Below are 131,052 nucleotides of genomic sequence, written 5' to 3'. Positions count from 1 at the left end.
ACTCAAGTTCTTATGATGTTTCATAAGAAGATGCAGGCCATCCTCCGTAATCTCCACAGGTGGAAGATCTCAGTTTCAGACCTCCACTATGGCGTCATAGTCCCATGGAGTACTGAAATTACCCAGGCTAACTTTGTAGAAGGATAAGCTGGCTTTAGTTGTTGAAGCAAAGTAACAGTTTCTCCAACCATGTCATTTATATCTTCATTCAAAGTGTTAGGGATCCAAGAATTTAATATGATGTGAGACCTGGGGATAAAAGAGCCAATCTTGCCCCTGCAAGTGTTCTACAAGCTGGAGATCCTGGAACGATGTCACAGTACCATGTCCAGTCACCAGATCCCGCACATAATAAAGACCATTCTCCTGCCACTTATTTAATATGTATTTTACATAGGACACATTCCAATTATTTAAATAACTTCCATATGACCATGTCATTTCATTTTTGGCCTGACCCCCCCCCCCTTCTGTATGCCAGCAAAAGCCTTCAGTGAGAATAATGGATTACTGGCTGTTGCACTCTTCCACATTCTTTCTCTGTAACCTGGGCCAATCAGTGCCATAGGCAGCTCTATTGATCGGCACAGGAAGAACAGTTTGTCAGGAGGGAAGAGCTGTGCTTAGCGATTTCTCTTCTGAGCAATCGCTAGACACAGTTCCTCCTGCTCTTTACCGGTGAGTCTCTGCACAAATAGCGTGCATATAATTTGCATGCTATTATGCTGAGAAAGAATCACCTGTAAAATAAAAGTCGCTCCCACTACAGGCACTACATCAACTCGCCGGATTTTACGGTCGAGTTTTGAGAATCTTCCTTTCTAACTGTACAACTCACAATAGTAGAAACAACTGGCTTAAGATTTAATTCAGTACATTGTGGGCAGGCAAGTTCATACACGTTTTGTCCTGTACGATTTAAATTGCTTGTATAGGGATTTTGTGAGCAGCACTCCACTAGAAAAATTAGGGGAGGGGTTTATTTCCCCCTTAATCCCTCAGGGGTTTTTGCCAAACTGATAAGGCACCATGACGGCATCAGGAATAGAACCAGTTATGTTTCTGAGTTCAATAATTTTTATTAAGTTTTAAGAAAAAATCAAAAGTACAAAAATGACAAAAACAAACCAAATGTAAATCCAAATACAAGCCTAAGTACAAGACACAGCCAAGACATCTAACTGTCATCATCAAGCATAACATCTAGTCAAGTACATTGCATAATGAGGAATCGACAGTATGGAAAGAACAGTGATTCTGAAGTATATGTAAATAAATAAATAAATAAGAGAGATAAAAGAAAAGAAAAAGGGTGAGAGGAAGAGAAAGAAGAAGACAACAAAGAAGAAGAAGACAGGAGTGTCTATGAGGTCGAACGAACATAGGAATCCAAAAATTTCCAAGGTGAATTGCATGGTAACAAGTTCATGGAAAGTCGGGCTATGTTTCTCTTTTCATACGCATATGATTCGAATTTATGGTACATGCTTAAAGAGTTCCACCAGAAGGAGTAATCTAATAGCGAAGAGGTCTTCCAATTTTTTAAGATGTGCATAAGGGCTGTCACAAACATAGTATCAATAAGTTTAGGAGGACAGTTTGAAAGAGCAAAACATGGATGTTGAGATCGAAGAATTATAATATCCAAAGAGATTTCAGTTGAGCAGCCAGTAATGTGTTTAATGGTATCCCAAATGCGAATCCAAAAAGAATGAACTGGAGAACAGTGGAAAAGCATATGGTCCAGAGTTCCTGATTCTTTTGCACAGTTCCAACATATCGAGTCTTGTTTAAGGTTAGCTTTCCACATTCGAAAGGGAGTCCATACTGCATTCCACATGATGAAGAACATTGATTGGGAAACTCTGGCTGATAATAGAGGACGATTTGTTGATGACCAAAATAGGTCCCAGTCAATATCAGAGGACGGTGTTGTCAGCATAGAGTCCCAATGTTTCAATGAATGAGAGGAGAAGGTAAAGGAGTTGTCTCTAAGGATGCTATAAAATAACGATATAGCTTTACCTTTCGATATAGCCAATGTGGACCAGTGGCGTATAGTGTGAATGGATGAACCATAATCAAATCGAAGAGGCAGAGAGGATATCATTCCAGTAAGAGAGAGCCATTGAGAATATGTAGAGGGAGGCAACGAATAGGTAGAACAGAGAATTTCAAAGGGAACAGGTGTAGTTAGAGTCATCAGTTGATGAGGAAACCACAACCCAGCACGCTGCCATTTTTTCCATGAGAATGATTTACCTTTTTTTTGAAGTTTGGGGTTATTCCAAATTGATATGAACGGGCTGTCTTTAATTGAAATTTCTGCAGTCCCATCTAATAAGTGAAGAGCATGCCGCGTTGCACTCAGCAGGGGATACCCCCTCAATCTTCTAGGAATTGGGATAGTTGCCAAGCAGGAAATGTGCAAAGGTGTACATATAAAGTGCTCCATCTCAAACCAGGCTGGAGGATCTTGGGGATAAGGATTAGTGATCCAATAAGCTCCATATTTGGCCAATGATGCAATATAGTAAAAATAGAAATCTGGTAAATTTAAACCACCATTAACCTTAGAAGCTTTCAATTTGGCAAGAGCAATGCGAGGCTTTTTTTTGTTCCAAACAAATTCAGATATTTTCTTATCCAGCCAATGAAAAAATGGTTTTCTGCACAAAGATGGGAGCATTGAAAGGGTATAATTTAGTTGAGGAGCAAGAGTCATTTTAATAGCAGCAATCCTGCCCCACCAAGACAGATATAATGGAGACCATCGAGCCGTTGTGTTTAGAACTAAGTTTTTAATTTTAGATAAATTTAGATCTTGAGCATGAATTGAATCTTTATGAATTAAAACACCCAGGTACAGTGGTGCCTCGCATAACGGACGCCTCGCACAGCGAACGCTGCGCACAACGAACTTTATGTCTTGATCCGTACAACGAACTTCGTTTCACACAACGAAGTCGCCCGAGCTGCATCCTTCCGCGCAGGCACTGCGCTTAACTGCCCTCTCTCCGCCTGGTTCCCTCTTGCCCCCCCGACTCCCCGACACGATCGGGGCAAGAGGGAGCTCAAGCCCTCTTGCCCCCCCCGACTCCCCGACACGATCGGGGCAAGAGGGAGCTCAAGCCCTCTTGCCCCCCCGACTCCCCGACACGATCGGGGCAAAAGGGAGCTCAAGCCCTCTTGCCCCCCCGACTCCCCGACACGATCGGGGCAAAAGGGAGCCCAAGCCCTCTTGCCCCGCCGATTCCCCAACTCCCCGACAATATCGGGCCAGGAGGGAGCCCAAGTCCTCCTGGCCACGGCGACCCCCTAACCCCACCCTGCACTACATTACGGGCAGGAGGGATCCCAGGCCCTCCTGCCCTCGACGCAAACCCCCCCTCCCCCCAACGACCGCCCCCCCCCAAGAACCTCCGACCGCCCCCCCAGCCGACCCGCGACCCCCCTGGCCGACCCCCACGACACCCCCAACCCCCTTCCCCGTACCTTTCTGTAGTTGGCCGGACAGACGGGAGCCAAACCCGCCTGTCCGGCAGGCAGCCATCGACGGAATGAGGCCGGATTGGCCCATCCGTCCCAAAGCTCCGCCTACTGGTGGGGCCTAAGGCGCCTGGGCCAATCAGAATAGGCCCGGGAGCCTTAGGTCCCTCCTGGGGGCGGGGCCTGAGGCACATGGGCCCAACCCGACCATGTGCCTCAGGCCCTGCCCCCAGGAGGGACCTAAGGCTCCCGGGCCTATTCTGATTGGCCCAGGCGCCTTAGGCCCCACCAGTAGGCGGAGCTTTGGGACGGATGGGCCAATCCGGCCTCATTCCGTCGATGGCTGCCTGCCGGACAGGCGGGTTTGGCTCCCGTCTGTCCGGCCAACTACAGAAAGGTACGGGGAAGGGGGTTGGGGGTGTCGTGGGGGTCGGCCAGGGGGGTCGCGGGTCGGCTGGGGGGGCGGTCGGAGGTTCTTGGGGGGGGGCGGTCTTTGGGGGGAGGGGGGGTTTGCGTCGAGGGCAGGAGGGCCTGGGATCCCTCCTGCCCGTAATGTAGTGCAGGGTGGGGTTAGGGGGTCGCCGTGGCCAGGAGGACTTGGGCTCCCTCCTGGCCCGATATTGTCGGGGAGTTGGGGAATCGGCGGGGCAAGAGGGCTTGGGCTCCCTTTTGCCCCGATCGTGTCGGGGAGTCGGGGGGGCAAGAGGGCTTGAGCTCCCTTTTGCCCCGATCGTGTCGGGGAGTCGGGGGGGCAAGAGGGCTTGAGCTCCCTCTTGCCCCGATCGTGTCGGGGAGTCGGGGGGGCAAGAGGGCTTGAGCTCCCTTTTGCCCCGATCGTGTCGGGGAGTCGGGGGGGCAAGAGGGCTTGAGCTCCCTTTTGCCCCGATCGTGTCGGGGAGTCGGGGGGGGGCAAGAGGGCTTGAGCTCCCTCTTGCCCCGATCGTGTCGGGGAGTCGGGGGGGCAAGAGGGCTTGAGCTCCCTCTTGCCCCGATCGTGTCGGGGGTGCCAGGGACCACACGGAGTCACCCACCGTACCACCCGATTCGGGTAAGCGCAGGTATCGGTGGGTGGCTTATTTGCGGGGGGTGCCTTATTTTACATTTTTTTCTAAAAAGGGGGGGCTGTCTTATTTGATGGCCCTGCCTTATCATCGGGGAAACACGGTAGAAAAAAAAAAAAAAATGAACAGTTAAGTCCCAGTTTTTGCCGCTGAGACTCTGCCCTCTCACTGTAAAATTAGACTCTACTTAGTCTGTCTTTAAATTTAAAAAATGTGTGTTGTTTTAAAAAACAATTATGTTTTTAGATGTATCTAAATAAAAATAATAACCAAAAATTTATCTTTTTTTATGTCATCTTAGCATATTTTATGCTACAGAACGAATTATTTTTTTTAACATGTATTGTTATGGGAAAACGCGTTTCACACAACGAACGTTTCACATAACAAACTTGCTCCTGGAACGGATTAAGTTCGTTGTGTGAGGCACCACTGTACTTCACAGCCCCACGAGCCCATGGAAACGGGAATTGAATGAGATCCGAAGGAGAAATATGATCATTAAGAGGAAAAATCTCTGATTTCTCCCAGTTGACTGAGTATCCAGATAGAAGGGAGTACTTAGAGACGCTGTTAACGAGAGCAGGAAGGGAGTCAGTAGGCTCACGAATAAAGAGAAGGACATCATCAGCGTATGCCGCTAACTTGATATGACGAGTGGAAGTGGAGATGCCTTTAATTTTGGGGCATTGACGAATGGCAGAAAGAAGAGGTTCTAGGGCCAAATTAAACAATAAAGGTGAAAGTGGGCAGCCCTGACGAGTACCTCTGTGGAGTGAAAATTTGTTAGAAAGGGAGTTGTTAATTAGAATGCGGGCTGTAGGATGGCGATATAAGGTTTCAATCCATTCTGTGAAGAATGGGCCAAAATTATACCATTTCAGGATGTGAAAAAGAAATGGCCATTCCACGCGATCAAAGGCCTTCTCAGCGTCAATGGCTAGGCCAACTACGGGATCAGGAAGAGTTTTAGCATGGGCATTGATATGATGGAAGAGGCGTAGATTATCACCTATATATCTTTGTTTAATAAATCCCACTTGATCAGTATGAATTAGAGAAGGGATAGCTTTATTTAGTCTCAGTGACAGAAGTTTTGCCATGATCTTATAGTCTAAATTAAGAAGAGATATGGGACGGAAGTTTTTAACCAAAGTGGGATCTCTATCCGGCTTGGGAATGACAACAATAGTAGCTTCAGTAAAATTAAATTGTTTATCCGGAGCGGAGTGAAGAAATTCATAATATTTATGAAGATGTGGGGCCAAAAGAGTTCGAAATTGCTTAAAAAACTCATTAGTGAAGCCATCGGGACCTGAGGCTTTACCGTTGGGCAGGGACAAAATTGCAGATTCTATTTCAGATACAGTTATAGGAGAGTCAAGCTCTAATTTTACAGAATCTGATAAAGACGGATGAGTCAAAGAGGCAAGAAATGAATCCATCTCAGAGTCTGAGGCAGAATGTTCGGATTTGTATAAAGCAGCATAGAATTGTTCAAACTGAGAGGAAATCAAAGATCTAGTCTTGACCAACTGTCCCAGTGAGTCCTGAACAGCTGTTATGTGCAGGCGCTTAGATTTATTTTTTAGATATCTGGCCAAAGGACGACCCATAAGGTTATCTCCCATGTAGTGGCCCGAGGTCGAGATAAAAATATCACGCCTAGCTGTGCACGAAACCAGTGTATTGTATTCGTATTTAAGATTTTGGATGCGTTGTTGTATAGACGGGTCGTGTAAGTGGGCAGACATGTGTTGTAACTCTAGTGTTTTAATAGAGGATTCTAAGTCTTTCTCTTTTTGCAGGGATTGTTTCTTTTTCCAGGAGGCCAATTTAATCAATTCACCTCTAATTGAAGCTTTGTAAGCCTCCCAGACAATGGAAGGGCAGACCTCAGGATCCTTTGAATTGAATTCAAAGAATTCAGTAGTAAAGGATTTGATTCTTTCAGCTATTTCAGTGTCTAATAGTAAAGTATTGTTTAGTCTCCAAGAGGAGGATTGTTTGGTAGGAGCAGAGATGAGTAAGTGTAGAGAAACGGCCGCATGATCTGTAAGCGAGATTGGATGGATAATGGTATTCGTGAGGTCATGAGATAGAGAGGAGGATATCAGGAAAAAATCTATTCTTGTGTATGTATTGTGTGGAGGCGAGAAGTGAGAGTACTCCCTACCTTTTGGATTGAATAGCCGCCATGGATCAACAAGTGAGAAAGTGTCTTTGAGGGCATGTAAGGCTGTGAAGGACCTGGATCTCGAAGGTTTACAAGATGATGATCTATCAACATAAATGTCTTGAACCTGATTGAAGTCGCCTCCTAATATCAGGGAACATGAACCAAATTCTATTAATGCTATCTGAAGGTCTTGAAAAAATTCTGGGTGATCCAGAACTGGAGCATATATATTAAGGAACACAAAATCTACCGAGTGCAACGCAGCATGCACCAAGCACCGTCTACCCTCAGTATCTGTCCTTGAGGAGTGGATGACAGGAGAGAGTTTATCGTTAAATAGTATAGATACCCCATTTTTTTTACGTTGGGTAGCAGGAGAGTATAGGTGAGTGGAGTATCCTTTGAGTTGGAATTTCAAAGCGGCAGCTGGAGGGAGGTGAGTTTCCTGTAAAAAAATCACATCAGGGTGTTTATTTGAGATATAATTAGCTATCTTTTTCCTCTTGATGGGATGATTCAAACCATTCACATTGAAAGAAAAAATATGTAAATCAGTCATAAGCCTTATTAATTAACATAGTGATATAGAAGATGCTACCCATGTTCGCACATAATGGATATACAAGATGTTATATAAAAAGACACTCCTGTCAGAAAAGTAAGGGGAGAAGAAAAAGGAAAAAGAGAAGAAAAAAAACCAGAAAGAGCTATAGATGTCAGCACGCAATGTAGTCATAAAAGACCTCATTGCTGTGCGTGATGCAAAGCAGTTAAAGGGTGCTCCTGTGAGCACAGAGATGTAACACAGATGAAACAACTAACCACCCCGCACCCACCATAATAACAACAATATATTAGTGTGCCTTTCAGAAAACACAACTAATTGCATTTACAACAATAGAGGAGAGAGAAAACAGCTGTAGCCATCAGCAGCACCACAGGTTAGCGCATTTTTAAAGATTCAAGGAAGGCTGCCAAGTCATCCGGATCTGTATATGAAGTAGTGTGGTTGTTGTAGGTCACTTTCATCCTGGCCGGATACATAAGACCATATTTGGCTCCTATATCTCTGAGCTCCTGGCGATGAGACAGAAATGCCTTTCTCTTCAGTGCTGTAGATTTAGCCAGATCTGGAACGATGAAGAGTTTCCTGCCCTGGTAAAGCAGCTGGGGTTTAGCTTTTGCAGCAGTGAGAATCTGCAGCGTGTGCTGAAATCTGAGCAATTTAGCTACTATGGGACGAGGTGCAGTAGCATGTGCAGAGAGATGAGATGGCACACGGTGAGCACGTTCTATTTCCAATGGAGGAGAGAAAGTTAGTCCCAATGTTTTAGGCAGAAAGTCAGACAGGAAGGAGATCATGTCAGCGCCCTCTGTTGATTCAGGTAATCCAATGATCCTCAAATTAGACCTTCTGCTGCGATTAGAAAGATCCTCGACGTCACGTTGTAAAGAGGTAATCAATTTGTCATGTTTTTGTACCAGCGCTTGTGTGATATGGAGCTCCGACGTTTTCTCCTCTAGGGCGTCTAGGCGGTGGCGTGCATCGACGAATTGGGAGTTCAGCGCCTCAATCTCCCCTCTGAGGAGTTTTGTTTCCTCGACCTGCTCCTGTACTATTAGGCGAATGGATCGCATTTCTCTTAGGAGCAGGTCGAATGAAGCCTTGTCCCCCTTAGGCGCCATTTTCTCCGGCGTGGTCGGGTCAGTCTTGGGCCTCTTACCGCTGAGTGGCGCGGGTGCTACAAGCTCCGTTTTCGTTGGTTTCGGAGGTGACATTGTAGGCGCTGGATTTACAGCTAAATCGGCGGTATCGGCGATATTTAATTTTTTCTGAAAAGGCACTTTGATGTGGAAGTCGGGTGCAGTGCGAGGGAGCCGTTAAAACATGCGTGCAACCTCCGTGGCAGTCAGGCTCCGCCCCCGAACCAGTTATGTTTCTAAGACTGCAAAGATAACTAATTATGTGTTGAAATAGAACCAGTTGTCTTTGCAGCCTTAGAAACATAACTGGTTGTGTGCTGACTTTCTAAAAGCCTATATTCCATACTTGGGTTGTTGTTTTTTTTTTTTTGTTTGTTTTAATGGATGTTTATGCTGTATGCAGCTGGCGCAAAAACATCCATTTCCCTGTATTTTAAAACAGAGCATATCTCAATAGATTTGTTCTAAAATATAGATGAAAATTGAAAAGTAGATCTGTACATCTAATTTCTTACCTCTATGACCTATCTAAAATTACACTTCATGACCCCAATGCTCAAAAGCTTGCTATGCAAATAAGACTGGTTGTAGACAGTCTTACTTGCAAGTTAGCTCAGCCTCTGATGCACAAAAGGGTTCTCAGGGGCTTTTACCAATCGTAAGACTCCTATGCAAATGCATTACAAGGAGCTTATTAGTATTAAAATGAGCACTCCTTGTAATGCACAACAAGGATTACCCACCTCTTACCGTGCAAACATTTCTATCTGGTCTGGAATTATCAGTAACTACCCTGGTAGGAGTGGTTTGCCTTTATTTGAGCAGTTTGCTTGAATTTTTTTTATTTATGTGCGTGTATTGTGTGCATGTGTGTTCCACATGGAGAATGGAATTGATACTGCACCATTCACGGAAGAAAGCGTTTATGAACAACTTGAAAAATTGAAGGTGGACAAAGCTATGGGACCAAGATTTGTTCAATAGATCTTTAGAGACGGGAGAGGTTCCGTGGGACTGAAGAAGAGCAGATGTGGTCCCTCTTCACAAAAGTGGTTGCAGAGATGAAGCAGGAAATTACAGACCGGTAAGCCTCACTTCGGTTATTGGAAAAATAATGGAAACGTTGCTGAAGGAAAGGATAGTGAAATTCTTAGAATCTAATGGATTACAAGATCTGAGGCAACATGAATTTACTAAAGGTAAATCATGCCAAATGAATCTGATTGAATTCTTTGACTGGGTGACCAGAGAATTGGATGTAATTTACTTAGATTTCAGCAAAGCCTTTGACACGGTTCCTCATAGGAGGCTCTTAAACAAACTCCATGGGCTGAAGTTAGGGCCCAAAGTTGTGAACTGGATTAGAAGCTGGTTGACGGACAGACACCAGAGGATGGTGGTTAATGGAATTCGCTCTGAGGAAGGAAAGGTGACTAGTGGAGTGCCTCAGGGATCAGTGCTGGGACCAATTCTGTTTAATATGTTTGTGAGTGACATTGCTGAAGGGTTAGAAAGTAAGGTCAGCCTTTTTCGAATGATACCAAAATTTGTAATAGAGCGGACACCCCGGAGGGAGTGGAAAACATGAAAAAGGATCTGCAAAAGTTAGAATGGTCTAACGTCTGGCAACTAAAATTCAATGTGAAGAAGTGCAGAGTGATGCATTTGGGGGTAGAAATCCGAGGGAACCATATGTGCTGGGAGGTGATAGGCTGATAAGCACTGACGGAGAGAGGGACCTTGGGGATCTAAAGGCATCTAAAAAGCCAGAAGGCTGCTAGGCTGTATAGCAGGGGTAGGGAACTCCGGTCCTCAAGAGCCGTATTCCAGTTGGGTTTTCAGGATTTCCCCAATGAATATGCATGAGATCTATTTGCATGCACTGATTTCAATGCATATTCATTGGGGAAATCCTGAAAACCCAACTGGAATACGGCTCTTGAGGACCGGAGTTCCCTACTCCTGCTGTATAGAAAGAGGAATAACCAGCAGAAGAAAGGAGATTGTTGGTGAGGCCGCACTTGAAGTATTGTGTTCAGTTTTGGAGGCCATATCTGGTGAAGGATATAAAAAGACTTGAAGCGGTCCAGAGGAAGGCGACAAAAATGGTAAGAGGTTTGAACCAAAGCAAGTATGAGAAAAGACTGGAAGACCTAAATATGTATAATTTGGAGGAGAGGAGGGACAGGGGAGATATGATACAGACATTTAAATACTTGCAAGGTATTAATATAGAACCAAATCTTTTCCAGAGAAGAGAAAATGGTAAAACTAGATGGCATAATTTGAGGTTGTAAAGAGGAAGATTCAGGAGCAATGTTAGGAAATTATTTTTCATGGAGAGGGTGGTAGATGCTTGGAATGCCTTCCCGAGGGAAGTGGTAGAGAGGAAAACTTTGATGGAATTAAAAAAAGCATAGGATAAACATAATGGATCTCTAATTAGAAAACGAAGAATGCAAATTAAAGAGCTAATGCTGATACTGGACAGACTTACATGGTCTGTGTCCCATATGTGATGATTTGGTGTAGGATTGGGCTGGCCAGACTTTATGTAGATATCCTGCAAACAGGATGGTTGGATAAGCTGACTATCTTCCTTGACTGTAGTTGATCTGCGCATGCACTGGCCCTTCAAGCCCGGCAGAGCTTTTTTACTTTTTTGTTAACTTTATTTAGCTGACTGTTTTATCTACTTTGCGAGCCCGTGGTTAAAACCTGCTGGTTTAAACTACCGGCTTGCACTGCGGGGAAGGGCAGGTGAGTCAGGGCTGAGCAGGGCAGTGGGACAGAGCTGAAAAGGCAGGGGCTGAGAGCAGGAGATCGGAGCTGAGCAGGGCGGCGAGACAGCTAGAAAGTCAGGGGCTGAGAGCAGGAGATCGGAGCAGAGCAGGGCAGCAAGACAGCTGGAAAGTCGGGGGCTAAGAGCAGGAGATCGGAGCTGAGCAGGGCGGCGAGACAGTTGGAAAGTCGGTGCTGAGAACAGAAGATCGGGGCAGAGAAGCAGGGCAGAGAGTAGGGCGGCAGAAGGCAGAGCAGTTGGAAAGGACCTGAGCGACTTGTCCTCAGCAGTCGCTTATTTTTGGATTGGTCAGCTCAGTCGGTGCCTCTCATTTTGTGTAGTGAATCACTGCCTGCCTACATTTGAATGCCATTCCCCCTCATTTGCATGCATGGATCGGAGGATGATCGGTAGAGGTTAGTGAATCGGGTTGGAGGGAAATCAGGTCGCAAACCGATCGGTACACGATCAGTTTACTTAGTGAATCTAGCCCTATGACCCAGAAATATCAAAGAAGAGACAAATTTTAATTTAATCATGTATTTTTCATGGGTATAACTAATGGGAAGACTGGATGGACCATTCAGGTCTTTATTTGCCATCATTTACGATGTTACATCTAACAGCCACATCTAAAACTGATGTATAACTAAAAAATAAAACCTTCCGAACTTGCTGCAGCAAAAAGAGGCTTTAGCTGTAGCTGGAACTTGGCTTGGGTTTTTTTATTTTGCTTTTGTTGCTGCTTACCGGAGCTCAATGCGCACAGCCCTGCTCTGTACTAGGCCTGTGCACAAGAGCTATGTTAGGTTCCTCTCCCTTGCACCCCTTTGTATGCTATGAAAATGACTCAAAACCAACCTGGATCTAGATGCACTAAACACTCCGATTGTATACTGATGGTTGCTAAACCAGTTTGACTGGTTTAGCAACTGAATGAATTTGCCAACCTGATATTCAAAATGGCTCACCGCATGGTTTTCCGTGTGTTTGTACATTCTCTGCCTCTGGCACACAAATGACCTCATTACTATTAAAATGAGGTCATTAATATTAAAGCAAACCATCCGATTGATGGCCTAACATTTCAATGCCATAGTCAGATTGGTTTAACACATACACAAAAGCTATACCATTAAAAAATAATAATAATTGAGCCATTGTCCCCCCGAACAACTCTTTCCCCCTTCCCCATTCCAATGACCCCAGAACAAAAATATAGGCAGGAAGGATGCCCACTCCCTACTGCAGCTACATACCCTTCCTGCTGAACTGACCCCCCCACCAGGATCCCCCTCCCCTGCTCCACTCTCCACACTTTACAAAAAAATTGGCAGGAGGGATATCCACTCCATCCTACCACCTGATGCCCCCCTGGACTCCCCTGAACCATCCCCCATGCCCCCTGAACCATGCCTCTACTAAAAGCAGGCAGCAGGAGGGATGCCTAGTCCCTCCTGCTCACAGACCCGCCACTCCAAAATGGCAGGCCTTCCCCTTCCCCGAGCTAATCAGGGCCTTAGGCACCTGCCTTTGCATCCCAGGTTGTATCATTTTGGAGTGGTGGGCCTGTGATCAGGGGTGGTTCAGGGAGGGGAGGTTGAGGGGCCGGGGGTAACCATCCTGCTGATTTTTTTTTAGGGGGCAAGGGGTTCCTGACTGAGGGGGAGGGAATTAATGCCGATTAGAGGGAGTGGGCATCCCTCCTGCTAATTTTTATTAAAGTATGGAGAGGGGGAGTCCTGGTGTGGGGGGGTCAGGTTCACATTTAGTGAATTTTACAGTTACATTAATTTTTTTTAAATTCTTTTTCGTTTTTTTCCCCAGCAAGCAGGGCAGTTGTATTCAGTTTTGTATCAGTTTCTCTTTGCTGTCTGACGCTGTCAGTTGTCATTGGAAATAGTTGCAAGCTCTCAGCTTCCTGAATGGATCAGCAGATTATCTCAGATAACACTAAACTTGCTGAACAACTTAAACAACAATGAGGAAGTTCTGACTGGGAAAATCCTGGGTGGTTTTTTTCATGCAAATAAGATTTTCAAAGCAGAAAACTCCCAAGCATGTTACAGCAGCTGAGTGTTCCAACCATCTACATCCACTAAAGATAATTCAAACTAAATGTGTGTCTGTGTATATACACTCCTTCTTCCATCCCCTCCTCAAATGGATATTGAAGTATCTAAAGGCTGATATCTGCTCTCACAGGTAAATTGTTTTAATCTATGGTTCAGGTAGCTGTATGTTCTCACTCTCCATGTACTCTGTCTTTCTTTCTTTTCTTGCCTTTACTCTACTGAGAGTGAGGACCCCCTGGCTTTCTTTTAAAAAAAGGCTTTTCTCTAAGCAGAAGCAGATAAGCAATTAAATCTTTGCATTCCTGAGCAAATAAGAGTAGAGTAATTTTGGAAATACTATACTGTTCAGACTTTCCTTGAACACTAGTAGCAGATTAAATTTAATGTGGACAAATGCAGAGTAATGCACATTGGGAAGAATAACCCAAATCACAGTTACCAGATGATAGGGTCCACCTTGGGGGTTAGCACCTAAGAAAAGGATCTGGGTGTCATTGTAGACAATACAATTAAACCTTCTGCCCAATGTGCGGCAGTGGTCAAAAAAGCAAACAAGATTCTAGGAATTATTTTAAAAAGGGATGGTAAACAAGACTAAGAGTGTTGTAATGCCTCTGTATCGCTCAATGGTGCAACCTCACTTTGAGTATTGCATTCAGTTTTAATCTCCTTATCTCAAGAAAGTTATAGTGGACACTTAGAAAAGGTTCAAAGAAGAACGACCAAGATGATAAAGGGGATGGAACTCTTTTCGTATGAGGAAAGACTAAAAAGGTTAGGGCTCTTCAGCTTGGAAAAGAGACATCTGAGGGGAGATATGATTGAAGTCTACAAAATCCTGAGTAGAGTAGAACAGGTATAAGTGGATCAATTTTTCACTTGGTGTAGAGGACGGGCTATGGAAGGTGCGAGTAGAGTCAGAGGGCTGAGTGAGGCACTATTTTTTTTTTTTTTTTTTTGCATATCATGTTTATTGAGGTCAACCAGAGTAACAAAAGGCATACAAAAGGTACATACCAGAAAAAAGAGGCAAGCCAAACTCAGCAATGAACAATGCAATACAATACAAGCAACCACATCAGCAAAAGAGCATAAGAGGGAGAAGCAGATTTTTAAGATTATTAAAGGACCCTTGAAAGAATGAAGGAAGTGATATTTGAAGTAGAGGAGAAGAAAACAGACAATAATGTGGAGGGTGTTTTAAGTGTGATTAAATTGTTTGCTGGCTTTTAAAAAAATGTTATTGGAGATGTCACTTGGTGACCAAAGGAAGCATGGAATTGTCACACTATCATACTGAGCATCCCAAGCGACTTAATTAACTGACAAGAAGTGACTCTAAATATATTTTATAAATATTACATTGGTATTACATTGAGATAATTTTATGTCAACGGTCCAAGTCACAATAATGTTGAACAGGTCTCCATACTTTGAGAAAAGAACTTATAGAATGATGTTTTTCAGCTATTACACTTTCAAATTTGTTGGTTATGCATACAGTGTTCCACCATACAATGTATTCTACCTTGGATAAGTCCTTCCAACAGTGCAAGATGTTTTTAAGTGAAATCTGTTTTTTTTTTTTCCATTATTTTTTTTATTTTCAAATTTTACATAAAGTGTACATAATAATAAAATACAATTGATAAATGCATAGTATCACTTTTATATCTAATACATTATATATCTTAAATTTGATTTTCCCCCTCACCCTCCCCCCACCCTTTTATTACTTTAATATAATATTTTTAATTTTCAAATTTTATAAAAATTATACAACATATTAGAATACAATTGATAAATATTCAATAACATTTTTATATCTAATACAATATATTCTAAATAAATTTTGTCCCATTTCCCTCCCCCCACCCTTTTATTACCTTTTATTCATACATTACATTTTGTATAATATATTATAACTTTTTATGTATAAATTATTTTCCTTACCCCCCCTCTATGTGTGTCATAAAAAAAAAAAATCCTTAAAAGAAGAAAAGAAGAAAAAAATATCCTATTATTTATTCATTATAGTATTTTGTCAATGGCCCCCATATTTTTTTAAATTTAGTATATGTCCCCCTTTGTATTGCTATTGTTCTTTCCATTTTAAAAATGTGACATATTGTATTCCACCAAAATGTATAATTTAGGTTGTTGTAATTTTTCCAGTTGTTAGTTATATGTTGAATGGCAACCCCTGTCATAATTAATAAAAGTTTATTATTTTCTGGTGAAATTTGACTTTTTTTTCTCATCAACATTCCAAATAAAATTGTATCATATGATATTGCAATATGATTTTCCATTAATTTGTTAATTTGTGGCCAAATTGAATTCCAAAAAGTTTTAATATAGGGACAATGATATAATAAATGATCTAATGTCCCTGGTTCTAGATTACAGTGCCAGCATTTATTGGACTTAGAACTGTCTAATTTTTGCAAACGTGTAGGGGTCCAAAAAGCTCTATGTAATAAAAAGAACCATGTTTGTCTCATAGATGCTGACACTGTACATCCCATTCTCCAAGACCAAATTAGTGGCCATTGAGATGCATTAATTTGATGTCCAATCTCAATGCTCCAAATGTCTCTTAGACCATTTTTTGGTTTTTTATTCAAATATCCAGATATTAATTTATACCACAATGCGGCTTGATGTCCTAGGAAGTCTGCTTTAAAGCATAAGAACTTTAAACTATATTGATTGTTCAATGTTTTCCATTCAGGGAACCCTACCTGAATGGCCTGCTTCAATTGCAACCATTTAAAACTTTGTGTTTTATTAATACCAAATCTATGTTGCAATTGTGAAAAATCTAGCAGTTTACCTTCTGAAATAACATCGTCTAGAGATCTAATGCCTGCAATAATCCAGTTCTTCCAAAGGATTTGAGCTCCGCCAATTTTGATCTTGGAGTTTATCCATATAGATTGATTAGTTGATTTGTATATTGGGATAGGTGTTAATTTATCAATAAATCTTAACGTTTTCCAAGTATCCATTATTATTTTATTTTCTCTGTATCTTCTGGGTATATTAATACTTGGCAGATGAACTAAATTTAGGGGAAACATAAGGCGCCATTCCAAATATAACCAATCTGGTGCATTATCTATAAGTTCTGGGAGGATCCAATACATACCCTGACGTAGAATATAGGCTTGATGGTACCTATAGAAATTTGGAAAATTTACCCCTCCCTCCTTAATTGATTTTTGTAAAGTTACTAAAGCTATTCTAGGTGTTTTACCAAGCCAAAGAAATTTTGTTAAAATGTTATTAAGCTTTTTATAAAAGGACCCCTGAAAATAAATAGGTATCATACTCATTTGGTAGCAAACTACAGGCAACATCATCATTTTAATAGTTTGAACTCTTCCCCACCAAGAAATATGTAATGGGTTCCATTGTTCACATAACTCCGTAACTTTTTTTAATACATATTTTTCATTTTCTTTTACAGTATCTTCAATTGTTTTTTTAACTTGAATGCCAAGATATTTAAATCCTTCTTCTTTCCATATGAATGGAAAAGTATCAAATAATCCTTTTACACAATGAACATTCAAGGGTATAATTTCAGATTTATTCCAATTAGTTTTATAACCTGAAAATTTACCAAACTTATCAATTAATTTCAATAAAGAAGATAAGGTTGATTCTGGATTTCTCAAATAAAGCAAAATATCATCAGCATATGCCGAAATTTTATATTCCATATCTGAATATGGAATACCTTGTATCTCCTTCGTTTGCTGTATTGCTAACAATAAGGGTTCCAATACAACATCAAATAACAAAGGAGATAAAGGACAGCCTTGTCTAACTCCCCTCTGCAATTGAAAACCATCAGATATCTTATTATTAATATTTAGTCTTGCAATTGGGAAGCTATACAATGTTTTTACCATTTGTATAAATCCAGAACCTATACCAAACCATTCTAAAGCCTGATACATAAAATTCCATTCTACCCTATCAAATGCTTTTTCAGCATCTAATGAAACTGCAAAAGCCGGTTCATTCAATTTTTTTGATAAGTTTAGCATGTGAAATAATAGTCTAGAGTTATTAGAGGAATGTCTTTTAGCAACGAAACCCGTTTGATGCATATCTATGATATGTGGGAGAGCTTTGGCTAATCTCAAAGCCAAAATTTTCGCCAAAAGTTTATTATCAACATTTATCAAAGATATAGGCCTGTAGTTTGAAACCAAAGTAGGATCTTTATTTGGCTTAGGCAAAACAATTATTATTGATTCAGCCATAGTACCTTTAATATTACTTTTTATAAGTTGTGTCTGATATAAATTTAATAAATGTGGGGAAAGGATATTTTGAAATGTTTTATAAAATTCTACTGTATATCCATCACCACCTGGAGCGGATCCAACTCTAAGAGATCTCAATGCTGTTTCTAATTCTTTTAATGATATAGGTTCGTCTAAACTCCGTTTTATATGATCAGGAACCTTAGGTCCATTAATTAAATCTAAAAAATTTTTTCCGTCTTTTTGTCTCTCCAAACAAGGCTCGGAAGAATATAGGTCCTTATAAAATTTTAAAAATTGTTTTAATATTATATTTGTTTGATTTGTTATTATACCATTATCATCTTTTATTCCATTAATATTAGTTCTTCTTTTTTTTGCTTTAAGATAATTTGCCAATAGTCTCCCCGCCTTATTAGAATTTCCATAATACATTGTTTGCTTGGAAAACAAATCTCTTCTTATCATTTTTGAAGTTAATTCATTATATTTACCTTTTGCTTTCAAAAGAGCTTGCAAAACTTCATATTCCCATTTACTTACCAATTTAGCTTCTAATGTTTTTATTTCTTTTTCTAATTCTATATATTGTATTTTAATCTGTTTCTTAATAAAAGCTGAATATGATATAATATTACCCCTCATAGTTGCTTTAAATGCATCCCATACATTCTCTATAGATGTATCCTCCACTAAATTTATTTGAAAGAAATCGTTAATTTGTGTTTTAAAATTTTCCAAAAATTTGTCATCCACAAGCAATGCATTATCAAATCTCCAAAGAGGTCTACCATTCTCTAATTGATCTAATTGTAATTCTATCCATACTCCCGCATGATCCGAAATTATAATAGGATCTATGGAAGCTTTAATCACCTGTTGTACTTTATTTGTTGAAACAAAAATATAATCTATTCTTGAAAATGATTTATGAACCTGTGAACAAAATGAAAATTCCTGATCATTAAAATGAAGAATACGCCATATATCTTTCAAATCACATGATTGAACCAAATTATCTAGACCTAAAGATTTAATATTTTTACCTGGTTTTTTATCCAATAATGGATCCATTACAGCATTAAAATCTCCAGCTACCACTAAATTAGAGGCAGTCAGTGGTAATAACATATTCTGTATTTTTTTAAAAAATTCTGATTGATTCGAATTAGGGGCATATATATTGAACAACGTCAGGGTATCATTTCCCATACCTATATCAATATGTATCCATCTTCCATGTGGATCTGAATTTTTAACCTTAATCTTGGCCATACATTTTTTATTTATAAGAATTGCAACCCCTGCTTTTTTACCCACTGCTGGAGCAAAAAAACATTCCTTTACCCATCCACCTGATAATTTCTGTGATTCCTTCATATTAAGATGGGTCTCCTGCAGACAGTAAATATCCGCATTTTGCTGTTTTAAAAATGTTAATACTTTTTTCCTCTTGATTACGTGATTCAGGCCATTGACATTAATTGAATATATTTTAAAAGACATTATACATTTTAATATTTTTCATTATAATTTTTTTCCTCTCTTCTTTTATTTTTAGAATCCAAAAAGTGTTTTTCACGACACACATATTTACCCCTAAAATATATATTCCCTTTTTTATTTTTTCCTTAAACATTCTAGTAAATATTATCTTTTTCCCTCCCTTTCCCTCCCAATATAATGGCTGCTTAAGGATACACATTGGAATTGCAATCCAAATATTCTACTCCCCTCTAGGCAATTAATGTTCAATAAAATTTCCCTTTTATCTATTTATATTAACCATTAATATTTGTTTGTCATATTTTCATTTCATTTCATTAACATATATTTATTCATTTAACAGTTTTTATTTATATATTTCTTGATATTATTATTTACATCATTAAGTTTTGATCTTAAATCATATATTAGTATGTTATTAATGTTTTTTCCATGTATTGCTCTTTCTTTCTTATACATCTTGAATTTATATTAAAATATCATAGGTTCTGTTTTAGAAAGAAAAGCTTTCAGTTTTTCAGGATCTTCGAAATATAAGGATTTATCACCAGATGACACTCTCATTTTCGCCGGATAATATAGACCATATTTAAAACCTTTTTCTTTTAGTTGAGGTCTCATATCTAATAGTCTCTTTCTTTTATTTGCTGTATTTTTGGCAAAGTCCGGTAGGAACCATATTCTAGATCCTTTATAATTAAGATTTTTGTCTTTCTTTGCAGCGTTTAATATTTCCAATGTTTGTTGGTATCTAAGCATTTTGAAAATTATTGGTCTTGGTCTGCTTTTATTTTCCGTATTTTTAATTGGGATCCTATGCGCCCTTTCTATTTCTAGAGGTTGTTTCAGGTCCAGTTGTATTATTTTTGGAATTAGATTTTCTAGAAAAGGTATAACATTTTTCCCCTCCAAGTTTTCTTGTATTCCAAAAAGTTTAATGTTTTTCCTTCTTCCTCTATTCTCATAGTCTTCCAGTTGATCTTTTAATTTGTTTAATTCCATACTATCATTTTTGCATCTGTTTGTTTCAATTTCTAAGACCTCCATTTTTGATTCTAGTTCAGTTGTTCTTTTGTTGTTACTTTCCATTTGTCTGTGAATGTTTAATATTTCTTCTTTCATTTCAGACATATTTGTTATTGTTTCTTTAAGCATTTGCTTTATTTGTCTTAGTTCTTCCATAACTTCCGCTTTACTTAGTATGTCGGGTTCCTCAGCAGGAAGTGGGATCTTGCTTGGTGTTATTTGATCTTGTTTTTGTCTTTTCGCTGACGTGCCAACCTCATTTTTGCTTTGTCTGGTACTTGCCATGATGTTAAATTTTTTGTATTTTTTTTTTTTTTTCTTTCTTTGTAATTTCAGGAGACTATATAATCTCTTTTGGTCAGAATTCACAATAATCTGTCTTGTTTCAGTTTTTGCACAGTTATAATTTTTACAGTACTAGTTTTAGTACCGCTTTGAAACTTTCCTCTTTTTAGTCAGTTTTTTTTTTTTTTCAGCTGACTTCACTGCCTCTCTGTATCAATCAGGGAAAAGTTGTTAAAAATTATTTTCTCCTCAGCCTTTTTTCAGTGTCAGCAGTTTCTTATCTGTTATCTACCTCAATATCTATCAATCGTTGAATAAAAATAAACAAATAGATAGGTTTCAGGTAGAAGTTCAGTTAGTCACTCTGTGTTCTGTTTCTTCATTAAACTGAAAATGGCCGCCTCAAACGGCCACACTTAAGAATTCTATTGACAACATCCACACAGTAAGAGTCAATCTTTCTTATACTTTTTTTTATCTGTAGTTAGTATTTTTTTCCTTTAAACAAGTCTTCTAATAATTACAGCTTAACAGTATTAATTTTAAAACTGCATTGAAACTTTTTTTTTCCCTTCCGTTTGCCAATTCAATTATCAGCCTTTCCTCACAGTCATTTCACATCAGCTTAAAGACAATTCGGTAGAATCAGCAATTTATCTTTAGTTAGCCACTATTCTTTTCAATGTCAGCATTTCTTTCTCTATTTCCTCACCATTCCAGCTCTTCGATGTCTTGCCGTTTCAGCGGTGAAATAAAATCTGCATTTTTGAGTCTTTTCACAGTTTTGAAAGAGGGTAGATTCAAACTGCCAGCTCTCTCCTCCCTCTCCAATTCCTTTCACTGTCGGTCATTCACAATATTATTTAGACTTTTTCCCTCTGTCATTTATTTATCTCCGATGGTGCGCCGATCCGTCACTTATCTTCGATATCTCGCCGTTTCAATGCTTAGAAAAATAAACCGGCAATCCTCTCTTCCAGCTCTCCTCTCACAAGCCCAATCGCAGCTGCGATAGAGGAGAGCAAAATTCACTGAAATAATCTTTTATTTCAATTAACTTTGAGTTATTTTTATCTTTTTTTTAAACGACTCACTTTTCAAAAGCCGGTATTCCTCTCTTTTGGTTTTTTACTCGCAGGCTGCACTGTCTCAGCGCTGCATTTCAAATCTCACAGTATCGTTGGAGATAAAAAACGGTGCTTTGCCTTCTCAGCTCTCAATTACCTCAGGCTTCGTTTTTAACTTCAGCAAAAGAGGTCATCTCATTTATCCTATGTTCCTCTTCTTTAGCAATTATTTCTTTAATGAAATTATCCAGAAGGAAAAATATTTTTTTATATTCTGTGCCTAGATGGTGAGGAGCTTTGCGACTACACTTCCATTCGTGTTCGCGCTAAGCCACGCCCCCCAGTGAAATCTGTTTTTATTGAGCAACAATCCATAACAAATGCAAACAGCAGACAAAAATGTTGTTATTTTGTCCATCCCCCCCCCCAACAAAAGAAAACAGGGCTCCCCACCCCCCAAGAGGACTGGACTCTTATGTCCTCTCAGGTTACAAAGAACCCCCAACCCCCAGCCCCCCCCAAAGCAGACCCCTCCCAAACCCCCTCACACCCCAACCCCCCCAGCCCCCTCCCCCAGATCAGACAGGCGGACTGGAATACAACCGCAGTCTATTCAAGATACAACTACGCACCCGGGGAGACAAACTGTCCAAATAGGGAGTCCAAATATGAACAAAGTCTCTGCTCCTTCACTGAGAGGAAGAAGCCAGGTTGGCCTCCCAGCTGAGAAGGCCATGTAATTTATTCCTCCAGTACCAGAAGGAGGGAGGAACATCCGCCAACCAGAAATTCAATATACACTTCTTCCCCAAAATATAACATTTGCTCAAAAACAATTTCTCAGCAGAGGTATACACAGAAAACAAAGAAAAATGAGTGAACAACATATGATATGCAGAGACAGGAACAGAAACCCGTAATAGACCCTGAAGAAAGGAAGCCAAGGCCCCCCAAAAACTCTGAATACTCTCACGACCCCGAAGACCATGAAAGTAAGAGTTCACCTCCACATGACAGGTGAGACAGTAGGGGGTATCGACACAACCCATATGGTAGGCCCGGCTATGGGAGGCATATGCTCTCAACAAGGTCCGGAAGTGGCACTCTCGAAGCTCTGCACTATGCACCAAAGCTGGGATACCACGCAGAGCCCGAAGCAAAAAAACCCACCCCGAGCACCCGCCCCAAATCTCTCTGCCAAGCCATCAGCACAAAGGAAAAATCCCGCGGCGGTCCTAGGGCCCCAAGCTGTTTATGGTATAAGGAGACCGAGATCCGAGAGATAGGGTCCTCTCCCCCCTCCAAAAAAGCACGAAAACTGACCCCAAAATCCAAAGAAAGAGAACCCCGAGGAAGAGACTGTAGTGCAAGATGTTTTTAATAACCAAGAATAACAAGATGTTAAGTAAACGAGCATTGGGTTCGGGCATAGAATATGTGAGACCATGTTGTCCAAGAATAATAATTTTAAGATGTAAGGGTTCATTAATATTTAGAATGGTGGATATGGTGCTCCAGACTTTATCCCAATTCAATTTAATAATTTAATATGTGAGTGCCACTATATCTTTCTTGAGATAAAGAGACCAGAATTGAATGCAATACTCCAGATGAGGTCGCACCGGCTCACTTTTATCCACATGCGTATTCACACCTTCAAAGAAGTCAAGCAAATTGGCTGAACCCATGCTGACTCCGTCTCATTAAATCATATTTGTCTATGTGTTCCACAATTTTATTTTTTATAATTGCTTCCACCATTTTGGCTGGCACTGAAGTCAGGCTTACCGATCTGTAATTTCCCGGATCTCCCCTGGAACCCTTTTTAAAAATCAGCATAACATTGGCCACCCTCAAATCTTCAGGTACGACAGAGGACTGCAGCGACAGGTTACAAATCACTAACAGCAGGTCATCAATTTCATGTTTGAGTTCTTTTGGTACCCTGGGATGTATGCCATCCTGTCCAGGTGATTTATCACTTTTTAACTGCCTGCCTGCTCCCACCTTCTCTGAGAATCTCAGAGAGGGTGGGAGCTGGCAGACTTTGAGTATGCACAGATGCTCAAAGTTCCACACCAGATCAGAATACAGCATGAGGGTGACAGCAGGTTTCTAGTGCTAACAGTGAGCGCGATGTTGCAGCCTGATTTTCCTGGGTGGTAAAATATATTGACCCACAAAGATTTTAGCCTCTAATTCTGAATTATCTACATCATTTTCATTTAAAATTCCAATAGATTGTAATGTAAAAATAGAATCATGAAGAAATAAAAATGACTAGGTTAAGAAACTAAGTCTCTGTCTAGACTTCTTTATCTAAGGTGTGTGGCTGGGAAAGATTCTGTTGTTAGATGTGCCCGATTACACCAATATTCTTCTATTCTGTAAACTTAGCTTAACAGGCTGCTTAACCATAGTATTTCAGAATGGACTTATACATATCTTCTGAGGAAAAGTGCATGAAATGTCTAATAGTCATAACATTTCTGTTTTCTGTGACCCAATCTCTTGCTTTCTGCATTACTTTTTAAAACTTTTTGAAAAGAAATCAAAACCCTACTTTTCAAAAAATGTATCCAGATATCTTAACCCAACCCTTCCCCCTTCTCCTAGATAAATTCTCCCTCAAAACCTCCAATTAAATAATCTCTTCCTCCCCAAAACACCAGCCAAGTATTCAGATCCCTGAAATGTTACGTATCTTATTTGTACTCTAACTGTAATCTATTTGTTATATTACACAGTAACGTACAGTCAATTTAATATCCAATTTGCAAGTTCTTCCAGAATTAATCCAGGTACCTCTCCTCCCTTGTAACCAAAAAAACAAACAAACAAAAAACCCCAAAACTGCTGTAACTTCACTGGAAATGTCCAGTTAGCTCTTTTGTAATCCGCCTTGAATTGCAAGGTATAGGCGGAATAGAAGTCCCTAATGTAATGTAATGTAATTACTGCACAGGGAAATAAAAAGCCATTTGCCTTGTGTTTTGCCTCCGAAAAGGTGTACATCTATAGCAACAACATTCCATTCTCCAATGGGAACTGGGCTACGAGAACTAACTCCATGAACTGTTTAGTGACAGCTCAGTTCATGGTGCTAAGTTCCCAAGGTCAGGGCCAATTGCCATCATGTTAAAGAGACTAAGAATCAAGAACATGTCCATATCTCCTGCATAAGAACATCAGAGGGATTGAAGACTGCTAAATCGTTCCATTTCTTCCCAGTTGAGAAGGCAGTGGCCAGATACAAAAAGCCTTCATACTAAAAAAATGTTCAAGCTAACAGATGGCATTTACCACAAGAGTTCTGAAAAAAAAATCTCAAATGTGAAATTTTGATATGCTACAGGTAATAATCTATCACTAAAATCTAGAATCAATACCTTACATCTGGAAGTGAGTGATTACAAAAAACACAACACAGTGGTACTGTGGACCTGAAATCCAAAAAGGACCAGGAGAGATCTGTTTTGTAGCCTCATGGTTTTCATTATAGCATATTTGTAAGGTTTATTTGAGGAATGTGGACCCTTTTTTCCCCTGCCCTGAAAACAACAGCCTAGAAGAGAATTTATCACAATGTAGCCTGGCTAGAGATAGGGTAAACTTCAGCACTGTGACAACATAGTAATTAATGATGGGACCTGCTACCTTTTGAGTAAACTATTTAACAAGAGAGAAAAGGAACTTCCTTGGAGTTATAAGTCTGCTTTTAAGTCTGTGAATTGCTCTACTCCCTCAGAATTTAATTATATTTATAAGAAGCATTTGTGTATTATTCACCCTGAGTTCTATAGTATTTGTGAAAAAAAAGGACAAAATAAAAATTATTAGTGAAATTCTGAATTTTCTAAAATTCTTGATGGGGAGAAGCACTCATGACCATATCAGCATGGTAATTTTTGTGACCCTGACGTGATGAAACCCTGAAGGTAAGGGACTATACCATTCTTAAGGCAGCCCCATTCAGGCTTTTTTAATTGCTTGAGTACCTGAATAAACTCATGTAAACCATTCTGAGCTCTCCTGGGAGAACAGTATAGAAAATTGAATAAATAAATTAAATAAATAAATATAATTGATAGATATTAGATAGGGATTTTTTGTGAATCCTCCACAGCATAGAGAAGATGTGGAAGTATGAAGTGTAATCTACAGAAGACCTCTGAATGGCTGAGGTATATATGTATAACCCGGGAATATTGTAAGTACAGTAATGTTTATTCTTGTCACTTGTATTGTTTAATACATTTTTGTAGAAGTAGTACAAATAGTAAACTACTATTAATCATTTCTATAGTACTACTAGACATACACAGTACTCTACACATTACATGTAGGTACTTTCTCTGTCCCTAGTGGGCTCACAATCTGTTTTTGACCTGGGACACAAGGAGCTGCAGTGGGAATTAAACCAAGTTCCCTAGGATCAAAGTCCATGGCCCTAACCATTAGGCTACTCTTCTACTCCCAATATCAAATATTGATCATACCATGTTTTTTTCTGGTTTCCAGGAGATCATTGGTCAAAAAGTGGAAGGATTTAAGATGTTCTGATGATATGTATTATTCAAAAGATGTCAATTTTTGAATGAGAGGTTTCATTTAAAATGTCATATAGAAATCGTAATTTAGTATTCTATTAGCAATTATGAAATGTCTAATAGTCATAAGGGAATACTCATCTGCCAAATTTGTCCAAGGTTCTGTCTTCTCTGCCTGGTGGGGTACTGGCGTAAATTTGTGAACTGTTTGCTTGCTTTAAAGCAGACTCTGCAACTAAGGATTGGTGTTGTAGTTGTGGACTGTCAAAAGCAGGACAAGACTGAATCCTATAAAAGTGTGACCAGTTTACTCGGATAGAGTGGTGTTTTGCACTTCTTAAATAAGGTTATGAAGTGGTACTTTAATACAGTCTTTAGGCCACATTTTATAGTCTAGAGCGGGAGTCGGTAAACTGCAGCTCTTCTCCCATGACTCCCCAGACCCATCAAAGTACCTGTTGGTCCAATGGGGGTCTTCATGGCAGGAACACGGCCCCTCACTCCTGCCTCCTTGCAGCTGCCTTCTAAAATGGCTGCCACAACCTCTAGTACTACAGGAACTGCCTTGAGCAGCCCCGAAAGATCACAGCAGCCATTTTAGAAGGCAGCTGTGCAGAGGAAGGAGAGGGCTGTACTCCTGCCACAAAGACCTCTGCTGGACCACCTCAGTAGGCCTGGGGGGCCCCTACCTATTCATGGCAGAGTGGAGAGGGACGGGGACATTGTAGGGTTAAGCTGCCAAGAAAGGGCCATGCCCCTGTTGGACCCAGTACCTAGTTAGGCCCTTGCTGGGCAGAGGGGGAATCGTGGGTTGGGAGGGAGATTAAAGGGTCAGGGTCTGGAGAGGGGAGAGAGCCTTGGCTATGGGTTGGGGGATGGAGGGAGGAATGAGAGGTACAGAGACCTGCGAGGGTTAGAGGGAAGAAAGAGGGGAGAGAAACTAGACCTTGGTGGAGGGAAGAGAAACCTGGAAAAACTCAAACCCCTTTTTCTCTACTCACTGCAGTTCTTTGTAAATCTTGAGGCAAACAATTAGGATAAAATGGCTCTTTGCTTTAAAAAGGTTGCCAACCCCTGGTCTAGAGCTTCCATGAGTTCTTCTTGGAGGTTCTTCTTCAAACTCCCTATTTACAGGAAGGGATTCCCCCATTTGTCTAATAATAAAGTTGGTGAACAACACACTTTCAGAAAGTGAGAAGGAGGCTGAAAAGGATCTGATGGAATTCCGTAAGATTCATCAGATTGAAGGGGAGAATTGACTTGTTAATCACTGAATTGTTCAGTCTTCTTAGTTTGTTAAACCACATAGAACAGAAAGGTTTTATGGTATACAAATGTGATTTTATGTTGTTATGTTATGTTTTTATGGTTTAGCAGAAGGCCAGTGAGAAGCAGGTTGAGCAATAGGTCTAAGCAATAGTCTAAGCAATAGGTGATGAGTATATGGATAAGGGTCTTGGCAGTGCGCTCAGAAAGGAAGGGACTGATTTTAGTAATATTGTAGAGAAAGGAACAACAGGTTTGGCAGTCTGTTGGATATGTGAAGAGAAGGCGAGATGAGTCAAAGATAACCCCATGGTTGTAGGTCATCGAGACAGGGAGGATGAGGGTGTTGTTCACAGAAATAGAGAATGTGAGAAGAGGAGAAATAGGTTTAGGCAGAAAGATAAGGAGCTCAGTCTTGGACATGTGTAATTCTAGATGGAGGCGAGCCATCCAGGTAGCAATGTCAAACAAGCAGGTTGAAACCCTGGACTGAATATCTGTCGATATTTCAGGTGTAGAGAGACCTGTGAGTGATACTGAAAGCTGTGGGAGATTAGAGCACCAAGGGAAGAAATGTACTGTAGATAAAGAAGTGGTCCCAGGACACAGCCCTCAGGTACATTGACTGACAGCGGGAGTGTGATAGGAGAGATAGGAAGAAACAGCCTAATTGCAATAACAGAGCCCTGAAATCCAAGCGAGGACAGTGTATCAATGAGTAGGTGGTGATTTATCAAGTAAAAAGTTGCAGATAGATCAAGAAAGATAAGGATGGAGTAGAGGCCTTTGGCTTTGGCCAGGAGCAGGTCACTGGAGACTTTTATAACTTTACCATAAGGGCAGTTTATTTAGAATGAAGAGCACAAAAGTCCAATTCGGTCAAGGATAGCTTGAGATGAAAGTAAGTCAAGACAACAGCGGTGGATAGCACAACTGAAATCAAACACTTTATACCTTTGCTTAGGAGTAAAGTTCAGTACTGCCATGGTCTGTTCAAAATTAAACTAGCTGGAGATCCAGCTCCTGAGAAAAAGCTTATGAAACCTCCGTTTTTATTTTAGCACAATTTACATTCAAAACTTGATTAAACACAGCTAAAACTCTGATAGAAGAGATAGGTAACTCAATTGAATAATTAAGACAAGGATAAATTTTTATGTTTTTCTCAACAAAAATATACAACCATTAAGCATCCTTATGTGAAATAGTAAGCAAATCCCTAGTTTCTTTAACATAATTAGCTCATTTGAATCAGGTGTTTAAGAGGTATCTTAAAAAAATTAGTGCATACAAAATTGATTAAATGTACATTAGCATACAAAGTAACACACATAATATACAAATGTGTCTGTGTATTTTAACTGGGAGATAAGAGAGCAAAGGCAGTTTAAAAAGTGAAATTCACCCATTGCTATGTTTCCATGTATCAAAGTTTCCATGCTGCAGAAATTGGAACTGCTCCTCCAATTGGAATGCACTAGGCTATTATTGGGGGAGGAGCTTTTTTCTGTCCAGCCCCTAATCCAGTCTGGACCATTTTTCAAACTTGATGCTTCTTTCAACCAGATTTTTTTCCCCCGCCAAATCTGGTCATGTTCTGTTATTTTATCCAATTCATTCTCAATCCCTTCTGTATAAATTTCTGTCAAACATCTATTGAGCTGCAAAGATTAACAAGTAGGAAAAATATGCAGAATACCTGTGCATGAAAATCTTAAACATATACACACAGGAGGAACTAAATGGAATTGTACAAAAATATTCTACTAGTTAAAAAAAAAAAAATAAAATGAAAAGTATAATACGTATATCAAAATGTCAGATGTCATAGAACACAGATTTCAAAGGATGGATTTAAAAATGTAACCATGAGTGCTACAGTGCCATGGCAACATGTATGGCCATCCTTCTCCACTTTGTTGACAGTACTCATAATAACCATTAAGAAACTATACAGTTTGAGTAGTGGGTTTCAGATTTTATAACAAACATTCCTGGGTGACTTCTCTGCAAAAGGTTTTTTGTGCAGAATTCCCTTATTATAAGAGTTGGTTCCTCAGGCCTGGAACCCATAGCCTCAGGTACATTAGATAGATTGTGAGCCCACCGGGACAGATTGGGAAAACACTTGAGTACCTGATTGTAAAAAACACTTAGATAACCTTGAAAGGTGGTATATGAACATCTAATAATAATTACCCCCTAACATTCTTTCCTTAGGTTCAACACTCACATCTATCTCATTCTCCAGGATACAAGCCCCTAGCTTTCTTCCTCTGCAAATCAGCTTGAACCTCTCCCCACTTACTAATAAGTTCAAGCACCAGCTTGCTGTTCCCTCTCTAGTGTGGACAATTCCCAGTTTTCTATACCCTAATTCCTCCTCCAACTGCCTCCAGCATTCTTTTTCTCACTGCTCCCCTGTTCTCTCTATCCCTAAGCTCCCAAGACTCCCAGCTCTATCTCTACCTTCTCATTTTCTCCCCAACTGACCTTCCCCAACTCTCTCAACCTCTCTCCCTCTGCTCCTCCCTCTCTTCTCTTTCTCCCACCCACTAGCCCTTTATTTTTGTCTCCTGGCATGCTCTGTATCCCCAATTTTGATCTCTCCTCAAGCATGCACATAATCCCCAACTTGCTAACTGTTCCCCCCCCCAACACAAACAGAACAAGCTGTCTGCTCCTTACATTGCCTTAGTTATAGGTCTACAGAAGCAGTTTGGCTTGCTTCTTCTCTGCTTCCTGTCTTCTTCCCCCCCCCCCCCCCCCATGGAGCAGTCTGCTCTTTGCTCCTCTTCTCTCCCAACAAATATAGCAGCTGTTTGATCCCTGCTTTTTGTTCCTTTCTTCCTACTCCACACTCAAGTCCTGCAACTAGTGTTTCCCCAAAAATAAGGCAGTGTCTTATATTAATTTTAGGTCAAAAAAATGCATTAGGCCTTATTTTGGGGGGATGTCTTATTTTTTACAATTATCTCTCCCTTCCTCTCCTACACCTCAATTCTCCCTCTTTCCTTCCCTCCCCCCCCCCCCCCCCCCGGGCAGCATCTTTCCTCCCCTCTCACCCATCCCCTTGTGCATCTTTCTATCCTCTCCCATCCCCCTGTGCAGCAGAACCCCACCAATCCTCCCACCGTGAGACTGACATACCTCCGCTCCGAGGCCTCCAAAAACTGCAGCAGCGGCACTCTGAACTGGCTTTTTTCTGGCTTTCCCCACCAGGGCCTTCCCTCGGATATGATTTGAACTTAACTGGCAGCCACTGCAGACAAGTTTTTTACTTCTGCTGGTTTTGAGCCTTAACTTTGTATTAAGTCTGTTGCTTTCTACTTTATTGCACTAGCACTTTAAAATTCACTATGATTTGTGCACACGGTGGGGTCAGTGATGGTGCATAGTGTGGCTTGAGAAAAAGCCCCGCTTTCAAATGGTAAGCCAGGAGCACTGTAACGGTGTACCATAGCTTTCACTATAGCACTGAGACCTCACCTTTATATATTTATATATTCATATATTTATAGTTAGATTTTCCTTATTTAGGGTTGGGGCTTATTTGAGTACAGTGCTGCCTACCTTTCTTAGTTTATATCTGGGTATATGTCTAATACTCATAAGATATGTGGAATTCCCCCAGGAGAAAACAAAGTAAGGAAACCATGCAGAGAATAACTTATGAAATTATTTCCAACCTCTCTGCTTATGTCCTTTGGCTGTATCTTTGACTTGGAGAGGGGAGGGGGGTTGTATGAATGCTAAATACACAACACTCTGCTATTTTGGAAAGAATAATACAATTAACCACGTGCGATAACATCAAGCCATTAAATGTCAATGACAACACAGTATTTCAAAGGATGGATTTCACAGTTTAACCAAAGGCACGTGTCATATTAACACTATATTAGTTTCTAGGCAAACATATATTTGTTGGTCTCTATTACAGACACTCATGTATTTCTTAAAAACTGTTCCCCCCCCCCCCTCCCTTGTAGGTTTATTCACTTTTTCTCTGCCCTACTTCCTGCTGAGATCTTTGTTACATTACATTGTTCTTTATATACTGCATAACCTTACAGTTCTATGCAGTTTATAAGCAGAAGCTGAGACAGTCTCATTAACAAATTGGCCAATTCTAATTTTGTAAAAATTTGTCAAAGAGATGTGTTTTCAGAAGATCTTTGTTAATGGCTTTTCCCCATACTTCACCTCTCCAGAAGTAGCATAGGGAATACTGTAAGCCTAACTGTGAGAGCAGCAGCATGAGGCTGAGAGTAAACAAAGGGAAAGTGTGCCAATACACGCTTCAGGGGAAGAGTGTGACGCAGTGGTTAAAGCTACAGCCTCAGCACCCTGAGGTTGTGGGTTCAAACCCACGCTGCACCTTGTGACCCTGGGCAAGTCACTTAATCCCCCCATTGCCCCAGGTGAGCCCATCGGGACAGACAGGGAAAAATGCTTGAGTACCTGAATAAACTCATGTAAACCATTCTGAGCTCTCCGGGGAGAACAGTATAGAAAATTGAATAAATACATGGGAGTGTCCCAGTGGTTAAAGCAGTGGGCTGAGAACCAAGGAATTTGAGCAGGTAATTTTCATTTTCCATTGCCTCTGATAGAAAATCAGAGATGGCAATAGTGGGCTGCCACCCCCCCCCCACCCCTCCAAAAAAGAGTGATATGAAAGACCAAAGAGTAAGATTTTACAGGCAGTGTGTACAAGGTATAAATGTAGAAAAATGTGTCACTAATCCATCACAAATGGAAGAAATTTCAGAAAATATTTAGCTTTCTCTGAAAGGATATATATAGACCCAGTAAAGACAATATTAGGATAGTCTTCAAAGGAATGTGATCAAGTAATTAATTAATTACCTGGGTAAATTTCCTAATGCCTTCCCACTGGCTGGATCCTAACCAAACTCTGCTATTATTGACACTGAAAACAAGCTCAACAGGCTCACTTACATGGGAGGTTGAATTGGAGAAATGCAGAGAGAGATTTTAAACTCTGAAAAAAGTGCAAACATATTTGCCATCCTTTTAGCTTCCAGACATTAAAGCAAATCCTATCTTCATGAGTCTTGAGCACATCTGACAAGCTCCTGAGAGTCTGAACCCTAGACAAATGCCTAGTTTGTCTGGTTTAATCCAGTTCTGTCCACAGCAACAGAAATTGGTTGACACTTGACAGTTTACATAGCAACTGCTTTTGAAATTGGTTGACAGAGTACATAGCAACTATTTAAAAAACAAGAGTTTGGTCAGCAGGTCTGACAATAGAATTTACAAAACAAAATGAAATATATATCTGAATCACTAAAAGGCAACCCATTACTAATAAGGTTCTGTTATGTTTCTGTCCGTGCCTTAGCACTGATTGGCTCAAACACTGACAGGAAAATAAAGCAGTTCAGACCCACCACCACGAAAAGCCCTGATTCTACTTAAATGGAGCCCCAAAAAAGCCTAGTGATTTAGTGCCCCCCCCCCCTCGCTTTTGCTGTCCCCACTGATGCCACCCCAACCCCATGCGGAAGATCAGCAGGAGGGATGCCCACTCCCTCCTGCTGCTGGGTTGGGGACTCCCCCAACAACCTTAAGCCTGGAGGAGGGAAGCTGAGCGAGAGGCGGCTTTTGCAGCAGGAGAGCGGGTGAGAGGAGGCAGGCGAAGGAGAAGGAAGGGGACGGTGCGAGCGGGTAGCGGCGAGAGTTAGCTCCGCCCACCCGCACCGCGTCACCACCGACGTCAGCGCCCGGACTCCCCCCTTAATAGGAAGGGAGCCAACAGTGCACAGCCATTCGGTGCGCGGCGAAGGCGAGCGGCAAAGGCGCTCGCCTTAGCGAGATCGCCTTTGCGAAGAGCCTCAAGGAGAGCCGAACCACTACACCAAAGAACGCAAGGAGAGACAGCACGCAGGAGCACACCAGCACTTTATGAGAGCGATGGAGGACCCAGGATCCCAGAGGTACTTTCCAGTATACTGCACAGAGTGCAATATGTACGACTACCTCCCCTTGGGAAGGCGGGAGTACATATGCAGTCGGTGTCAGGAACTGGAAAGCCTGAGGATGGAGATCGGCAGATTGAGGGTCAGGGTCCAGGAACTGGAGGGACTGCGCACCACAGAGGAGACGAGCTGGTCAACCAAGGACACAGACAGAGCAGGCCCCATTGTGGATCAGGTGAGGGACCTCGAGAGATTCATCGAGGAGGCCTATAGGAAGGTGGAGGAACAGGACCAGCAGCTGCACAGACGGATGTCGGCAGACGAGACCCAGGATCCACAAGGCGACACCGGGGAAGGACCTAGCGGAGGAACCACGCAAGAGGAGGAGACCGTGACTCACCGGGACCCCGAGGGAGAGACACCGCACTACACCAAGGACACGGATCTGAGACAGAGGAGGTTGCTGAGGAAAGGGAAGTCTGCTATTGTGGTGGGAGACTCGATCTTGAGAGAGGTAGATAGTCACGTAGCTGGAGGAAGGGAGGACCGGCTAGTGACTTGTCTCCCAGGGGCCAAGACACGAGACATCACTGATAGGATCGAGAGGATCCTGGACGGAGCAGAGACAGAGGAGACTGCGGTGATAATCCACGTCGGAACGAATGATGTGAGCCGGAGGAACTTCAGCATGGCCACACTGACTGACCAGTTCAGGGTCCTGGGACGAAAGCTGAAGCGGAGTACACGGAGGATAGCATTCTCAGAGATCCTGCCTGTACCGAGAGCAGATGCAAAGAGGCAGGCAGACCTCCAGGCTGTGAATGCATGGTTGAGGAGATGGTGCCAGGAGGAGGGCTTCCACTTTGTGAGGAACTGGACGTCCTTCTGAGGAAAGAGCAAGCTCTACCGGTGGGATGGCCTGCCCTGAGCACAGCAGGAACTAGACTACTGGCAGCCAATGTGAGGAAGGAGATCGAGAGGGCTTTAAACTGAGGAGAGGGGGAAAGCCGACAGCTGATCTGATGTTGACGCTTTGGACAACAGTATCCAGAACAGATGCTGAACGGGCTGACTGCAGGGAGGAAGTAGAGGGACCGGTGGATCTTATGATCAGACAGCGAGGGAAACATCAGGTAAAGGGAGCTTGCTGGGAGGAGACTAAGGGGCATGGAGACACAGGGGGACTGGGTGGCACGAGGGCGAAAGCTGAGGGCATCATAGAGGTGCCACAAGGCGAGGGGGATCAAACAGAGGCTCAAGGGATGTTAGCTCAGGAGGGGGCCGGTAGGGCTAGAAAACCCAGAGGAAAAGCGGGGAAGTGGGGTGGCGGGAATGTGGGGAAGCTGAAAGCTACGAGGGTAAAGGCTGAGGGCAAAGCAGAAGCACAGGGAACGGGAGAACTGCCCGAAATTCAAGGGGAGGCAGCCCAGGTAAATGCAGAGGTGGAGGAAAAACGACAGGACCTGTGGTGCTTATATGCAAATGCAAGAAGCCTCATGGCCAAGATGGGTGAACTAGAAGTCATGGCCAAGGGGGAGGACCTGGATATAATTGGAATTACAGAAACCTGGTGGACAGAGGAGACTCAATGGGATGTGGCGCTGCCGGGGTACAAGCTCTACAGGAGGGACAGGACCCACAAGAAGGGGGGAGGCATAGCACTATATATAAAGGACTCTATCTACTCGGTCGGGATGGATATGGCAACGAAGGCAGAGGGGCTGGAATCGCTATGGGTCAAATTGCCGGGAAACAAGGGTGCAGGCATAAAACTGGGGCTGTACTATCGCCCACCTGGTACGCCAGAAGGAGTCGGACGTGACTTGGAAGCTGAACTGAGACAGGAATGCAGGACTGGAAGTGTAACAGTGATGGGGGACTTCAACTACCCGGGGATAGACTGGAGTATGGGTCACTCCAACTGCACTAGGGAAACAGGATTTGTAGAAGCTGTGAGGGACTGCTTCATAGAGCAACTAGTCAGGGAACCGACGCGAGGGGGTGCTACTCTTGACCTCATCCCAAACGGATTAGGGGGGCCTGCAAGAGGGGTAGAAGTGGGAGGACCACTAGGCAACAGTGATCACAACGCGATCAGATTCACATTAGAAAGGGGGACACCCATAGTAAGGAGGACCGCAACAACTGCGCTCAACTTCAGGAAAGGGAACTATGTTGCTATGAGGGAAATGGTGGGGAGGAAGCTCAGAAACATCTTTACGATGGAGACTGTAGGAAGCGCCTGGACCCTATTCAGGGACACCCTGCAGGAAGCACAAAGAATGTACATCCCCAGTTTCAGGAAAGGCTGCAAGAACAAGCGGTCAAAGGACCCGGTTTGGATGTCAACTGAAGTAAAGAGGGCAATAAATGACAAAAAAGTATCCTTCCGGAGATGGAAAAAGGACCCAACGGAGGAAAATCAACAGGCGCACAGGAAATGCCAAAAGGAATGCCACCGAGAGGTTAGAAAAGCAAAAGGGGAATACGAAGAGGGGCTGGCCAGGGAGGCGAAAAACTTCAAGGCATTCTTCAGTTACGTAAAGGGGAAGCGACCAGCGAGAGAGGAGGTGGGGCCGTTGGACGATGGGGATAAGAAGGGAGTGATTAAGGAGGATAAAGAGGTAGCTGAGAGGTTGAACACGTTCTTTTCGTCGGTTTTCACGAGCGAAAACACATCTAATATACCGGACTCAGTGGAGCTCATGAGTGGGGAACAGGCCGAAAAATTGGAGCACATAGAGGTAAGTAAGGAGGATGTCCTCAAACAGATAGACAGGTTAAAATGCGGCAAATCACCGGGCCCGGACGGGATCCACCCAAGGGTTCTGAAGGAACTAAGACAAGAAATAGCGGGCACAATCCAGCATGTTTGCAACCTATCCTTGAAAACTGGAGAGGTACCAGAGGACTGGAAATTGGCGAATGTCACACCTATCTTCAAGAAGGGATCGAGGGGTGACCCCGGGAACTACAGGCCGGTGAGCCTGACTTCAATTATAGGGAAGATGGTGGAAACTATGATCAAGGACGGCATTTGCGAGCACATCGAGAGGAATGGCCTACTGAGAACAAGCCAGCACGGATTCTGTAAGGGAAGGTCGTGCCTAACGAACCTTCTGTACTTCTTTGAGGGAATAAGCAGTCGGGTGGACAATGGGGAACCCATAGACATCATTTACCTCGATTTTCAAAAGGCTTTCGACAAGGTGCCACATGAAAGGCTGCTTAGGAAGCTGTGGAACCACGGGGTGGGAGGGGATGTGCACAGATGGATCAAGCACTGGTTGTCGGGTAGACTGCAGAGGGTCGGAGTAAAGGGCCAATATTCTGACTGGCGGGGAGTCACGAGCGGTGTGCCACAGGGATCAGTGCTGGGGCCGTTACTCTTCAACATATTTATCAATGACCTGGAAAAGGAGGCAAAGTGCGAGGTTATAAAATTTGCAGACGATACCAAATTGTGCGGCAGAGTTAGGTCCAGGGAGGAGTGTGAGGACCTGCAAAGGGACCTGGACAAGCTGGAAGACTGGGCAAACAAATGGCAAATGCGCTTTAACGTGGAAAAATGCAAGGTCATGCATATAGGGAAAAAGAACCCGTTGTTCAACTACAAATTGGGGGGGGGCATTGTTGGGAGACAGCAGACTTGAAAGAGACTTGGGTGTGCTGGTGGATGCATCACTGAAGCCATCTGCACAGTGCGCAGCAGCCTCGAAAAAAGCCAACAGGATGCTGGGCATCATAAAGAGGGGCATAACAACCAGGACGCGGGAAGTCATCATGCCATTGTATCGAGCGATGGTGCGTCCACATCTGGAATACTGCGTTCAGTATTGGTCGCCGCACCTCAAGAAGGACATGGTGGTACTTGAGAGAGTCCAGAGGAGAGCAACGAAACTGGTAAGAGGGCTGGAACACTGCCCATACGCCGAGATGTTGGATAGGCTGGGGCTCTTCTCTCTGGAAAAAAGGAGGCTCAGGGGAGATATGATAGAGACCTTCAAGATCATGAGGGGCATAGAGAGGGTGGATAGGGACAGATTCTTCAAACTGAAGGGGACAACAGGTACGAGGGGGCATTCGGAGAAACTGAAGGGAGATAGGTTCAAAACAAATGCAAGGAAGTTTTTTTTCACCCAAAGGGTCGTGGACACTTGGAATGCGCTACCGGAGGAAGTGATCAGGCAGAGTACGGTACAGGGATTCAAACAGGGATTGGACGGATTCCTGAGGGATAAAGGGATCGTGGGATACTGAGAGAGGTGCTGGGATGTAACACAAGTATAGAAAGCTAACCAGGTAATAAGTATAGAAACCCAACCAGGACGTGCATGTGCAAGACCGGAGGGTTAGGACTTCGATGGGAAGATAGGACTTCAATGAGAAACCAAGGTGGCCCCTTCTGGTGATTCAGACAGGTCGTGACCTGTTTGGGCCGCCGCGGGAGCGGACTGCTGGGCAGGATGGACCTGTGGTCTGACCCGGCGGAGGCACTGCTTATGTTCTTATGGTCTAGTAGGCTATCCCCCCCCCTCTGACTTCCCCCCTGGTATCCCCTGGCCGCAAGCCCCTACTACAAGGCCTGGTCTAGTGAGTTGTCCCCCCCTCCAACCTTCCTCCCCCATACCTTTTTTAGAAGACCAGCAGGAGGGATGCTCACTCCCTCCCACCGTCAGGCCCACCTTCTCAAAATAGTGGGCCATTTCCTTCCCAGTGCACCCTGGGAGGGAGAGGCCTAAGATTCTGATTGGCTCAGGTGCCTAAGGCCTTGCCCATAGGAGGGGTCTTAGGCACTTGGGCCAATCAGGGCTTTAGGCTCCTCCCTAGTGTATCCATGGATGTAAAAGGAAGGGGAAGATCTGCCATTTTGAAGAGGTGGGTCTGCCGGCAGGAGGGGTGAGTATCCCTCCTGCCGGTCTTCTAAAAAAGGTATGGGGGGGCGGCGGCCCATTTCACCCACCAGGCTTGGTGTGGTGGTGGGTTGTTGTGGATGGGGGGAACTTGCTGTGTGGGTGTGTGGGGGTTTATAGGCACAGTTCTATGTGTGCTGTGCCCATTTTAAAAAAGCAGCCTCTGCTCTCCCTGCTAGCCAGTTCAGGCAGGGAGAGCAGGGGCTACATTTGTTTTTGACAGGCAGGCAGGAGGAGGAGGAGAAGCTAGTGATTTTTCTTGGAGCACAGCTCCTCCCCCACTTTACCGGCGATTTTCCACACATACAACATGTATATAATTTGCATGCTATTGTGCTGAGAATCACCAGTAAAACAAAAATCATTCCTACCATGGTATTTTTTTACCGTGGTGTAGGAGTTTAGAGAATCTGGCTGTTATACAGGTGATATCACTGGCACAGATACATTTTCTCTACCTTAGTCTGCTTGTTGGGAAGGGACACAACCCTTTCATGTGGACTGGTCTAACTGAATGAAAAGGAAAGGGAATTTAAATTTGGCAAACTCAACAGAAGCAGAAAACAAAGTTCTTTCTCTTTCTTAACTCTATACCAAAACCTTACCAGTTCATTAATTAATACTGAGAGCCCCTTTTACAAATCCACGGTAGCAATGCTGCCACGGTTAATGCTCCAAAACCCATATGAATTGAATGGGCTTTGGTGCATTTACCACAGTTTTGTAAAAGGGGCCCCGAGTGTCTTATGTCACAACAGAGACGTTTAGAAACTTGATTAGATTGTAAGCACCGTCGAGCGGGAATTGTCTCTTACATGGTTATTGTAATGTACAGCGCTACATGCATAAAACTGGCAGCACTATAAAAATGATAATTAGTAGTAGTGGTAGACTCCAAGAGCCTTTGAAATCTCAGCACTCCTATCCCCATCCATCAAGGAATGATAAAACATTAGAGTGCTCCTTCCCTGGGCCAGAGTGCTACTTTACAGTGCTCTCATCCTGTCCTCTTCCACACTGGGATGTAAGCACTAGCTTCATATCTCTCTCAGCCCTACCTGGCCAAGAAATAAGACACTCAAGCTTACACAATACACATTATTTTAGAGAAGCACAACAGACACCATGGCACTGGTCATTAATTTATAATTACTATAATGAATTTACAAAAAAATACAGGCAACAGCATTAAGGTACTGTACATTTCAGTCAAAAGCAAATTCTTTCCTTTGTTCAGATATAACTCACTGTTTTACAGATAGTGTTTCAAATAACATGAATAAGCCAGAATCCTCATACCTGTATCTAATATCATCCTTTCTTCTAAAGCAGTTCCAAGTCTCCCCTGCATGCCATCATTTAAAACGTGCTCCAGATTTCCACTCCAAATGCAATTCTGGCCACAAGCATCCTCAGAGCCTTTAAAATCCTTTCTAAAGATGAATGTTAAGTAGCATCACCACACCCCACTATCCTAATGATGACATGTCTGTTTGCTTGAATACATGAAAAGCAATGTGGCCAACAACTGCGCAATGCTATCCCACTTTTGACAGCTTAAGAGTTCAGATGGGAATAAGTCTCTTATCATCCCATACTTTTCAAAGTTCTTCAAAAATGGGGAAGAGAAAGAAAATGTATTAATCCTTTTGAATCCAGGCTGAGACATAAAAATTTACACCAAGAGGTTATATCCGAGGCTGAGGGGAGATGATTTGTGTGGAGGCCCATAGAACCAGTCACTACAGAATGGCTTGATCCTGTCTCCTCATCCTTTCTAAGCTCTTTGCTATCCTATTTTCTCAAGTCACTTCCTTAAAGTGAAATTCTGCAGCATTCGTCTGAGAAAAGCAGAACAGCTCTCAGATTTTAATTTTTGCTTTTTTAGCTGGGCAGTAATTGTCAAGAGCTTAGATCCATGTCTACCTTCCTTGGGCTGCAGGTATTATTTCAACTGCTGTTCTAGCCCTGGAGAGACTAAGGTAGGATTCTGTTTTCTTGCGCAGATCAATAATCAGGTCAAACCATTTCAGACAAACTTGCAATCCAGGATTATAAATGCTAGATTAAAAAAAAAAAATGCATGAGCCTTATCTACTAACCTCAAGCACTGGTCAGGAATACTTTGGAACTGAAGCCGAAATTTAAATACTTCAGTTGAACTATGGTTCATAACCTGGCCTTATGTGCTATATAGCCTTGAATCACACCCCAGGTGTTTTATCGTGTTCCAGTCAACAGGGGTAAGAAATTAACTAATGTCCTGGGATAATGTTCTCTGCATTCTAAAGCATGGATAGGGTGTACCTGTGACCAACGCTTACATCTTCCAAAAACAGGAAACCCAATACCAAAGTAACCATCTAAGACCTATGACCATATCTACTGAACTTTTAATGGGCTCTGGGTAAGATCAGCATTTAGAAAATAATCCATTTCAGTTGTTTCCTTACCTAAATCCTCCAAGGCAAAAACACCCTGCAGGAAGAGAGCAAAAGAACAAGCCAGGGAAAGCATTCACATGTAACCCAAGGGGTTAACAGGGCTGCAGGATATACCATGAGCCATAGAAAACCTAATCAATGATCCTGGATTAATGTTGGAAGGATTCTAGAATTTTTATAAGACCTTCTGATCTTTCTCTTGATATAACTGAGTGAGAAACTGAGAGGGGGAATGGAAGTCTAGTGCAGTCTAAAGGATTTCATCAAATCTGAAGTCACAAAGGGTTAGAAGACAAGGTAAAACCAATCAAGCTGCTAGTGGTCAGGAGTGGATCCCACAGCTAGTGAGATAAAAAGCTGCTGAAAGCACAATATGGAGTGATACAAATAATGATCCAAATATTAAGTCCCTTTTCTAGACTTTTCTCTAGGATATAGAAAATATGATGCAATAAGTCATAATAACTTTTTATTTCATTGTGCAACTTGAGACTCATGCCCACAGCTATGGGCGAGGGAAAGTAGACTAGAAACCTCCCCACTACCCCTCAGCTCTTGGAAGGATGCATTTTGTATAGTGTGTTGCCCTTAGCAATATAATGACTTCATCTCTCCCCTCTGCCCCCCCCCCACACACACACATCAAAATCTGCTAGGAGTATCTATGGATTTTATTGTTGTTTCATGAGCCCTGACTTCTGGTATGGCTGATGAATTTCTTTACTCTTCCCTTGTTAAGAGCATAAAATAGCTCCAGGACCCATTTAAGATGCTAGGCATGCAGGAGAAAAATGGGGATTTTAACCATGGGAAAAGCAAGTGCAGAGGGCCCCAGGCCCTGCTGCAAGTGTATGTATGTGTGTGTGTATTGAGTGTGGATGGGGGGGGGAAGTAGTGCACACAGTGTCTGGCCCTACTACAGGAAGATCTAGCTGTAAAAGCAGTTCTGGATTGCACACGGTTACAGGAGAGGAGGGCCATAACCTGCAGGAGGATCCCAGACCAGAGACTTTAAATAATTTGTTTTGTTTTCCTAAAATGTTTTCCTGTGGATGGCACGAGCTCCATCTTCTTCATATTCTTTCTTTGACACCCACATCTTCTTAAAAGTATCCAGCGAGGCTAAAATGGAGCCACTGAATGAGAAAGAGGAGAGAAGGCATTAAAATAGCAGGTTTCTGTGGTAGAGGGAAGAGTTTAACAGAGCAGGAGCAAGGTTAATGGGAAAGGGAAACACTGACAATGAGGAATTAACACAGCTAGTGATCCAGGACTGATACACTGACAGAAGACAAGCGGTTAACACACCAGGATTCCAGGTTAGGTGGGTGCAAGCTGACAGAAGACAAGGGGCTATATAGCACTCTCTCTCTCCACAGCATGAGAACTCTGCACTAGAGAATGACACAGGAAAAGATTTGTCCCCCATCTCCACGAGCTCTGTCTCATCCCTGCAAGCTCTGTCCTCATCCATACAAGCCTCAAAAAGGTACTGTGAAATTTGCACATCCAGTCACATTTCACATGTTTTCACAAATTTATGAATTTTGCAGTAAATTTGCAAACATATCTGTGAAATTTAAATGTTTCTTTTACACACAGAAGTAATAAGAACGGAAAAAATATATTCATTTACAAATAAATTTCCAAGATCATATCCAGCTCTATGTTTTGTATTTTAGCATTTTAAAAGGATTATCAAACTGCTCTCTAAATTTCAATACTTCTCTCTGCCCATACTACAGACTATGACATAGTAACATGACATAGTAGATGACGGCAGATAAAGACCTGAATGGTCCATCCAGTCTGCCCAACCTGATTCAATTTAAATTTTTTTAATTTTTTCTTCTTAACTATTTCTGGGCAAGAATCCAGAGCTCTACCCGGTACTGTGCTTGGGTTCCTATTGCCAAAATCTCCATCAAAACCTACTCCAGCCCATCCAGCCAATGAACAGCTAATAGTCCATCACAAAGCAATCATAGCTATTCTCATTTACAGCAGATCAATAAATAAGGGTACAGGATTTTAGTTTTTCATAAATCATCCTGAAATAAAGCAATGATATGCCACTGAGAATAAAGGGTTCTTAGGGTTATTTCTCAAACATAGATGAATGCAATGCAAAACATCAATAAAACAGATGTTCTGCATTGCACTCATCTGTGTTTTAGAAATAACCCAAAGAACCCTTTATTCTCAATGGCATTCCACTGACAGCAAAGTCCCACTTAGCCAAAAAATTCCACTGCACACTGGATTCCAAGTTCCCTACCACGTGGGTTCAGCGGGAGAAGGCACAAGCCAGACACTGCTTCTCCTTCACCCGCAGCCAGAGGGCCAGCGTTGAGTCTTCAGAGTAGTGGGAGGAAGAAATAGGCAGAAGGAAGGAAAGAAGCATTTTTAATTAGCCACCTTACTATATAGTTGAGGACCACCAATCTGCTCCTCCTGTGCTTCTCAGTTGCCTATTCTGGCTCCATCTCCTCTTCTCAGTTGCTCACTCACCTGCTTCCCAGTCCTGACTCCTGAGTAATTGGGCCCTCTGTGCGATGTTGCAGTGGAGGAGGAGTCGAGGGTAGGGCAGACAAGGCTAATTGGGACCTCTTTGCTGATGCCACAGTGGGGGAGGAGTCCAGGGGAGGAAGAAAAGGAGGAGGTAGCGGGAGTATGGAAAGGTGGACGGACAAGGCCAGTGTCAGTACTGCTGTGGGAGGTAAGCACTTGCCGGGAGTTATGGTAACTGGAAAGTTTTAATTTTCCCCACAGGAGCAAAGCTTTTACCACTTTCACAGGGCGGTGAAAAGCTTTGTTTGAATACCCACGGCATACGGCCCAAATCTTTCCCTGTTCCCGCAATGACGGGTCTCTGTGTCACTCTCTACCCTGCACTATTCAGCATGCCAACATCTCAGTCTTACCCTATCCATGTGGAGTACAGTCTCTCTTGTGGGGCAGATATCTGGAAAGAATATAAAATGCATGTCAATAAAAGTGATCAAAGCATACTAAGCGACAAGTCTCTCATAGGGTCTTGGATTCTCAGGATGCTGCCACCCATTTAAGAACCACAGAGCTGATCATCAGTACCAGAAATCAAGTAAAAGCTGTTTATTCTTCTGCCATACAGAGTTGGCTCCGGAATGTCCAAAATTTAGCAGTCAAGATAATGACAATATAGTAAGTACAGGGATATAGTTGCTCCTTTACTATACCAAGTAGCACTGGCTTCTGTTGAAAGCTTGTGTTACCTTTAACATTTTGAACTCTCTCTTTAAGGCTATTCATGCTATTAGCCCAGAACAGCTAATGGTACTCTTTGATAAGGACATTGTATTTCACTTCTCTTTGTGTTCTAGTACTACCAGTAGCCAAAGAATTTTCCCAGGTAGGAATTCAAGATCGTTGTTTTGCCCGAAGCTACACCCAAGCTGTGGAATAATCTCCTGGCGGAAAATCTTGTATTTTGTCATCAGTTAAAAGCTCAGCTTTCTAGAGAGTATTTGAAGCCAGTTTTGGAGGTACACATGTGGTAAAATAAATAGGGTTTATTCAGTGAATATTTTAAATTAGTCTAGAAGGATTAGCCAAGTAGACAATATTAATTTGGCTGAAATACTAGTTTTTATATGCTAATTTACTCTATTTTATTTGTTTAATGCTGTGATTTTAACTTATGACTAAAGTTTACATTGTATCACTATTTTGTTTATATTCTACATTTATGTTTTGTGTTTTACACTTGCTATTTTTTTCCTGTACTCTGCTTTGTATTTCTTTTGATCAAAAAAGTAGACTATAAATGATGGAATTACATTAAATTAGAATCCTTCATAGCTTTTGATATTTCTGACTATACAGTGTAAAAAAAATTTTAAATAACAAAAACAAGTAGACAGAGCAACATTCCACCTAGCTTCAGTACGAATCTATGTTAATTTTTGATGGCCTTGAGAGATGTCACTGCTAGGCCATTTTCTAGTCCTGCTTGAAGGAATGCCAGGATCACAGAAATTAGCATCGTGAAAGGCTCAACCTGATCTTTGAAACATCAGAGCTGGAAAGTCTTCCAGGTCTTACCTTAGGCTGCAAACGTTGATTGCTTCTTTGCTCGAAGGAGAGTAACAATGACTATTTCAGAATAGCCCTTGCAGTTCAAGGACGTATGCTGAATAGCTACGGCATAAGACCAAAGTGACCTGGATTCTCCATGGACCCTGACTGAAAAGACCCACATGCACCAGTAGCTTGAGGTATCGGTCTCACTGGAGATGCACACCAAGGCTGGCAAGGCCAGTCTGGGATTACAAAGATCACTAGTCCCTAGTGAGACACAATTCTGCAGATGACCCGGCCCACTATAGGCCACGAGGGAAACACATATCAAAGCCTCTTCTCCGGCTAGGTTTGAACCAATGCGTCCAACCGTGCACTTCTCAATTTGCCTCTTCAGCTGTAAAAACTTTTCACCTTTGCATTCTTGGCTGATGCCTTTAGCTCCATCTCTGGCCTTCCCCAGTGTAGCACAATAAGGCTAAACACTCTTCGGAACAGGGACTACTCCCCTGGGTCTAGAGTCTGCTGGCTTAGAAAGTCAGTCTGTATATTTTCCACTCCCACTAAGTAGGTTGCTGGAACAACATCTGAACTTCCAGACATAAGGGAGCACTTCTGGTGTCCCGATCGGTGGCACTGTCGGAGAACACTTGGACTGTCTTTCCTTCCAAATACTGTTCCAATGCCCTCAGTGCTAGGCGAATGGCTCAGAGTTCCAGCTGATTTATAGACCACTTCCTCTGTACAGGATGACCACCACAATGGACTCCACAGCTGAACAGAGGAGATTTGGAGGGGTAAGACCTTTGATAAGGCATCCCCTTGTAGCCACTAATGCAAGCTGTTTCTTGCATTCCCTGTCCGCTGTAAGGAGTGCTCTGCAGGGACTACCTGGAGAGCAGAGCATCCTGGAGAGTACGCATATGCTGGTGTCTAGAGTTTCTGGACCCCTGATAAGATCTCTGAGTGGGGGAACCTGCAAAGAATTGGCAGGAACATTATGAGGGTCAAAAATTGCCTCTTACTCCCCCAGTGGGTTGGTGAGGTCAGTTATCAGGCAGATATTTGGGGTGGCAATCTGTCACACTGGCCATAAGTTCATGAAGGCCCTTACCAAATAGCATCTGCTCTTTGAAGGGCAGTCTGCTTAAGGTGGCTTTGGAGGCTGAATCGCCTGCCCATTGTCTGATCCAGAGCATGCGGTGGGCAGAAACTACATATGTCAACACCTTGTGCATGACTCTAATGATATCATAGAGTGTCTGCCACATAATCCACCCCCTCCAGCACCACCTGAGGAGCAGGCAACCTCCACCTTGGCAAGACTTCGCTGCAACCTAGTATGGCAAGCACATGCCACAAATGAGGCTGCAGTTGCTACTTTGATCTCCAAAGCTAGCACGTCAAACTGCTTCTTAAGAGCCACATCCACCTCGCAATCTTGTGCATCCTTTAAAATCACTTCTCCCTCACTAGGGAGGAAAGTACTTTTAGTTACTTGAGCTGATTAAAAAGCTGCTGAAATTCTGGAGCCATAGAGTAAAGTTTGGACATAGTTTTGGCCACCTTTAGGGAGCCTTTTGGAGTCTCTCACTGTTCACTGACCAGCAGGTGATGTCCGGATGTAAGGGAAAAAAAGGTGGTCTGAGCATTTGTGCTGCTCATGACCATGCACTGTGAGGTGGATGGCTGCTGAGGCTCCAACTTCAATTCCCAGAATGCATCCGTAATGACATGTGGGACAGTAGCCGACTTAAAAAGTCGCAACACCAACAGATCATCTCCCTGGTTGAGAACGATTGCCTCTTGATTCCCAGTTCCTGACAAGGAACCGGAATCCTCCAGGAAGAAAGCTGAGCCCTGGGACAAAAAGGCATGGGGTCTACTACTACTAATCATTTCTATAGCACTACCAGACATAGGCAGCTCGTACATCAAAATACAGAAGCGACAGTTCCTACTAATCTAGTCAAGACAGACAAACTGGACAAGAAGGTGCATCAATACACTGTGCTCAGTTGGGGGAATTACAGAGGGAATGATAAGACAGATATTGGTGCTAAGAAGGTGGACTGGAGTCTGGAATTGAAAGCATCTTCTAAGAAGTGGGCTTTGAGTCTGGATTCGAATACTGCCTGAAACGGAGCCTGACTTATCGAGTCAGGCAGTTTGTTCCAGGCATACAGTGCAGCAAGGTAGAAGAGATGGAGGCCAGAGTTGAGTTGGCTGGATAAGAGTCTAATCTCCAATCCTCTCAGTCTTGCTCTGCTTGGTCACACAGGCTGGGAGCCGGCTTCCTGCATGGCAGAGAGATCTCTCAAAGAGGCATCTTTCCCCAGTCCAATACCAGCATGCTGCCAGGGTTTGGAGATGGAAGACCCTATTTCTGACCCCAGAAACCTTTTTAACCCCCCTCCATTTTTTCCCATAGGGAATAATAGACTGTACTCACAGTGCTACTGGTGCCTGCCTGTGTCAACTTTGCTTCAGCCTGACTGAAGTGGAAAGAACTTTCCGTTTTGAATCCTTGTGGAACAGTCCACACCTGGAAATCTTCGGGCTGCCAGTCAGACTGGAACAGACTGAAAGCTCAACCCCCACAAATTTTTGCAGCGCGATGAGGGGAGTATAAAATGCAGCCGGCTCCCTGAAATTAAAAGGGATTCACACAGGGGCCCCATAGCCTGTGCTCAAGCCTCTATAAATCAGAAGGTGAACAGGCTCCCAAGGGAATGGACCCTAAGCCCCTAAGTAACACAAAGCAGGCTGGCTCATCAGTTATGCCCGGGGGTTGCCCTGCAAGCTGCAGTCTGCCTTCGTGAAGTCTGCATTCTCTCCCAGGCAGAGTAGCCCCAAATATGGGGTCTTCTGGCACCAAAGCCTCCCGAAAATAATGAAAACCAAACAGAGCAGATCAGAATGCCTCTTTTTGATTCACTTTCAGAAGGAAAAACTGAAGAGGTAGCTTACTCCACTGGTGAAGGAGGAGGAGCTGAAAGATGTGATTGACACCCTTCTGCAAGTGGTTCATGCGAGCATGGATTGATTACTTAATGTATAGACTCCTGTGTATATGTAACAGAATTATTCCATATTTCTCATCACCTCACAGAAGTGAGGAGCAGGGGAAATAGACAGATCATTTCTCACACACATACCTTAATCTTGACATCTTTTGGAGCTAATTTCTTCACTTCATTGAGTAAGCGATCCCCAAAACCTTAAACAGAGAGAGATAAGAAAAAGTTATCAAAATCTCCGGAGCAAAAAGGTAGTTTGTTTTCAGAGGACCTCATCTGATCTTTAGCAGCCCTTTCTCAGAATAGGTTTCAGGATCTATGAATACCTACTAAAAAGAGTCTGTGCTCAATAGAGGCCAATTACATTTCAGTTTTGGTTTTTACACCAAAACCATTTTGAAATTCAAATTCGGCCTTGTTTTGGTTTTAGCCAAAAAAGCTGGTGCATTTTCAGCTGAAACAAAAAAAAACTCCCCCTGCCCCTGGACAAAAGCAGCCCCCATTCTCTTCCCCAAAACAAAAGCGGGCCCCACTCTGCCTCTCTGCTAAAAAAAAAAGTGGCCCTCCACCTTACAAACCCTGGTGATCTATTGGTCTAGTTGGGGTAGGCATCTTTCCTGTCTTATTCTGCAGTTCTTTTCCTTTTTCTTGTTGATTTTAATTGTACATTGCTGAGATCTTATTGGCTAAGTGGTATATCAAATTTTTAATAACCTAAATTATTTTTACAAAGTACCTTTAAACAATGTGGATCCACCAGAGAGCACAATGTTTGAAAACAGTGTTCGTCGTAGGTCCATGTCTGACTTCTGGATGGCAAACACCAGCACCTCATGGATCCCTTCACTCTCATCTCCTATAAGATCCGGTCGGAAGAGCAATTCAGGGGCTCGGAAACGGGCAGGACCAACCTGTCACACAGACATATGCTGTGAGTTGTGAGGGTCTCCCATTGTTCTTTACCCTCTCACCCCACCACCAATCTGATGTCAGGAACATTCTCATTACCTCCAGTATTCAGAGACACGTCCTTAGTAAATTAAGACAAAAAGGGAAAGAGGGAGAGATGCAAACAAACGAGGCAATCTTCCAACAAATTGCACATGTGTAAACTTTGCAAGTAGTTTTTTTTAACCTTCCCTCAGCTAAACCTCCCCTTCCTTATTCATTTCTGCATACAGTTCAAGCGTCTATTGTTCAAATACAAATGTATTTACTCTAAACTTCCTGACTACTTTTCTTCTTTTTCTTCTACAGTCTTCCTCAATAACTCTGTTCCTCTAGCAAGTCACACTTATTTGTACCATTCTTTTCTGTTACTAATTTTGATTCTGCTCATTCTTTTTTTTTTTTTTTTTTTTTTTTTTTTTTTTTTTTTTTTTTTAAGATGATCTGTTTTTAAATCTTTATTCATTTTTTTATGTTACAACAAGTGTTACAGATAAACTCAATAGAAACTTAAATACACACTTGACTAACTCATATATTAATATCAAGTTTAACATTAATATAATAATCCCCTGTCCCACCCTCCTTCCCAACCAATAATACATAAATCAATTTTATTGTATATTCTTTAAATATTAATTTAGTATGTGATAATCAAAATTGAAAAACCCACCCCATTTCCCTCTTTACAATTATCTTATCATGGGAAAAATTCATAAGAGAAATCATGTTAACGGTCTTTAGATGTTTCCAGTGTTATTTATGGGAAAAATTATCCTTCATTACAAAAATCGGTTAATGGTCCCCATATTTTTTTAAATTTATTCATGTATCCTTTGTGTGTTGCAATAGCAAGTTCCATTTTATATATGTGGCATACCGAATTCCACCAGAACATATAGTTCAATCTATCATGTTGTTTCCAATTGAATGTAATTTGTTGTATTGCAATTCCAGTTAAAATAAATAAAAGTTTGTTATTACTGGATGAAATTTGGCTTTTTGCTCTCATAGTTGTTCCAAATAATATAGTATCATATGTCAAGGCTACCGGATTTTCTAACATTCTGTTAATTTGGGGCCAAATTGATTTCCAGAATGATAGGATAAATGGACAAAAGAATAAAAGATGATCTAATGTCCCAATTTCAATATGACAGTGCCAGCATCTATTAGATCTTGAACTATCTATTTTTTGTAAACGAGTAGGGGTCCAAAAAGCTCTATGAAGAAGAAAAAACCAAGTTTGTCTCATAGATGCTGACACCGTACATTTTAGCCTCCAAGACCAAAGTCGTGGCCATTGAGATGCACTAATTTGGTGTTTTATCTCAATGCTCCAAATGTCTCTAAGACCATTTTTTGGTTTTTTATTTATATATCCGGATATTAATTTATACCACTGTGCGGCTTTGTGACCTATTGAGTCCATCTGGAAACATAAGAATTCCAAACTGTGATATTTAGCGAGATCTTTCCATTCAGGGAACCCTTTCTGAATAGATTGCTTCAATTGCAACCATTTAAAATATTGTGTTTTATTGAGACCAAATTTTTGTTGCAATTGTGAAAACTCCAGCAATTTATCATTTTTAATTACATCATCCAAAGTGCGAATGCCTGCTATCATCCAATGTTTCCAGATGATTTTAAAACCGCCAACTTTGATCTTGGGGTTTAGCCATATAGTTTGGTTGGTTGATTTACTAATTGGAATTTGAGTAAGATTACTTATGTATTTTAGAGTTTTCCAGGTATCCATAAATATTTTATGATCTTTGTATAACCTTGGCATTTTGATACTAATTACATGATTAAGACGTAATGGAAACATAAGCCTCCATTCTAGCCAAAACCAGTCTGGAATATTATCTGTGGGTTCTGGGAGGATCCAATACATACCATGACGTAAGATATAGGCTTGATGATACCTATAAAAGTTGGGAAAATTTACCCCTCCCTCCTTAATTGGTCTTTGTAATGACGCTAGAGCAATTCTTGGTTTTTTATTAAGCCATATAAATTTTGTCAAAGTCCTATTTATTTTTGTATAAAACGAATCTTGAAAGAAAACTGGTATCATCCCCATTTGGTAACATACTACCGGTAAAATCATCATTTTTACAGTTTGTACTCTTCCCCACCAAGATAAGTGCAAAGGATTCCATTGCTCACACATTTCTATTACTTTTTGTAATAAGCATTTTTCATTAATTTTCATTGTTTCATCTACTGTTTTTGTTATCAAAATTCCAAGGTATTTAATATATTCTTCCTTCCAAACAAAAGGGAATGTATCAAATAAACCTTTTGTACAATGTATATTTAGTGGAAGAATTTCTGATTTATTCCAATTAATTTTATATCCTGAAAATTTTCCAAATTTCTCAATCAATTCAAGTAGATGTGGAATGGTGGATTCTGGATTTTTCAGATATAGTAATAAATCATCTGCGTAAGCAGATATCTTATATTCTTTATCTGAATGAGGTATACCCTGTATCTCCTTAGCTTGTTGGATAGCTAATATTAAGGGTTCTAAAACAATATCAAACAGCAAAGGGGATAAGGGACATCCTTGTCTAACTCCTCTCTGTAGATTAAATTTTTCTGAAAACGTATTATTAATATATAGTCTAGCAGAAGGGGAGCTATACATTGTTTGTATCATTTGTATAAATCCAGGACCTATACCAAACCATTCCATTGCTTGATACATAAAAGGCCATTCTACTCTATCAAAGGCCTTTTCTGCATCTAATGAAATTGCAAAAGTAGGTTCATTCATTTTCTTTGTTAAATATAACATATGGAATGTTAATCTGGTATTGTGAGATGAATGTCTTTGAGCAACGAATCCTGTTTGATGCATACCTATTATATGGGGGAGAGCTTTAGCTAATCTTAGCGCAAGTATTTTTGCTAATAATTTTCCATCTACATTTATTAAAGATATTGGTCTATAGTTTGATACCAAAGTGGGATCTTTATTGGACTTTGGCAAAACAATAGTCAAAGATTCTGCTATAGTGCCTTTAATACAACCTTTATTGAGTTGATATTGATAGAGATTTAATAAATAGGGTAATAAAAAGTTTTGAAATGTTTTATAAAATTCCACTGTATATCCATCACCACCTGGAGCGGATCCAACTCTAAGGGACTTCAAAGCTGTTCCTAATTCTTTTAGTGATATTGGTTCTTCCAAACTTCGTTTTATATGTTCAGGAATTTTTGGACCCTCTAACATTTTTAAAAATTCAAAACCATCTTTTTCTTTATTTGGATAATTTTCAGAAGAATAAAGAGATTTATAGAATTTTAAGAATTGTTTTAATATAGGTTCAATTTGTGTATATGTATTTCCATTTTCATCTTTTATTGCTATTAATTTTGTTTTTCTTTTTTTCGCTTTAAGATAGTTTGCCAATATTCTTCCTGATTTGTTTGAATTACCATAGTACAATGTTTGTTGAGAAAATAAATCCTTCCTAATCATCTTAGATGAGATCTCATTATATTTACCTTTTAATTTTAATAATTCTTGTTGAATAGAATATTCCCATTTTTCTATAAGTTTTGATTCTAAATTTTTTATCTCTTTTTCTAAGATTAAAAATTGTTTTTTAATTTGTTTTTTTAGAAAAGCCGAATAAGAAATTATTTGTCCTCTAATGGTTGCCTTAAAGGCATCCCATAAAGTTTCTCTGTTAATATCATCATTATCATTTATTTGAAAAAATTCTTTCATTTTTATTAGAAGATTTTCACAAAAATTTTTGTCAACCAACATTGTATTATCTATTTTCCAAATTGGTCTGTTATTATTTTGATCTGTAGTTTTAATTTTGATCCACACTCCACCATGATCAGATAGAATAATTGGATCAATGGCTGCTTGTGTCACTTGATGTGCAAGATGTTTTGAAGTAAAGATATAATCTATTCTTGAAAAAGAATTATGAACATGAGAACAGAAAGAAAATTCCCGACCATCAAAATGAAGTATTCTCCATATATCTATTAAATCGCAAGATTGAATCAAATTATCTAGTCCCATAGATTTCATAACTCTACCTGGGTTTTTATCTAATAAAGGATCTATTACAGCATTGAAGTCCCCTGCTACTATAAGATTTGAAGTAGCCAGTGGTATGATCAGTTGTTGAAGAGTTTTAAAGAATTCATTTTGGTTCGAATTAGGGGCGTATATATTGATTAACGTCATGGTAGTATTTCCCATATTCATTTCCACCATTATCCATCTTCCATGAATATCTGAAGCTTTTAGTTTAAATGAAGCAGAGCATTTTTTGTTAATTAAAATAGCAACACCTGCCTTTTTCCCTATAGCTGGTGAGAAAAAACACTGTTTGACCCAGCCTCCTTCTAGCTTTTTAGATTCTATATGTGAGAGGTGGGTCTCTTGTATAAGGCATATATCAGCATCTTGCCTTTTTAAAAATGATAGTGCTTTTTTCCTTTTTATCATATGATTTAGACCGTTAACATTTAAAGACATAATTTTAATATCCATTTATTTTTAAATTTTCAGGTATTAAATTATGTATATTTTCCCAATGTTTTAAGTATTTCATTTCTCTTTTTTCCTTTATTCCCATGATTTCCTTATATATTTCCCTTTTATTCCCTCCCATCCCTCTTATCCCTCCCTTCCCCCCCTTATTAATTACGAAAACTTGGATACGCAGGTTGAGGTTAGATTTAGATAACTCCCACAAGCTATTAATAATTATCTAAAGTACTACCATTTTTTTTTTTTTTTTTTTTTTTTTTTTTATTTTTGTATATTTTCTCTTATTTTATTCTTAATTATAAGAATAAGTAAAAAGTTTTACATTCTCATGTATTGAAAGATTATTTTCTGTATTTGTATATCTTTAAATCCATAAGAATGATTATATTAAATCAATTATATCTAAGAACATTTCAATTACTATTCATTCCTTTTCAGGTGGTATATTGTTTTTACTTTAAAAAGCTTTCCAATTTAGCCTCTTTCCTCAGAACTGTGACTAGAGTTTACAGCACAGGAATCAACTCATCTCTTATATTCATTATTTTCTTATGATTCACGAGAGAATTGTCAATTAAGAGGAGCTAACATTCCCATCAGTGTTCTTGTAAGTTTTGTCTCATTAGCATACTCTCTAGACATCTATGATTTTAAAGTATCTGAGGCCTGTGCAGACAAGAGTGAAGTCCTGTGCCAAAAACTCTCCTTTTATCTCCCATAGAAGATTCCCAGATTGAACTATTGTGGATACTAAATTAAACTTAATAAATAAAAGAACATAAAATTTGCGTTTCAGATTTATTCTTTTCATATATTTCGTATTGAAATGCATTTTAATATATCTGAAACGCAAATTTAAACCTGAAGTATCACCTTCAACCGGAAATATAACAAACCAATCACTTCATCTTTTTTTTTTTTTTTTTTTTTTTTTTTTTTTATAATATTCTTTGTGATTGAAGGATGATTTTCTTTCTCACTATTACTCCGCTTTCAAAATTTCGGATTCAATCAGTACATTTTTAAGTTTGTTGAAGAAACTTTCTTCGTCATCATTTGAGTTCGGAGATGTGTTTCAAATCATTTACGTTCCTGCCATTCAGTTTATTCTATTTATTCTGAATAGAATTTTTATATTTTTCAGTTTTCTTGTTTTCTATGTAGAATGTTGCAAGTTGTTTAAGTCTTTAATTTGATCATTGTGTGTTCTTTTTCCATTGCTTTCCGTTTTGATCTATCTTTAACCGTCAATAGACTTTAGTATGAACCCATTAATTGTTCTTTAGATTGTCATAGGTTGCTCCAGTTGATTTATAAATTCCTGTAGTTTTTCTGGATCTGTAAAGTTTTGCGTTTTGTTAGCAACGGTAACCTTCATAATTGCCGGGTACAGGAGCCCAAATCTAGCTCCTAGAGATCTTAGTTGTGGTCTCATGTCTAAGAATAGTTTTCTTCTTTTTGCTGTTTCTTTTGCAAAGTCCGGGACAATGTATATTTTTGAATCTTGGCATTTAAGATTTTTGATTTCCTTGGCTAATTGGCATATTTCAATTGCTTGTTGGTGTCTTAAAAGTTTGAAAATTAAAGTTCTTGGACCTGTTTGAGTGTTATTTCTTTGTGGTGGAATCCTATGGGCTCTTTCAATTTCCAGTTCCGTTTTAAATTTCAATGGTAGTATTTTAGGTAGAAATTTTTCCAGAAATGCAATCGGATCATTCTTTTCCACTCCTTCAGGTAATCCGATTATTCTTAAATTATTCCGTCTTTCACGATTCCGGCTGTCTTCAAGATTTTTTTTTATCTCTGTTATTTCTTTCCATATGATTTTGCTGTGATTCATGTCTGTATTTAATTGTTCTGTAATATCTTCTAATGTTGAAATTCTATTCTCTGTAATGTCCACTCTTTTAGTTAGGATTGCGGCATCTTCCATTGCTTTTTGTAGTTTTTTGTTACTATCTAAGACAATTTCTTTTATTTGTCTTAGTTCTTCCATAACATCCAGATTTTTTTCTGTTGGTAATGGAATTTTAGAGGGTGTACCTGGCTCAGGTTTCGACCTCTTATTGCTTCCTGATGTTCCAGCTCCTAAGTCAGCTTTATTTTGTTTAGTTGAAGTCATATTTCAATATATATTTTAGTTTTTTTTTTTTTTTTTTTTTATTTGGTAGTAGTTCTTTTTAATATATTTTTTTATATTTTTTATATTTGCTTATAAGGAGCTATTCGTTTATCCAACCTTTCATCCAAGCCACGCCCCTTTTATTCAATATTATTAAGGCAACTGTAAGTTATTTGTTTTTTAGGCTCTATTGCAGACTCGTTGTTGGCACCTAGCCTGAAAAAATTTGTAGCCTTCTTTTCTAGCTCTCCTCTTACAAGCCCAATCGCAGCTTTTATCGAGGAGAGCAATATTCCATCCAATATATTACTTCAATCTTTCAATGTGCATGTATTTGTATTTCAGTGCCTCTCAATTACCTCAATGTCACTTTTCTTCAGGTCAAAGAAAATACCAATCCTTTTATTTGACCTTCCTCAGAGCCCAAAAACCTATAGTCTCTTATATCTGAATCTCTTAAATTACAACATGAGAGATTAACATTTATATTGAATCTTTCACAGTTTATTTTTGAAGTTAGCAGCAAGGAAATAGTTAAAAACCGTTGCCAAGTAGCTTTCACTGCAGATCTCTCCTCATTTCCAGCAGAGGACAGCTATTTCAAGCAGCCCATTACCTGAATTAAGCAGGCATCAGGCATTTCAAAAAAAAAAAAAAAAAAAACTTATCCTTGTCAGTAGGCAGCTCACCGGCCGACCCAGACTTTGTAAAAGTTTCTTTTTTTCCGATCCAAGATGGCCGCGGTCGTGTTGCAACGAGCAACTGCCTGTTAACACCCACCTTCGGGAAATCTTTCCTCTTCAAGACAAGACACTTGCACTTTCCTCTTGCTCTCTGCCAGAGAGCTTTGATCGTGCTAAAGAGGAAGGAAAGCCTCTCTGGCCTCACGGCGTCCCGGACCAGCCCACCCTGGCAACGTTTAAAAGTAAATATTGTTGTTTCTGCCTGGGGGACCCGATCTTGCCGTTTCTGCCAGCGGGGACCCAATCTTGCCGCGTTTGTCAGCGGGACCCGATCTTGCAGCTTTTGCCAGCGGGGTCCCGATCTTACCGGCTCTGTCAGCGGGGATCTAATCTTGTCGTCTCTGCTTGGGAGACCCGATTTGCTGTCTTTGCCGTTAAGACGGATTCAGCCCTCCACACCTCGTTTTTCAGAAAACGGCACTTTTTTTTTTTTCCGATTTTCCCCTTCAATTGACTCTCCCACCTAATCAAAGAGGTAAACTCCAATTTATATACTTTTAAGAACGTTTTTTTGTAGTTTTTTTTTGAAATTAAGCTTGTTTATACAGGAGCTCTTTCTTCATCCAACCGTCATCGTTCGCGTCCAAGCCACGCCCCCCGATTCTGCTCATTCAATTTTGCTGCACTATATGCCTGGAACAAACTTCGCAAAGCTGTGCATCATCATGCTTCCTTCTGTCATATTGAAATCTAGACTAATAACTTACCCTTTTGGGCTTTTCATCTTGGATCTATTCTCTACTCACATTCTACTACAATATCTTGTTTGTCATCACTAGATTATAAATTCTGTGGGAAACAAGTCTGTTCAGTGCTGCATATGCCTGGTAGCACTTTAGAGATGGCAAATAGTAGTAATATTTTTAGATGGAAAACATTTCCTATTAAAAATTGACTTACATAGTAACATAGTAAATGACTGCAAATCCAGTCTGCACAACCATGCATGCTCTATAATTTCATGATTTAATTTAAATTGTCCTTTTTTGTTATATATTTCTGAGCCAGAAACCCAGAGCTCTGCCCAGTACTGTGCTTAGGTTCCATCTACTGGAATCTCTATCAAAGCTCACTCCAGCCCATCTAAATCATCCCTGCCATTGAAGCTCTCCCCAGCCCATCCTCAACTGAATGGTCATACTCAGGACACAGACCTTGCAAGTCTGCCCAGTAATGGCCTTAGTTATTCAATATATACCCATTGTTTTCTGATTAGAGATCCTCTGTGTTCATCCCATTCTTTTTTGAACTCTGTCATCATTTTCCTCTCCACCACCTCCCTTGGGAGCACATTCCAGACATCAACCACCCTCTCTGTAAAGAAGACTTTCCTAACATTACTCTTGAGTCTACCACCCCTCAACCTCAAATTATGCCCTCTGGTTTTACCATTTTCCTTTCTCTGGAAAATATTTTGTTCTATGTTAATACCTTTCAAGTATTTGAACATCTGGATCATAACTCCCCTGTCTCTCCTTTCCCCTAGGATAGTGTATCACAAACTGTGCTGCGGCACACTAGTGTGCCTCCTGAAATTTCAGGTGTGCTGCAAGATGCTGGGGAGGAGGAGAGGCACCAGCTGACTGCCTATAGGACATGCCTCTCACGGCGAGAGGCACATCCTGTAGGCAATCAGCTGGCATCAGAGCCTCTCCTTCTCTCCGCACGTCTTCCCTTCCAGCACCCCCCACTAGCAGCTCAAGGCCTGTCTGAAGGGCCTTCACACATGTGCAGATGTTGACATGATGATGTCACACATGCGCGTGATGTCATCATGTCAATGTCTGCGCTCTTCTGAATTCCTCGAGCCACGGCCACTACATTTAGTGAGCTGCAGTTTGCAAGGGTATACATATTCAGGGCTTCCAGTCTCTCCTCATACATCTTTTGGTGCAAACCTCCTACCATTTTCGTCACCTTTCTTCGGACTGTTCAAGTCTTCTTATGTCCTTAGCAAGATACGGTCTTCAAAACTGAACACAATACTCCAAGTGGGGCTTCACCAACGACCTGTACAGGGGCATCAACACCTTCTTTCTTCTACGGTTATGCCTCTTTCTATATAGCCCAAGATCCTTCTGGCAATAGCCACCGCCTTGTCATACAGTTTATTTGCCTTTAGTTCTTCAGACATTATCACCCCAAGGTCCCTCTTCCCATCCGTGCATATCAGCCTCTCATCTCCCAGCACATATGGCTCCTTCTGATTTCTAATCCCCAAATGCATTACTCTGCACTTCTTTGCACTGAATTTTTGCCAGATATTAGACCATTCCTCTAACTTTTGCAGATCCTTTTTCAAGTTTTCCACTCCCTCCTTGGTGTCTACTTTGTTACAAATCTTGGTATCATCTACAAAAAAGGCAAACCTTTCCTTCTACCCCTTTGGCAATGTTGATCACAAACATACTGAACAGGATTGGCCCCAGTACCAATCCTTGAGGGACTCCACTACTCACCTTTCCTTCCTCCGAGCGAATTCCATTAACCACCACTCTCTGATGTCTGTCCGTCAACCAGTATCTAATCCAGTTCACCACTTTGGGTCCTAACTTCAGCCCGTCAAGTTTGTTCAAGAGCCTCTTATGCTGAAATCTAAGTAAATTACATCTAGCAAATGTCCTTGATCCAATTCTTTAGTCACTCAATGAAAAAATTCAATCAGATTTGTTTGGCACGATTTACCTTAAGTAAAATCATGTTACCTTGGATCATGTAATCTATTAGATTCTAGGAATTTCACTATCCTTTTTTTCAGCAATGCTGCCATTATTTTTCCAATAACTGAAGTGAGGCTTACTGGTCTGTTGTTTGCCGCTTCCTCTCTGTGACCACTTTTGTGAATAGGGACCACATCTGCTCTTCTCCAATCCCCAAGAACCATTCCCGTCTCCAAAGAGTTGTTTAAAAAATCATTAATAGGACCCACCAGAACCTCTCTGCACTCCCTCAATATCCAGGGATGGATAATGGAGACTTTATTTATATGTGAGATCTTCCTCCCTTCTTTATTATGGTATATGTATTTATGTATGTATAAAACTTTTGTATTTTCTTACTTTATGGTACACCTTGAGCACTGCATTGACGCGAGAAAGATCCAGAATGGGTCTCCAGTCATCTGAGCCTTTCTTTGGTACAATGAAGTATATGGAGTATCTGACCGAGCCCAAGACTTTAGGCGGTTTAGGTTTTATGGCCTGAACCTCCAACAACCTTCTCACTGTGGCCTCCACCCTGTCTGCTTTGTCTAGTCACTCCACTGGGGAGTCCACAAACCAGTCCATTAAAGGTCGGGCAAATTCCAGCTTGTAACCATTCTGCATGATTTCCAGAACCCAGTGGTCTGAAGATATCTGAGCCCAGGTCTGCAGAAAGTGCAAGAGCCATCCCCCTATCTTAAGAAAGACCGCTCCAGACATAGTATCATTGTATCTTTTTGGAAGATGACACAGGATGGGAACCGGAGGCTTGGTTGCATCTAGATCCGGCAGACCTCTGTCTGTATCCTTGAAAGGATAGCTGGAAATTGTACAGCTGAGACCACCTGGAGCCATGAAAATTAGAGTGCCCTGAGTCTCTATAAGTTCTGGGTCTGCTGTCAAGCAAAGATTTCGGATGATGATCTGCTACGCTGGTTATGAGATCATCCAGTCTTTCCCAAACAACATTTGCCCTTTGAAGGTAACATAGTAACATAGTAGATGATGGCAGATAAAAACCCGAATGGTCCATCCAGTCTGCCCAACCTGATTCAATTTAAATTTTTTCTTCTTAACTATTTCTGGGCAAGAATCCAAAGCTCTACCCAGTACTGTGCTTGGGTTCCAACTGCCGAAATCTCCGTTAAAACCTACTCCAGCCCATTGCCTGATCCAGAGCATCCTGCAGGCTGAAACTGAATAGGCTGAAGCTTTGCTCGTGAGTTTGATTATGTCATACATAGCATAGCACTATAGTGGAACTTAATGATGAGCTGGCTAAGCGATTGGATGATTTGAAGCAGGTGGAAAATACTGAAGATTTTGAAAACATCATCAGGATCATTTAAAACAGATGGACCTGTATAAGCAAGAGATTTGCAGACAGAAAATAGTAAAATTTTGTCAAGATGAGGCTGTTTACACAAAGGGTATGTCTATCTGTGGATGAATCGTAATTGTAAACCAAGAAGAACCAGGTTTTTAAATACCAATAAGAAAATTGCATTTATTAATACATCTAGTGAATCCTCGATCATTGAGACCTCTGCCCCTTCGATTACTATGGGAATTAATTCCTCTTTAATGCTCTGTCGGACTCTTTTTTACAACTTCTAGGAGGGACAAAATCAACTACAGGGGACTCTACAGTACAAAACAAGACAAGGGGGCGCAAAACAACCAGAAACAACTAACGATTTTTTATTTTTACGATCGATAAGTAGAACAGAAGAGTCCCTTTTACAACTAGGGTTGTTGTTTGTTCCTGTATCTAGGTACGATTCATATAACACTCATGCCTACTTGCACACATTTTTCAGGACTTTGAAGTTAAAGTTACATTCTGAAAATCATAATACATTGGTTCAAGATGAAAGTAGAAAATCCTTTACAAATACACATCATGTCCCTTCCTTGTGGAACCCCCCCTCCATGGCCGATAGATACAATGATTGGGGCTTTTGAATAATTGGTTCTACGAGACCTTAGATAACTGGTACTAAGGTGTTTTGAGCATCACAATAATCTTTCTCTACAACAGGGGTGCCCAAATGGTCGATCGCAATCGACCAATAGATCGCAAAAGGCAACGCGAGTCGATCGCATTGCCTTTGCGATCTTTTTCTTCCTGCCTCCACCAGCCAGGCCAAGCGCCAGATCCACAAGACTTCACCTCCAACATCAATTCTGATGTCGGAGAGGAAGTTCTGGACCAGCCAATCGCTGCCTGGCTGGCATGCAACTTCCTCTCCGACATTAGAATTGATGTCAGAGGTGGCTTGTGGGCCCGGTGCTTGTATGCACCAGGCCTGGCTCGGGGAAGCAGGGAGAAATTGGCATGGGGGGGAGGTTAGGAAAAGAATCAGGGAAGTGGAGAAATTGGTGCGATGGCTTGGGGGGGGCAGGGGGAGAGAGAAAGGCAGGCAGGCAGGGGGAGAGAGAAAGAAAAGCAGAAATAAAGAAGGGGGCAGGGGGAGAGAGAAAGGCAGGCAGGCAGGGGGAGAGAGACAGAAAGAAAAGGGGAGGGGGCAGAAAGAAAGAAATATTGGATTTACAGAAGAAGGAAGTGCAACCAGAAACTCATGAAATTAATAATAATAATTTTATTTTTATATACCGCCTAACCAAAAAATGGTACTAGGCGGTTTACAACAAATAAGCATAAGTCATACAGTGGAGAATAATTTTAAAAGGAAAAACCAGTTCAAAAGAAAATACAATAAATAAGAATTGGTCCTACAGTAGGAAATATGATTTAAAAGAAAAATGCAGCGATCCTTGCTGCCACCTGGTCGGAGGATTTGCAGTGTACGCTTACAGCCTTAAATGTACAACAGGTCTTGAAGAATTTGTGGAAGCTGTCTTCTAATGTACTTCAGCTTAAATTTCTTCTTCGGCTGTATATCCCACCCCTGAGAGCCTATCGGATGGGAATTACCCTAATGCATAACTGCCCCAAATGTACACAGGCTCAGGCCACACTGGGCCATATAAGAACATAAGAACATAAGCAGTGCCTCTGCCGGGTCAGACCACAGGTCCATCCTACCCAGCAGTCCGCTCCCGCGGTGGCCAAAAACAGGTCAAGGCCTGTCTGAATCATCAGAAGGGGCTCCCCTGCCACCATGGTTTCCCATTTAAGTTCTGCCCTCCTATTGAAGTCCTAGCCCTCCGGTCTTGCACATGCACGACCAGGTTGGTTTACTCAGTACCCCACGATCCCTCTATCCCTCAGGAATCCATCCAATCCCTGCTTGAATCCCTGTACCGTACTCTGCCTGATCACTTCCTCCGGTAGCGCATTCCAAGTGTCCACAACCCTTTGGGTGAAAAAAAACTTCCTTGCATTTGTTTTGAACCTGTCTCCCTTCAGTTTCTCAGAATGCCCCCTCGTATTTGCTGTCCCCTTCAGTCTGAAGAATCTGTCCCTATCCATATGTTTTGGTCCTGCCCGTGTGTCAAGTAATTTTGGATTTGTTTGGGATATTACACGACTTCCATATGGGGCAGGCGCTGGTTGCCTACGCCCAGAGCACTTTTTGAGCTCTTCCAGTTCACGTCTCCTAAACCTAAAGGATTGTCAGAATTTATAGCCTGAGCGATGTTAATGGGAAAAAAAAGTTATTTTAACCAATTGGCTATCAGCTGACCCTCCGACATACAGTCATTGGAGATCCTTGATGATTACTCAAGCCTCTTTGGAGCGCAGACACTTTCAATCTCTTGATGAGGGTCCGGGACGCCGGTTTCAGGCAATTTGGGAACACTTTTGGATGGATCTTACTCCTCATGCCCGGAGTAGACTTTTGAATGTCTGATTTGTTGTTGTGATCGTTTGAGTGCTCAGGCTGTTGGTTTGTAGGCTGGAGTGGGGGGGGGGGGGGAAGTTGGGGATTATAATGTGCTGATATATCAGAAAACTGTTTTATTTGGTTATCTTTGTACGCTTGCACTTTGTTATTTAATAAATATATTTCAACATGAAAGAAAAATACAATTTATAAGAAAGGTTCTAAGAAGATTACAACAAATAAGAACCGACCATACAGTAAAAATACAATTTAAAAGAAGATACACCGCATGATGGAAATTACCAGACAAAAAGGTATGAAAAATGATTTTATTTTCAATTTAATGATCAAAATGTGTCCATTTTGAGAATTTATATCTGCTGTCTATATTCTGCAGATATAATATACTCTCTCCCCTTTTACTAAACCATGATAGTGTTTTTTTAGCGCAAGGAGCCTATGAGCATCGGGAGCTGCGAGGGGCATTCAGTGCAGCTCCCTGCTCTAAAAATCGCTATTGCGGTTTAGTAAAAGGGGAGAGGGTATATTTGTCTATTTTTGAATAGTTATTACTGAGGTGACTGCATAATTTAAAGTCATCTGCCTTGACCTCTGAAAAAACCCCAAATACAAATGATAATTAACATTTTCTCTGCGTACAGTGTGCTTTGTGTTTTTTCAAAATTTTATTGTTGGTAGGTCATTTTGACTTGATCATTTTAAAAGTAGCTTGCAAGCCAAAAAAGTGTGGGCACCACTGCTCATTAGCTCTGATGCAGGATAGAACCATAGCGATTCCCAGAATGGACAAAGGGGGAGGAGTGGTTACACGTGATAGAACAGCTTATCTACAGGAGGGATATCGCAGTTAGGGGATGTGGATACCTACCAAATTATTAATGAGGACCCCACTGGGCGATTTCAGAAGGAGGTATTGAGACAAGCAAATCAGGTAAGGATTATATCCCCGAAAGAGTTTAAATATCTATACTGTAAGCACTCGATTATCCCTTGGAAATATTTCTTGCCCAAAATTCATAAAACATGAATAACTCCCTTGGGTGCCCTATTGTTTTCTGCCAATTGTCTCCCTTTTTGAGCAACTATCGCAATATATAGATTATTTTTTTCAACTCTCTGTATTATCCATTTCCTCTTACGTACGTGATTCTGTGGATCTTATGCAGAAACTGATGGGACCGAGTACACCTACTGCAGCTCAACATAGGATAATGCTTGTTATAGCACTCTATACAAATTTTCCACAGTTAGAGGCAATAAGGGTGATTAAGAAATATCTATCTAGCTCTCCTAAGGTAGCCAACATACTTGATCTTCTGTTAGCAATGTCCTGGTTTGTTATTGAAAAGAAATATTTTTCTTTTGAAAATGCTGGGGTTTCTTTGCTGTTGGTTTTTTTTTTTTTTTTAATTTTTATTTATAAAATTTTCATTCTTACAATAAATGAATAGCATAATATTTAGTTTATAATAATTATAGTTGTATGTACATTATCATATCATATATATTGAATCCCTTTCCCCTGTTATTTGTTTTTTCATTTTTCCTCATATTAATTTCTATATTTCCCTCCCTAACCCTATATTATTATTATCAATGTGTTAAGATATCTGATCTTTAGAATATTTTGTCAATGGATCCCATATTTTCTTAAAATTTTTTTTTTTTTTTTTTTTTTTTTTCACATGTGTTGCATTCCTTTTTCTTGAAAATTAATAAAATGTGTTTAAAAAAAGGTACGACGGGTTGGGTAGAAATGTTTAAAAAAAGTTATCTTCGCTGCATAAGACGCATCGACATTTCCACCCACTTTTGGGTGGAAAAAAAGTGCATCTTATGGAGTGAAAAATATGGTATATTGAGAGCAGTATATATATATTGATTTTCAAATTCAGACATATAAACGCAGGCCACTGCAGGGGCCATTGTGGCCCCCATAGCTACTCTCTTGGTTTGCAAGAAAAAATGATTCCCACCCATCCCTACAATTAAACCCACCTCCTGCCCCAACCCACTCCCTCCCAACCACTACACACAATCCGAAATCAAAACAACAATCCAGCTCCAGTGTGACACTACAGGAAAATTCAGACATTTAACAAATGACTTTGTGCCCTGGGAGTTAAAGTAGACCAAAATGGTTCCCACCGAACACAAAACACCCGACGGAGCGGAATGTCCAGGGAAGTCAGCAACAGTCTTTCCATAGAGGCTTGCTGTATCATGATTGTACGCCAATGAACAAGAGTAGGGGATTCAGCAGTAATCCAGCAATGTAAGATCACTTTCTTGCCCAACAAAATAGCACGATCCAGGAATCCATGAAAATCTTTAGGAGATGAATGAGGCAAAGTATCCATAGTAAACAACATTGCAGGTCCAAGCACAAAAGGGTAGTGCCACCAAAATGAATTGACCCTAGGGCAGATCCAAAACTGATGTCCCAATGTAGCTGGAGAATATGCACACTTAAGGCAGCAATCAGAAGCACTCATCTTCGCTTTATATAAATAAGATGGAGACCGAAACAGACGCAAGGAGAACTTATAATTCAGTTCAATCAGCAGTACCTTTGGGGTAACACGAGCCGTTCGCTGCAGTCCTCTTTTGAGCATAAAGGCAGTGACAACACAAGGTAAATCTGCAGTCCATTTGTCCGCATAATACTCATACTGCAATTTACTTTTTTTTAATGTCCCTTTCGCTGGAAATACACGGGCTGACCGCCAACCATCCCCCGCCACTGCTCAATGCTGCTGCTCCCCATTCGCCTGCCTGCCGATGCTGCTCCCTGCTCACTGCCGCTGTGCCGCAACTCCAGGAAGGTAAGGGCCAGCGTGCGGCTGGCCTGGACCTTCTCTCCAATGTCCTGACATCAGTGGAAGGCCTGTGGGCTGGCGGCGTGCAATCGCTGCATGCTGGCTCTTCCCTTCCTGGAGTTGTGGTGAGTGGCGGCGGACCGGGAACAGAGGAGGAGGAATCACTGTTGCAAAGGAAAAAACGTGGAGCCAGGGGGGGAGGGTCCTAGGCGCTATCAGCAATTTCTGTGCAGTGATTTTCAATAGTGCAGCAATTTTCACTTGCAGAGAGAAATCAACGAGGAAAAAAGTAGCATCTCTTTCAGAGGTGTATAGCAATGTGGGTTGAGACTTAGGGAAGCTGAGGTTCAAATTCTGCTTCTCCTATTGATGTTTCTTGTGGCCTTGGGCAAGTCACTTAACCCTTGCGCCTGCCTTTTTGCGCTGCTGCAGCTGCAGCTAATTCAGGAGTCAGCTGAAGGGAAGGGCAGGACCGCCATACCGCTGGAGAAACTAAAATAAGGTATGGGGGGCCTGGGGCCCTTCCTGCCTGCCTTCTTGCCTTGGGGTGAGGGCCCTGCCTGCCTGCCACTATGCCTGCCTGCCCTGTCTCTGCCTGCCCTGTGCCCTATCCTGGCATACCACTAGACCACCAGAGGGGGACAGGGTACAGAGCCTGGCAAGGAGTGTGGGAATGGGTGCAGAGGCTGGCAGGGAGAATTTTGTTCAGAATGTTTTTTTTCTTGTTTTCCTCCTCTAAATCTAGGGTGCATCTTATGGTCAGGTGCGTCTTATGGAGCAAAAATACGGTACTTCTATACTGGTGTAGAAATGTTTTATAAATGACATTTTTTATCTGGCAAGGCTCTGCATCAGAACTTACTGACTTTATTGGGTATATTAACAGTTGTGATTCATATTTGCAATTCACTGAAACTGTTAGTACTAAACATATTAATTTTCTTGATATTACGGTAATGTATGAGAATGGACGTTTCGAGACTACTATTTATAGTAAGATTACAGACAGAAATTCTCTCCTACATTACTGCAGTTGTCATCCTAAACAGTTACGTGACAGCATTTTCAACTAATACCCACTAGATATCAAAGTTACAGTTAGTTAGCCCTCTGTGGTTAGGCCTGAGCTCTTGTTCATACAACCAACCGCATAGCTGGTGTATATATAAACCGGGGGCTCGCCACTGCTCCAACCCTAGTATGCCACTGGTTAGCTATAGACAGTACAAACACCCCAACTCTAGAACGGGTCCCCAAATCTCTATGTGAGAGACATGTTTAGGCCCGAAGCAGCACTGTAAGGCCACCACTTGTTAGATATGAATCCCTGTACTAGTTACCAGAAGACACCTCCAAAAATCCATGAATTGAAGAAGGCAAGATGCCCTAAAAGCCAAGCTGGATATGTGCGAGTCCAATTCTGGGGAGGGGGGGGTAAATAACCAAGTCATACTGCCATATCATCAGATGTAGTAAGATTGTCCAATAATAAAAGTTACATAATCCCAACCATGCAGCTTATTTTAAGAAATTGGAAAAACTGGGATAGGTTGAACTACATATTCTGGTGGGAATCCCTGTGTTATACTTATAAAATGGAACATTGCATGGCCATAGAACAGGGACGTTTTAAGAATTTTATGGATGTTTGAGAGCCATTGGCTAAATACTGTAAAGAGGAATAATTAATTTAATTTTATAGTCAAGTAAACATACACATTCGGTTGGGGGGGTACGGGAAGAGAATAGAATTGGAATTGATTCAAGGATTTTATGAATAATTTCATGAAGGTTTTAATATATTTGTTTATTAGCTGTGAGGGTGGGGGAAATTTCATTATGCAGTAGTATTTGTAAGTTTTGTTGCGCTAATTATGTAACATGCAAATATATGAATCATTCGTAGTTTGAAAAATCAATAAAGAATTAAAAAAACAAACAAACAAAAAAACAACATCCAACTGAAAAAATACAAATACTATGTATATCTCCTGCAGCCAATCACTGTGGTTTCCCAAGCCAATCAAGATGGTGAGACTGGTGCAGGCAGAGACTGGGCAAATTGAAATGCCTCCAATACCATTGTGACAAATTGAGTTTTCCCCTCAAGCGTGCCAGGTATAACAGCGCAAACTGGATTTTCTTTTGGTACAACAGCGAGCAAGTGGGTGTAAATTCCTTACACTTAGCCTGAAGAGCAGCCAAATAGTCCTGAAAGCAGAGTACTTTAGAATTTTTGTAGATAAGTGGGCTGGTTGTCTGAATTACCTAAAGAATGTCTTGCTTGTGAGCTGAGTTAAGCAATTTTTTTAACAAATTGATTTCAATATTATATCAAGTAAACTTGTACAGAAAGCAAATTTAATTTAACCACAGCATATTACAATCATATAAATCTATACTTAACAGTGTTAAGCAAATACAAAAGAAACTATTATGGTAAAATTAGCTCAAGTCCTCATTGGATCCAAGAATTAATTGTGAGAAAACATAAAGAAAACAATCAAAGAAGTAATGTTGTTCCTATAGATCGGGAAGGAAGTTACTATTTTCTTTAGAGCTCAACCTTAGATTTTTTTCCTTGTCAGACGGGACATCGCCAGAAAATTGGTCAGATGTTGGGGTTCAAGGAATACATATTTAATTGAATGGTAATGGACAATGCACTTACAGGAGTGTCTCAAATAAAATGTAGCCCCTAATGAGGTGACCCCGGTTTCAAAAAAAGGAAATCACATCTACGTTTTTGCGTAGTTAAGCAATTTAGCACCCAGAGCACCTAGTCTATGGACTCTTTCTATTAACAGTGGGCCGTGAGTTATCGGAAGGCTCAGCGAACAGGATATCCAGGCCTCTATGAAGGAATGAAGCTCACCATCCTTCACCATCTCAGGAAGCCCAAGTAAATGGAGGTTCTCCCATCAAGACCATTTTTCAATATCCTCGATCTGATCTTCGAGAGCCGCAATTTGTGCACGCAGGTGTTGTTGATTGTTTTCCCATTGTTGCACGTGGTCTTCCAGCGTAGGCAGACTTGTTGATATGTGGAGAACTCACCCTGCGAAGTCTCCAGACGCGTGTCTACAGTATCCAGTTTGTCGACAATAGGCAGCAATTTAGCGGTCAGTGAGCTGTCCAAGATTTGTTGCACCTCGGTCACCACCTCTGCTACCCAGGCCAAACTAACCATAAACGGCTGCAAGATCTCACCTTCCGCCATCTTGGAATCTCCTGCAAGGGTCCGGTCTCTGTCTCTTCAAGGCAGTTTGGATGCTATGAGCCAAGAACAATTTGCCCGCTGGAAATCAGCACAGCTCCCAGTGTCCATAGAAGTGTAAAAAAACACCATTGGAAGGGAATAAAGTTGCAAGAGCTTACACCATTGACCTCACTCCGAAGAGTTTAAACAAGGAAATTGAGTGGACAGTGATGTGAGGTCATGAGCGGGGTTACCTTTAATATAAAGGTGACATCATCACGGTACATACCCTGCAGAATGAATTGGACTCTCGAGTGGAAGGCGGATGGCTGCTGGGCCTGTGTTTTCTTCCACCTGGTTAGTGGCCATTTTGATAGATATTTTTATGGATTTTGAAACAATTGAATTTTTTCATGGATTTCTAAGTTGGTTATAATGTTTACTTTATGCCACTTTATCTTTTCATTTTCTTTCTCAGGAGCTGTTTTCTTCTTCCTGAAGAAGCAAACTGTGAAACATGAAATCGTGTAGAGGAAGTGATATGGAATAATAAATTACAACTGATGCACTAGGAGTATTGGAAGATTTCAAAGAGACTTTTGGATTTTTTGAATTCTGGTTTTTTTTTTTTGGGAATGGGACCTTGAGAAAGAGTGAATCCAGCAATGGAAACTACCTGCATGGATAATACAGCTAATTGCATTTGAGCAAGAACGAGTTAACTAAAGATAAGTTGAACAACTTTTACTAAATGTTCTATTGTTGAATGGTAAGATAGGCAGGTGGTACTCTGATGTAATAATGGGGGGGGCAGAGAAAAGGGTGAGGGAGGGACACCACTGTCCCTGGCACTTCTCACCCATGCTACGCCACTGGTTGAGCCATAGCCCTAGCAACTTTTAAGGGACCCTTCCGGAGCATCCCAATGCTCCATAACCAACACATTACCGTCAGGATGCCAGGGAAGCATAGAAGATTGGGCTCTCACGCCATTCATGATAGAGAAGGAAACAGAAGGGACCTGCTGAGAGTCCAAGTTAACTCCCAAAGCGAATCAGTAATCAGGTCCAACAGAGCAGAGGGCTGGAATAACAGGAGAACTGTGGGATCATTCTCAGGGTTAAGAGCCACCACAGGGTCTAACGCACCTGACTGCGACCCTGCATCCCCTGACTGAAGGTTGTCATGAGACAGCAATGGCATAGTAAGAAATCCATCATTGTCCGAATCACCCTTGGAAAAGTCCCCTAGAGCCTGGCAGACGTACCCTGGGATCTCCTGCCCCTCATGCACTGTCTGAAGTACAGCTAGACTTCCCACTGGAAGGTTGGCTGTCCTGAAAGTCTCTCCACATCAAATCAATAAATTCCAGAGAAAAAGCCATACTAGGCAGCACTGAGCCTCCTGTAGAGAAGCTTTGTGGCCTCCCCGCCCTGCACTTAGGATGACCACCATTCTGTGGCCCAGAAAGGAAAATCGCCCCGTTCTTTGCCATAGAGAGCAAAGGGGAGGCTAAGCCAGCATGTGGCATAAGGGCGCTCTTTGGGCGCCCATCCAGCGCAAAACTAGCATGAATTAGGGTCAAAAAAGCCTGAGGACTCCATTCCTGCCAGTTTTAAGGCAAAATTAGGTGATCTGGAGCTTCTGGAAAACTTTTGAAAAAAAATTGGGAAATCCAAGATGGCTGCAGTGGCAGCATTTTGATGCCAAAATCGCCTCAAAAACTATAAAAGGCAACTTAAAAACTAGTGATTTTAGGATTTTAGAGGAGGGGAAACATGAGGAAACATGCAGCAACATTCAAAAAACACCATTTGCAGCCCCCGCCCCCAATGTATCTCATAGGCTATAACAACCTTACTCACTGTGACCTGTGCTGGCAAGGTGCTGAAGCCTGCCTCAGCTCCTAAGGTAGCTGGATCTAGGAGAAGAAATTACTGAGTCAAGCAGAACATCTTTGGGCTGTGAGTCTGAATGGTGTTGGAGCCTCCAACCCTGTGGACCGCAGATGCTCAAAATGGGGGGGGGGGGGGGGGAGAGAGACGAAATGCAGCCAACACTCCGCTGAGCCCCCTACTGATACCTAACAGCCTGTGCTCAAACCCCTCCAAGCAGAATGTTAGCAATGCTACCAGGGGATGGCCACAAGCTCCAAAAAGGCTTCTGCAGGCTGGCACAGTTACAAGGGATTGGCCTGTGAGCTGCAAACCCAGTGGCAGACAGAGCTGTACCCTCAACTAGGGAAGCTACAAGCACCAAAGATGAAGAAATTATTGGAAAAAATGCCCATAAATAAAGAAATAAGCAGAGCAGAAACACTCCTTCAGGCTCACGTGCAAAAAAAAAAACCAAAACAACTGTAGAGGGCAGCAGAGCCCTCTGTGAAGCAGGAGGGATTCAGAAAAAAATCTGGAATGGATTCCTTCTGAAAGGCTTGTGAGCACTGGAATGTAACACGCTTGTCCAGAATGACACATCTATTGTACTAGAATATTCAGCTTAGTTAGGATAAATCACTTTGAGTATTTATTGAGCCAACTGAATAATCTCATTCAAAAAAAATTGTATGGTGGAGCATGTCCACCATATACGATACATATCATCTATTATAATGCATTGTCTCCAACAAAGGTCTGAACCATGATTTAAACATTATTGCTATTCGTTTTGGCATATAGTATCACTTATACAATATTTTATATCCATTTTCTACCAGACTACTAGCTACTGAAACCTTAAATATTGAAGATTCGTTTCCCATCCTTTGTAGTCATACCTTGTACCCAAATCTCCCACCCTCTTTTGTACGCACATCTCTAAATGAGTCGTGGTGGTTAACAAAGCAGTGTATAACTGCAAACACAACCTCTCCCCATCTCCCCATTCACATGTCTTTTCTAATATATTCTCATGCATAGTTTTATATTTAATAAAAAGATTTTCAGATAAAACATGTATGCATATAAATATGTTTAGATCTCCAAAAATAAGAATTACACTCTCTAACCTTAATCATGAACTTCTCCTCAACACATACATCCACCTAAATGAGTATATTTTGAACATGAATATGCATTGGTCAATATTCAAAAGCCCCATTTCTGCACATAAAAGTATGTTTTTTTTGTGTGAAAATGCCTTTGAAAATTTCTCTCAGAAAGGCAAAAGTAAACAGGACAGGACTGTCAAAAATGAGAGGGACCAAGAGTGTAATAGAAAGCTACAGAAGTTGCCCAAACTCCAAAACTGGTGAGAGGGAGACATGCCTCCTTTGCAACTCACATCTAATGTGCTTCCATCTGGTAGTGTGTACTGAACCTTTTCCGTTTCCAAGGTCTCATCCTTCTGAGGGTTAATTGAAAGATAGCAGGCTCTCTGTATCAAGAAGAGAAAAGGGATATGTGATTGAGGCCACTATGCAGCATCATAATGATGGGAGCATCATTCTCACCTGCCTATCTGTGATAACTCAGTAGCACGTTATAGGAAATACAATTTTTAAATGAAGAGTATGAATAGCACAGTTACTTACCGTAACAGGTGTTATCCAGGGACAGCAGGCAGCTATTCTCACATATGGGTGATGTCACCGACGGAGCCCGGATGCGGAAGCCTCGCAAGCAGACTTGCTTGAAGAAACTAGAAGTTTTGAGTCGACCACACCGCGCATGTGCAAGTGCCTTCCCGCCCAGTATAGGGCTCGTCTCCTCAGTTCAGATAGCTAGCAGAGAAGCCAACCAGGGGAGGTGGGTGGGTTGTGAGAATAGCTGCCTGATGTCCCTGGATAACACCTGTTATTGTGCTTTATCCCAGGACAAGCAGGCAGCCTATTCTCACATATGGGTGACCTCCAAGCTAATCTGAATGGGATGGTGGGAGTGTTGGCAATTTAGGAGAATAAATTTTGTAATACTGTTTGGCCAAACTGTCCATCCCATCTGGAGAAAACATCCAGACAATAGCGAGAAGTGAAAGTATGAACCGAGGACCAAGTAGAAGCCTTGCAAATTTCCTCAATGGGTGTAGATCTGAGCAAAGCTACTGAAGCTGCCATTGCTCTGACTTTATGGGCTGTGACTCTACTGTGTAGGGGTAATCCAGCTTGAGCATAGCAGAATGAGATACAAGCAGCCATCAGTTGGAGATGGTACGCTTAGAGATAGGATGTCCCAACTTATTTGGATCGAAGGAGACAAAAAGTTGAGGAGCAGTTCTGTGTGGTTTGGTGCATTCCAAATAGAAGGCCAAAGCACAGTTACAGTCCAGAGTATGAAGAGCTACTTCTCCAGGATGAGAATGAGGCTTTGGAAAGAACACTGGAAGAACAATGGATTGGTTGAGATGAAATTCTGATACCACTTTAGGGAGGAATTTAGGATGAGTACGAAGGACCACTTTGTCATGATGGAACACCGTGAAAGGTAGATCAGCAACTAAAGCTTGCAGCTCACTGATTCGGCGAGCAGAATTGAGGGCAATGAGAAACACCACTTTCCAAGTGAGATACTTCAGATGAGCCTTGTCAATTGGTTCAAATGGAGGCTTCATCAGTTGAGCAAGGACAATATTGAGGTCCCAAACCACAGGAGGTGGTTTGAGAGGAGATTTGACATTGAAAAGTCCTTTCATGAATCTGGAAACCACTGAATGAGCAGAGAGGGGTTTCCCTTCAATAGGCTGATGGAAAGCCACAATTGCACTGAGATGGACTCGGATCGATGTAGACTTGAGGCCAGAAGTGTATAAATGCAAAAGGTAATCCAAAACAGAAGATAAGGAGGAATGTTGGGGCTCCTTATCATGAGAAAAATACCACATAGAAAATCTAGTCCATTTTTGGTGATAGCATTGTCTAGTGCAGGGGTAGGGAACTCTGATCCTCGAGAGCAGTATTCCAGTTGAGTTTTCAGGATTTCCCCAATGAATATGCATTGAAAGCAGTGCATGCAAATAGATCTCATGACTGACTGGAATATGTCTCTAGAGGACCAGAGTTCCCTATCCCTGGTCTAGTGGTAGGTTTCCTAGAAGCCTCTAAAATGTCTCTGACAGGTTGAGAAAACTGAAGAGGAGTCATGTTGAGAGGTACCAAGCTGTCAGGTGTAGAGACTGCAGGTTGGGATGAAGCAGAGATCCTTGACTCTGTGTAAGCAGAGAAGGAAAAACAGGTAGAAGGTATGGCTCCCTGCTGCTGAGTTGAAGTAGAAAGAAGTACCAAGGTTGTCTCGGCCACCAAGGAGCAATCAGAATCATGGTGGCATGATCGTTCTCCAACTTGACCAGAGTCTTGAGAATGAGAGGGAATGGAGGGAATGCATAGAGGAAGAGATTTGTCCATTCCAGAAGAAAAGCATCTGCCTCGAGGCGATGAGGAGAGTATATCCTGGAGCAGAACTGAGACAGTCTGTAGTTGTGGGGAGCTGCAAAGAGGTCTATCTGAGGCGTTCCCCACTTTGAAAAAATGTTAAGAAGAGGTGAGGAATGGAGAGTCCATTCGTGAGGTTGCAGAAGACGACTCAAGTTGTCCACTAAGCAATTTTTCGACCTTTGGATGTAGACAGCTTTGAGGAAGATGTTGTGGCGGATTGCCCAGTCCCAAACCTTCAGAGCTTCTTGGCAAAGGGAGGCAGATCACGTCCCTCCCTGTTTGACATAATACATGGCGACTTGGTTGTCCGTTCGAATGAGGACTACTTGGTCGTGAAGATGTTGAAAATCGCTCTGAGTTCCAACAGATTGATGCGACATTGACGATCCATATTGATCCAGTGGCCTTGTGTACGGAGACCATCAAGATGAGCACCCCAAGCATAGGTCGAAGAATCTGTCGTGAGAACCTTCTGATGAGGGGGCGTTTGAAACAACAAGCCTCTGGAGAGATTGGAAGAGAGCATCTACCAACGGAGAGACTGCTTCAAAGAAGGAGTGACTGTTATGTTTTCAGAAAGAGGGTCGCAATCCTGCGTCCACTGAGAAGCCAGGGTCCACTGAGGAATTCTGAGATGAAGTCTGGCAAAAGTAGTCACGTGTACTGTGGAGGCCATGTGACCTAGGAGTACCATCATGTGTCTCGCTGAGATGGAAGAGCGAGAAGACACTGTATGACAGAGTTGAAGGAGAGCTTCCAGACGTTGTTGTGAAAGGAATGTTCTAAGTTGGACAGTATCCAGAACAGCTCCGATGAATTGTAGAATCTGTGAGGGCTGAAGTTGAGATTTGGGAAAGTTGATTTCAAATCCCAAACTTTGTAGGAACCACGTAGTCCGTTGGGTCACTACAATAACCCCCTGAGATGTTGAATCTTTGATGAGCCAGTCGTCGAGGTAGGGGAATACCTGAAGACCATGGTTCCGTAGAGCTGCTGCCACCACCACCATCAGGCACTTGGTAAACACTCTGGGAGATGAAGGTAGGCCAAAGGGCAGCACTCTGTATTGATAATGCAGATTCCCCACCCGAAATCTGAGATATTGACGGGAGGCCGGATGGATGGGAATATGAGTGTAGGCCTCCTTGAGATTCAGAGAGCATAACCAGTTGTTCTGCTCGAGAAGGGGATAAAGGCATGCAAAATTTTTCTTTGACCAAAAATTTGTTGAGAGCCCTGAGATCCAGAATGGGACACAGATCACCCGTCTTCTTCGGAACAAGGAAGTAACGGGAGTAAAACCCCCGGTTCTGCTGTCCCAAAGGAACTGGTTCGATGGCATGGAGACGAAGCAGAGCTTGAGCTTCCTGAAGAAGAAGGGCGGTCTGGGATGGATTGGAAGGATACTCTCTTGGAGGAAGTTCTGGTGGAACCTGAGTGAAATGAAGAGAGTATCCTTCTCTGATGATGGTCAGTACCCAGAGGTCGGATGTAATTGTCATCCATCGGTGGTAAAAATGATGGAGACGACCTCCTATAGGGGGAAGAGAAGTCAGAGACAGAACGATGGAGGTTATGCTCTGTTGTAAACAGTCAAAAAGGTTGTGAAGCCTTAGGTGCAGCAGAAGGTTGAGATTTTTGTTGCTTCTGAGGCTGCTGTTTCTTAGGAGGAGAGCGAGTGTAAGGAGCAGCCCTTGGAGCAAAACGCCTCTGGTAAATGGGAGGAGAGCATGTAGGCTTGGTAAGAGTCGGCTTTGGTTTAGGTCTGACAATAGAAGCAAAAGATTTTTCATGTTCACACAACTTCTTGGTGGCTGCCTCGATCGATTCATCAAAGAGGTCATTGCCTGCACAAGGAATATAGCCAAGTGGTCCTGAAGATTAGGATCCATGTCAATGGTACGAAGCCAGGCAAGGCGACACATGGCTACAGAGCAAGCAGACGCCCGGGCAGACAACTCAAAGGCATCGTAAGACGACTGAAGGAGATGAAGTCTGAGTTTTGATAGAGAAGTGATGACTTCCTGAAATTCGAAGTGTTTTTGAGTGTCTAAATAGGTAAGGAATTTAGGCAAAAGAGCAATAAGGAACTCAAAATAGGTGACAAAATGGAAGTTATAATTGAGGACCATAGAGGACATCATGGCATTCTGATAGATGCGACGCCCAAATTTGTCCATAGTTTTCCCTTCTCTTCCAGGAGGAACTGTGGCATAAACCTTGTAAGGATGGGACCTCTTCAAGGAGGACTCCACAAGTAGGGACTGATGAGATAACTGTGAATTATCAAATCCCTTACAATGGAGTGTTTTGTATCTGGAGTCCAATTTGCCTGGAACTGCTGGAATTGCATAAGGAGTCTCCAGGCATCTGGTAAAAGTTTGAGACAAATGTTTGTGAATAGGAAGCTTAAGTAACTCTGCTGGAGGTTGAGGAAGATGCATGACTTCAAGATACTCCTTAGAGTATTTGGAACCAGCATCTAGTTGAAGGTCCAAGTCCACAGCCATCTGACAAAGAAAAGATGAGAAAGATAGCTGATCTGGCAATGCTTTGCCTTGAGAAGGACTCGAGGTCATCGAGGCAGCCTGGGTTGAAGATGAAGCTTCGGCCTGAAAAAAGGCCTCAAAAGAATAGGGAGACTTGGACAAGGCTATGGAAGCCGCTGAATCCTCAAGGTGTGGAAGTGGGGACCTTGAATGAGGAGTCGGCGGTCTAGTAGAAGTAGGTGTAGATCGAGGCTTAGTGGAAGAAGGATGCTCCTTAGAGGAAGAACTATGCCTGGAAGGATGCCTCGATGAAGGTCTCGATTGTAGATGAGAAAGGTGCTTGGAAGCAGATCTCGAAGAGCGAGGAGACTTTGCCTTGGAGGCAGTAGCAGCTGATGCCACCAAAGAATGGATGGGACTGGAGGCCGTGGATTGAAGCTCCAGAAGCTTGATGGAGGAACCTTGATGCACTCCCAAAGACTCTGCTCCTTGCTTTACGTGCTTAGATGCCAGACCAGAAACTCGCAGAGACTCTGCTCCCTGCATAGAGTGTGAAGCTTCAGCCGATGGCAGAGGAAAAGGCTCGACCTCGCGGGAGTCTGCAGAATGCCCAGGCTGGATTAGAGTAGCTAGCTTCGGTCCCATTTTGGTAAGGAACTGAAGAAATTGCTGTTCTAACATGGTCTGGAAGGAAGCCGGCAAAGATGGATCCGTATCTGAAACCGGATCACCTGCCTTGGCTGGAGGTTCCACTGAGGCAGTAGAAATGTGCTTCGACTTAGAAGTCTTAGGCACCTTAAGCACTACTGGTGGAACTGTCTGCTGAGCTATCTGACCTGAGGAAACAGGGAAAGATGTAGCAGATGTTGAAGAAAGAGCTGCTGCAAACGAAGAAGGTCTGATGAGGCTCGAAGTTGAAGCAGTGGAGGCAGGAGGGCCCTCGGTCGAAGGTGAGACCGAAGTGGGCTACGAAGTTGAAGATGTGGACAAATCTATCTGAAAGAGCTTCTCCACCGAAAGTTGACGACGTTTAAGGGCTCGAGATTGAAGGGTAGCACAGCTTTCGCACGACTTTGGATGATGTTGTGGCCCAAGGCACTTGAGGCACCTAGTGTGAGGGTCCGTGAGAAAAATCGAACGTTGACACTGGCTACACTTCTTGAATCCTGTCGCTGGCCGGGACATAGAAGGAAAAATAGCTGCTGCAAGTTCGAAGCTCTTGGGCTGCGGCCGAGCAGCCTGCCCCGGCAGCCAAATGGAAGAACTAAAATTTTTTTTATTTTTTTTTAAATGAAAATAATAGAAAGAACGTACGAACAGCGATTCGTGAAGAAAAAAATACAAACCGTGGTGTAGAGAAGGCACGAAGTGAAAAGTTAAACGCAGAGAGTCAAAGACAGACTTCTCGGCTCCGCGGAAAACTGAGAACTGAGGAGACGCGCCCTACACTGGGCGGGAAGGCACTTGCGCATGTACGGTGCAGTTGACTCAAAACTTATAGTTTCTTCAGGCAAGTCTGCTTGTGAGGCTTCCGCATCCGGGCTCCGTCGGTGACGTCACCCATATGTGAGAATAGGCTGCCTGCTTGTCCTGGGATAAAATTAGTTACCCTCTTTTCCAGCAAATAACAACACCATCATCACCCTGTGATTTCCAACCCCAAAACCCAGAGTGAGACATTATCACCCTATCAGCATCATTACCCTGTTTTCTCCATCTTGATGCATATGACATACCACCATTATTATTACCACTCTGCCCTTGCCAGCTGCAATGCCCAACATAAGATAATGTTATTATTACCAAAAATACTACCCACTCCACGTCTGACACCCAGAGTGAAACATCTTCATGATCACCACTGTCATCTGCAGCTTGAACACCTGCAAGACACATCACTTATCACCCTGCACTATCTATTCTGATGCTGACTGTGAAACTGCACAAACAGCAGGATCATACTGCTAAAAAGCACAGTGCAAAAGTGTACTGTCACTTTAAACTTTTTCAAAGTTTCAGCACTGCTCGTACTGCGCATGTGCTGGTAACTTCCCACCTGCCGTCGGCTTGCGGGACCATCAGTTCAATAAAAAAAGCTAAGAAGCCAACTAGGGGAAGTTGAGAATATCTGACTGCTGTCCCTGGATAACACCTGTTACAGGTAAGTAACTGTGCTTTATCCCAAGACAAGTAGGTAGTGCATTTTCAAATGTGGGACTCCCTAGCTGAAACTAAAAAAGGAAGGAGGGAAGCTGGCTTTATGTAGAGAATAAATTTTGTAAAACTGCTTGGCTGAATTGACCATCTCATCTGGAATGATTCTCTTAAGCAGTAGTGGGATATGAAGGTATGAACTGAGGACCAAGTGGCTGCTTTACAGATGTCATCGATGGGAGTGTATTGGAGATGAGCTACTGAAGTCGCCATTGCTCTAACTTTATGTGCTGTGAAACCACCTTCTAGTGTTAGCCCAGCCCAAGCACAGCAGAAAGTAATATAATCCACAAGACAGGTAAAGATGGTTCTCTTAGTGACAGAAGCTCCCAATTTGTTAGGATCAAATTTGAGTGGATTTTCTGTGAGGTTTTGTGCATCCAAGTAATAAGCAAGAGCACGCTTACAGTCCAACTTGTGGAGCGCAGCCTCACCAGGGTGAGTGTGTAGTCTTGGAAAGAAGACAGGGAGAACTATAGATTGGTTCAGATGAAAGTCTGAAACAATCTTTGGAAGAAACTTGGAATGAGTGTGAAGAACCACCCTATTGTGGTAGAATGTTGCATAAGGTGGGTCTGATACAAGTACCTGAACTTCACTGACTCGACATACAGAAGTAAGGAGAAATTAGGTTCTTACCTGCTAATTTTCTTTCTGTTAGCCTGTAGACTGGTATAGTTCTTCACAGATGGGTTATATCTCATTGTAACCAGCAGGTGGAGACCAAAATTATATATTAGGTGAGACTTTCCCTTCCCATCCAGACTGCCGAATAGCCAAGCAGAACCTAGTAAAACTAACTGAGAACAGTAAAAATACTCCGAACAGGAGGGTAAAAACAACAAACACGTGGTAACAACTGTTGGAACATGTATAGAACTAAAATCCTGCAGTGAAAATGTCCCCACAGCTCACCAGCTAAGCCAGCTGAGCCATAGCCGCTGTTCTTATATCTCCCCAGCCCTAGAAAAATACTAGAACCCGCAGAAAAATTCAAAATCTATACGTGAGCAAAACCCACAATCACCACATAAAAACAGATAGGGTGGGTAGCTATACCGGTCTACATGCTAACAGAAAGAAAATTAGCAGGTAAGACCCTAATTTCTCCTTCTCTGTCGCCTGATAGACCAATATAGTTCTTCACAGATGGGATGTACCAAAGCAGTACCCATCATGGGTGGGACCCCCGAAGGGCCGAAACCAGCATAAGCTCACTAAACACCACGTCACGCCGCGCCTAAATGTGCACACGGGAGGACCACTGACTGACTGACATGAAAAGGAGAAACTACCTGTGGCAGAAAGGAAGGAACAGGCCACAACATAACCTGCTCCCTAGAGAACTCCAGGAAAGGAGACCTACAAGTGAAAGCCTGCAGATCAGAAACAAGCCTAGCAGATGTAATGGCCACCAAGAAGACTGCTTTAAGAGTAAGGTCCTTCAATGTGCGGCCCTCAAAGGCTCAAAAGGTGGGTGCACCAGCATGGACAAGACCAGATTCAGATCCCAAGATGGAACAAACGGTCACATGGGAGGCTTGAGCAACTTGGCCGCCCGTAAGAAGCGAACAACATCAGGAATGGCAATCAGACGCTGACCTCATAACAACCCACGAAAGGCTGACAAGGCTGCAAGCTGAACCTGGAGAGAAGACCAAACCAGGCCCCTGTCCAGGCCATCCTGCAAGAACTCTAAGATGGTAGGCAGGGAAGCATGAAAAGAGACCACTCCATGCGCAGTACACCATTCCTCAAATAGACGCCAAACCCGCACATAAGCTCGAGAAGTGGAAAGTCTCCGGGAACCCAAAAGGGTTGAGATCACTTTATCTGAATACCCCTTCTTACCTAGGCGTTCCCTTTCAAGAGACAAGCTGTAAGATAAAAGGGACCCGGATCAAACGTTGGAATGGGGCCCCGAGTCTGAAGGTAAGTCAAGAAAGGTAGAAGAGGATCCGCCACCAGATGCCTCACCAGGTCCGTGTACCACAGATGCCTGGGCCAATCCGGGACCACCAGAATCACGAGGCCTGGATATCAAACAATATGGAGAAGAACTCTGCCCACTAATTGCCACGGAGGGAACACATACAACAGACCCTCCGTTGGCCATGGTTGAACCAGAGCATCCAGCCCCTCGGCCTGACCGTCTCTGTGATGACTGAAGAAGCAGGGTATTTTGGCGTTAACACTCGTGGCTATCAGGTCCATGAGGAGCTGCCTCCAAGTCTGCACTATTAACTGGAAGGCTGTGCGACTTAAGACACCACTCTCTGGGATCTAGCACGTGACGACTGAGGAAATCCGCCTGAACATTCTCCACTCCTGCTACGTGGGAGGCCGATATGGCTTGAAGATGAGACTCTGCCCAGACCATGATTAGAGTCGCCTCCTGTGCCACCAGAGTGCTCTTGGTGCCCTCCTGATGATTGACATAGGCCACCACCATGGCATTATCCGAAAGAACTGACTTGCCCGTCAAGAAGGATCAGAAAGCTAACAGAGCCAGACGTATGGCTCTGGTCTCCAGAACATTGATCGACCAAGACACCTACTCCGTGGACCAGGTGCCCCGAGCTGAGTGACCTAGACACTGAGCTCCCCAACCGAGGAGACTGGCATCTGTGAGAAGCCACTGTGGCTGATCCAGACTCGCCCCTTGAACCAGAAGGGAGGTCTGGAGCCACCACCAAAGACTGCAGCGAGCTAAACCCCAAAGAGGAACAGGAAAGTCCAGACTGTGTCTCTAAGGTGACCACCTCTGAAGAACATACTGAAGAGGACACATATGGGCACGAGCCCACCTCACTACGTCTAGGGAGGCCGCCATTGACCTCAAGACTTGGAGGAAATCCTGTGCCCGAGGACACCGGAACGCCATAAGCAGGCAAATCTGAGATTGCAACTGGAGGAAGACCTTCCCCAAGGAGGTGTTGAACAGAACCCCAAGGTACCCCAGGCGCTGGGAGGGTTCCAACCAACACTTGGATAGGTTGACAACCCAGCCCAGCAACTGCAGAAACTCCACCACCCGAGCAATGACCCGGTGCTTTCCTGCAACGACTTTGCTTGAATCAACCAGTCGTCCAGAAGGGATGAACTAGAATGCCCTCTTTGCGCAATGCCGCCACAACAATCACCATAACCTTGGTGAATGCCCACGGAGCCATGGCCAGACCAAAGGGAAGCGCACAGAACTGATAGTGCTGCCCCAAGATCGCAAAGTGCAGGAAGCGATGATGGATGTCCCGAATCGGAATATGCAAGTAGGTCTCCGTCAGATCGAGAGAAGCCAGATACTCTCCTGGCTAAACAGCCAGAATCAGATCGTAGTGTCGCCATACGAAAAGAGGGAACATTGATGTTCCTGTGGACCCCTTTCAGATCTAAGATGGGCCGAAAGGTCCCTTCTTTCCTGTGAACCACAAAGTAAATTGAGTACCAGCCCGTGTCCCACTCCCGAGGGGGTACCGGAACCACTGCTTTGAGATCTAGCAACCTTTGAAGGGTCTGGTGAAAAGCCTGCTTCTTCCATGCTACCTGACAAGGAGAAGCGAGAAAATGATCTGGCAAAGAGTAGGCAAACTCCAGAGCATAACCATCCTGAATCACCTCCAGAACCCACCGATCGGACGCGATTTCTGCCCACTTTGGAAAGAAGTCGCGCAGCTGGGCGCCCACCAGAACCAGAGTGGGTACCAGCAAGGAGTCACTGGGTAGGATGGGCTGCATGAGAACCGGCGGGAGCACTACTAGCACCTCAGCGGGCACCACAAAAGAACTGCATGCGCTGGAAATACCAGCCCTGGGAAGCCCCAGGGGCCTGAAAAGAAGCGGCCCTCGACCAGGGCGGAGAAGGCGGAAATCACGCCCACGCCCTCTAGCAGTGCCACCTTGTGACAGTGGCCGAGCCCTATCTTCAGGCTAGCGAGGCACTTTAGAATCAATTAAGGTCTGAACCAACTTATCCAAATCCTCACCAAACAAGAAAGATCCTCTAAAAGGAAATGTCATCAGCTTATCCTTTGACACCACATCCACTGACCAAGCATGAAGCCACAAGATATGGCATGTTGCCACTCCAAAAGCCATAGACTTCGCAGAAGCTTGCAAGAGATCATACATGGCATCCGAGAGATAAGAAGCATCCATCTCAATTTTGGCAACTTCCTGCTCTACTAAGTCCCAATTATCCAACCCAAGGTCAAGGAACCGCTCGACCCAGCTAAAACACGCCCAAGCAACCAACTGACCTGCCAGAGCTGTCACATCAAAACTCTGCTTAAGGAGGGACTCCAACCTACGCTCCTCTGGGTCCCTCATAGCAGCACCGCCCTCAACAGACAATTAGCAATGGTCGAGACCACCACTGGTGACTTCAAAGTGTCCCTATCCCCTTCCAGCATGGGATACAGGCGGGCCATGGAACACATAAAGCAAAAAGGCGTTTCTGGCACCTGCCACTGTGTGAGCATAATATCCCGAATATCGTGATGCATAGGGAAAGAGCGGGAAGCAGGGCGGATTCCCCTAAGGGGTCCACTGTGTGCGGGGGCTCCGACACAGTGTCCTCAAATCTCAACACAGAGGAGATCTGATTGATTAGTTCATGAAGCTTGTCCCACTGAAAAATACGCACCACGAACACTTCTTTGCCAGCAGGCAGGTTCTCAAGCCCACCGCTGGCAGAATCCAGCCCCTCAAGAGGATGCTGGAGATCTCACCAAAGGTCCAGATCCTCATCCACCACATCTTGCTCCTCGTGGCAAAAATCCTCATCCCAGGAGACACAAGGCCACTTGGACGATAGAGGAGTAGATGGGGGCAAAACCGGTGCTATCTGGGGCCAAACCGGAGAAGACATCGGAGGCAGAACCCCCCCCACCCCCCCGATCAGGACAGAAATAGCTAAAATCGGGGCTCCAGAGGCCTGCAGCATCTGAAAAACCTGGGTGTTTCCTGCTGCTAAGGACGACAAACCTGCCATTGTAGTAAGGGAATCCCCAGCCGCTCTGGCGGTAAGAGAATCCTTTTTACCCTGACCGTCGACGGCTGAGGAAACCACCATGTGGGCCTTGGGGGAAGCCCAGGCTTCCCCATGATTTGTGACCGACTCGCAAGGCACTTGCAGCGGGGTTCCCTGGCTGCCGGCACCCAATGCTGACAAGGATCTCCCACTGCTCCGGCCTGAGCACCGCTTGCACAGGACGGCCATGAGTGCCTTACATCTGGAGCACAATGAGCACTTCTTCCCCTGCAGAATGCTCAAAACCGCCCTAACTGGAAAAAATGCCGGTTAGTTGAGAAAACAGCAATTTTGGGAAGGGAAATGAGCCCTTTTACCAGCACAGCCTCAGAATTTTGTTACAATATTTTTTCTCTGGTCAGAACAGACTCCACAGCTCTCAAAGCTGGAGGCCTAACTGATATCGGTAGCCAGGCTGCCAGCTGAGGCACCTCTACAAAAATATAGGGAGGTGGAGGAATGTGGGGGGAGGGACCCAGAACGTGACCTGCCGGGTTTAACACCCCGAGGTTGGATGGATCCCCAAACAGGACCTGTCCAAGCTCCGTCCGGCACTAAAGGGGACCCAGGAGTCCTAAAACAAATTCCAACAGCCCTAACAGGGGGAGCCAAATTTAGTCTTACCACTCTGCTGGCGACTGAGAAAGACTGGATGGGAAGGGGGAGCTTCACCTAATTTACAAGTTTTGGTCTCAGTCTCCACCTACCGGTCACAGTGAGATATAACCCATCTGTGAAGAACTATACTGGTCTATCAGGCGATATTGAATGCAGATTAAGAATATTACTTTCCAAGTCAGATGTCTGAGAGATGAAGACACAAGTGGCTCAAAGAGTAGTTTCATTAGTGTTGAAAGCACAGTATTGAGATCACAAGCAACTGGTTCTATTGCCATCCAAGTCCCATCTCTAGAGGTGCCTACTGGCGTTTACATCAAAAATAGTCATGGCTTGCACCAGAAGCGGATGTAGGAGCCGGTAGGCGCCTCTATAGACACGATTCTCATCACAGGGAGGTGCCATAAATGTAGACCTGTAAAACCCTGGCCTTCATTTTTGGCACCTACTTTTGACGTGGCTGTGATTCTGCAAACAGTGCCATAGCTTGACTGATAAGCAAACGTCATTTGCAGAATCCAGCCCTCAAACCTTTCATCTTTTTCTTTTGCCCCGGTCCCCTATTTTCCATCTCTCTCCTTCCACAGCATCTTGGTCCCAGTCGCTCAGTAACTTTCCCATTTCTCTCTGCCCTATATCCAGCATCTCTTCCCTTTTCTCATAGACATGATTGTACTCTATATAAGAAGTCTATCTTTCTCAGTGCAACCAGGACCAATAGTGGTGCTTCCCAATTCTTAAGCATAGTCTCTTTCATCAGGTTATGAAAGGAGAGCTTTAGACAATATTTTGGTATTTGATTATAGGTCAATGTATCAAAGAACTTTGACTTCATTTTTATGGGTAGGGCTTTAACTTCATTTTTATGGGTAGGGCTTAAACCATCTGCCATATGAACTTAGTCAAGGAGAGGCTTTCAGGTGGTGATCTCCTGCGAGGTGATTGAGGAGATGGGTCTGTAGAGAGTCCATATGACTCATCGGCAGAGAGCTCTGGGCACTCGAAGGAGGAATGATGTGATAAATCAGAATCATACTCCTCAATGCGAGGTTCTAGTGAACATCAAGATAATCAACAAGGAGAGCATCAAGGCTTCCAATGAGATGGAGAAAAGCGTCAACTATGATGCCGAGGAGAGTGTTGAGATGTGCTTTGAGTCATTTGACATCGATGTGATGGAATTCAAGAGGATGAGCTTTAATGTCTGGATGATATCTCTCTCCCCTCGACCTCAAATGACATTGGTGGGGAGTGCAAGACCTGGCTCTCGATGTCTGTGTTGAGCACTGCTTAGGCTGGGCTGGTACCAATGGTGTCATTGCAGTTATTTGAACTGCCTGACAACTCCCTTTGCAGAATCTCCCTGATCTGATCTTGAGGAGAAAGCACCAGTACTGTGGTAGTCATCAGTACAGATGGTGCAGGTGGTACTGGGTGTCTAGGCGTTGATTACCTCAATGAAGAGGCACGCCTTCTGGGAAACAATACCAATAAAGACCTTGACGCCAAGCATCAATGTTTTGAATGAGTCAATGGTGTGGCTGCGTGCGATGACACTGATGTCCACATGGAGGAGGAAACATGCCTATGCTTCTTAGCCTTTTTATTTGAATCTCCTGATGGCTCTAGTGGTGAAGAATCAAACGTCAAGTGAGACATCGATGTTGGCACTTTGCTTCGATGCTGAAGATGGTGCCTGCATGTTGGCATCAAAAGTAGTTGACATTCCCGATGCGCCCAATGTTATCCCAAAACATTTCTCGAATTGGAGCTGCCTAACCTTTAATGACCTCTTTTGAAGTTTTGAGCAGCACTGACAACTGTCTACATGGTGATCAGGACCAAAACATTGATACACTGATTATGTGGATCAGTGACTGATATGGCCCTGTTACACAGTATGCACTGCTTGTATGCACTGCTTAAAACTAGCAGGCATTGACATGGAGGGAAAGACCGCTGACGCAAGATTGAAGGATTCAATGATCTAGGAGGGTCAAGTAACACTGAACCTGAGAAATGCTCGACACCCTTGGCGTGTGAAGACTCGGAGCAACCCAAATGCCCAAAAAATGGACTATCAAAAAAATGCTTAGAAATGAAATAAAAAGGTAAACTACAATGAAAAATAATATCAGGAAGGTAGAAAAATGTAAGTTTAAAGTGCTTTGGAAGAACTCCAAAAAACATAACTTCTTAGCTCCATGGTAAACTAAGAACTGATGATCCTGCAAGCCGATGTTGGGTGGGATATTACCGGCGTATGTGCAGACAGGCAGTCTCGAGATTTTGAAAAAGTTTAAAGTGAGAGAACATTTTTTCACTGGGAGAATATACTGCCTGCTTGTCCTGGGATAAACATAATTCCAGTTGTAAAAATGCGATTAGAAGCCAAATACTGACAAAGGGAGAGCTGCCCCAAAAGAAACACAGCAAAATTAATTAGTTTGGCAAGTCACTGAAGCTGATATCCCCATTTCTAACTCCTCCCCAGTTTAGAAGAACTGAAGCATCTTGCCTCTCTCCAAAATATCAGACTTACCTCCTTTACTGTCTTCACCACTTCAAACTCTGCTGATGTATGAAAATCATAGCCCTCCTTCCGAAGCAATAGGCGTAGATAGCGGGACACATCTCGCCCGGCAACATCTACTCGCATGATGGAATGTGGCATAGCAAAGCCCTCATAGATGGGGACCGCATGTGTCACTCCATCCCCTGCATCCAATACTACACCTGTTGTTCGTCCTGTAGCATATCTGTGCCAGAGAAAAATATGGCTCAATGACCTCAACTAGCTACAGGTAAAATAAAAGGATAAAAGTGCCAAACCAAGGAGAAGAAACCTCAAAACCACACAGGAAAAGAAAAAAATGTCTTAGGTCATATTTATAAATTCACTTAGAACTCATTTTAATACTCCATCCAATTATAACTTCACTCTTACTCAAAGGCTGCTCATATGAATTTTTATTTTTTTTTCAATTTGTGGATTAAATGAGACTGCTGAAATTGTCTGATGTCATCTTCGACCAGAGTCATCTCTGAGATATAGCATATACCTGGACATTCAATTTAGCAAAGAATTCATCAACACCAATACCTTTTATTATTGACACATCTACTGAAATTGCAGCTCAAATGCTTGTAAAGGGGGACAGCCTGATGACTCAGTGAAAACTAGAACTGGGAAAGCAGCACTGGACAGTCCCTACAGCCTTAGCCATAAATGAATGGTGATATCTACTGACCAGACCTATGATCCATTATTAGCTGCATTTATGAGGGAGCCACAGTTTGTGGATCCTAGATGAGGATTGTTGCTGCAATGGCTTGCTCTGATTGTGAGATAATAAATGTCCCCAAAATTTGTGAATTTGTGCCGTGGCCAACAGAGCAAAATCTAATTAAGCCAGGAAATCAAAGGGGAAAACATAAAATGCTGGGCCTAAAAGTGGTAAGTCCCAGCACAGAAATAGGATATAGAAAGTCTGCAGAGTGCAGTCCAAGAGGAACCGATGTTTTGGAATCTGCAGGACAGAGAGTGCAAGTGCAAATTGTTATTTCTGTTACCTGCTTTGACTGAAAAGGAAAAGGGGGGAGGAGGACTATAAAAGGTGGAGGATATTCGAAATGCCTTCCTTGAGAAAGTGGAGACAAAAATCAGTGACAGAATTCAAAATGCAGAAGACAGACAAAAGTAGATTAAAATAAAAAACTGGGTAAATTGTGCCATAAAACCAATGGAGTAGCTACTCAAAACAGTATTTGTATTACCGTACTGTGCTTCAGGGAAGCCACTAGGACTTAAGTCTGTACTCCTAGCACTCAAGGGCTGTCAATATATCAGGTTGTCAAGATATCCCTAAAGAATATGCATAAAATGCAGATATGAGGCATGCAAAACTCTCTCATGCATATTTATTACAAATATCCTGAAAACCAGACCTGATGGCAGCCTTCAAGGACAGAGTGAATACCAAGACACAGAGTGGAGGAGGTTACAATCCAAAACAGCAATAAATATGATTGTATTGGGCCTACTGGACCTGCGTGTAAAGACAGTTAAAACCCAAAACTTTGGGGGAACATTTTTCAATACTATCCACACAACTGCAAGGTCTATGAATACTTTTTACTTATGGTCTTTGCACTAATTAATCCTGAGGATATTCTATACTACTGCCTAATGCAAAATTTGCATAGAATTCTGCTTTCCCAGCATAGAATTCTGTGCAGCCTGCTGTTGTAAGGTGCAGCACAAAATATTATCCATTTCTGGCTGCCTCCTTCCCTCCCTCCATGCACACTGCAGCAAAGCAACATAGAGAAACTGCATAGCCACTCAAAGGTGGTCTGCTTTCATCTTGGTCCCAGTGGTTCCTTTAAGCTGCCTAGTGTATGGAGGTCCATATGGCTCAAAGAACAGTCAGGCCCAAGATGGTAGAGGAGTAAGAAGCAGGCCAATGTGTGGCAGTGAAACTCCATTCTCTTGCCACACGCCAAGGGAAGGAATAGAGGGCTGTAGAGAGGTACATGGAGTTGTGTATGCTGAGTGGAAGGGGGGGTGCTGAAGCAAGGTGGATGAGGTGGTGTAGGCTATGGGGAGGGTTGCAGCATGGTAGAAGTTATCTATCATGGATTTCAATAATGCTTGGGACACACATGGAGGACAGGAATAAAAGGTTGTAAAGTTATAAGACATGGAGAAGTGGGGTTGGATTGCATGTGGGAATTCATGTGTATTTCTCCAATGTTCTGGGCAGACAGGATGGGTCATTTTGGTTTCTTATCTGTTATCTACTGTGTTTCTGTAAGTCTGTTAAATAAAAATGCTGGGGTGGGTATAAGAGAAGGCATAGAAACTATTAATCCATGAGGATGGGATGCAGAGAGGTATCTGCAATCTGAGAAGCCCTGTGATACTTACAGAAGCAATAAGAGGCTTTTTTCCCCATGAAACACAGGAGCAAGCCAGGCAGAACTAAAAATAAAGCAGATTCTTCCTTTAAAATAAGAGTATAAGTCACATGAAAAGCTGACTATAAGCTAGTTTCTTGGATAGTACATTCCCCATGGTAGTTACAAGCTAAGAAAGGACATGTGTGGGAAAGTATGGTAAGAGACTTCAATTCAAGGTGCAACTTACAAGCTGAGGACGGCTTGCATGGAGATGAAGAGAGCTGGAACATTGAAGGTCTCAAAGAAAACTTCAGCTGCCCTTTCACGGTTCTTGCTTGGGTTTAACGGAGCTTCAGTCAGCAGGACTGGGTGCTGAAAGGACAGATATATCACATTTCATGTTTATTTAATATACTGCAAATTATAAAGCAGCTAAGTGGTTCACAAAGAAAATAAAATTAAGTTTCAAGTGAGAACAGCATTCAAAAAGAGCCTAGGTTACACTCAATATCATACTGTATAAGGAACTGGAAGAATGGATATCAGATTAAAACTAAGAAACATGATGGAGGGAGGAAGTGAAAAGATCACACTAGACTTTGTGTACGGGAGGGGTGCAATTGGACCAAGGTGAAGTAGCTGGAGAGGATGATTTTATGTTTAATCCTAGTGTAGGAGTCAATGAAAAAAGAAGTTGATAATGATGTAGGAGCATATGAAGGGAATGCCTTAGAGAAAAATATATGTCTCAAGTTGGACCTTGAAATTCTTAAGTGAGGATTCTAGATGCATGTCTTTTGGAAGGGAATTGCTGACCCATTGGTCTAAGGGAATGGAGGGGAATTCCATAGAAAAGGAGCCAGTATCCTGAAGCAGGAAGATTGGACAACAGGAGTCTGTATGTGGAGATGGGAAGGAACACTCAATAGCTGTTAAAGAAGAGCAGAGGAGTAGACCTGGAACATATGTAAACCGCTCTGAATTGCCTTCATAGTCATTAGTTAGTGGTATAAAAGCTTGACAGATTCAAAACGAATGCTAGGAAGTTCTTCTTTACCCAACGTGTGGTCGACACCTGGAACGCGCTTCCAGAGGACGTTATAGGGCAGGGAACAGTATCGGGGTTTAAGAAAGGATTGGACAATTTCCTGCTGAAAAAGGGGATAGAAGGGTATAGATAGAGGTTTACTACACAGGTCCTGGACCTGTTGGGCCGCCGCGTGAGCGGACTGCTGGGCGCGATGGACCTCAGGTCTGACCCAGCAGAGGCATTGCTTATGTTCTTATGAGTCAAAAATCATGTAGGAAGAATGATGGTCCTGTGCAAATGATCTGATGGTCTAAAGATGTTACTTTAAATATTATACAATAGAAAACCATGAGCTAGTGTTCAGTTATAAGTAGTGGAGAAACACGATCATATTTCTTAAACCATGAGTTTGACAGCTGTATTCTGGACTAATTGCAGTAATTTAATTTGAAATTGAGGCAAACCTGAAGAGTTGACACTACCTTTAGATAAGGGATGAAACAAGGTCCTGTCTATCTACACACAAGAATGGCCAGGGGACTGGTGTTGGCACTTGCTGGTAGCTGGACATGGGGGTGAGATTCATGTGTTTTTGTATAATTAATTCAGTGATGTCAATTGTATTATTATTTATTTTTATGTTATCTATTACCATTTATAACCTGCAAAAGTTTTTTTTATTGTTGTTTTTTTTGGGGGGGTAGGGGAGTCTTTACTTGGGCGAATACCTATTCCTTGGCTGCACTCAGTCCCCATAGATCCGTTGTAACTTGAGTTCATGCTGAAAGAACCACTAGAGCCATCCCCCAACAGCACCACCTTAGCAGAGGACCCCCCCACCTGCACTACCATTTGGAGGACTTAATTCACCCTGTAGGTCCTACTGTCCCTACCGTCCATTCTTCCTGGATCCTGAAAAAGGCTAAATTGCTGGGTTGTGTTTCTAGCTTTTAACTGTCTGGACATATCTACTTTTCCAGAAAACTCTGAAATCCAGGATGCCTCAGTCCTATGACAAGGCCTGTGTCCTCTATGAGTTGTCATAGCCCCTTAAATCCTTCAACAGCTTCTTCAAATCCTTTCTAAACAGGAGCTGGCCCTTAAAGGGTAATCTATTCAGCAGTGCCTTCAAAGTTGAAATGGTGGCACAGTGGTAGAACCAGAGCACTTTCAGCTTGTAACAACAGTTGCCATAATTCTTGCCACTGTTTGGATAAGATTATATTGTGAATCTGCCAGGAATGCTGCTTCTGACCTTATTATCATAGTCTCCTTCTGTGATTGCTACATCCAGTACAGAAGCACCATAGCCACATACCTACCACCCATTGCCATTTGCAGAGACCCTCCAAACATCTCAAATGTCCATTTCACCAGAGTTTCATTTCCTATCTTGCAGAAGGGCTCCTCCTCTCAATGGCATGCTTGTGTCTAGCTCAGAACTTCCCAAACTGTGGGCCTGGACCCCAAATGGGGTTATGACAGGTAGGTTCTCTTTAGGTGCATCATTCTGTACCTCCAGGGGGTCACATAGGGGTTTTTTTGGCTGCTATTATGGGATCACAGCCATAAAAAGATTGACAAACACTGGTCTAGCTACTGCTTGACAGGAGTTTTATCTCCTTACATTACATTAGTGATTTTTTTTCCGCCATTACCTTACGGTTCAAGGCGGATTACAGAAGAGGATTTCTGGACATGTCCAGAGGTGTTACAGAGTAGAGCAGGTTGCTTCAGAGGATTGAAATGTTTCATAAGGTGTTAGTTAGTCTTCATAGATTTCTTGAATAGCAGGGTTTTTATTTGTTTTCTGAAAGTTTTGTAGTCTGGGGTCACGATTAGTAGATTGGAGAGCTGGTGGTCTAGTTTTGCTGCCTGTGTAGCTAGAAGGCCATCGTACAGTTTTTTCCGTTTGATGTCTCTGATTGGAGGGTATGTGAATGGTGACTGCTCAAAGCCTTGGCTATTCCATACTGTCATTCTGGAATCATCGAGACCTCCAATACCATATCTCTAATAGCCTAGAGGACAGGGACAAGGACTTTACCTGTCTGCATACCTCTCACAAAATGAGATCCGAGCACTACTAGATCTTGCCTCGGCTCCTCAGAGATCCTCAATGCCTTTGAAACTTCACTGGTGAGGTCCACAGTTCCTTTTTCCTGACAAGTTTTACTACCAAGGCTTCTTCCTCTTTTCCCTGAACTTCCCTATCTTCTAGTTTCACACTGCTACCTGCCAAGAATGGTCCTCGCCCGTTCTTCCCATCTTATTTTTTTTGCCTTTTTATTTTTTTATTTGCACATAAGTAAATACGCAAGCTGAATGCCAACAAAAATTAGCACAACAGAACCCACAGAAAACATCCCTCCCCACCAGCCGATCAGTCATTTGCCCAAAACAGAGTCAGCAAATATCTGTTGCTATAAAGTCCCAAGAAATATCATTCAATATCTCTCCATTTGCAATAAGGAAGCCAGATTTGTCAAAAAGAACTGCAGGAGTCATTCTTAAGGGCCATAAGTTTGGACATCAGGTAAATGTGGTCCACCTTAAGAAGCAGTTCAGTTCAAGAGGGTAGTATGTCCTATTTCCAAAAGGATGCCATGCAAAATCTGGCAGAAATGATGACCAGAGCAATGAAATGATCCTTCCCCTCTCCAAACCCACAACAGATCTATTCAGAAGATAAACATCCTTTTGTAATGGGACTGGGACTCGCAGTATAGCTTCAGAAAAGTTCTGGACCAGCCCCCAAAATTGAACAATTTTGTCACAGTCCCACCAGATATGTACAAAAGTCCCCTTTCCCCCACAGCCTCTCAAATATTTTCCATTCCCATGTGAGAACAACTGGTACAATTTCACAGAGGTGTAATACTACTGAAATAACATTTTATAGCCCTGTTCAATCAAAAGTGTAGCAAGAGAGATTCTAAATAACTTAGCAAATAGTTGACCCCACTGCTGGGATCCTAGGGTCAGGCCCAATGATGTCTCCCATTTACTTTCATAAGTCCGGGGCAAGGGGTGGCTATATAACAATGCCTTACACAACTGAGATATCAGCCCCACCCCCACATGAAATAGTTTCAAAAATGCAGTCTGATCCATGCCATTCAGGGAGCACTTTCCTATATATAAAATCACAAAACTGGACATAGGAGAAAAAAATCCACGTTAGGCAAGCCATATGCATCCAAGAGAGCCTCAAAAGGCACCAGAACCCCCCTGAAACACCAATTGACCCAGCATATGTAGCCCTGCAGTCTCCCATCGTCGAAACACCAGTGCATTCAGAGCAGGGGCAAACTCTGGAGCAAATTGTATAGGGGTATCATAAAAGTACAGCTGGAGGTCCCCTGTCCGCACCGAAGGGATTTCGCAGCTTTCTGTCTAAAGCTGTATTGTTGGGGAAAAAGGTGATTTTGCTTTGCTGGATTACTGCAGAATCTCCGACACTCTCTCAATGGCGTACGCTCATGATTCACCAAGCTTCCATGGAGAGGCTTTGTTTTCCATCCTTGGACACTGAACAGGGACGGTCATTTTGTACTTGTTGGACACCTTTCTGGGACACTTTAACGCCTAGAGCTCGAAGTCACATACTGAATGTTTGAATTTACTTGTAGGAATTGCACCGGATTGAATGTGTGTTTTGTTTCAGTAGGGATTTGGGAATGGGGAAGGGAGGGCGGGATGGGGGGGAAGGGGACAGATCTGGTTTATGGTGAATTTGTGATGGAAATTGGAATTCACTCTGTACTGTTGTACACCTTTACATTTCTGTTTGTTTGTATTTCTATTTTGAAAAAGCAATAAAATATATTTGGAAAAAAGAAAAAAAGTACAACTGGCAAGAAAATCAAGCTGAGCGGACCCGTCTCCATAACTGCAACGTACAAGTCATCCCATAGGGGATTTCCTGTATCTCCTCCAGAGGCAATCATAACAGCTGCTCTAAACGTACCCAACTCCTAGATAGAAATGCCCAGTGGAATACTGCTTGCAACTGAGCTGCATAATAAGTGGAAAAATCAGGGACCCCCCATTCCCCCAAGATCTCAATCCCAATACATTCACTCTCTATGCACCCAAGATGATTTATGCTTCCAGATGTACACAAATGCCCTCCTCTGCAGTTTGAGGAGATAAGATCTAGGGATTGAGAGAGGTTAACAAATACAAAAACCAGGTAAAAACATTCATCTACAGAGCATTTATCCTACCCAGCCAAGACAGGCGTAACCCCTCCCACCTATCCAAATCATCAAACATCAAATCCCCCAAAATACGGACTCCCAAATAACAGATCGACTTGGAGGCCTAACAAAACTGAAAAGAATTGTACAGCCTAGCCAACATATCCCCCTTTGCTGTAATGTTCAGCAACTCAGATTTAGTGACCTTAATTTTGAAACCAGCCGCCCTCCCATAGCACTCCAACATCTGGAGAATCGCTGCCAGCAATTGAAGAGGGTGAGTGACAATAAAAAGGATATCATCCGCATTCAACGAGATCTTATATTCTTTGTTCCTCCCTGCAATCCCCCTAATGTCCGCACTCTCCCAAATGGCGGCAGCTAAAGGTTCTATAACCAGGGCAAAAATCAAGGGGGACAGTGGGCACCCTTGCCTGGTGCCTTTTCTGACATAAAAAGAGGTAGTATACCTGGCATTCACTTGCAAACAGGCCTCTGGAATATCATACAACAGGGTAATCCATCTAAAAAAAATTTCCTTTCAACCCAAAACGGCGCAAAACAGAATACATAAAAAGCCAAAGCACTCGGTCAAAGGCCTTCTCTGCATCTACAAACAGTAGAACCACCAGAGAAGGCGACTGCCTGGCAACCCAAATCAAATCAAGCAGCCTACGGATATCGTCACCAGGATGCCGATCCAAAATAAATCGTGATTGATCTCCATGTATTAAGTCAGGGAGGAACGCTGCAAATGGACTGACAATATTCGGGTAAAAAGTTTGTAATCTATTGCCATTAAAGATATCAGGAGGAAAGAGTCACACCAATCCAGCTCCCTCCCTGGCTTAAGAAGGAGCATAATGGCTGCTTGATGAAAAGAGTAATTCACTACTGCAAAAGCAATGGTAACAAGTTCCACTGGTGATAACGCAACAAGCCAAACGAACTTGTGTAACACTTGACTGCAACAATCAAAGTGAAATATTTATTATATATGTGAAACCCTCAGATTCCTGCACTGTTCAATAATAGCATTGAAACAGCAGTTAGCAGGTGAACAGTGTTTCTTTCATCGGGTTTACACACAAGTTTTTGTTTAAGGTGCGGCTATAAAATATAAATAACTCAACAAATAAATCAATAAATGAATAGCGACACTTATCTTTTTCTGGGTCGCTATATGTGTGGCAATAATGCCTGGCCTGAGAACCAAAAATGGCATCTAGGGTATATAACTCCTGGTAGTAAGATAAGAAGGCCTGATGAATGCCAGACTCACAAGTCTGCAGTGTTCCGTTTGCATCTCTAATTCGCAAAATGGAGTTGAGCACCCAAGTCTGGCACAACTGGGAAAAAAGCAAGTGACCTGTTCTACCTTCCCACTCAAAGAATTCTTGTCTCCACCTCTGAAGAGCCCAGGCTACCTCCTCCAAATCAAGAGCCTGCAAATCTCTCCGACCACCTGCCATAGCCTGGAGCTCCCCCAGAGGTAGGGCTTCGTTTGTGGGCCTGTTTTAAGCAACTAAGGTGAGCTATTAATTCAGCCTTATGCATTCTCCAGCATTTATTATGATAAAAGCCCCTTGAAATACAGCAACCCCACATAGAGGCCTTAAAGCTTTTCAACAACGTGACCGGTCCCACCATACCATTACCCCTCTTTTACATAAAGCTCATTGGTTACCAATAGAACATAGGATCACCTATAAAATTCTCCTACTAACTTTTAAAACCAGAGAAAATAACCAGTCAGAATTCATTAATAACCTACTTATTCCCTATAATCAAACAAGATCTACAACCCACACCCTTCTTAACATCCCCTCATTGAAACATATAAGCACAATGAGAAGGAGAAATTAGGTTCTTACCTGCTAATTTACTTTCTTTTAGCTTCTCCAGACCAGTAGAGGTTAACTTTACGATTGGGTATATATCTAATCATGACCAGCAGGTGGAGACTGAAAACAAAACTTTGGGACAGTATATCCTAGCCCCTCCTCTCTATTTCCCTCAGTCTGCCGAATAGCCAAGCAGAACCAAGAACTGGAAAACAACAGAGAGAAAAAAACAATACTCCGAAAGGAGTAACAAATAACATACCCAAAAATGCTGTTGGAAAATGCAGAGGAGAAATTCCCGAAGGAAGAAGGTCCCCACAGCTCGCCAGCTAAGCCAGCCGAGCCACAGCCGCTGTTCTTCAATTCTCCCCGGCCCTAGAAAAATACTAGAACCCGCAGCAAAAACCAAAAACTGCCCGCGCAACAGCCCCAACAACAACAACAACAGACAGGGTGGGGACCTCTACTGGTCTGGAGAAGCTAAAAGAAAGTAAATTAGCAGGTAAGAACCTAATTTCTCCTTCTTTAGCACTCTCCAGACCAGTAGAGGTTAACTTTACGATTGGGACGTACCAAAGCAGTCCCTCTCACGGGCGGGACCCCCGAAGGGCCGATACCAGAACACGCTCACCGAACACCGCGTCCCGACGCGCCTGAACATCTACCCGATAATGCCGAACAAATGAATGCAAGGAGGACCAAACCGCAGCCTTACAAATATCCACCGGAGGCACGAGCGACGACTCAGCCCAAGAAGCCGCCTGACCCCTAGTGGAATGAGCCTTGAGAAACTCCGGAACCGGCTTCTGACTCAGAAGATAAGCGGAAGCAATCATCTCCTTGATCCAACGCGCAATAGTAGCCTTAGAAGCGCCAGCCCCCCGACGAGGACCCGCCAGAAGCACAAAGAGATGATCGGAGCTCCGAAAATCCCGGGTCCGCTGCACATAAGCATGGAGGACCCGACCGACATCCAACTTGCGCAGCTGTCGTTGCTCAGAAGAACCCTCCCGACTACCCAAGACCGGGAGGACCACCGATTGATTGACATGAAAAGGAGAAACTACCTTCGGCAGAAAGGAAGGAACAGGCCGCAAAACAACCCGCTCCTTCGAAAACTCCAGGAAGGGAGCCCTACAAGAGAAAGCCTGTAGCTCAGACACCCGTCTAGCGGAAGTAATGGCCACCAAAAAGACCGACTTCAGCGTAAGGTCCTTCAACGAACAGCCATCCAACGGCTCGAAAGGAGGGCGCACTAGAACAGAGAGAACCAGATTGAGATCCCAAGAGGGAATCGAGGGCCTTATGGGAGGCCTGATCAACTTGGCCGCCCTAAGAAAGCGAATCACATCAGGAATGGCTGACAAACGCTGACCTGTCACCAGCCCCCGAAAAGCCGACAGGGCCGCCAGATGAACCCGAAGAGAAGACCAGGCCAGGCCCCTATCCAGGCCATCCTGCAAAAACTCTAGAATGTTAGGCAGAGAAGCGCGAAAGGAGACCACTCCCCGCGCTCAGCACCATTCCTCAAAAAGACGCCAAACCCGTACATAAGCCCGAGAGGTAGAAAGCCTCCGGGACCCCAAAAGTGTAGAGATCACCTTGTCGGAATATCCCTTCTTACTCAGGCGGCCCCTTTCAAGAGCCAAGCCGTAAGACAAAAGGGAGACGGGTCGAACATGGGAATGGGACCCTGCGTCAGAAGATCGCACTCGAGAGGCAGAGGAAGAGGATCCACCACCAGATGCCTCACCAGATCCGCATACCACGGACGACGAGGCCAATCCGGAGCCACCAAGACCACCAGCCCCGGATGGCGAACAATGCGAAGCAGTACTCTGCCCACTAATGGCCAAGGAGGGAACACATACAACAGCCCCTCCGTTGGCCACGGTTGGACCAGAGCATCCAGACCCTCGGCCAGACCGTCCCTGCGACGACTGAAGAAGCGGGGTACTTTGGCGTTGCCACTTGTAGCCATCAGATCCATCAGGGGCTGCCCCCAAGCACGCACTAGCAACTGAAACGCCTCGGCGCCGAGGCACCACTCTCCCGGATCCAAGAAGTGACGACTGAGGAAGTCCGCCTGAACGTTTTCTACCCCGGCAATGTGAGAGGCCGAGAGGTCCAGAAGATGCGACTCCGCCCAAACCATGAGCCGAGCCGCCTCCTGCGCCACCAGAGTGCTCTTGGTGCCCCCCTGACGATTGACATAAGCCACCGCCGTGGCATTGTCCGACAGGACTCTGACCGACTTGCCCAACAAAAGGGAGTGGAAAGCCAACAGCGCCAGCCGGACCGCCCTGGTCTCCAACACGTTGATCGACCAGGAGGCCTCCTCCGTGGACCAGGTTCCCTGAGCTGAGTGACCCAGACACTGGGCCCCCCAACCCAGGAGACTCGCATCCGTAAGGAGCACCGTCCACTGCGGAAGATCCAGACCCACCCCCTGAACTAGGTGAGGGGTCCGGAGCCACCAACGCAGACTGCAGCGCGCCAAGCCTCGCAGGGGAACCGGAACATCCATCCCGTGCCTCTGGGGAGACCACCTCCGGAGCAGAGCATACTGGAGAGGACGCATGTGGGCCCGCGCCCACCTCACCACGTCCAGGGACGCCGCCATCGACCCCAGGACCTGGAGGAAATCTCGCGCCCGAGGACACCGGGACGCCAAAAGCAGGCGAATCTGAGACTGCAATTTGCTCACCCGGGCCTCTGGGAGGAAGACCTTCCCCAAGGAGGTGTCGAACAGCACCCCGAGGTACTCCAGACGCTGAGCCGGAACCAACCGACTCTTGGAAAGGTTGACCACCCAGCCCAGCGACCGGAGAAACTCCACCACCCGAGCCGTAACCCGGGAGCTTTCCTGCAACGACTTGGCCCGAATTAACCAGTCGTCCAGGTAGGGGTGTACCAGAATGCCCTCCGACCGCAAGGCTGCCGCGACGACCACCATCACCTTGGTGAACGTCCGGGGAGCCGTGGCCAGCCCAAAGGGAAGCGCACAGAACTGATAGTGCCGACCCAAGATCGCAAAGCGCAGGAAACGCTGATGAGAGGTCCGAATAGGAACATGCAAGTAGGCCTCCGTCAGATCGAGAGAAGTGAGAAACTCCCCCGGCTGAACCGCCAGAATGACCGACCGCAGCGTTTCCATACGGAAAGAGGGAACCTTGAGAGCCCTGTTGACCCCTTTCAAATCGAGGATGGGCCGAAAAGTCCCCTCCTTCTTGGGCACCACAAAGTAAATGGAGTACCTGCCCGTGCCCCACTCCGGGGGGGGCACTGGAACTACTGCCCTGAGATCTAGCAAGCGCTGAAGGGTCTGGCGAAAAGCCTGCGTCTTCCCCGGAGTCTGACACGGAGAAGCGAGGAAAAAAATCCGGCAGAGAGCGGGCGAACTCCAGGGCATAACCGTCCCGCACCACCTCCAGGACCCACTGATCGGACGTGATCTCGGCCCATTTGGGAAAAAAGTCGCGCAGCCGGGCCCCCACCGGAACCAAGGGGGGCGCCGGCAAGGCGTCATTGTGCAGGACGGGAAGCGGGGGAACCGGCGGAGGGGTTCCCTGCCCCCCGACGGGCCCCCCGAAAGGGCTGCATGCGCTGGAAGAACCGACCCCGGGAAAACCCCGGAGACTGGAAAGAAGCAGCCCCACGCCCAGGGCGATACTTGCGAAATTCCCGCAAACGCCCCCGGGCCGCACCACCCCGAGACGCCGGGCGGGCACGGTCCTCCGGCAAACGGGGAACTTTCGAGTCCGACAGAGTCTGAATCAACTTATCCAAGTCCTCTCCAAATAAAAACGACCCCCGAAAGGGAAATTTAGTAAGCTTAGCTTTGGACGCAGCATCCGCCGCCCAAGCGCGCAGCCACAACACACGCCTTGCGGCCACGCCAAAAGCCATGGACTTAGCCGAGATCCGCACCAAGTCATACAGAGCATCCGAGAGGAATGAGGCAGCCATCTCAATCTTCGCTACCTCCTGATCCACCAGAGACCAGTCGTCAGACTCTCGATCCAAGACCCGCTCCGCCCACCGAAACACGGCGCGAGCGACCAGTCCCCCACAAATAGCCGCCTGGACCCCAAAGGCAGAGACTTGAAAATTTTGCTTAAGGATGGTCTCCAATTTGCGCTCCTCAGAGTCCCGCAAGGCAGAACCGCCCTCAACAGGCACGGTATGCCGCTTGGAAATAGCCGAGACCACCGCATCCACGACTGGCGAAGCTAACGTAGCCCGATCCCCTTCAGGAATGGGATACAGGCGAGCCATGCTGCGCGCCAGCCGAAACGGCGTCTCCGGCGTTTTCCACTGCTCAAGAATAATATCCCGAATATCCTGATGCATAGGAAAAGAGCGGGAAACGGAACGGATCCCTCGTAACAGAGGGTCCCCCACACGCGGAGTCTCCGGCGGCGCATCCTCAAAACGCAAAGCCGAAGAAACCTGTTGAATAAGGTCAGGCAGCTCATCTCTCTGAAAAAGGCGCACCACGGACGCCTCGTCACTGGAGAACGGGAAACCCGACAACCCGCCGCCAGCTTCCGTCCCCTCCAGAGGGTCCTGGAATTCCTCAGAAGGGTCCAGGTCCTCCTCCAGACCGACACGTTCCTCCGACCACAAATCCTCGTCCCACGACACCCGCGGACGCTTGGACAAGAGAGGCGGCGGAGGGGACGTCACGTCAGACGAGAGAGGCAAAGCCGCAGGGAGCGCGGAGGAAACCCCACCCCCCGAGACCCCCTGGGCGCAACCGGGACCCCCAGCCGCCTGAAAATAGGCTTTGCATAATGAAAAGAAAAAATCAGGGGAAAAACCCCCCGAGGGTCCCAAGGGACTCCCTGCCACAGCAGGGGACCCAGCAGAAACCTGCCCCTGCTTAGCCAAAACAGGGGGAAGGTCACCTGAGGTGGAAGACAAAATGGAGGGGCCAGACAGAGAAGATGGCGTCTTTCCCGCCAAAACAGCTCCCTCCATAGCCTGCAGCGGCTGAGAGACCTGAATAGTCTCAGCCGCTAAAACAGGCAAGCCGGCATCAGCTGTCAAAATATCAGCTGAGAGGGAATCCTCTAAAACCCGACCGTCGGCGGCTCGGGGAATCCCTCCGTGGGCGGACGGAGAAGACCGGGCTTCTCCACCGTTCCCTGCCGACTCGCGAGGCACCATCGGCGGGGAGCTCTGGGCGCCTGCAGCCGCTGCCGACGGAGCTCCTCCACCGCACCGGCCTGAACACCGCTTGCACAGGCCGGCCGCGAGTGCCTCGCGTCTGGAGCACAATGAGCACTTCTTCCCTTTAGAAGTGCTCATTGCTCCATACGCGACCTAGCTGTAAAAAAGTGCCGGTTAGTTGAAAAAATACAGTAAAATACAGTTTTCTTAAAGGGATACAACCCTCCAGACCAGCACTACCTCAGGATTTTTTTTTTTTTTTTTTTTACAGAACAGACTCCACAGGCTCTCGAAGCAATATGCCTTGCTTGATTTAGGGGGCAAGGCTTACTGCTGAGGCTCCTCTAAAAAAATATGGGGAGGTGGAGGAAGTGGGGGGAGGGACCCCGCTCGTGACCCGCCGGGTTTGACACCCCCGAGGTCGGACGAACCCCCAAACAGAGTCCGTCCAAGCTCCGTCCGGCTAAAAACAGGGACAATAAACCTCTAAACAAATTCCAACAGCCCTACCAAGGGAGATGGGTACAGATCACTCAACACCTGCTGGAGACTGAAAGAAGACTGAGGGAAATAGAGAGGAGGGGCTAGGATATACTGTCCCAAAGTTTTGTTTTCAGTCTCCACCTGCTGGTCATGATTAGATATATACCCAATCGTAAAGTTAACCTCTACTGGTCTGGAGAGTGCTAAAGAACTACAATTTTCTCTGTTAGCGCCCCCTCTCTCTGGAATAGTATTCCAAATTACTTACATGAAAAATCAACTCTTGCCAACTTTAAGGTGAAGTTAAAGACATTTCTCTTTCACGATGCTTTTGTAACATAAACTGTCCTTTTAAAGGGCGACTTAGATCCAAGAAAGGTTTTTACCTTCAGCGCCCCTTCCCTTTTGTTATTCTTCCCCTTGCACATTCTCTTTCTCTCTATCAATTGTAGTTCTAACCTTTCCTTCCCTTTTGTTCCCGTTTATCAACGTCTTTAAAAATTGTTACTACTCCTGGTTTGTTTTTGTTTAAAATGTATTTTATTTAGCACATTGTTTTAGCGTTTTTGTACACCGCCTAGAAGGCTTGATTGGGTGGTATAAGAAACTTTGAATAAACTTGAAACTTGAATGCAAAAAAAAAATCCTGAACATCTGCCTCCAACATAGGCAAGAGGTAGAGGTCAGTGAGAAAGAAAACATTCACGTGCCACATGCACCACCCCTCACAATCCCTAGAAGCACAAAGCACCATAGTTAGAGACGCATGGTCGGACCAGACCTGCAGCTCAATATCTGAACCATGATGATGTGGTACTGCCATGTCCCCAAATAAACTACCTTTTTCCCATGGTAGCTCCACAGATCTAGGTAGACTTCCTCTAATACTTAACCATTTCAGTAGCTCAATGATTTATAAGTCATCTAATAAAAATAGATCTTTTTATTCGGCATCTGGTTTTCTGACTATAGTAAAATAAAATGTAAGAAATATATAGTTTTTTTGTATCATCCTTTTTCTATCTGAATTGAAGACACCTGTCTTGTAGTCTGACTAGTGAAAACTGTGGCCTTAAGCTCTTGTACCACTTACTAGAGAATGACACGGGGACAAACTTTCCCGTCCGGTGTCAGGTCAAAAGCGTGCCGGGACAAAGGCGCGCCCAGACAATTGAGCGCAGCGTGGAGGCACGCACCGCTCAAAATTACAGTTTTTAGGGCTCCGACGGGGGGGGCGTGGGGGGAACCCCCCCACTTTACTTAATAGACATCGCGCCGCGTTGTGGGGGCATTGTGGGGGGTTGTAACCCCCCACATTTTACTGAAAACTTCACTTTTTCCCTGTTTTAAAGGAAAAAGTTAAGTTTACAGTAAAATGTGGAGGGTTACAACCCCCCAAATCCCCCATAATGCCAGCGCGATGTCTATTAAGTAAAGTGGGGGGTTCCCCAACAAAACCTAAAAACTGTAATTTTCTTCAGCGCGCGCCTCCATCTTGCGCTCAGTTGTCGGCGCCTTTGTCTATGAACCTTCCTGTCCCCGCAAGTTTTGTTGCTGTCCTTGTCCCTGCTCCATTCCTGTAAGCTCTGCCTTAACTGCACAAGCCTCGAACACTTATGAATTTAAAGTGTTTGAGGCATGTGCAGATGAGGACAGAGCTTGCACGAATGAGGCAGAGACAGGAAAAGAACTCACTGGTGGGGACGTAGAAAATTTGTCTCCATGTCATTCTCTACCGCTTACTTAATTTTATTATAACCTGAGAAATATTATGAAGAAATCTCCCTATATTGAATTTCATTACAAATCTGTCAGTGCACCTGCCTAATGACTCACCACACCCCTTCAGTTCACCCACATCCCCAGCTCTGCCAATGTACTTGGATGACACATATAGAATAAACTTTAAAAAATTGTGAACATAACCTAAATGAGCTAAAGCCTCAACATTCTTTGCAGGTTCAAAATCCCATTGTAAACTTCTTTTCTTTTTCTTTCATGTATAATTTATGTTCTCACCTCTTCAGAGAAGGTTTGGAGTTGATCCTTGGAGTACACATACTGCCAGATCCTTTCCATGTCATTCCAATCTCGGACAATACCGTGTTCCATGGGGTAGCGGATGGAGAGCAAGCCTCGGTGCTCCTGAAAGGGCAGAAACAGGGACTGGTCAGTATCTCAGGGATGGATTGACACATTTGTCTTGGGAAAGATATGCTGGTATGGTACAGCAGATCTCCATGCTCCTAGGAAGGCAGACAAAGACATGGTCAGCACATTTTCCTGAGGAAGGAAAAATTATGTTTTTACCTGTTAATTTTCCTTCCTTTAGACGCAGCAGATGAATCCAGATTAGTGGGATAGCACACATTTGCCAGCAGGTGGAGATAGAGAAACTGATTAAAAGGTGGTCTTATTGGTTGGCACTCCTCCTGTATCTTCAGTATTGCTCCTTGCCCAAACATCCAGAACTAGTATATGTTGAGCATGTAAAAATTTCTTTCCAATAACAAATTTCAAAGGTAATAATACAGAATACAACTACCAACAATAACAAAACTTCTGAAACTTGCAAAAGAGAAACCAACAGACAATATCCAGAAAGGATGGGGCTCTGGATTCATCTGCTGCATCTAAAGGAAAGAAAATTAACAGGTAAGAACATAATTTTTCCTTCCTTAGCAACAGCAGCAGATGAATCCAGAGACTAATGAGATGTAGCAAAGCAATCCTCAATCTGGGTTGGAAGCTAACACCACCAACGCAATGACCAAAGCCCCAAAATCATTCTCCGCAAGTGCTGTCACATACAAGCGGTAATGCTTAGAGAAGGTATTCTTAGAAGACCAAGTAGCCGCACAACAAATCTCCTCCAATGAAAAGCATCTGGACTCAGCCCAGGAAATTGCAATCGCTCTAGTTGAATGAGCATGAAGTTCTTCCGGCAACCACTTCCCTGATATCAAGTAAGTGGAAGCAATGGTCTCTTTGACCCATCGAGCGATGGAAGCTTTGGACACTGCCATACCTTTGTTGCGTCCTGCAAATAAAACAAAGAGGTGATCTGAACATCGAAAATCATTAGTAACCAGCAAATAATATAGAAGAATTCTATGCACATCCAGGAAACATAGTGAAGAGAAGTGCGCTCCCCAATCTTTCTCCCAGAAAGCAGGAAGGAATAGAGACTGGTTGACATGAAAGGTTGAGACCACCTTAGGGAGAAAAGATGGAACAGTCTGAACTGACACCCATGAATTTGAAATTCACAAAAAAGGATCTCTGCAGGACAACGCCTGCAACTCCGAAATCCGCCAGGCTGAAGCCATTGGCACAAGAAACATCACTTTCAATGTCACATCCTTTAGAGTTGCCTTGGATAAAGGTTCAAATGGGGCCTTCTGTAACCCCCCCCCCAAGGACTACCTTAAGACGCCACTCTGGACAGGGCTTCTTAACGGGCGGACGAATATGTTGTACACCTTTCAGGAACCGAACTACATCTGGTTGAGAAGCAAGAGAAGAGTGAGCCATGTGGCCTCTGTAACAAGCAATGGCCGCCACTTGAACTTTAAAAGAATTGTACGCCACGCCTTTGGCTACACCCTCCTGAAGAAAAGAAAGAATGTGAGCTAGAGAAGCGTGACAGGGCTAAATACCCTGATTACCACACCAAGACTCGAAAACTCTCCAGACTCTAGCATACGACGCAGACGTAGATTTCTTCTTTGCCTGAAGAAGAGTCAAAATAACCTGTTCCGAATATCTCTTACGCCTCAGCTGTGACCTTTCAAGACCAAAGTGGAATGGATTTTCCATGTTGATCGGACCCTGGGTGAGTAAATCTTGAGTCACCGGAAATCTCAACATGTCACCCAGCAAAAGACCCCTCAGATCTTTTTGGACAGAGAGGAGAGTTCCCATTCTCCGGGATCTAGAAGATTTCTTCTGAGGAAGTTTGCCTTAACATTTGCTTGTCCTGCAATGTGAGCCGCCGAGAGAAGAGGAAGATGAATTTATGCCCATTGAAGCAGAACTATGGCCTCGCTGACTGAGGACTTCGTGTACCTCACTGCCTGTTGATATATGCCACTGCCGTGACTCTGTCCAAAAAGACCCTTGTCGGTCCTGAATCATGGGCTGAAACGCCTGAAGTACTAGCCTGATCATTCTCAACTCTAGAAGATTGATCGACCATTGAGCCTCCTCCGGAGACCATACTCCCTGCGCTGAGGACTGAAGGCACTGAGTCCCCCATCCCAGCAGACTGGCATCCATGGTAATTATGATCCAGTCCTGGTGTTGCAAGTGGCATTCCTTTGAACAGATTGATCTTGGTGAGCCACCAATTCATGCTGAGCGATGCTTGAGGAGTCCACTGCAGATGACGATTGTAATCCTGAGACATCGGGGACTATCGGGAGAGAAGTTACTGCTGCAACGGTCTCATGTGGAGGTGAGCCCAGGGCACCACTTCTAGAGCCGCCACCATTGATCCCAGAACCTGCACATAATCCCACACTCTCGGTCTGGGTGACTGGAGAAGCAAGTGAATTTAAAACTGCAACTTCTGTCCCCGGTCTTTGGGAAGAAACACTTTCCCTACCTTTGTGTCGAACTTCACACCCAGATGCTCCAATGATTGGGATGGGGTAAGAGAGCTCTTTGGAAAATTGATGACCCACACTAAAGACTGAAGAAGGGAGATCACCCTTTGGGCTACTGTCAAACTCTCATGTCTGGAAGACGCACTGATCAACTAGTCATCCAAGTAAGGATGTACTTGAATCCCCTCTTTGCGAGGAAATGCCACCACTATTACCATTACCTTTGAAAATGTGCGTGGCACTGTGGCTAGAACAAAGGACATCGCTCGAAACTGATAATGCTGGCCTAGGACTGCAAATCGAAGAAACCGCTGATGCGGTGACCATATTGGAATATGCAAGTAAGCCTCTGAGATCGAGAGATGTAAGGAACTCCCCTGGTTGAACCGCTGCAATGATCGATCGCACAGTTTCCATACGGAAATGTCTGACGTTGAGAAATTGGTTGACACGTTTGAGATCCAGCACTGGTCTGACCGACCCTCCCTTCTTGGGCACTATGAAGTAAATGGAATATCTTCCCTGGCCCTTTTCTTTTGGAGGAACAGGAATCACAGCCCTGAGATCCAGAAGAACTTGAAGGGTGACCTGCACTGATTCTCTCTTGGCTGCCCCTGTGCAAGGGGATACCAAGAAAGAATCTGCGACGGGAGAGGAAAATTCTAATTTGTAACCTTCTCAAATGATGTCCAATACCCACTGATCGGACGTTATCTTAGCCCACTCCGCTAGAAAGGAAGACAGCTGACTCCCTAAGGTTATGACAGAGGGAGCCGATATCCCGTCATTGGGAATTGCATAAGGCTGAAGTACGGCTGGCTGAGTGGCTGGGGGTTTTGTAGGATGAAAGGAATTCTTTCGTGGTAACCTAGGCCTAGAATTATAGAAAGAACTGTAAGAGGGTCCGGAAGCGAGGTCTGGCAGACGAGGTTTTCAAAGGAGCTTTAGGCTTATCCTCTGGCAACCTCTGTGTTTTGGTATCACCAAAATTTATTACCAATTTATCTAAATCTTCTCCAAATAACAGACGACCCTTAAAAGGTAGCCTCACGCACCTAAGTTTGGAAGCCACATCCGCCGCCCAGTTAAGGAGCCACAAAGATCTGTGAGAAACTACTGAAAAAGACATTTGTTTTGCAGAAGCGCAAATAATATCATATAAGGTGTCTGCCAAATACGCTAGACCCGTTTCCATATCTGCAAAGTCAGATGGAACAGAAACCCCTGTCTTCATCATTTTATCTGTCATGTGTTGAGCCATTGTAGACATGCCCGTGCAGCATAGGAACTGCACACAGCTGCCTGCAATGTAACTGCTGCTACTTCAAAGGACATCTTAAGTGAAGATTCTATCTTCCTATCCAGATTGTCTTTCAACGCTATACCTCCCTCAACTGGCAAAGTAATCTTTTTGGTGACTGCGGCCAAAAAGTGTCCACCCTCGGGAGCTTAAACTTCTCCAGTTCGTCCTGAGCTAGTGGGTACAACTGCCACATGGCTTTTGTCACCTGCAGACCTGCTTCTAGCTTGTCCCATTGAGCAATAATAAGTTCCTTATGAACCGGAAAAGACCTAGGTGGTTTTCGCGTTCCCGCCATAAGAGGGTTAGCTGTCCCTGTTACTTGTGGATCCTCCTGAGAGATGTTTAACCCTTATAATGCCTTAGAAATCAGAGACGATAGTTCTTCCCTGTGAAAAAGACAGAGCACTGTAGGATCATCTATTTCCCTACCTAGCTCCTCCTCCAAGTCCAAGTCTGGCACTTCTCCCTCTTCCAGAGACACAGGAAGAGCCAGGGATAAGGGGGAGTCCAATGCAGGGTCCCCTTCATCCGTGGGAGCCGGCCTGCGATGTTTAGCCATCTGAGACTCCGCCAGAGTTGTAGTAGCCAGGAGTACAGAAAAATTTAAATCCGATTTATGTGCAGGCTGAGAACTCTGCAATAAAAATGCTCAGTGCATTAGCATAATAAACTCCGGTGAAAAAGTGCCCTAAATTAACCCAGCCAGCCTGCATAGTTTCCTTCATTGAAACCATGTCTAAACAATATCAGAGGAACCGCCAACAGCCGCCGACGTGCAGTGAAGCAAGGTGGGCTCAACCGCGAGTGAAGGGGAGCTCGACGTGCTTGAACAGTGCAGGAAACAACAGACTTGCTAGCCGGTAAAAGAACTTCTTCTGCCGTAACATCTGTACACCCAGCGGTACACAGTCCAGATGGTGTTCTGCGCTTCCCACAACGTGAACACCTCTTAACTGCCACTGCCACCATTTTTTTTTTTTAAGTGAAAACACCACACACTGCTGCAAAGTATGACTGAAAACCAAATATATCTAAACTGCCTGCAAATCCCACGGTCAGCACTAGAAACCGGATAGAAAGAAATAGTCTTACTCACCAAAAATATTCCTACCTGACATTGACAGGAAAGAAATTATGGCTGGCAGTTGTAAACTGTAAGCTGACAGAAAAGTACAGCACAGCTAACTGACTGTGGGACTCTTTTTTTTTTTCTCTCTCTCAAAGAAAGAAGAAAATTGAGAGCCCAAAGTAAACCCCTCAATCCACTGGAGGGGAGGGTGGAGCAGGGACCTAGGGTGGCCCAGGTGTAACTCCCAAAGCTGGCACCGCTCAGCCAGTCACCTCTGTCTATCTGAAGAGAAATATTCTCAACAGAAGAACAGTAACTGATTGACTACAGTATACCTTACTTCAGTGGTTCTTAAACCTGTCCTGGGGAACCCCTAGCTGGCTGAGTTGTCAAGATATCCCTAATGAATATGCTTGAGGCAGATTTTCATATAACAGAGGTGACAGGCATGTAAATCTGCCTCATTTCTGCTACTACCACTATTTATTTCTATAGCATTACCAGACACATGCAGTGCTGTACATTAAACACGCAAGAGACAGTCCCTATTCAAATCTAATTATGACAGACATATACAGGACAAGTGCTTTGCTCCACCCTCACAGAAATTCTTGTTCAATTTTTTAAAAGCTTTATTGATAAAAGTTTGTCCAGACTTCATGGCCCCTTCCCAAAGGCTGGGGAGGAGGAAAGGAGCCATAACACTCAAACTACCCAGAAAGAGTGGTGGGGGGGGTCTTAAAGAATCTTTTTTTTTTTTTTTTTTTTTTTTTTTTCCATTATATTTTTATTTTCAAATTTTACAAAAAGTGTACATAATAATAAAATACATTTGATATATGCATGGTATCACTTTTATATATAACACAATGTATGTCTGACTTTGATTTTCCCCTTCACCCTCCCCCCACCCTTTTATTGCCTTAATATAATATTTTCAAATTTTATAAAAGTATACAACATATTGGAATACAATTGATAATTATTCAATAACATATTTATATCTACTACAATATATTCTGGATAAATTTCCCTCCCCCCACCCTTCTATTATTTTTTAATCATTTGTTACATTTTGTATCATATATTATAATATATTATATATAAATTGTTTTCCTTATCCCCCCTATATGTGTGTCATAAAAAAAAAGAAAATCTCTAAAAGAAGAAAAGAAGAAAAAGTATTCTATTATTTAATCATTGCAGTATTTTGTCAATGGCCCCCATATTTTTATAAATTTATTATATGTCCCCTTTTGTACTGCTATTGTTCTTTCCATTTTAAAAACATGGCATATTGTATTCCACCAAAATGTGTAGTTTAGGTTGTTGTAATTTTTCCAGTTATTAGTTATATGTTGAATGGCAACCCCTGTCATAATTAATAAAAGTTTATTATTTTCTGGTGAAATTTGACTTTTTTTTCTCATCATTGTTCCAAATAAAATTGTATCATATGATATTGCAATATGATTTTCCATTAATTTATTAATTTGTGGCCAAATTGAATTCCAAAATATTTTAATATAAGGACAATGATATAATAAATGATCTAATGTCCCTGGTTCTAGATTACAGTGCCAGCATCTATTAGACTTAGAACTGTCTAGTTTTTGTAAACGAGTAGGGGTCCAAAAAGCTCTATGTAATAAAAAGAACCATGTTTGTCTCATAGACGCTGACACTGTACATCCCATTCTCCAAGACCAAATTAGTGGCCATTGAGATGCATTAATTTGATGTCCAATCTCAATGCTCCAAATGTCTCTTAGACCATTTTTTGGTTTTTTATTTAAATATCCAGATATTAATTTATACCACAATGCGGCTTGATGTCCTAGGAAGTCTGCTTTAAAGCATAAGAACTTTAAACTATATTGATTGTTTAATGATTTCCATTCAGGGAACCCAACCTGAATGGCCTGCTTCAATTGCAACCATTTAAAACTTTGTGTTTTATTAAGACCAAATCTATGTTGCAATTGTGAAAAATCCAGCAGTTTACCTTCTGAAATAATATCATCTAGAGATCTGATTCCTGCAATAATCCAGTTCTTCCAAAGGATTTGAGCTCCGCCTACTTTGATCTTGGAGTTTATCCATATGGATTGATTAGTTGATTTATATATTGGGATGGGTGTTAATTTATCAATAAATCTCAATGTTTTCCAAGTATCCATTATTATTTTATTTTCTCTGTATCTTTTAGGTATATTAATACTTGGTAAATGAACTAAATTTAGGGGAAACATAAGGCGCCATTCCAAATATAACCAATCTGGTGCATTATCTATAAGTTCTGGGAGGATCCAATACATACCCTGACGTAGAATATAGGCTTGATGGTACCTATAGAAATTTGGAAAATTTACCCCTCCCTCCTTAATTGATTTTTGTAAGGTTACTAAAGCTATTCTAGGTGTTTTACCAAGCCAAAGAAATTTTGTTAAAATTCTATTAAGCTTCTTATAAAAGGACCCCTGAAAATAAATAGGTATCATACTCATTTGGTAGCAAACCACAGGCAACATCATCATTTTAATAGTTTGAACTCTGCCCCACCAAGATATATGTAATGGGTTCCATTGTTCACATAACTCCGTTACTTTTTTTAATACATATTTTTCATTTTCTTTTACAGTATCTTCAATTGTTTTTTTAACTTGAATGCCTAGATATTTAAATCCTTCTTCTTTCCATATGAATGGAAAAATATCAAATAATCCTTTTACACAGTAAACATTCAAGGGTATAATTTCAGATTTATTCCAATTAATTTTATAACCTGAAAATTTGCCAAACTTATCAATTAATTCCAATAAAGAAGATAAGGTAGACTCTGGATTTCTCAAATAAAGCAAAATATCATCAGCATAAGCCGAAATTTTATATTCCATATCTGAATATGGAATTCCTTGTATCTCCCTCGTTTGCTGTATTGCTAACAATAAGGGTTCTAATACAACATCAAATAACAAAGGAGATAAAGGACAACCTTGTCTAACTCCCCTTTGCAATTGAAAACCATCAGATATCTTATTATTAATATTTAATCTTGCAATCGGGAAGCTATACAATGTTTTTACCATTTGTATAAATCCAGAACCTATACCAAACCATTCTAAAGCCTGATACATAAAATTCCATTCTACCCTATCAAATGCTTTCTCAGCATCTAATGAAACTGTAAATGCCGGTTCATCCATTTTTTTTGACAAGTTTAGCATGTGAAATAATAGTCTAGAGTTATTGGAGGAATGTCTTTTAGCAACGAAACCCATTTGATGCATATCTATAATATGTGGGAGAGCTTTGGCTAATCTCAAAGCCAAAATTTTCGCCAATAGTTTATTATCAACGTTTATCAAAGATATAGGCCTGTAGTTTGAAACCAAAGTAGGATCTTTATTTGGCTTAGGCAAAACAATTATTATTGATTCAGCCATAGTACCTTTTATATTACCTTTTATAAGTTGTGTCTGATATAATTTTAATAAATGTGGGGAGAGGATATTTTGAAATGTTTTATAAAATTCTACTGTGTAACCATCACCACCTGGAGCGGATCCAACTCTAAGAGATCTCAATGCTGTTTCTAATTCTTTTAATGATATAGGTTCTTCTAAACTTCGTTTTATATGATCAGGAATCTTAGGTCCATTTATTAAATCTAAAAATTTTTTCCCATCTTTTTGTTTCTCCAAATAAGGTTCGGTAGAATATAGATCCTTATAAAAATTTAAAAATTGTTTTAATATTATATTTGTTTGATTTGTTATTATACCATTATCATCTTTTATTCCATTAATATTAGTTCTCCTTTTTTTTGCCTTAAGATAATTTGCTAATAATTTTCCCGCCTTATTAGAATTTCCATAATACATCGTTTGTTTGGAAAACAAATCTTTTCTTATCATTTTTGAAGTTAATTCATTATATTTACCTTTTACTTTCAAAAGAGCTTGCAAAACTTCATATTCCCATTTACTTATCAATTTAGCTTCTAATATTTTTATTTCTTTTTCTAATTCTATATATTGTTTTTTAATTTGTTTCCTAATAAAAGCTGAATATGATATGATATTACCCCTCATAGTTGCTTTAAATGCATCCCATACATTCTCTATAGATGTATCTTCCATTAAATTTATTTGAAAAAATTCATTAATTTGTGTTTTAAAATTTTCCAAAAATTTGTCATCCACAAGCAATGCATTATCAAATCTCCAAAGAGGTCTATTATTTTCTAATTGATCTAATTGTAATTCTATCCATATTCCCGCATGATCCGAAATGATAATAGGATCAATGGAGGCTTTAATCACTTGTTGCACTTTATTTGTTGAAACAAAAATATAATCTATTCTTGAAAATGATTTATGAACCTGTGAACAAAATGAATACTCCTGATCATTAAAATGAAGAATACGCCATATATCTTTCAAATCACATGATCGAACTAAATTATCTAGACCTAAAGATTTAATATTTTTACCTGGTTTTTTATCCAATAATGGATCCATTACAGCATTAAAATCTCCAGCCACCACTAAATTAGAGGCAGCCAGTGGTAATAACATATTTTGTAGCTTTTTGAAAAATTCTGATTGATTCGAATTAGGGGCATATATATTAAATAACGTCAGGGTATCATTTCCCATACCTATATCAATATGTATCCATCTACCATGTGGATCTGAATTTTTTACCTTTATATTGGCCATACATTTTTTGTTTATAAGGATTGCAACCCCTGCTTTTTTGCCCACTGCTGGAGCAAAAAAACATTCTTTTATCCATCCACCTGATAATTTCTGTGATTCCTTCATATTAAGATGGGTCTCTTGCAGACAGTAAATATCTGCATTTTGTTTTTTTAAAAATGTTAATATTTTTTTCCTTTTAATTACGTGATTCAGGCCATTGACATTAATAGAATATATTTTAAAAGACATTATATATTTTAATACTTTTCATTATCTTATTCTTCCTCTCCTCTTTCATATTTAATATCCAAAAAATTTTCTTCATGGCACACATATTTAACCCTAATGTATCTCCCTTAATTATTCTAATAAATATTCTCCTTATCCCTCCCTTTCCCACCCAATATATTGGCTGCTTAAGGATACACATTGGAACTGTAATCCTAACATTCTCCCCATTCCAGGCAATCAATATTCAATTGTTTAAACAAATTTCCCTTCTATCTATCTATATTGATCTTTTATATATATTTAATCATTTTCCATAACATTTTATTAATGTATCATTTTCCATTTAACAATATGTTAATTTGTATTTCCTTAGTATTATGATTTCAACATGTAATTATTTTAAACATATATGCAGTGTATTATTTAATAATTTTCCTATATTCTGTTCTTTCTTTCATATAATTATTATTGTCTTTTCTTTGTATTGTTTTCCTCCATTTCTTCAAATATTTCGATATGTTATATTTTCTAATTTTTCATAGAGTCTTCAAAACCATCTTAATATATTATGTTAATATATCATAGGTTCTGGTTTAGAGAGAAACTCTTTTAGTTTTTCGGGATCCTCAAAATATAAGGACTTGTCTCCAGATGACACTCTCATTTTCGCCGGGTAGTATAGACCATATTTAAATCCTTTTTCTTTGAGTAGAGGTCTCATGTCTAGTAGTTTTTTCCTTTTAGTTGCTGTGTTTTTGGCGAAGTCTGGTAAAAACCATAATCTTGATCCTTTATAATTTAAGTTTTTATCTTTTTTTGCAGCATTTAGTATCTCTAGTGCTTGTTGGTATCTCAACATTTTGAAAATGATTGGTCTTGGTCTGTTTTTATTTTCTAGATTTTTTATTGGGATTCTATGCGCCCTTTCAATTTCAATTGGTTGTTTCAAGTCTAATTGTAGAATTTTTGGAATTAAATTTTCAAGGAAAAGGATAGTATTTTTTCCCTCTAGATTTTCTTGTATTCCAAAGAGTTTGATGTTCTTTCTTCTTCCTCTATTCTCGTAATCCTCCAGTTGATCTTTTAATTTATTTAATTCAAGGCTGTCGTTTTTACATCTTTTTGATTCACATTCTATAGGAAGAGATGGGAGGAGGGACAGGGAACCACCAGGTTCTGCACCCTTGGGCCTCCTGGTCGGACTCAGTTATGCCAAGCCCTTTCTGCTTGCTTCCATCCAAAACACAAACTCATTGTACTAAGTCCTGTACAGGAATCTCCAGACCAGCCCCAGACTGCACAGGTCTACACAACCTCCATCTGCCGGAGACTGAAAAATACCGGCTAGCTACAGAATGCATAGAACCCTTATAAGGCGAGTGTAAACCCATGTGACTGGACTGGACAGATGATGAAGAAGCTACACTCCTAGTTATCTTCCTAATTCACCTCATTTGTCAAATTTGTTTTACAACATCTTTGTGAACTCATATTGTCTATAGTTCTGTAATTTAATTGCTTCCAGATACTAATTTATCTTTTTCTTTTGGAAGTGTTTCCGTAATTTTGCTCAGTAGCAAAGTTAGAGAATTCAACTTCATAGTCTTTCTTCCAGCTTTTGTGAAGTGGGTCACTTAAAGTATTTCTGAAACTTCTGGTATGATGAATGTAATCTTTTAAAGTATCTAAAGGAGCATATTAATTACCCTTATTGTAAGTAATAAAAGTTTTGTTAGGTTCTTGTTTATGAGGAATTTTTGCTTCATTAAGGGACACACTGCAAAGTGAAATGTAAGTGGCAGTGAAGTATATACATACACACACTAATACAGAAGAATGGAAACAAGTGTTTGCTTGCTTGGTTTAATAAAAACAACACAGATTGAACATTTTGGAAGGATCAAAGGGAGAGAATTCCAAGGATGTTTACCTCAGCTTTCGGTCCTATGAAGATGTCCCCCTCCAGGGCTCCAGCCATGACGCGTACATGCTTTGGACGTCCAACACTACAACAACAACACCACCACCAAGTACATAGTGTTAAAGAATGAGAAGAAGCAGGTTTAAGTTTAGGTTGTGCAAGACCTGTGCTGCGGCCTCTAGAGTTGCCAATCCCAACCCAGTCCTCAGGGCACACCTAGTCCCACTAGGTTTTCAAGATATCTACAATGAATATGCACAAGATAGATTTGCATGCACTGTCTCAATTACATGCAAATCTATCTCATGCATATTCAATGAAAACCTGATGGAACTAAGTTGGGAATGGCTGTTCGAGAGGATGAGAACTGACTGACTCTTTAAGGGTCTGCAGACTATGCCCAACAACCTTGGCTTTCTAAACCACCTGCATCTCTTTTTTTCCTCCCTGTTGAAACCCGACTTGTTCCCTCTATGACAGACTGGCTGTAGCAGGTATTTCTTGCAAATTAGGCAGTCACTCTTAACTGTAAGCTCCTAAATGTACATTTAATAATTATCCTGTATACCATATGCTTTACTTACATTCTAGTCATCTTCTGCATCATTACCTTTTGCTTATTATTGCCTAACTAAAAAAATGCAGAGGAGATATAACATCATACAAGTGTCATAACTGGCTAGACCATAAAAACAAAGATTAAGCCAGCTTGACAAGCCTGGGCCTACAGCTCCATTCCTATTACTTCATAATTCCCTAATGATCCATGCCAAAATCCAGCCAAAATACACTGCTATTGAATTAGCTCCATGTGCCTTGCTCCCACAACCAAAGCAGCAAGGTAAGTGTGAAAGCAGCTGTACAGGTCTTATGAAATACAGCTGCCTTCACACTTGCCTGCTGCTTTGGTTGTGGAAGCAAGGCACGTGGAGCTAATTCAACAGAAGTGTATTAGGGCTTGATTTTTGCATGGATCATTATGGAATTATGATGCAATAGGAATGGAGCTGTAGGTCCAGGCTTGTCAGGATCTTTCATGATCAAGCTTTAGAGACAGTCATTTCGCCTTGCCTCTAAGCTTTCTTCAGACTTCTCTTTGGAAGGAAACAGGGACATTATAATGGAAATCAACCCTACCTACCCTGGAAAGCTGTGCCAAGTCACCATATTTTCATGTCAAGGTCAGAGCTGCGATACCTCATCTTTTTTCTGGCTCAACCTCACTGAAACAACGTTCTGCCACAGTTTGCATTCCAGCCTCATCTGCTGCTTCTATAGAGATCTCTAGCTCTGACCCCATAAGATCTCAGAAGTTAGCAGCGACAAGAGCAGCCTGTATTGGAATGGGAGATCTCCAGGGACACAGATGCTGCACAGATGCAGGTAGTAGGGTTACTAGCTCAGCAGAGAGCAAACTCTCTCCTTTCCTACCATAAGTAAGCATTGAAACCAATGCCCCAACATGATGAAAACCAATACTGTCATACTTCAAAGATAATGTTAAAAGAGAGGCCCTGCACCCTCTGAATATTAGCCATTTCACAGAACTCCTTGCTACAGTAGGGATGCCACCAGGGAAGGCTGTTTTCCAGATGCTGTTCTTACACGGATCTAGTACTCATGAACCAGCAACAGAAGTACAGGTGTACCTGCTGATGCAACTGACTGGAAGTTTAGCTTTGTGCAACATTTAGCTGACACAAGCCAGCCTTTTTCAAAATCATTTTATAAGTGATAAAGGTACATTGATTTTTTTTTTTTATATATATACTGCATACAGAACTTTTTCAGAAATGGTCCATTAACCGGTGCATTATTTTCTCAAATATTCACTCAGAATGGCTTTACTGCATTTTTGATCTGCTGCACAGAAATGTGTTTTTGAAGTAGAAATTTGTTATGCTGCAGTCTGTATTTTACATCAGACACAGAAACACCACAGAACATATCGCTCGATACTTACTAGTTTGGGAAGCAGTACTTTGGGATCTGATCTCCAGCAAAACCAGCCTTAACAACTCCTGAACCCTAAAAAAGAGGAAAAGAGTGCCATAAGCTTCAACAGCGATGATACACACACACAATCTGATTCAGTCCAAGAAACAAACCATGGAATAGAGAACCGACACCCAATCCAACATAACTCATGCCAAACCAGGAAACCTGCAGAGCATGTAAAGCAACAACTGCACACTACTCAGCCTGTGAGACTTGTGGTGTTAGTAAGAAAGAAAAAAGGACTTAAACTCATTGTACACCAGGGAATCAACATTGTACACCAGTGAGCATTTACAACACAGTTCAGCCTAGAAAACTCACACACTATCAGAGTTGCCAAGAAAGCCAGTTGCAGGAGGGAGACTTTTTGGCCAGTCCTGATTTTGAAATTACATCCTAAAGCAGTGGAGGATTTGTAGTTCCAAACCTGTCCACTAAAATCAGTATTATAGATTTCATCATGTACCAGGATAGGGTTGTAAGAAATCCAGTAGCAGCCTAAAATCTCCCACTTAGAACTGGGTAACATGGCAGCGCTGCACTATGTATTCACACATAGCCAGCCCAATTAACCTGTAAAAGAGGGGTGGGAAATTATGGACCTTAAGGGTCACAACTCAGTCGTGTTTTCAAGATTGCTACAATGAATATGCATGAAATTTATTTGCATGCACTGTTACCATTGTATGCAAATAGATCTCATGCATATTCATTGTGGAAATCTTGAAAACCCATCTGGGTTGTGGCCCACTTCTGATGTAGCGTATACAGTATAAGGGAGCACTCACACCCACACCTTTGGCTTCTTCTCTCCAGATAAATATATCGTATACTCTACTGCTTATTATATTAATTTCTCCCGTTCACAAAGGTTCCTTTCCACTCCTTTCAAACTAGCCTATCCCTGACCATCTGTTCCTTACTCCTACCTCTTCCCACTTAATATCTTCCTCATTCCAGTATTAACCAGACTTTTAAAAACATCAATTTGAACTTGTGTTAATTATATTGCTTCAGCACTAAGTATTTGTTATATCTATTCTTGTAGTTTGTACACGATTTTTTAAAAGTGAGAATCTAGGCATATAAATGTGTGCTCACAGTAAGGGAGCAACTTTTCAAAGTGCTCACATATCTGCAAAATGTGAGGGTTATTTTTACCTCTAAATTTTGCATCAATTTTGGGGAAAGTATTTTCACCTTGGGCCCCTTTTACAAAGCTCCAATAGCAATTCCCGCATGGCAAATGTGACACAGCCCATTCAATTCCTATGAGCTGCATTGCATTTTCTGTGCTAGAAATTGCTGCCATGGCTTTGTAAAAGAGGCCCTCTGAAAACTGTCTAATGAAAAAAAAAATTCTCACATACATCTGTGTCTCCATTTGTGCTGGTACCTTTAAAAGTAAAACATTAAGCATACGTTTGAAAATTTAAACTACACATATATTTGCAAATCCCATCCCCAGAACGTGAGTAAAACTCCATATAATACTAGATGCATGGCTTTACCTGTGGAAATTAATTTATATGGAGGAGTAGCCTAGTAGTTAGACCAAATCCCACTAACACTCCTTGTGATCTTGAGGCAAGGCACTTAACCCTTCATTGCCTCTGGGGACAAGGAAAAATACCTATTGTACATTAATGAGAAGCTTGCTTTAGGCTATTGCTGAAAAGAACTAAATCCAAATTTGAAACTGGCTCTTAAACTTACTACAGGTACACAATCCTTTATCTGAAATGCTTTTCAGATTTTAGAATTTTTCAGTTTTTGGAATGGAGATGTCGCCAGTGGCTGCAGTGAATCACATTCACTGCCTGCTGTGGCCCCGCAGCCTTTTCTCTGTTGCGTCCTGCCTTGCTGACGTTACTTCTTGTTTCCTCCTCAGCTAGATGCAACAGAGAGAAGCTTGTGGGGCTACAGTAGGCAATGAATATGAATTGCTGCGGCCACCTTAGAGGTACACCAATGCGAGGTAAGGTGAAAAATGGAAGTAATATCAACATAGAGCAAATTCTTTAAGGTGACTTTGGGGCCAGGTTTTCTTTTTGATGCTAACAGTGAGCTTCTTTTGTACAAATTAGTAATGCATCAACATTGCAAAAAAAAATTTCATTTTTTGGAGCTTTTTGGTTTTTAGAATTTCAGATAAAGGATCGTGTACCTGTACTACCGTACTTATCATTTCTTTAGCGCTGTTAGACATACACAGAGCAGTACATTAAATACATAAGGGACAATCCCTTCCATCTGATTACTGAACTGGATGTCTACAGTAAATGGAGGACCGATTAAAAATCTGAAAAACCTGAGGAAAATAGATAAATGTATGTATAATTGAAGAGCACTTTTCCAAAACTTTAGTCAATTATTTTGTCAGATTTGAGCGATGCAATTCAATTCAGACATCTAGACGCTCTACACTTTTTTTAGACATCTGCACTAGACTCCACTTATAATGCCTAACTTACTATCTTGAAAATAGCTTTCTGATCTCTATTTTTGCCATCTAACTACTATACAATGTTCTGAAAATGTAGTCAAACGCACACAGAATTTCACTATGGTCACACTCCCTGCATTTATCTGTGGTACACATTATTATATAAGCATCAGCACAGTAGTATCTGTCTTGATTTACTTAAATTAACAATGGTGGGTGAGATTAAGCAGGAAACCTTTAAGGGAAAATTAGGTTCTTACCTCGATAATCTTCTTTCTGGTATAAGGGTATAGGAGTCCTGACTGTAGGTAATATCCCCCTGCTCGCAAGTTGTGTGAAGAAGGATGAAATTTATATTCTTCAATTCCATCTCCTTCAACAGTGGTTGTAGTATCCCCTTCAGTTTGTACCAAAGCAATCGATCACCACTATAACATAAGAAATAAGAAGGAGAGATACAGGGAACATTCCTGACAATACATTTCTGCTCTGCTCTGTAAGAAAAGTTAATTAGCATATTACTTAAACTTAGGTGGAACAAAAAAAACCACCTATCAAATTGCAACCAGCACTGACATTTATTGAGCTCATAGAGTCTCACTTATTGCCTTTTTTTATTTATCTGACTGACAAAAGCAAATTTCCAGCTCTGGACACACATCAGTCCAACATAGGAAGCAGGTGAATTCCAGACTGATGGAGCAATGTGTTAGGGATGCCTATACCCTTTTACCAGAAAGAAGATTATCGAGATAAAAATCTAATCTTCCCTTCTGATGCAAAGGGGATAGGAATCCTGACCAAAGCAGTCTACTGAGTCTAGGGCAGGACAGATGAGCCTGCCCTTAAAATTGATACCCCAAAAGCGTTATCCTCTTGCTCTGCCACATACACTCTGTAAAACTTTGTAAAAGGTATGAAGACTGGACCACGTAGCTGCCCTACAAATCTCAGGTAGAACTGCCCGAGTCTCTTCCCACCAAGAAAACACCCCTCTAGTGGAGTGTGCTCTCAAGGAAATTGGGGGCTGTTTCTCACAGCCAATGTACGCTAATGATATTGCCATACAAATCCATCTGGAAATGGTCACCTTAATGCTGGCTTACCCAGCCTAGAAGCATTAGTGAGAATAAAAAAATTATCTGAAAGACCCAAAGTCATTGGTCACTTTTGAGATAATGGAAAATAACTCTGTGCACATCCAGCAAGTCCAACACTTTGCCTCTCCTCTTTAAGAGTCCATGGAATGGAATGTGTCCTGACTGACATGGAAGGCTGACAATACTTTTGGCAAAAATGAAGGAACTGTGTGAAGGGATACTCCCGCTTCTGTAAATCTGAGGAACAGATCTCTGCATGATAGCACCTGTACCTCCGAGACTCTTCTCACAGAGACAATGGCTACCAGAAACACTATCTTCATGTCAGATTCAGCAGAGACGCCTCCTGCAAAGGTTCAAAGGGCGCCTTACTAAGCCCCCTCAAGACGATGTTAAAGATTCCACAATGGAAACTGCCATCTTACCGGAGGGCGCAACCTGAGCGCCTCCTTCAAATATCTGGCTATGTCAGGATGCGAGACCAAAGAACCCTTTTCTACTCAGGATCTAAAACAGGATAGCCCTGCTACCTGCACTTTGAGGGACTCCACTGCCAGGCCTTTTTTGAGTCTTGCCTGCAGAAATACCAGCACCGCTGACACCGGAGCCCTTGATGGCTCCACCTTGACCTTCACACCACTGCTGGAATAACTTCCAGGCCTTTGCGTAGGCCACAATCGTTGTTAACTTCTTTGCTCTAAGAAGGGTAGCAATGACCACCTCTGAATAAACTTTCTGCGCTAGGGCTATGCACTCAAGAGCCATGCCGCAAGGCCAAAGCATTCCAGACTCTCTATGGGAACTGGACCCTGAGACAGGAGATCTGTATGCACTGGAAATTTGAGACCTATGTCCTTCTAAAGGCGCACCAGGTCCACATACCATGGCTGATACAGCCAATCTGGTGCCACCAGAATTACAAATCCTTGATGGTTCGCTGTCCCTCTGAATGACCTAGCCTATCATGGGCCATGGTGGAAATACATACAGTAGTCCCCGTTCTGGCCACAGCTGAACCATGGCATCTAGACTGGTGCTCCTTGGTTGTATTTGTGGCTGAAGACCTGATCTAATTTCTTGTTCTCCACTGACACCATGAAGTTGAATATCATCTGCACACTATGCAGTCAAAGGCCTTCTAGTATAGGGACCACTCCCCGGGTCTAAGGTTTGCCAGCTGAGACAGTCGGCTTGAAAATTGTCTACTCCCACCGCTTGCACTGCTGAGAGTACCTGCAAATGGTGTTCTGCCCAATGGAACAACAACTTGGCCTCCAGGCAAAGTGAAGCATTTCTGGTGCCATCCTGTCAACTGACATAGGCTACCACTGTGACATTGTTTGAGAAAACCCTGACTGCTTTGCCCTTCAAGGTTTTTTCCATCCTCTGTAATGCAAGATGAATGGCTCATAATTCCTGATGGTTTATGGACTACTTCCTGTGTGACGAAGTCTAGTAGCTTTGCACTGGTGACTGAGGCAATGTCTCCCCCAGCCGTAGAGACTGGCATCTGTTGTCAAAATTATCCAAGATGAAATACGAAGAGGCATGCCCCTCGCCAACGACTCTGGATGGACCCATCAAAGCAAGCACCGCTGGGCTTCCACCATCCAGACTAGCTGCTTGTGAAGTGAATCCCTCTACAGCGTTTAACAAGACAACAGAGAGTCTCGGAGAGGCCGCATATGAGCCTTCGCCCAAGGGACTACCTCTATAGTCACTGTCATGGATCCTAGCACCTGGAGATAGTGCCAAGCCATAGAAACTGGTCTCATTAAGAAGTCCAAAATCTGACCTATAAGTATCTGTTTGCGCAGCCCAGGAAGATCCAGCCTTCCTCCGTGTTGAAGCAGATTCCCAAATACTCCATACAACTTTTCCGGAAGTTGACAATCCAACCCAGGTCCTGCAATAGCTACACCACCTGGGTCACCACTCTTTCTTCCTTAGTCTTGAACAGGGCTCTGATCAGCCAATCATCTAAGTAAGGATGTACCTGAATTCTCTCTTTCCTGAGGTGGGCTGCCACCACTACCATCACCTTGATGAAGGTATGCAGAACCAGCCTGAAAGGAAGTGCGGAAAACTGGAAATGTCTCCCCAGAACACAAAATCTCAAGTACTTTCTGTGCTCTGCGAATATGGGAATATAGAAATAGGCCTCCGTCAAATCTAAGGAGGTCAGAAATTCCCCTGGTGCGACCACAATGACCAAATGCACGGTCTCCATGTGAAATCAAGGCACTTTCAGGGCTGCATTGACTTCAGACCCAGGAGTGGTCTCCAGTTGTACGAGTCTTTCTTGGGCACTATCTTGAGTACCTGCCCAAGCCTGATTCTGCAAGAGGTACGGGTCACTCAGAATTTGATTGCTTTTCTGGCCTTCTGGCCAACAAAACTACAAAGTAGTCTGCTAGTCTGTTAACCTCCCTCCTATCTGTGGAGGTACAGCTATTGACTTGGCATCATTGAGACTTTTTGGAGGCTGTTGCAGCATGCAGTCTGGAGGACTGAGTGCACCTAGCATTTCCATATCGCTGCTGAGAACCCTGAAATGTTCTCTGGGCAGAATATCCCCCAGAATACTGGCAAAAGCACCTTGAGCCACAAAAATGACCACGATTAGACCCTCTAGGAACATGACGGCTGCTGTCTGAAGAGTCTTAGGTCGATGGTCAGTCACACTGGCCATAAGATCGTTCAATCCTTTACCAAAAAGCATCTGTCCCTTAAAGGGAATCCTACTTAGAGTGACTTTCAAAGCTGAATCTCCTGCCCATTGCCTGATCCAGAGCATTCTGATCAGAAACCTTGCTCAAAACTCTGATAGTCATATAGGGCATCTTACATATTCAATCCCCGCCATTACCAGCTGGGGATAGACATCGCCATCCGCGCCGGGATGCCAACGGACTCTAGTATGACAGGTGCATGCCACAAAAGAAGCCTCTAAAGCCGCCTTAACTCCCAAGGCTAGGGCTTCAAATTGACACAAAAGGACTACATCCACCCTGTGATCTTTGCATCCTTCAAAATTATTCCCCCTTCAACAGATGAAAGTACGCTTGGTAACCTGTGCTTTCGGTGAATCCACCTTTGGCAATACAAATAATTGCTGAAAATCAAAAGCTATAGGGTAAAGCTTTGTCATTGTCTTAGTTACCCTTAAGGAGCCCTATGGGGTCTCCCAATGCTCTGTAATTAAGGATGAGAGGTCAGGATATGAGGGAAAAAATGTGGTCTAATCCTGGGCCTGTGAAGAATCCAGCTTTAATTTCCACAGTGTTTCAGAAATAAGATCCAGCAAAGCTGTCGACGAAAACAGATGCCATACTGTTGGGTCCTCCACTTGGGCAAGGGCTACTACTACCCACTAATCCACAGTGTCTGCTCAGGCCTCCGAATCTCTCACAAGGGAAGTTTCATTCTGGGACAATAAAGGCATAGAATCTGATCCCCAGTCTCTCCAGTGCTTATTTGACTAGACTTCAGAATCCTGCCCAAGGACATGTTCTGGGATATGCACATTTGTAAAGAGCAAACCTCCTTGCACAGCCCCCAGCGCTCCCGCAAACCCTGACAACTTAGGTAGGCTTTCCAAATGAGGCTCACAAAATCAGAGGTAAAGCCCTGATTAGAGGAACCCGAGGACCCCTTCAGGGCTTCCCATAGTCTCCTCTTAGGCTCCGTGACATCCACGCACATGCACTTTGCCCGATCACTATCCAGGGACTCTGGAGCTCTGGAGGGGGGGGGGTCCCCTGACAAAGTAGCCATCTGTGATCCCCCAGCCCTAGAGGTACCAGGAGAAGCTAAGCCCAAGGCTCCTGCCCCTCTCTCGTATGCACACATACTCTCCTCAGTCACCATCCAGTGCATATCTGGTATGAAATAGGGGTGTTGCAGCCTAAAGAGTCCATCCAAATTGATTTTAAGTAAAATTTAAGTGTTTTGAGCCAGATGGAGTTTTTATAACCAAAATCTGAAAGTCTAAAATAGCCACAGCGGCAGCATGGTCACGCCAAAAACGACCAGGAAAACCAAACCAAATGATAAAAAATTCTTGGAAGGGGTTTTTGGAGGTGGGGAATCCTATATCCAGCCCCAGAAATTATCCAAACATTAATTTTTAGACACCTCCCCTGATTTTCCCATAGGCTTCAATAGCCTGTACTCACAGTCTGTCTGGGGGGGGGGAATTGGGACTTGTATACCGCCTTTTTGTAGTTTTATAACCACACTAAAAAGCAGTTTACATACAGGTACTTCAAGCATTCCCTATCTGTCCTGGTGTGCTCACAATCTGTCTAATGTACCTGGGGCAGTGAAGGATTAAGTGACTTGCCCAGGGTCACATGAAGCAGCACAGGGTTTGAACCCACAACCTCAGGGTACTGAGGCTATAGCTGGTGCTAGCCTGTTTCGGCTCTCTCAGAAGCTGGTATCTGGAGAAGACACTGCCTCTATCAGCCAATTCAAGTACACATGCTGCATTCTTCAGGATGCCAGTCAGATCATGACCTCAACCCCCACAAATCCACGCGACAACGAGGAAAATGAAACCAGCACTCGCTAAAGCATGATTGGACCACCACAGGGGCCAAACAGCCTGCGCTCAAGCAGCTGATAAATCAGGTTGCAAGATAGCTTCCAAGGGAATGGACCTTGAGCTCCACAAGTCCTAGTTCAGGCCGGCCAGACAGGTACACCAAGTATTGCTCTGCTAGCTGCAGACTTCTTTCCCAGAATCTGCGTCCTCTCCTAGGCAGAGCTGCCCCAAGGCCACTGGGAACCTCTATAGCATCACAAAACCTCCAGATTAGGATAAAAAACCCCAAAATAAGAAAGAATGTTCATTGCAGATCAGAAATTCACCTTCTCAACTCGCTTGCACAAAAAAAATCTGAAAAGGTACTACAGCCATTGGTAAAAGAAGTCAAGTTGATGAATGTAAATTTCATCCTTCTGCAACACAGCTCGCAAGCAGGGGGATATTACCTACTGTCAGGACTCCTTTGCACCAGAAATAGCTTTATGAACTGATATCACAAAAAATTAAATACAAAATAATAAAATATAGGGCTCCTTAATGGTTTTAATTTTCAGATGTACAGCTGTTTTAACAAACCACACCCGATTAATGCTTGAGAAAGGAACATTTCTGAACATGAGCAGCCATCTGTATAACCTAGACACACACAACATATCTACATCAGTGTGTGCAGATCTATGCACCATATGGTTATTAATAAAGAAAATATAGACAGTATGTATGTGGAAATATTTCACTCACTTTTCTTATTGAAAGAAATACAACATTCACTAGGAACCAACACAGACACAGGAAGTAATACACACACCCAGAGGGACATGCTAAGCCAGCCTCACCTTTCTTTAATTGCAGAAGACACATCATATAAGCAATTCCGCCCTAAGAGAATCCTATATACTGTAAAACATCACGCCAGTTCTATTAAGATATTAGACTTGTATCTACACGCATACAAGATTTTTAAAAACCAGGTAAACTTTTATACTAAAGATACTTTATCCAGACTGGTGCTCTCTCAGATCTCTCTCTCACTAATTGTTATAATGTGAGCTTATAAAAGGTGACTACAGTCCACTTATTTTCAGGCAAACTTTCTCCCCATAGCTACTGTAACCTCTGCACAAAGTACTTGTACAGATGACTATGTTTCGCCTCGAGATTCCTAGAGAATGACACAGGGACAGAATTTGTCCCTGTTCCTATGGATAACCGCGGGAAACCATCCCGTGTCATTCTTTAGTATCTATCTCAACCTCAGTCCTTCTACATCAGCATTCTTCAAAGTAAGTCTTGAGGGTCAGTGGCTGTGCCCATTCATACTCTGATTCTTATGTGAGCCAAGTATAAGATAATGAACCCATTGTGACATCACTGATGAGGTTGGTTCTTAGGCATTAGTGGAATGACGCATTATGACATCACAATATCTGCTCTGGATACCAGAGACTGTCATTCTTTGGTATCTTTCTCAACCTCACTCCTTCTACACCAGCATTCTTTAATACAAGGCTTGAGGGTCAGTGGCTATGCCCACTCATACTCTGATTCTTCCCTCTCTCCTTAAAGAATGACATTGGGATGGTTTCCCACAGTTAACCACAAGGACAGGGACAAATTCTGTCCCCATGTCATTCTCTAATTCCTTTCTCTCTCATCTGGATTTATTAAGGCTTTTTCTTATCTTGTGCCTATGGGGCAAAAAGCCCCAGTAAATTAGGACCTATGGAAGTAATTCTGTAAACTGTGCACCAACATTTAGGTGCCATATTTATATAGACAGAGAGCTTGTAGAATACTATTGTAACCTGCCACTGGCATGCCTAAATGTAGGCACTATGCTGGTGTAAATAGGCATGCATAAATATAGCATTTATGTGCATAACATACAGTATTCTGTAAGTTGTCTATGCAAATGTTGACAACACGTTTGACATGTCTATTCCCTCCCCTCTGAACACCTCCTTGCAAATGCAGGCATGAATGTCATCTCTTTTCTATATATAATGGAGTTCTTTTCTCAATTTTTTAATTAGTGATTGTAAACTGCATTGAACCTTCTTGCATAGGAAAAGATGGTATATTAAAGACAATAAACATAAACATAAGCCATTATAACACATACTTACAGAACAGCGGTTAGGTGCGCTCCTGCCATTTGTACAGTAAGGGCCCAATTCTATATAGTCTGCCTAAAAAAAAGAGTGCCAACTAGCACGGTGCTAAGCGTGATTCCATGAATGTTAGGCGCACTGTATAGAATCATACTTAGTGCCACTAGGCATAGTAACTTTAGATGCATCCAATTTATGTCAAGGTTTTCTTCTTTGTTGCTGGTATTTAAAACTCTATCCATAAGTGAACCATCATTTATAAATCGAATGCTTATCCCGTATAATTTATCACGCACTCTTCGATCTTTAGCACAAGGATTACTGGTAGTCCCTTCTTTAAAAGTGGTAGGCACTAGACGTCATGACATGTTTTCAATTGTGGCCCCCCAAACTTGGAATTCTCTACTACAATATATAAGAGATGAAAAGGAACTCAGTCTCTTTAAAAATAAATTAAAAACTTTCCTTTTTAAAGATGCTTTTAGTCTCTAAAACAAACACTTTTCAAATAATGTAGCCAAGGCTTCCTTCCTTATGTTTTTTCCTTGAATGTTCCCTTTTCTTCTTTTCATTATATTTGCTATGTAACTTTTCCCCTTTTATCCTTTTGTGTTCTTGTTTCGTCTGTTTATGAGTCTGTTTTTTATCTTTTATATAATACTATTTGTATGTTTTTTAAAATGTTTATATATCTTATTGTAAGTCGCTTAGTAAATTATGGATAGGCGATTCATCAAATTAATAAATAAACATAAACATAAATACCTGGCTTAATTTACAAAGAGGCGCCTAACTTGAAAAAACACTCACGATATGCCCCTAGCCACCCCCATTTTTAGATTGGCACTTTGGAATAAGCGCCTACTTTTTACAGAATTGTATTTTTTTAATTAAGTGCCTAACTTTCAATTAACACTTCATAATTGGTTTAATTGGACTTAAGTGTTATTATCAACACCAATTAGGCCTATTAATCAATTAAGTTAGGCACCTATATGTTAGCCATGCCAATATAGGCACCTAACTTTATGCAGACTATACAGAATTTGTCAGTAAGTGTACACTTATCTGCATTATGGCAACCTGTTACAGAATAAGGAATTATGTGACTCTGTAGAATGGTAGGTGTATCTCTTTCACATTCTGAACTTGGTTGTGTAACAGAACCATATGTTCAGAGTAGAAAATGACACGGGGACAAATTTTTCCACATCCCCGCAGGAACTCAATTTCTCCGTCACGCCCCGCAAGTTTTGTCGCTGTCCCTGTCCCATTCCTGTAAGCTCTGCCTTAACCGCAACAAGCCTCGAACACTTATGATTTTAAAGTGTTTGAGGCTTGCGCAGGTGAGGATGGAGCTTGCAAGAATGAGGCAGGGCCAGGAACAGGAAAATAACTCGGGGGGATGGGATGGGAAAATTAATTCCCATCGGGGGGCGGGGAAAAATTTGTCCCCATGTCATTCTCTAGTTCAGAGAGCTAGTTCTGATATTAACCATAATCAATTATTATGTCTCCTTGGCATTTGTCCACAGTGTGCTAGGATGTCTGTCTTTTTTTTCTGTAATCAGTATCTCTGCTACTGTCAGTCCCTGTCATTCAGTGGTAGAAGGTTTATATCTTGTTTGATGACTTAGATACTTATAATAACACCATAGTATCACTATTTGAACACCTGTGATAAGGGCCAGTATTAGTGGGGTGAAAGGTGCCAGAGGGAGACCCAAAGTCTGCCCAAATGTGAAGAAGGCAGTCTGTGGGCTGGCTTTGTGTCCCCTTCCAAATTCCTGCCCTGGATCCCAGCATAGAGTTGATGCTATGACTGCATCCCAGGTACAGATCCTCTAGTACTGCGATTCAGGCAAACGTGACAATATATCTGATGCCTAACAGTTTGTGACTGGTGACAGAGAATACAACTCACTCTAACAGCAACACAGTCTAAGCTGCAAAGGATCTCAGGCAGAGGTTAAAGAGAAATGCTGAATTAGATACTGTCGGCCTGCCCTTGCTGCAGGGGAAACAAAGTATGTAGCAAGCCTTTGTAACGCTGGCGTCCTTATCCCTGCGATTCCCTGACTCATGACACGTGTGTATGCGTGTCACCCACCCTAGTGCCAGCCAGGGTCGTCTTTCAATGCGATTGCATAGCAAATCAGGCAATGACAATTGACACCCATCATGTGGGTGGCGAGAGATGCAGACAGCAGTCCTCTGTCTAGGTTGGGGAGGAAGAGACAGCCCACTCCGGAGCTCTTTAGCGAGACTACTGTCTTTGGCTACTACCGTATTATGCTTGCCGGAGTAGGCTCCCGTTCCCTCCCCATCCCATTCCTCTGTTCCCAGGCCCTATCACCGCCGCTGCTCCCGGCCTTACATTGTCTATCACCACAGGCTGGTTGGCGATGATATCGTAGGACTCCATAGCCTCCTCCCGCCAGTCCTGCGCCGCCGCCCGCCGGTGACTCTGCTCTTCCGGGACCGCAACGCCTCTGATCCCTCCCACCACCACCGAAAACACCTCACAAACCGCGCTCTTTCCACTCAGCCGCTACCGGCGCCGGACACACCTAAACCAACAGTGGCTGGGTAAAGCACCAATCACTACCCAAGTTGTTTAGAGTGACAGACATCTATTTCTGCTAAGTCAATGGGAAAGAGGCAGATACCGTCGTACGCTATTTTGACAGCAGACCAATCAGATAAGATTCAAGGAGTCGGACTTTTTTTTTGTTCAGGATAGGTTGACTGTCACGGGGCATGATGTCATGGTCCGTTCTTAAAGAGACAGTATAACAGGCGTGGCCTGGACAATATAATCTCCCGTCAGCTACTGAAAAGAGTCAGGAATCAATGGAGTTAGACCAGTGGTTCCCAACCCTGTCCTGGAGGACCACCAGGCCAATCGGCAGATTTGCATGCCTATCACTTCCATTATATGCAAATTTCTCTCATGCATATTCATTAGGGCTAGTCTGAAAACCCGATTGGCCTGGTGGTCCTCCAGGACAGGGTTGGGAACCACTGAGTTAGACGACTTTTGTTGATACATACTTGATCCTCCTGAATCAGATTCTAATCTAAACCACATACACCCACACACAAAAAAATACACTTG

The 131,052-nt window shown here is 42.7% G+C and overlaps 1 protein-coding gene and 1 long non-coding RNA gene across 2 annotated transcripts; one reads left to right on the top strand and one right to left on the bottom strand.

The window, feature by feature from the left end:
- Window positions 1–39,260: 39,260 nt before the first annotated feature.
- On the bottom strand, window positions 39,261–130,567 carry LOC117362031 (beta-centractin). The gene is made up of 11 exons (XM_033947764.1): window positions 130,312–130,567; window positions 117,691–117,755; window positions 115,737–115,812; window positions 103,910–104,035; window positions 89,404–89,528; window positions 86,797–87,013; window positions 71,819–71,911; window positions 48,391–48,565; window positions 47,793–47,854; window positions 43,500–43,540; window positions 39,261–41,711 (listed from the first exon to the last, which is right to left on the bottom strand). The coding sequence occupies exons 1-11, from the start codon at window positions 130,357–130,359 to the stop codon at window positions 41,609–41,611; spliced, it is 1,131 nt and encodes a 376-aa protein (XP_033803655.1). The 5' UTR covers window positions 130,360–130,567; the 3' UTR covers window positions 39,261–41,608.
- On the top strand, window positions 103,547–115,548 carry LOC117362032. The gene is made up of 2 exons (XR_004539787.1): window positions 103,547–104,059; window positions 114,947–115,548. It is a non-coding gene; the product is annotated as an uncharacterized LOC117362032 (long non-coding RNA).
- Window positions 130,568–131,052: the final 485 nt, after the last annotated feature.

This window comes from Geotrypetes seraphini, chromosome 6 (assembly GCF_902459505.1).
Source record: "Geotrypetes seraphini chromosome 6, aGeoSer1.1, whole genome shotgun sequence".
NCBI classification, from domain to species: domain Eukaryota; kingdom Metazoa; phylum Chordata; class Amphibia; order Gymnophiona; family Dermophiidae; genus Geotrypetes; species Geotrypetes seraphini.
The sequence above is the reverse complement of the archived record's forward strand: the minus strand, read 5'-3'. Positions and strand labels throughout refer to the sequence as shown.

What these genes read in the sequence shown, in the direction of transcription:
- LOC117362031 (XM_033947764.1), bottom strand. Translation starts at nt 130,359, where the DNA reads ATGGAGTCCTACGATATCATCGCCAACCAGCCTGTGGTGATAGACAAT. An exon ending in AAGTACTGCTTCCCAAACTA is followed by an intron (nt 115,813 to 117,690) that starts GTAAGTATCGAG and finishes TTGTTGTTGTAG; the next exon opens with TGTTGGACGTCCAAAGCATG. An exon ending in CAAAAGATGTCAAGATTAAG is followed by an intron (nt 43,541 to 47,792) that starts GTATGTGTGTGA and finishes TATTCTTTCCAG; the next exon opens with ATATCTGCCCCACAAGAGAG.